The sequence below is a fragment of the Perna viridis genome, chromosome 13 (genome assembly GCF_037379345.1).
Source record: "Perna viridis isolate PV_CMFRI_1.1 ecotype Kerala chromosome 13, ASM3737934v1, whole genome shotgun sequence".
Taxonomy (NCBI): domain Eukaryota; kingdom Metazoa; phylum Mollusca; class Bivalvia; order Mytilida; family Mytilidae; genus Perna; species Perna viridis.
This window is the reverse complement of record NC_142457.1, coordinates 9,105,193-9,249,371: the sequence shown is the minus strand read 5'-3', so window position 1 is coordinate 9,249,371 and position 144,179 is coordinate 9,105,193. Positions and strand designations below refer to the sequence as shown.

Below are 144,179 nucleotides of genomic sequence, written 5' to 3'. Positions count from 1 at the left end.
AACACGCACTCTCCATGTAAAAATAAATTAATATACTCTCTCCAGCATACACATGTATACACAATTGTGGGTAGAGTTTGCAAAAAAAAAACTTTTCTGCTTTGCCCATGCTTTTATGCTTGAAGGTCTTCTGAATTCTCACTGACAAAACATTTTTGTTCGATTGTTTAGGTGACGGTAGAGTAGTTCCTGACGAGTTTGTGGACTACTGGACAAAGGTGCGTACATTAACAATCCCGGGTCCCCAAAAGTTTCTCCTGGAAATCTCTTTAAAAATTTACCCTCATATTCCCGTGCGTTAAATAATAATTCTGATGGATTACTAATAGCCTTTTGGGTATTTTACAATGTATTAACGTATTAATTTAAAAAAAAGTATAGTATTGTAATAAATTTTCAATTCACTTTCTGCATCCGCCTATAATAATATTTATGATTGGGTTAAAGCCGTTGATGGGGCTAAGATAAATGTAATAGGGTATCATTAAAAAAAAAAACCTGCAGTGAGTGGCACATGTCATTTTCTCCCAGTTTTTACCCTTTTCATATCACAAATGCATCCTTTCTCAATTTTGATTTACTGCAACGGTTAAAGAAAAATAAATTAAATACAAATTCATTGAAATTCATTGAAAAAGGGAGGTAAGCCTTAATTTTGTGCAAAATATTTGGTTGTTTTGTTAATAAAATTATTTTATGAGCCATCCATAGTTGATTTTAGATTTTTTTTTAAAAATCATTAGACATACGTATGGTATAAATATGGTATGGTTTAGTATGTTTTTTATGCTAATATTCTCGTTTTCTTGTTTTTTCAGATGTTTGTCGCCAACGAACATCTTCATGGACACGGACACGGAAAATAAACAAATAATTATTACATAATTTTTGATATGCTATATTTATACTTCTTCGTATCTCTATAACTTGTATCTGGAAATGTGCCTCGGTACCTTATAGGACTATCTTCAGCTTTGCATTTTATATTTCTTGAAATGACACTCAGATCTATCTCTCACTTTCTGACTTTAAATCATGAATCGATTCATTTTAGTTCAGAAATGTGGCTGTATATCATAGCCTCTTTCCAAAAATTGAGACAGTATATCACCCGAGAATTTGAACTTTTTAAAAATGTCCTTGCTTTGACAATTGAAGAAAAATTATTTTACAGTTATATGTTTTCCAAATAGAAAGCAAGTGATAGTGTGCGTGCAACATATTTTTTTATAGCACGGCTTGTATTGTAGCTTAAAAGAGTAACCAAGGAAACCAAGATTCTAGCAGAAATCAAAAGAATATATTCCAGGGACAAAACCAAATATGGAAAACGGACACACACAACACAGAATATAAAATAACCAAAATAATACATACAAAGTAATTCGGACTCCATTAAAGAGCGGGAGCATGAATCAGGTGCACCGGTAGGGTAAGCGTCCTCTGCTTTTCTAAGGGATGTAAATCATCTGGAAACACCCGCCGAGTTGCTCATAAAAAGTCAAGTCCAGGGGAGACGAAAGGAGAACGGAAAACTATGACACATTGAAGAAATCAGTTTTCATGGTGCAGATGGATACATCGTAACGATCCACGAGTTATGATGATGACCATAAAACTTGTGTAGTGATGCCGTCAATTTGTAGCTACATAACCGTTTCAGGGACATAATTGTAAGAAATCTAGCGCGATACGATTTAAAAGTTTGCGTAGTTACAAGCTCTGGCAAAACGTAAGTTGTGATATGAAAACTACATACACAGGTGCTAAAAGGATGTTGCCACACATGAAAGGAAAGTTGACAATACGGAATGTAAAGTCATCACGTTTGTCGTATATAGTTTGGCCAATAGTTTTCCTTTACCCTCGATCTCTAAGTGTAGGTCAAGATTTGAGGCTGATTTCATTGTGTCTATAGTATCCTTTATTTCATGTTTTTTTGGGATAGACGCGATCAAATCCCCGAAACTAGTATTGTTTAACTATAAAGCGTCATCTATATAGCGGGAACTGAGATTAACATTACGAAATAATCAATAAGTAATACACATTCTAAATAAGTTAATAGTATCCGCTATACAATAACATGGTTATAACATGAATATTGGGAAAATTATTCCTTACAGAATATACATTGCACTTGTAATCTCCTGCAATATAGAACTCAACTCCACATATACGTGCAATAAAAGAAAATTGACGTTTTTATCAATTAAGATCGATAATTACATGTACGCCTATCTCTTACACAGCCGCAGGAAAATAGTTCCATTTAAACAACCGTTTAAGTTCAAATGCACACACTTACAGTTATTTTGAAAACATCAAGTTTAATTCCATTTTTTTACGCCACTAAGTAGCTTTTTACACCGAACTGAATATGCTGATTAATTAATAAGAATCCAATTAAAATCAGTTGACCTCTAGCCTTTTATCATTTCTGTCTATTTACATGACTAAAGCAGTCGTTTACTTACGAAATTCAAGTAGTCTACAGATGTTAGACGAATAATAAGCCATTTGATGTTTAACTACAGTGTACGAAGGAAAACATGAGATTATACAATTTCAACAGTCCTTCAGAGGAAAGCCATGATTTTAAAAGAGGGATGCTGAGTACCAATCGAAAGAGCAGTCTTTATATATCATGCAGGGGTTGGCCCAAATATTTACATCAAGGAAGTGGCGATTCCGATGAAGAAAGGGGTCCAGGCTATTATTTGCTCATTTTGGACAAAATTCTACACAAACTTATGAATACAAGGTGAACAAACGCACGAAACCATCCTAATGTATCTGTCGTAGTTTTGTGCATTTCAGAACAGCATTTAAATAATGAAAATATCATTTATAAAAATTTGAAGACTTTATTTGCATATAACCGTTATGCCGATAAGGTTCATTCATTCCCATTTAGCTACAGAAATCATTCTTATCCATCTGAAAAAAAAAAACCAACAGAACTTCGCTTAGGCGTTGTCATATTAATTTGTTGTACATGTAATCTTTCAAATTTTATGGTGTGCTTATTTGTTGTTACAGTTTATTTTTGACCGTACATTAAAGGCGGTTGTGAAGGCCTAGTAAAACTCTCATATCTGTTCACCATATCTGTTCCTTTTCTATCTGGCTAATTTGTCATATGTTTTGGGAAACTTCTTGTCATTTTAAAACAAGATGTATCTTGGATTATATGTGATAACAGAGCTGTAGGTGTTTAAGGGATTTAAAATGCAAGGCTAGTGTTTCCTTTTTGAAATTCGGCGTTTATGTGACAATTAGTAGCAATTGAGCTATAGCTTATAAGCTGAGAAATAGTTGTAACTAAATGAGAGGTTAATGTATCTTAGAATAGGATTTATTTCAATAATTGCTGCTCAAGTTTAAACAATATGACAGTCAGTTTCGACCTGCTGTTCGCTAAATTGAATCTCTACTTGAAAAAAACAGTCGGAGAGTCTTGTGTTCATTCATCAAGATGTTCAAAATAAACCGACAATGTAGCTGAATACGCATGACGCATACTTGCGCACTGCTGCAGTTCCATAATATCAGTTATTTGGCATAACCTGATCAAGAATTAAAACTCAATCCTTAAATGTATAAAATACAATGTAACACACTGTCACGCGAGTAAAATGGTTTTGCACCAGTTGGTACGTCCATATATATTTGATACAGGGAAGATAATGTAAGTATGGAAGGGCCTGAATACTTCCCAACGATGTTAGGACAGTTAAATTTGCAAAGCAAATCTTTGGTCTTTCCCTCCGCGGGACACGACCTCGTACCGCTGTGACATCTATGGCAACACCGCCTGAACTAAGGCCAGCGCCACTCGGCCAGCTAGGCTATATAAAAATATAGCTTTCGCTGTCCGGGTCATTCCTCCTTGTAGGATTAATGTAGGGCTGTAACTTAGTATACGATGTATGGTGGAATGTCTAGTAAATTTCAATTTTGTTCAAATCAAATGTAGAATTCACAATGATGGTAGTAAATTAAGATCGAATAACATTTATAAGCAATAATTTTGCATAGAGACATATCAAAATAACACAGAAGTGCTTTTGTTCGTTTTAGATATGGAGTTGTCTCCCTTCTAATGCAAAACTGGTAGATATGAAAGATTAGAAATTTTTGAAAGAACTTGTTTCAATAGCAGTACTAATATTGAAGATGAATTACATGTTGTTATACAATGCCCTGTATATGCAGATCTTATGCAAACTATGCCAAATGATGCAACTGATTGACTAACATTTTAATCAGTAAATGTCAGTAAATAAAAATTTTATAGTTTTATTTAATAATGAATAAGTGAGTAATATAGCTGCCAAAACCTGCAGTAATGTCTGATCAAGAAGAAATAAACTTTCACTAATTTCAAAAACATGTTTATAGTTTTACATGTTAATTTCTAAGAAATAAATTCTATTTTTTTAATTGTATTGTATATAATTTGTATATAGAATATACTTATGTCTTTCAAAAGTATCTCATTTGAGATTTATGCATGCAATGCTAAAGTTTAATTTGTTCTATGAAAATTTTAATAAGTATGTTTATATGTGATGAGACTATAATAAAATACTGAATCCGAATCTGAATCTCATAATGTATTTTTTTCTGAAAAAAGATAGCGAAGGAACATTAAACATGTATATTTTCAGCCGAAACTTCAGTTGACCGAAATGTTCTAGACCGAAACTTCCGCTTATCATTTTCACAATATTCATTAAAACATCTACAGTACATACTTTGCTTGTGTCAATGGAAATGTGTAATATTGATTCTTTGAAAGTTTCATTAAATTCCATTCAGCGGTGTAGGAGAAATGAAATAAAGATGGGTACCTCGTGTCCCCACATTCTTAAAAAAAAACAAGGTCCATATCCTGCTATGTGAAACCCTTACATTGATTCAATTTGGGTAAAAGTCAAAAAGAGATGTACAATACCCGCGACAATTGTGTGCTGCCTGCTTGTGTCGCAATGTAGAGAGAACAATTAACCATATTGGAAGTGGGAAGCTGAGTGTGCTATAAAACTTCAATTTAACCCACATGAGTTAATCACTTCGGTTATTTTGTTATAACCTTTTTTCTATGAAAAAAGTTTTTATTTTTAACATTAAAGCAGTTTAAATTGATCTTTACAAAGAGAATTTGTCTTTAAACACGAAAATGCTGCTAGGCGCGATTATTTATCTCCCTTTACTAAGTCCTTTTGTGTATTATCACCGGTTCCAGCCTTGATCTAATGACATACATGTATACCAATGACGTATGAACAGAATACATGTATAGCTCCGGCTGATAAGTACTTTAAGTGAACAAAGTGTGTAATATTTTGCATACAATGAGACCAGTCCGGAAATTTTCGTTATTGGTATGTAACACAAAGTAGCAATAACTTTTATGTTCACTTGTTTCAGTGCAGCTTTTGTCACTGAAGATTTCTAACACCATAATGTATAAAACAACAGAAATTGTTACATGGATATTAAGTTGTATATAAAACAAGAACATTAAATATACCTAGATGCCATATTATCTTTTAAGTAGCACTCCATTTAAGAATCATGCAAAATGTGATTCATGGGTGAAAAGTCTATGTATTTTTATCTTGTATATTTTGATTAAATTGCCATAGTAAACAGAAATTAACATTCAGTTTTTCGTATAACCCGTGTTCTTAGGAGATAAAAAGTATATAGAATGCACTGTAGATTTCAAAATTAAGGAAGATAACTCTCTAAATGACACTAAAAAATGGAATCTATTGGATTTTCAATGATAAAATTATCTCTTAAGAGCAGACAGATTGGAACGAACAATTACACATTTCATAATACAGACCCATAAGACAATTTAATTACCAAAATGAAAATATGTAACTATTTTGGGTGTATCACATTTTTCAGATTTTGCATGATTCTTACAAAAGACAGCTACTTAAAACATCGATTGTTTGGGTAGACCATATTCCAACTTCGTTATTGCAAATGAAATTTGTACATGCACGTGCTTATTGATACTGTATAAATTTCACAGAGGTCTAATGTTAGTTCACTTGTGTTCTGATGAAAATAACAAAGAAAAACGTCATTCAGATCGATGAATTTCATCGTATCATACATGTACATGACTTATAATTATTACAAATTTGTAGGTTTACTGTATATGTCTGGAATTGATTACCAGCAGCGCTATTCCGTCCAAACGGCTTTTGATTGGTCAAGACGTCGGTAAGTTGTAATATACATATGAAACCCCCCCCCCCCCCCCCAAAAAAAAAAAAAAAAAAAAAAAAAAAAAAAAAAAAAAAAAAAAAACAGATCAATACCCAAGAATAACATTAAAATGAATTTACATGCACGAAGCAGAAATGCTACTTAATAAACGGCTGCTTTTGAAAAAAACTCAACAAAGACATACAAAAGAATGAATAAAAATGAAAAGAGAAAGTTAAGAAATGCAGGTAAACGATGGACTTAATGAACACAACCGGCAAACCAGCGGCCACACAAAGAACATTTTACAATAAACAACCATCACCCATTGTTCTAGAAGAAACCGAGCATCCCTCAACCAAGGAACAATATCTAAAAAAGAATTTGGCAAGAGACCTTTCAAGACGCATTTCCTGACTTGAAATCAAGCATATCGCAAATTGGCTTTTCTGTGTAGTATATTTTGCCCCTCTGCGATGTTTTAGAAAAATATGTGGATTTGTAACCGTGAACAACATAATTTTTAAAACAGCAAACTATTTACGAATCAGTCCTTTCAAACGACATTTCAATTTATCATATGATAACGTAATGTAAAGAGTTGAGAAGTCAAAAGTTTGAAGAGAACTAATTTTGGAAAAAAACTGCGGAATTTTAGGTTTTGAAGTAAATCTTTAAAAGTTTTTAGTATCTACGTGTGATTAATGCCTCCACGAGAGTAGGTGGTATTGCAACTAGCTTGCTGTCCATCCTTCACTGCGGACAATATCTTCGTAAGTTGAATTGACATCTCCTTCATGGAACAAGGTGAAGATACTGCAATATACCTTTCTTTGTATGGATTCTTATGATGTTTGGAAATCCTATACAAGTAATGTAAGTCCTCACATTTTGTTTCGATGTTGAGAGAAGACATGAAGAACTTGTAGTTGTTAGGATTTCATCTTTATCAAAAGTACTACATTTGTATGAGGCATTACCTGGGATGTTACTATCAATGCCCAATTCCTTAATTAGGCAACTGACGTAATGCGCTTTACAAACAAATACAATATTGATTGAAGCTTTGTCCGCAGGGATGATAACTTATTTCTCATGTAGTGAGGAAAGGCATTCAAGTGCCTCACGATCGTTGAATACGGGCTTGGGTCTTTTATTGACACATTTCTGGAGATTGTCAATACGATCACGTACCAACGATCGGATGGCACGTATCCAGTCTGACAAGGACTCAATTTCTGCTTCTTGATCCTTTTCTCTCTTTATCCATGATCTGGCATAATCTTCAACAGCATCCTTATGGTTTTGAAGTTAAGTTTCCAATTGAAGCGCTGTGGTTCTCTGAATTTTGGACAATGAGAAACTACCTTATATAGGAGTTCATTCTCAATGATATTCAAATCTCCAGTGATGACACGACCAGAAGGACAGTAATTAGAGAATGAAGAAGCACACTCACATGTCAGAGGTGATTTTAAGTATTCTCCAATGTTCAGATTCTGTAATGTCTTTTTATGGTTGAAAATTTTACTACTTATTGTCTTAGTGTAACTCTATTCCCTTGTTGGGAAATGGAATATGTATGAATTTCTGATTCTCATCGTGAAGAGGTTCAGATTTAACAGGTTTAAAAAGACGGAATTTGGTCACACCAGATATAATTCTGGACAATATGTATTTTTCCGAAAGGGGTTGACACCTTCTTTCTCGAGTCCGAAGCCTCTAAGATCTTTTCGAAGGGTGACTGGCAGTGAAAAAAGATTCGTTCTAATGTAATGAACACCTCAGGGTTGTTGTAAACTAGACAAAAGATTATTATATCTGTCTGAAAGTGAATAAGATGTATGAACATTGTAGGAAACTCTTTAATCTAAAACAACTCCCTATCGGTGCGGTACGGTCTACTGTGTTTAGGGCTGTTAGTGTGATGGTAGATTTTCTCGATGAAACAAACCTTCATGTTCAAACACTGGTCATGACTTGGCAGATTGAAATGATTGTGAAGAGAGAATTGACAATCGCATAACTCTAAAAGGTTTTTCGTTCTCTAAAATCGCTCTTTGCAATTCAATTCATTTCAAGGCATCCTTTAGGTTGTGAAACAGACATACTCAAAACATACAAAGATGACGTCACTATTAGATCATCGAGTGAACTCTTTCATGATGACAACACACACGACTACAGCGCCTCTCGCGGTAGACTCGATTTGACACAAACCACATCATCAGATGGAGTTACACGTATGGGAGGATGGTCGTCCAATTTTAACGATGTTAGACAGTTTATAGAGGTCAGTATACCATTTCATTCTAAAATCAGTTTCGTGGGATGATAGGGAAAACTCGTTTTGAGGAAACATCACTATTTCACATTTTGCAAATAGTTATTTCTTTAGCCTAGGATTTTAATAAGGTATGCTACCTGGCATCCTTCTCTTTTATGATGGCAGTACTTTTCCTTCCATATTCATTCATCAAAATTATCGTTATTTTTAAGTAGGGCTGTTGAAAATACGTAATAAACTAAAATGGGTTTCTTAATTCCTACATAAAATATCAACATGATTATGAATTGCAGATAGAAACGAAGACGGATTTTAACTTCACTGGCGTTATAACCCAGGGCAAAAACGGATGCTGTCAAGAATGGGTGACGTCATACCGGATACTGTTTAGTCATGATTGTACCTCATGGCACGTATTAGACGGCCCTAATGGTGCTGTAGGTAACATCATTTTTTTCGCTCGAAAATTATTGATTCATTTAGCTGACACACGGAGGCATGGAATGGCGAGAACTGGAATCTCTTGTTCGTCAGTCGGATTCGAATGTATTTATGATAAATTTAGATCAACTTGTCCTTATAAAGGTCCAATGATTACAACCATGGAATGTCAATCCGCCTTCAACAAAATTTAAATTTTAAGTTGAAAATAGCAACTAATAATGGAGGAAATCTATATAATGGTAATCGTGAATGACAAAAAAAAAAAAAAAAAAAAAATGATCACTCGTGCCAAGAACCCATTAAGATGTAACTCCACTCTTCTTCGACATGTACATTCGTGATCATATTTTGATTATTCACTTTTGTAATAAATTATCGTACTAATTTTACCGCGTCTATCAAAGTAACTTATAAACAATTACATGTTGCGATAAACAATTAAACGACCAATCTATCGGTTGTGATTTGTTCGATGACACTACAAAAAAGTCACAAATATGGTATGCATTAGAATTTGAATTTAGTGTACATATTTGTACGAATCAGGTGAACTGGGAAAAATCAGAAACATGCATGTCAAAATCCCACCAATCCGACCAAAAAAAAAAAAAATCGCTCAAGAATGCTTTCTATATTTGAAAAGACCATTAATTGATCTCTGCATAATTGGCTTTGTCAGAAAATTTTCATGAGAATCTTAAGAAAATGAGGTTTTTGACATAGCTATCTGCCTTTAAATGTTAATTACAGTGCATTTCTATGAAAGTATATCTCAATGCACCAACATGATATGAAAAGTCTTGTTTTCCCCTTGATTCTGATCGTGAAAATAGTCAAATTACACTATCTAAATGATGTTTTTTTTTCATACCATGTTTCATCCACTGCCTGATTCTTACAGGGACTGACACTTAAGCATTTGCTAAGATGTGCATTGCGTAATGTCCCAATTGTTTTGTCCACTGATTTTATTTTCTTACATGATCATTTACTTATAAGTGACAGTGTCCACATTTTATTTACATTCGTCCCCGGTCTTAAGAATGCTATCAATGTTCAACAGATCAATTCGATATAATCACGTATACAAATGCTTTATACTAGTTTGTTTCACAGATATTTCAAGGAAATTCTGACGAAGATACAAAAGTACAACACAAATTTCCTAAACCGGTAGTTGCTAGATGCATTAGAGTCAATCCAATCCGTTTTAACAACCATATATCTATGAGAATCGGTTTGATTGGTCAACCTCTAATTCAAGGAAGCATCACATGTTCTAATCCACAGACACAACATAGTACACAAGCTAGCACGTCTACGTCAGGTATGACTTAATCCTGCTCATTTCTTTATTTTGCCCCGTGCAGGTCCAGGTGTCAAAAGAATAGGCCTGCAGCAGCGCTAGGTCTGTCGTAAAAGGTGACTAAATAGTGCTCAGAACCCTAGCCTGGGGCTATGGCGCTCTGCCCACAGAGCAACTGGGTTGTGTGCCCCGGGTGGTGGAATGGTGTATCCCTGGCGTGTTGCATGCTGGGGTTGTCAGGCTATAATACCGAAAACCTGACCGCAAGCCATAGTGGTGCACCGTGTTAGGAAAGATGCCACGTTCCTCGCACGTTACAGAACCCTACTGTGGTATTCTCCCGGAGTAGGAACCATAGGGCTCCGCCACAGGAGGCTAAATTGCCCGACCCTACCCACCTCTCCCTATTTCCAGTGGCAATCAAAATTTGTCGACTCCATTATCCTTATGTCCTATCCTATTTTTCATTTCATTATCATTTCATGTTCATTTTATCATCCACTTCATGTTCATCGCCGTAATATAGCTGAAATGTTGCTGCTCGGGCGTTAAACCCCAACAATCAATCAGTCAATCTCATTTCTATTTTCTGTAGAAGGAAATTATGTACTGTCTGTTTCTATTACTGTATTTATCAATAGTTGTAAAACATTTTTTCATACGAGTTAAAAACACACGGAAGCATGTGCTATTGGGCCGATATGGAAGTAATATCATGTATGTGTTTCTACATATGAAAGGACATGAAAATATGTTTTTCTTTAAAACTATTTAAACACTGTACTTTTTATCGTCGTATCAAAAATTATATCATTACCATAAAATCGTTATTTAATTTTTATGAATTAACTTAATTCGATATTCCAAACCATGTTTTAATATGTTTTTCATAGTGGTCCTAAATACATTTGGTTTTAGATGTTTTCCAAAGCAAATTAAAACATGTATTTTTCTATTACCGGTTTGTATGCTTTCAGTAAGCAGCCATTGTCAAAGCTCACCGTGCCAAAACAACGGAAAATGCCATGACGTCGCCGACACGTTTATCTGTGCGTGTGGCATGTCAGCTGATGGTCGCTTTGTCTACACGGGGAAACTTTGCGAACTGTCTCTACAAGTGGCAAGAACTTGTATGTAAACAGAAGTACAACGTACATATTACAGTAATCTGATCGTATGTGCTACAAATGCGCCTCTGTCATGTTGTTAATGGTAGATTTTATTAAATGTTCAAATCAATCCATCAAAAGATCCACCACCCCCTAAATTGTTTCGATTCCACCTTTGTTTTGCCGAGGAAGCAAAGGTGGATCCAAATACCTCCCAAGTTTGAAGGGGGGGTCTTTCACACATCAACATAGAATTGAATTTAACAATGTAATGTATTTATCTGTACTCTTAATCATTTATTTGTATATCCCTTTTAACTACATTTTTTTTTGTTTCAGTACAGAGTACAGTTCCATCAACAACATGGCTACACATACCCGGATGATCGAAACAACTTATCGATATTCAAACCTTCACGTTCCCATAACGAAGTTATTTTTTTATGCGTTTTGTTTTTATTTGTAACCGATTTTAAAGAGGGCCATTAAATGTTGTTACATAAAATTGTTTTCTTTGATTTGACAAAAGTTTTCATATTCCGCAAATCTACGGTAGACCTTGGGTAAGGGACATAACTCATGAAGTCAGTGATATGTTTGTATCATATTCAATTTCACCAAAGGCTATCAAGCTTTCATTTGACACAGAATGAAATTAATCCAAGTTACTTTCATGATTACATGACATTGACGTAAAATGCTGAATACAAACGTTCCGATGATTTGCATGGGTTGTGTCCCTTATCCTAGGTCTACCTCCTTATAGGTGTGTTTACACTTATTGAAGACCTACTGATGATCTCGCAAAGTATACATTATTTTGTATTTAGGTTATACGCCAATGTATTTGTAATGTTTCATCCTATCCGTTCTTTTTTTAAATAATAATATGAAAAGAAGATACTCTACAATGTTTGCACTAAAATACGATCTCATATACCAATCATAACTCATTTAGTACAGTGGAATTTTGTCAAATACTGCACAGATCAACCAAAATATTAAATGAACTGAATAACCAATTGCAAAATGCATTAATATTTGATGGATAGCAGACATGCGGACATTTATTGAATTTATTTATAACATTGATATTGATTTTTTTCTCAAAATTAAATGTACATATACTACGCATTAAATGCATAACAATCAAACAAAGGAATTGAAAGAGGTATACCAAGGGTAAGGGACATAAGTCTTAAAGAAAATAATATCTATTTATCAATTCAATTTCATCAAAGCCTGTCTAGCATTCATTTGGAAAGTAATGCAATCAATCTAAATATGCATAGATGCTTACATGAGATTTATGTAAAACGATCCAATAATGTATTAGAAGTACGTCCCTTTATAGATGGGATCAGTTCTTACCTTTTACAAAACTCATAGAAATGTCAGAAGAACAGTTCTATGACAGATTTAGAACAGTTATAGAGCCAGTTCTTATGACAGTTTTAGTAGGGCCGGATCTACTAGAAGAACTGTTCTCGTGGAGCCGGTTCTGCTAGAAGTGTCAGAAGAGCGGGCTCTAGTAGCAGAACTGATCTAGTAGAGCCGGTTCTGTTAGAACTGTCAGAAGAGTGGGCTCTAGTAGCAGAACTGATCTAGTAGAGCCGGTTCTGTTAGAACTGTCAGAAGAGTGGGCTCTAGTAGCAGACCTGTACTTATAGAGCCGGTTCTGCTAGCAGAACTTTCGGAAGAGCTGGCTCTTGAACTGTTTTATGACACTTTAAGAACTAACCCAGAGCCGGCTCTTCTGACTATTCCCCTGAGAGGTTAGAACTGATCTCATCTGTACATAGTTCTACATCCATACGTAAACACATCATTACATGGAGACGTAGAGGCAGATACGACGAAAAGCTTTTCATTGTCAAAATATAAAACAAAATAAAAAAAGTGTTCTTAAGTATAAAAAACACTTTCGCTAAGGGAGTTATTTGATTGACAATGAATTATATATCGCCGTATGAAAAAAAAAAGATCTTTAAAAAAAACCATGTATATGTACATATTTCAGCTACACGACCTATGTAGAAACTAGTATCGTCGCCAATCACACATGACAATGTAAAATATATGAGACATATATACTTACGTTACAATCGATGCAGTAAAAAGTCCATTTCAGTGATACTTAATAATAGTTAGATTTCGCCATAAATGATAACATACAATCATTGACCTTTTTTGAATTCACTCTTATGAAATGTACACAGAAACATACATGACTTTTTATTACTTGTATCTAACTTTTGGTCATTATCTCCTATACAGAGATTAGTACATTCACTACGCCAAGGCAATAAATCCACAAGTTAGCGGAGGAATACTGTACTTAGTAAAAAGCGGTTACAGGTCTCAAGAGGGGATTCGCTACTTGATTTTCTACTAGACTTACATTCAAGAATACTCGTCAATAAATTATTTCGTGAATTTTCATAATGTCCGAACAATCTTGCTTCTAAAGTCTCTTAAAAAGCAAGAACCGATTCTGCCCGAGAGTATTCCGTCATGTGAGACATGATTCACTCTAGAGAGATCTACACAGTTCCTGCCAAAAATTGTCAGAGTATTGAAGTATTCTTTCTTCATAATTCCATGCTCTCTTGAACCACTTAGAAAAAAATAAAACTCTGGAATGAAATCAAAGTATCCAATATACTGACAAAAATAAAAATTACAGTTGTTATGTATATATATGTACAAACTAGCATACATGTAACACAATAAGTTTCAGGTAAGCAGGAGGTACATATATTTTTGTATATCCCTCATGATACAAACATTTTTTACCAATATTCGTAGATTGAATTTGACATTTATGAAAGTCAATGGTAGTTCACTACATTTATGAAAGTCTAAGGTAATTCACTGCAGACCTATATGTATACGGTTTATTGTAGATAAGCATGCATGTCTTTACTTAATTTGGGTTATCTTTTTAATTTCTTCTTTCCGCACTTGAAATAGAAAGTAAACGACAGCAAAATAGGATCATCCCTGAATACTGAGATTAAAGAAGTACATGTAAATTTTGCATCTTTCTTAGGTATAATAAGTGCAAAATGGGCACAAAGTACATGTATGCAGGAGCCCAATGAATTTTATTTCTGTGCGTACATTAAAGTGCATACATGAGTGCGATCGTTTTGTATAGCAAACATAGTTTACCTCAACTTTCTTCAGGTTTCAATCGTAAGCTTCGTGGCTTCCACATATCTCCCTTAAATAAAAACAAAATGAATAACATTGAATTAATTTACACGAATACTTTTGGGACTATTCTGAGATAAGAATGCACAAATGTAAGTATAAAGGCAAGTTTTTGTGGTACATCGTAAATTAAAAATCATAAAATTTGTTTGTTTGTTTGTTGGGGTTTAACGAACAAACAAATAAACAAACAAACTTTATGAATTTTAATTTACAAAGACACTTCCGCAATTCAGTCAAACCGGTCTTCAGTGACCTTCAAAGGGAGAGAAATGTGTTTCACAATAGACATGTGGCATTTATATATAGGTCAGTGTTATACACAATGCATTTCATAGTCGTAACTAAATAGTAGTCTTTAAGGACAGCAAGTTTTTTTGCTCATTACAGGTGACCGCTCAGTTGGTATTACATAGTCATGAATAGAGGACAAATTTAAGTCCTCCTAATAATAATCAAATGAATACGAATTTAATCTTAAGCCTTATACTGTAGGTAGAACGGTACTATTGCTCATTATTTTAGGTTAGCCTTTTGTATACTCTACTTATTATAACAAGTAAATACTTCCGGACACTGTGATTGGACAAATTGTGCTGATGCACAAAATGTTTAACAGTTTTATTAATTTCAGACTCTTACATGATTATACTTTAAAAACAAATTGCATTATATTTTTTGCAATCCATTTATTAACAATATAAATATTATGATTTTTAAAAATTTATGTCTCTTTCGCAGAAAAGGGGGAAACTCTGATCCCATATATCATCTGCTTAAAACACCAAAGAAACGAGAAGGTTACGCTATGACTTTGCTCACATTTTTAGCTAGGGAAATGAAGAAATGATTGCATGGAAAAGTCAATTTATATTTAAAGGGGGACTTTTTTTTCACAAGTTTTACTATTGTCGCGTATGGGAAATAACTAACATCGTTCTACAAATAAGCACTGAGAGACAGGATTCAGTCAGTATGACAGGAAGTTTACCTGTTAATGAAAGGTAATAATTAAATTACCGAACTAAAAAATCTAGGCAGTAGTCAAAAGGAATGATCAAAACGAAAATTTGTATAACAAATGGCAATATCAGGACAAAAACTGGGAAGTGGAAACCACCGCAATGATCCTAACTTGGTACAGCCATTTCAAAAATGAAAGGTGGGTTAAACCAGGGTTTATAGCGCGGTAAATCTCTCGCTTCGTTTCAGGTATATTTCAACACAAATGGGAGGCACACAATACTAGTCAAACTTGTTAAAATCTGTAGTCAAAACAATACAGAAGATACGAACAATAAATGATTTCCACTAGAAAACTTCGTCCTCAGAACTGGCCCCTTTCCTCTTTTGTCAATCCCAGACTTGACATTGTATGAGCTACTCAACGGGTGTTTTCTAGGAAGGTAACGGACACTTACCCTGCCGATGCACCTGGTCCATGCACCCAGTTTTTAGTGGAGTTCGAGTTGTTTATTTACTTTTGTTTCTTTGTACGTGTTATTTTGGTTATTTCATGTTCTTCATTGTTTGTGTCTTTTTGCCCAGTCTGATCTTTGTCCTTGGTATAAATTCTTTTGATATCCGCTCGAAACTTGGATCCCCTGATTATTCTTACACCTGTCCATGTAAGGACGAAAACACATCTATTTGTAATGCTAAGTATGTATCATGGTATACGAGTTATTTGTGCAAGTCAGATAATACATACGTATAAGAAGCTATTGTTTTCATACACATATGGATCTTTCAGTGACTGTTTTTCCGAAGTAACGACATTCTCAACGGGAATTACTATATCCTAAAAAAATCAAATATCAATATAGATTTTGACTAGTCATTTTACTGTCATAAAATACACACACACCTGTTTAAACACAATGTATTATGCAAGGTATACCGTACGATTAAGGAGCTGGCGTCGGTTTCACAAAAAGTCGTATGTGTGAAATTGATCGTAAATCATGACGTCACAATGCTATTTTAGTTAATGAAGTCATTACTTACGATCAACTTTACACTTGCGACTTTTTGTGAAAACGAGACCAGGTTTTTGTGTATTATCACATACATGTATTGTGAAACTTGTCTAATCCGAACCCCTTCAGACTGACAATTTTGTTCAGTTTAGATAGGTCATTAAAATCTCATTAAAATGGGTAAAGAAAGATTCACGGTATGTCAGGTTAACACTATAACGAAAATGGATATGGTAAATATGTCAAAGAGACAACAACCACACTGGCATAAAAATATCAGCTCAAAGCCATCCATGGGTCATCAACGAACGAGGAGGAAACCCTCACACCATAGGGCAGGCTACAACAGGCGACAAAACAACAGGATTTGAGTTTGGGGGGCGGGGGCGTTAATTGAATTAAATGCCATTCAAAGCAAGGCAAATAATATTATGGAGTGAAACTTGTGGTGAAAACTTTTTTTCTTACCGATTAAGGGGGGGGGGCGTACGCCCGGCACGCCTGTCCTTGGATCCACGCTTGTATACACAGGTAAAGCGAACTGGTTGCCCATATAGTTTCCAGCAACATATAAAATAACACTGGAAGTATTTCAGTATATAAAGCGTTCGGTTTAGACAGGATTCAAGCTTATTAACTGTTTGGTTTACAAAGGTTTCACTTTCTTACTTGTTTATTCTCATCATCGTCTCTGTAATATTTATCGTAGGCCGGGTTGTCTTTGCCTTTTCCAAACGTTCCGTCTGTTTTGAACCCATCTATGTATTTGACATTTCTAGGAGTGACTCTATAGTCATGAAGGGAATCCCATTCACTTATGAAAATGAAAAGATAAGAGAAAGTATGGTTAATAGATGTTATATTCGTGTCTTTTCAAGGGAAGTACAAGTTCAGATTATATGATTAAGTGTCAGTCTTTGTAAGAATCAGGCAGTGGGTGTAACACGGTATGAAAAATAAACCTTCATTTACATTTAGATAGTGTAATGTGACTATTTTCACGATCAGAATGAAGGGAAAAACAAGATTTTCCATATCATCTTAGAGACAATGAGATCTAATTTCATTAATATACACTGTAAATGAACATTTAAAAGGCAGTTAACTCTGTCAAAAACCTAATTTATCTAACATAATATTGAAAAATTTACGTGCAAATCCAAAGATGCAGAGATAAAATAATGGTCTTTTCAAATAGAGAAAGCATCCTTGAGTTAAGTTATATTGTCAGAACAGTGGGTTTTTGACACGCATGTTTCTGATTTTTTCCATTTTGCCTGAATCCTACAAATACATACACTTAAAAAATGTATATAAAGGTACATAGTTACGTTTTTCAACAGTCCCTCATAAATCTTTTTAGATTGGTGCATACAATGCTAATGTTTTATGTGTTCTATGTATATATTAAATATGTGTGTTTGCATGCAGCGAGACTACGTGTATAATAAAATATTGAATCTTGAATCTTAAATTGCATAAGTCATCATGAATGCATCATGCATGTACATGTATGTAAATTAAAAACAGTGACATTGTTTGCCTTTTTCAAAACAACCACAGATTTTTTTATTTGGAAAATATCATTTTTTTTTCCAAATTGGGAAACTTGGAATAACCGTCCAAAACTTCAGATTTGAACGTAATTAAAATGAGTAATTTTATAGAATATTAAAAAAAAAAAAAGGTCATAAACACTTCATCAGTGTAATTTTGAACAGAATACACATATCATACCCTTCAACTACCCATTGGGAAATATCTTATTTGAGAATCTTTTATCAAACTTTGTTTTGACAAATTGTGAAACATATAGGCTTATTTCGAAGGTAACTTAAAGCAAACAATATCATTGAAAACCAAGGATTAAAACAAACAAGCCCCAAATGTACATGTACATCTTATAATAATCAATTATTGTATCAAAATACAGGGAACGGACACAAAACATTGCAACACCGTTAGGAATTGATACTAATATCGCGGAAACACATCGTCACAGAATTCAGAATTGTGTGACTAAAATTGTATATAATGAATGAAATAATGCACTATGATTACATGTACGTCTACAAAACATGATATTTGTTCAGTATTACTTTAACGGAACCATACATTCGTATTAACAATTGAACGAATGTAGAGAAAGACATTAAATGAATAATAGTGTGTGTATATATAGAAAATATTCGAATTTTTCGTTCAATTCTCTTCAATAAATTAAATGTTCAAGGGATTAAACAAAGCCTTTTGAAATAATACACACCCGTATCCCCTATCATGTGACCTCCTCCAGCACCAACATCCACACACAATGAACAAAATAATGAGTATGATCCCGCCACAACTTCCGGCAGCGACTGTTATGACGTATCGGGATTTCATCTCTTTGACCTCACATTTCTTTCCAGAATATTGGAACAGACTGTCATCATCTTTGCATCTGTCAAAAGAAAAAAAAATCATGACATCACTTTATCTTTATGATTTAATCGAAGTTGACAATAAAATGAAGTAATTCACACATGTAATTGACACAGTATAAAACTTCGTGATTTCATAAGAAATCGTGATTAAGTTTTTTATAGTAAGCATGCTTACATAAGAGAAAACGTAAAACGAACAATTTCGCTAAACCTATCGGCGCATTAATTCACTGTTCCTGTTGCCTTTTACGAAATTTAAATATAGTTTTGTTTCTAACATTACCTTAATTTTTTTTTACTTTTTTCATTACTTAATATACTTAATATAAAGGGCTTATTCTATCATGACAAAAACTGTGACTTTAACAGTTGTTTGAATTATATCCAACAAAACAATTGTCTTTTTTCTTTGATTACGTGTACATTCAGAATATCTCGCTCAAACATCACGTGCAATGGGACCAAATTTGATTTGTCTGTGTCGGGCAACACAGAAATTAACATCACTTGCAACGGGACCAAATTTGATTTGTCCGTGTCGGGCAACACAGAAAGGATTATTATTTCAACATGAAATGATTGATTGATTGACTACGACATAGTGCACCTGAATGAAGAAGACTTACATACAACTGGTTATATTTTTATGTTCAGTAATATAGCATCTGCCGTGGACACCACATTGAATGGAATCGTCAACACAGGGTTTACGACAGCTCCCCAAAACCTTTTTATACGATTTATCACATGGACCTAGATTTTAAAAGACAATTAGAGGTTGAAAATCATTTGAAATCTATTAGGCTGCCTGGTTTGCCTATTGTGTACACAATCGACACATTTGTATTATGATTATGTGTCGGTAATACACCAGAATTATCCATCAACAAAAGCATTTTGATAACAGCGAAGGAATCTTCATCGGAGTGTAAGACCACTAAAAGTGCAAATGTACCGATGGGTTTTTTCCTCCACTTAAATGTTTCTAATTTTACGAAATTTGCAAGATAACTAGTTAATCTGCTTCTTTTTGATGAAGTGGTTCAGGAACATGGTTTAGATTTAATTCTAATCAAAGATTTCAATGATGATTATCACTTAACATTTACCTTAGCACATAGTTTAAAAATAGATTGTACTCACTCGATGTCGTTGTTTTGGGATGCGTTGTCGTACTTTGAATTGTTGACATCAAGGAAGATGATGTCGACCCTTTTACTGAAATATTTGTTGTCGGTGTTGTTTTGGTCGCCGATGTCACTTCAATTTGAGTTACAAAAGCTGTACTCGCAATATTCGACATACCTGCCTGTTGACTGATACCTGTTGTAGTTTTGCTAGCAATATCAGACGTAAATGAATTAGGAAACATACTGTTATTGACTGTAGTTGTTGAACTCAGTGATGTAGTTTCATATGTTTCAGGAGGTTGCCCTGTGGTAGCTTCATTTGATCTTGCCGGTATTAATTGCTTTGTGCTAGTTATATTGCTTAATGTACTAGTTGCAGATAATGTATCTGATGAAATGGAGCTTGAGTCAGTTGTTTCATCCGTTGAGATGGTGCTGCTTGAAATGGTGGTTGTTACTGACATATTGCTGCCTGAACTTGTCACACCATTAAATGGATTTTTGGCAGAGGTAGTTCTATTCGAAGTGGTTAAGCTCGTTGATGTTTCTTTGTCATTAGTTGTTGCAGTTGGTAAGTTTGAAACGGTTGAACTTGTTGACAAAGTATCGATAGTAGTGGTTGTATTTGCTAATAGAGTATTATCTACAGTGGTTGTTGTGGAAATAACATTACTATCAGTAACCAAATTGTCAATTTTGTTAATTTTAGATGTTGATGTGGCTACTTCAGTTCCATCTCCAGTGGTCTGAGGACTTGGCTGTGTTGTGCTGTTTTTGCTGGAGACTTGTTTACGAGTTGTTGGCGAGTAAGTTTGCGATTTACGACTGGAAACGACCTCAGCTGTACGTGTACGTAAATTATCAGTTGTTTTCATTTCATTGGTTTCGGTTGTAACTTCAGAAATTATTTCCTCCGTGCTTCTTATATTTTCAGCAGAATTATTCACGTTGTCAATGTTGGTTGTATTTGCTAATAGAGTATTATCTACAGTGTATGTTTTTGTTGAAATAGTGCTACTTGATACAGCGATTTTGCCTGCTGCTTCAGTGTTGTCAGGATTTGTTGTATTTGAAGATTCACCTGTACCGGAAGTAGTAAGTTTGATTGATTGAGAATCTGTATCAGTATTTGTATTTATTGATATGTTTTCGGTTGAGACTATTGTGTTCGTTGATGAGGTGCCTCTTGCAGGCGTAAGTCCTGCTTCTGTATTACTGTATACCATGGTGGTGTTAGCTGATGTTGTGCTTCCTGCATCTGCTGTTTTATTTGTTGTCTCTGCAATGACCGTGTTGGATACTAAAGGGCTACCAGAAGTAGTTGTGTCAATTAAATAAGTTTTTGTTTCAGATGTATTTGCTGGTACGTTGTTGTTTGTAGAAGATGATTTTGGTGGTGGTAAACTTTTAGTAGTGGAAATCATTAAAGTAGGGCTGTCGGTCATACTTGATTCGGTAATGCTGTTTTCGGACATAGTTGATGGTGTCGCTCTAGAGCTTCGTTGAATTGTAGCAGGGATGTTACTTTCAGTGACTTTGGTTGTTGTAGAAATAACATGACTATCAGTAACCAAATTGTCAATTTTGTTAATTTTAGATGTTGATGTGGCTACTTCAGTTCCATCTCCAGTGGTCTGAGGACTTGGCTGTGTCGAGCTGTTTTTGCTGGAGACTTGTTTACGAGTTGTTGGCGAGTAAGTTTGCGATTTACGACTGGAAACGACCTCAGCTGTACGTGTACGTAAATTATCAGTTGTTTTCATTTCATTGGTTTCGGTTGTTACTTCAGAAATTATTTCCTCCGTGCTTCTTATATTTTCAGCAGAATTATTCACGTTGTCAATGTTGGTTGGAGTTACGTTCGGACTTTCCGAAGTCGGGTTGGTCGAACTTTCGACATTTAGCGTAGTATCTACAGACTTGTTTGTCGCGTTGAGAGTCCCTTTGTGTGTACTAGCAGTCGTATTTGATACACTTCTACTCACAGAAGTAGCAGTAATAGGTTTGCTTTGCGGAAAATCGACTTTTCTAGACGCAGATTCTAAAGTGGTTGTGATGTTATGTGTAGTGTCTCCGTGTGTCTTAGATGTTATTGGTGTCAAGTTTCCGATAATATTTACTGATTCCGTTTTTGTTTCTGAAATCATTTTTGATGTTGACATAAAACCTACAGTGTCAACTTTTAACGAAGTTGTGATACTTTCTGAATTTTTAATCTCTCCCTTGTTTCCAAGCGAACTGATAGTAGTTTGTTCCTCAGTTCCGAGATTAGAGGAACCAGTTAGAACTGAATTTCCAGAATTATCTCCGTTTCTTGTTGGAGAATCTGATACTTGATTTGTATATTCAAAGTATCCAGTGGTGGTTGGCGGTGATGTGTCTAGATATGGAAGTGTGTTATGAGACAAATCTTTGGTAACTGTTCCTGTTAGTTCTTCTGTCGTCTTCAAGGATCGAACTGTTATTGGTGGTGTTGATGTGGCCGTCGACGCGGTTTTGACTTTGTCATTTTCGGTCGCAGGTTCTTGATCTGCTGTTCGTTCGACAATCTCTGTAGTTGTCGACTTAGTGACACTAAATGCCGTTAGATCAATCGACACATTTGTATTATGATTATGTGTCGGTAATACAGTAGGTGTCGTAGCTGTTAGAATCCCGGTTGTCGGGGACTTGTTGTGTCGTAATGGTGTGTTCGCTGTTGAGTGTCGGGGTAATGTATTATCAGATATTATTGTGTGATTCATGATTACAGATGATTCAGTCTGTGAACTGTTTTCTTTTGTATCATTGCCATTAATCGTAGAGACATCTAAATTGAAGAGAAAATATATAAAAAAATGTACATCAGTCCTATATATTAAGGAAACCAGACAAATCCTAAGATATTGCAGCCTATAGAAAAACCAACCCACTAATCGCTGTGTTCCAAGGTTAAGTTTACCTCATTAACATGGCTATTTCTGTATCTAAGTGGAGGTTTACATAGCTCCGTGACATATCAAATAAATTATGAAAAGATCAAAGGCTAATGTAACTTTATTTTAAATATTTTTTAATTGCTCTCTTTGTAATTTGTTTCATTCATACCTTTTCAGTAAATTGCGAACCAACATTCATAATTAAGAAAACATGAATTTATAATCTCAAATGGAAGATTTTTTTGAACAAAATTTAGAATGAACCGATGTCATTAACAAAGTGTTTTCTATAGGCATTGGCTTTTGGAATGAACAGAACAAGAATAAAGTTTCTTGTTATCTACTTGAGAATTAGAGGTGTTGCATTTTACAGAAGAATTATTTTCTTCGTTTTGTTCTTTAAATTTTATTGACATTATAAGAAGAAATGTTTTTCATCATCGCTTACGTTACAGGTATTACATAATCTTTATCTCTCTTGTTTTATTTTATAAAAATGTAATTTTATTGTAAATGTCTTTTTCTATCATTGATTTATGGTCACTTATTTTCATCTTTGTGACAAAATTTAGTTTCTAGAATGTAATGTAAATTATTTTACATAAAAATGATGAACTTGATTATCAGTAGAGTCAACTTTCTCAGTTATCAAATTTCCATAATACTCTTTCATTATCTTTTTGGGCCTGTTTCTATTTATATATACTTTATTGTTACTATTGGCATGTATTTTCTTTTATTTAAGTTATCTTATAAACATAAATGTACAAAGCATAAATACATGCAGAATTTAAATTTCTCAGATTCATTTAGGAGAGGAGTTATATAACCTTTTAAAACACTTTGTAATTTGATAAATTAAAGCTTCCATTTTTTTATTTCTTGTTTATGGAATATTCGATGCACATTTATTGACAACTTAAGGAGGTAGATCTAAGGTAAGGGACATAACTCTTGAAATCAGTGGTATGTTTGTATCACATTCAATTTCATCAATGCCATTCAAGTTTTCTTTTGAAACAAAATCATTTATGAATCAGTCCTAGTTACTTTGATGCTTTCATGTTTTTGATGAAATTGGTGAATACAAACGTTCCAGTGATTTGTAAGAGCTGTGTTCCTTACCCTAGGTCTACCCCCTTAAATAGTTTTGCAAAAAAGGATAAATAAATCCCTTCAGCTATACTTTTGTTTGCAAAGTCCTACTGGCTAACGACAATAACGACTCAAAGCCAGGTTTATGACCAACATCTTTTGACTGTTGACCTTCGGTGGGATTTAATTAGTTTTTAAGGCCAAAAGCACCCTTTAAAGTACATGTAAGGTAAAATATAAACTAAAACAACACAATAAAATTTAGTCAGTACATACAATTCCCAGTGTACTTACATGTAAAATGCGCCACTGCAACAAAAACTACCACAACATAGCTCAGATCTTGTCCTGTGAATTAGAAATGATATATAATAAATTGAAAGCGCACACAAGCATGAAGTTAAGCATGATCATACGATTGTACGTACATGTATAGTACACACATACATTTTAACCTAGGAGCGTTCCAGAAATTATCAGGAGGATATTGGAAGGGGTCTAAGCTCATATTTGCCAAATTTGTACACAGAATTAACAGAATGTTTTAATAAACATGTGAAAATTGCATGCGTAGATCACTTTAACACTCGAATCATATGAATTTCCCATGAACTGTCAGAAATTTCATTTACTCCATTTATATAAAAGTTATGTGAAATGATTTTGCATGAAAATGTCTTTACACCTACAGGCTTCCGTAGGTTTCTGTAGTTTTCTTTAAAGAGAACACTGAGATGTTTTACTTCTATAAACAGACAATTAAGTACGTTTTTTTTTTCATTTTATGTCAACAAACACATTTTTTTTACTTAAAATTAAAACAGATCCATGTAATTATGCAATGCAAGTTTTCGTTGTTGCTGAAGACTATTTCATCAAAAACAATCCCCATTAACATTCACAAAGTACAACAGGTACATTTATGCTATTGTGAGTAGATTGACTTAAAACTATTTCTAAACGCGTATTTAAACAGCAGGAAAATTGTGAGTCCTGAGTGAAGAACGCCTACGAATAACACGTATATGGTTTGTAGCTAGTAAGCATTATATGCTAGAATGAATAATATACATGTACTTGCTGACACGTACATGTATGTACTGTAACATGTAAGTACATTATTTTAAATGTATGTGTCAACGAGCTACTTACAAAATGTTTGTGCATATCAGATATCCATAAAATCCTAGTAAAACGTAAAATCGAGTAGCTAGGACTGTAAAATTATCAAAATTTGATAGGGATTCAATTAAGCAATACCTCGTGTCTATATAAAAGGGGACGACAATTAAATTTTAGTTGGGGAAGTGGGGGGGGGGGGGTTGGGTGGGTGGGTGGCAATTTGTTTTTTTTTTTCAGGTCAGAAATTTTATTTCCAGGCTGGTGAATATTTATTTTTATCATAACCTTGGCTAGATTCTTTTTTTTTATAACAATTTAAATGTGCATATCCGGGTTACCAAAATATATGTGGTTTGGGTATTATATACAACAGGATATTCCTTGACCTGAAATATGCCCCAAATTTAACAGGACATGTTGCGAGGGACTTTTCAGGGGATAGATTTGCATATTTATGTAAATGAATGAAATCTACAATTGCAATATTTAACTATAGTACGTGGGCTGAGATAAACTCCAATGTACCCCACTCATCAACCAAAATATGATTTTCAGGTACCATTACACCTCTCATTAATGAATCTTTTTGTCGGCAAAAAATAAACTGAAGCATTTTTGTCTTTTTTTTCTCGTTGAGGGAAAAATCCAATTTTAATGGTTTTTTGTTTCTTCTCTTCGTTCAACAAAATAAAATAAACTGACATATATACACGTATAAGAATCATCATGTCACCCAATGTCTCAGCTTTACAATGGTATCAAGAAATTTGTGGTAACATTTACGGTTTTGGGGTAAAATGAACCCCTATCACACCGAAAAATCGCTTAAATTGACATATTTTTTCATGTCAAAACCTCTAGAGTATTTATGCTTCAGTAGAGTATGGCTTATTTGGTATTTTCTGTTTAGTATTATCACAATTCATACTTCTGGTATTCTTTTGGTGAATTTTTGAGATTTTTGTAGGCAGAATTTATCAAAAAATGAAAAAAATGGATTTTCGATTTTTCCGTAAAAAGTCACTTAAGTTCGACTCTCCATGTTATTGCTCAACTTAATTTAAACGTCTCAAATTTGGTGTCATTCGATAGATAATTTAATCTTCTACAAAAAAGACTACGCAAAACTAATTTTCTAGAATGAATTTTCAAAAAAGTGTTAAAAACTGGTCTCGGTATTAAACAGAGCCAGTATAAAGTAATAAAGGCTTTAAATCACTGCACGAAATGTAAATAAACTTTACTAATCAAAGGGGAGACATAGAACAGGGGGAAGAAACGAGCAGAAATATTGTTATAGTCAATGTTGCAATCGTCCCTAAATTAAATCGTTCCAAGACAAACTTGCCACAAATGACTATTGTATGGCGGAGAATTCTCATTCAAATCATACCGACACAACATCAAACTCACATTTTCGGCATTCATAATTAAGATAATGATAAACCCAACATATCTGATCAATTCAGGAACTTAGATTTTCTTTTTTGGGGTTACAATTACTATAAAATTGTAAAAATGAGAATTTTCAGAATTTCAGAATTTCTTCTATATCACCCGTTATTCTCATTTTTTAAGAATACTGTAGTTTAAACAAGCTTTTGTGTGATATGGTACATTAATATAGTGTCTTAACGTCCAAATGAGCCCAAGTAATAAATATTTGAACATTTCCAAGTCAAGTTAGCTGAAATATTGCCACCCCTACCCATGAAAAAAAAACCTCAACATGAACTAAAATGTTAATTTTTGGCATATACACCGTGTACAATTATGAAATTCCGAAATACACCTTTTTATGAAAAACTCATTATTGTCATATCGAATGTAAAAAAATACGCGCCTGAAATGAGCAGGTATGTTGAATACATCGTAAATTAAAACACTAGTACACAACTTGTTTTAGCATCGATAATATACTAAAAATTATATTGGACTTGGAATAGTTCAAACATTTATTACATAGACTCATTAGGAAGATAAGACACTATATTAATGTATCGTATCACAGAAAAGCTTGTTTTAACAATAGAGTTATGAAGAAAATGACAATAACGGGTGATATAATGATTGAAGAAATTATGAAATTCTAAAAATTTCCATATTTTCGATTTTATAGTAACCCTAAAAAGATCTAAAAGCCTGAATTAATCAGATATGTTGGGTACCATGTCAGTATGCTGTGAATGAGAACTCTGTTTGATACTAAGACCAGTTTTCTAGGGGTAAGGGTAATATTTTTGGCATTTTTTGAAAATTCATTCTTGAAAATTAGTTTTCTAATTTATGAAACGATGGCGAGCCAATTTATTAAAGGTTTTGTGGAGTTCAGGTATTTATTTATCAATTTACAAGCCAAGATCAAAATATTTATTTTCTAGCAATTTGCAAAGTCAGACTATTTATTTTCTGGTATGATGAGGCAAGATTATTTATTTCCTAAATAATCGAAGACAGATTATTTATCTTCAAAATTTGCCAGCCCCACCCCCTCTTAAGAATCTAATGGTCGTCCCCTAACGAGAATAGCTATGGTGAATATATCAAAGAGACAACAACCCCATCCGGATGAAAACGTCAGCTCCACACCACAGGGCAAGCTGCAGCTGTTCCCGAAAATCATTATACACAGGAACATCGAGAGAGTTGCCCCTGTATATACTCAAGTAACACAATCCATCCCCTTTAAAATCTGACCACTGTGGATAACATATTTCACAATTAAACACAAATATGTTAATGTCCTAGATTTTACAAGCGATTTACCTCAAACATTCATTCGTGTTTATGACATGTCTCACGTTTTGTTTCATGTAGAATTTCATCAAAAATACAGAGAAAAAAAAAAAAAAACCACAAATACAAAAAATAAAAAAAAAATTAAACAAACAAAAACAAAAACAAAAAAAAAAAAACAAAAGACAAACAAAAAACGCAAAAAAACACTAAATACCGCATGATTTTGTAAGGTTAAAACAGACGTTGCAGTAACACTTTACCTCTCATTCCGTTATTTCTCTGAATTCAGGTGTAAAAATGTATGTCTTGATTAGAATGAAAATTCTCCGAACACGAAAAAGTCCAATTTCCAAATAAGAAATAATCCAAATTATGACTTTTTCCTCTTTTTAAGCACTTAAATGCAACGCACTACTGATAATTTTAGTCATTTCTAGGTGTGCCCATTTCCAATCTATAACAGGGGGACATTCTATAGAATTTAAAATTTAATTAATGATCGAGGGCCATTTCGTTATCAAATCTATTTACGCAATTTATAGAGGACCGGGAGTGGGGAAATCTACCCACATTTCTTAATTTAAATATAACCGAACATATTCGTATTTTCTTATTATCTTTTTGACAAAGCGTAGTCCTTCCCATAAGATATGTTTATTTAACCTAAAAACAAAAAGTGGGTTTATAAAGATACGACTGCCTGGCCTTATAACACAGTTATTTCAAACAATCCCAGCCCCTGTATGTGGACGAACGATAAACATTTGAGTTAAAGTTTGTGAATGAAAAGAAAATCAGAGATAACGAATTGAATGGAGGTTTATATACTTGTTTAAGATAGAATTAATATATCAAACAAATGAAAAGACTCAATCAAAGATACCACTATATATCACTCTGATAAAGCTTAAAAGGGACATTTATTTTTTAGAATGTACCTTTTTCACATAGCGTTTGCGTGACATTTCCGGGTGAATTTTAAATTATTTACATTTTTGTAATATTTTACATGGGTTGTATATGGAATACACCTGCAAGACTTGTTGACATGTAAACATTAGACATCAGCAAAGCTAATTGAAATTAAAGTACCATTCTGTGTAAGAATGAGGCAATGAGAGACACATCATTTTTCTCAAATTATTATTTTTTTTACTCAAATGTGTTCATTATATCTGGGAAACAGCCGAAAAAGTATTCTAATTCATTATGAAGCATCTATACCTTTTCAAGGATTTATTTATAATCTAAATTTAACTCCTTGACCTTTTGTACTATGTCTTTTTAAAGTACATTTGTACCCATTTCGATCACGTAATTAACTGGTAAACCGTGTTTGATATTGCATGAATTGTAAAAATAAATTCATTTTGTGTAGTGTTTAATTTGAAATACCGTATTTAAAGTTGTTGAGTTGCATGTCAGCAAGCAATTTCAACTCTAGAAAAAAAAACCTCACATTTTACATGTATATGAAATAATTTACATGTACGAAGTGGTAAAGAGTTCTAAAAAAGAAAGTAAAATTATCCTTATTCATATTACTTTCAAACTAAGAAACTGTATGCTAGTTAAACAGAGGGTTAAACGTTATTCAAAGTAAATAGTAGCATTGATGAGCCCACTGGCACGTGCCATTGACTCTTTGACATTTCAAGATATTTTAATTGTTAATTATTACCTCCCTTTTGCACTTATATAATGTGTTATTACTTTAACCCATCCCTGTATAAAGTTGCATTAAATATTGATTTATTGGTTGTATATTAGTTAAAGAGGTATACCTAGGGTAAGGGACATAACTCTTAAAAATCATTGGAATGTTTGATTTCAGCGTTTTACATCAGCCTTATGTAAGCATCTAATTAACTTGGATTCATTTTATTCTGCTTCAAACGAAAGCTTGAGAGGCTTTGTTAAAATTGAATATAATAAAAACATATCACTGATTTCAAGAGTTATGTCCCTTACCCTAGGTCTACCTCCTTAAACAGCGGTATGGTCGGTTTAAACTGAAAACCGACAAACTTGAAAAAATAGTACACGTAGTTGTAAATATGGTCGTAACTACAACTAAATTTACCGGACTGAAGTTGGAGTATAGTTAACTCTTCATTATTCACTATTGAAAAGTGAATAGCAAACTAGTTTACTATTCATTTTTCATAACTTTTAAGTTTGATTAAATTTTTTATGATGGTCACGATGGTACCGACGATGGTAAGAAAATTTTATGATGGATGGATGTGGAAATCAAATCAACTTTAAACCGTAACTTTTTTTCACTTAAGACGTGTGTTCGGTTTATACGGGAGATAAATGATTCCAGAAGAAGGTTGTCTTTTTTTCTGTATTCGCTGTCGGCAGATTACGTATTTATCCATGTTTTTTTTTACGTATTTTTAATGAATATTAAATGACAACTGAATTTAATCATTTAATTTTATTACTACATAGACAATGACACATTTACATTTGACAAATAAATTTACGATAGAAAACGATTGTGCTGACCGTTATTATTGTAGCCATGTGAACGTTATCAATCCACATGGCACATGTCTGTATAATATAACTTTTGATGTTTAAAGTAGCGTTTGATATATAATATACAATACATATTCAGTGTCCTAGCATATCGGAAATATGGGTATGAGGCTAAGAAACGGGGGTTTTGTGAGGCTTTGCCAGGGTTACCCGTTACGCGCCGAGTAACCCATATTTCCGATATACTAGGAAACTGGTTTTGTATTGTGTTTATCCTGCAAATATAAAAAAAATATTAGTTGAAGTCAATTCTATGTAAAATCGCTTTTTTACGTGGTTTACAACAAGTACCTCTATTGCGCCTCTCACGACACAGCGCGAAGTAATATCCTAGCGGCAGTATGGGTATGCAAATCCGTACAAGTCTGCTAATTCATTTTAATATAATACATTCGGGAGAAAATGCTTTCTGTTTTTGTAACCTAAATATTTTTATAATGTGAATGACTTTAAAAGTATTTTGAAAAATATTTTCTTTGTAATTCAATGCCGAAAAATGATTCTTATACAACACTACGGTTGCAGAGTTATTCCTTTTTTGCGTAACCGGCGACGCACTTTTCTGAAGAACTTGTTGACAATGGGCGCTAAAATGAGTTCATAAATTTAAATTTATGATTGATTTTGAACTTTATATCGTGAAAACCACACATCACAATAATATAAATGAAAAAGGTAACTGTTTTACAACTGGATAAAAATGTCGACAAGTCTTGTCAAACGCTTTTACTGTATCATGACGTCACGAAACGAGTCACATTCATGCATGGAATTCGGTGGTGGATGCATGTAAACATTAAGATTATGGAAATTCAATGTCGGCGACCAGTCCATGTTAAATTGCGATGCAGGTTCGGTTTCACCTGCAAATAGTCGGTATCAACCAAACTATGAAGCCAACATTGAATTAGAAGGCCGTGTTTACGTTAACCCTAGAAAAATCAAATAATGTTGAAAGTTTGCCGATTTGATGTCCATTTTGAATAAAATGCGGCTTTATTAAAGATAGTGTTGATGCCTGTGATGGCAGCAAGTCAATAGTTGCTATTTATATTTACATTCACACTTGTAACTAAATAGTTCCAGTAATTTTATGGATTGTGTTCTCATTTTTCGAGTTTTGTTTTGGTGGGTATCTTAAAATTCATAAATTGCATGCACAACCCCTAAGTATGCTTGAGTTTTGAGTTTGGTATGAATCAAATAAACGGGCGCCGAGTCATCGCTCGGACATCTTTACGTTCACAAGAAGAAAAATCAAAAACACACAAGTCGCAAAACTTCGTTGGCGACTTAACTATAATAATATTAATGTGGGTTACAAATTATTGAAAGTACGTTCTTGTGCTTATATATACTGCTGCTGAATAATTGACTATGCTCAACATGCGTGTCCATATTGGATATGTGTCAACTTTGTTCATTAAAAGAATATGAAGTAGCCTAGGGTGCTAGAGTGCAGGTGGTATCTTCATACATGTCGAATCCTGACAGATAACAGCAAAAAAATTGCTTTGCGTTTTTCACAGTTCTTACATCGTTGTGAAGTTTTAACACTATATTTACTATTCATCAATAAAAAAAATAAAAAAAAACAAAAAACAAAAACAAAAACAAAAAACAAAAAACAAAAAACAAAAAAACAAAAAAAAAACAAAACAAAACAAAAAAAATAAAAAAAATAAAATCGTCACTTAGAAAATAAATCACTTTTTTTTCTTTATGGATTATATATTTTGTACCAAGAATATACTGTGCATAGGTCGAAAAATATATTTCACAGAGTAATTACCCCTAAACGTGATGGGCGGCGTTTTGGAGTTGTGAATATTAGGCTGGAGGTAGATCTACAGTCACCGTCGGTATCCCAGGTAATATGAATATTGATATTTTTTTATCCCCGATTGCACTTTATCTGGTCAGATTAATTCAACGATTTGCCCTGACCAAGGCTAACCTATGATACCAAGCCGTGATTGCACGGTGTCATCTTGAATAAAAATGTCTTCCTTTTATATTTTGTAGTTGTTCACATGTATACTACATTAGGTTGAGATTCAGACCGGGTACACATACAGTTTACGAACTTTTACGTAATTATCACCCACCAATTGCAAGGATTATGAACATCACAAGAAGTTCTTTCCATACTAAGAGATGAGTTTAAAGGTGATGGCAGTAATCTGTCATGATAACAAAATAAAGAGTTTGCTTAAATACTGAAGTGTGAAATTTATGTGCCCATTCTTGTCTCTTTATCATGTCCGATAAAATTAGAGAAATAAAAATGTGAAAGCCCACCTCGACGGAGTATCGCAGTACTAGAACCTTTATAAAGCTACAGACAATCCTTGGTGCCGATGCATGTTTTGTGGACGGTGTCATCACATGCCAATTAGTTCCAAGGTAAGTTATCATTTCATCATAATATTTAATACATGTACTATATAGTATATTATGTCGAGTCGATGATTTAAAAATATGAATTAATAACTAGCCATTTCTTTTAAATTGTTAGAAAACACGATTCAACTCCGATTTCGGGATTTTTCTTTGTAATTTTTTGTATTTTTGTCTTGGTTATATGATTGTTTTTGACAGTTATGAGTTTTGATAAAAAATATATCTAATTCGAAAGATGTAGATATATATTTTTATATACTACACTTTCTCCATTTAAATGATCAAGTTTCTTTTAAGGTTTCAATCAATATTATTGATACGAGTTCGAGTCCCGCGGAGGGAACGACCAAAAATTTGCATCGCAAATTTGACAGTTCTAACATCGTTGGGAATTTTTCAGACCTTTCTATACGTTTACATATCTTCCCTGTATCAATTTGATCCGATGGAGCAGTGTGGCGAATAGAGTCGTCACATTCTGAGACGTTTGTATAATATTGATTTGTTGTGACATGCATCATTAATTTGATCCTATATCCTACATAATAACACCTAGATGAACTGTCCCGTTCTACCATACATCGTGTACCAAGTTAGAGCCCTAAATTAATCCTACGAGGAGGAATGACCCGGTCAGCGAAAGCTGTATTTTTATAGCCTAGCTGGCCGAGTGGTCTATAGCACTGGACTTTGTGCAGGCGGTGTTGCCATAGATGTCACAGCGGTACGCGTTCGAGTCCAGCGGAGGAAACGACCAAAATTTGCATCGCAAGTTTGACAATTCTAACATCGTTGGGAATTTTTCAGACCTTTCTATACGTTTACATATCTTCCCTGTATCAATTTGATCCGATGGAGCAGTGTAGCGAATAGAGTCGTCACATTCTGAGACGTTTGTATATATATATATATATATAATTTATTTAATTTGTCCTTTTTTAATAATTTTACGATTTCAGTAGTAGTGATTGTAGCCTGCCCATTCGTGTAGCTCGAATGTAATGCACAATAAAATCTACTTTACATCTTGTTAAATAGTTCTTAAAGCTACTAAACGCATCAATTACCCACAGAAATAATATTATGTCAATTATACAGAAATCCATAACCATTTTTGTTTCATTTTTGGAGTTTTATCGTCAAACAAGTATTTCTACGCATTTTCCAAGTAGGATGAAAGGAATACCTACTGTGTAATCCTAAGATAGGACTAATTCGGGGATAACACTATGCGCAAAATGTTCAAAGTTACAATGGTTTACGTCCATAGATACCATAATTGACACTTTGGGTCCCCCGTATATGCTATAAAATGAAGTGATCATAAAACAAGTCTGTGTAAAATAGTTTTGTACGAAAAAAATGATTTTGTTATGAAGGAATTCAATTTTGTGTACACAAAATCTATTTTGATTACAAAAAAATCAACTCCCATTCGGTACCCCGTAGTCCTTTCTTCCGTCCGTACTTTATATTTCTTTCATTATGTTGCGCAGAAGAATAACACCTCTAATCCGTTACTCTTCCTACACCACCGAATGTAATTGGACGACATTTCTCATATTCACAATGCCCCGTGCAAGTGTTACATGCTGGGGTTGTCAGGCTATAATACGGAAAACCTGACCGCAAACTATAGTGGTGCACCGTGTTGGGAAAGATGCCACGTTCCTCGCATGTTAAAGAACCCTACTGTGGTATTCTCCCGGAGTAGGAACCATAGGGCTCCGCCACAGGAGGCTAAATTGCCCGACCCTACCCACCTCTCCCTATTTCCAGTGGCAATCAAAATTTGTCGACCCCATTGTCCTTGTGTCCCATCCCTTTTTCATTTCATCATCATTTCATGTTCATTTTATCATCAATTTCATGTCCAACGTCTGATTATAGCTGAAATATTGCTTCTCGGACGTTAACCTTTAGAATTACAATTATGGCGCCTATTACATATCTCTGAAGTTGTTTCCTAGCAGTAATATCATTTGATACAGTGTTATTATAGTTTGTCTTTTTCCTTGCGTTAGAAATTTCAGGAAACATTTGGGCTTTTTTGTCTGAATAATAGTAACCTTTGTTTTCTTTTACAGAAATCAGGACCGGATCTGCGAGAAGAACTTGTAGAATTTTTATTTAGCTAATAAATACTCTATATTTACAATTTATTTGTTGTTCGATTCCTGACATGTATTGTTTTTAAATCTCAAGTATTTTTACAAAAAAATAGTACATTGTGTATTTTTGCTTCTTTTGGAGTATTTCTTCATTGATGATTGTTATAGTAACATAAATGCTGCCTATTATCATAGAGGATCAAGAATTGGACAGATTTTACTTGGTAGACTTCGAATGAATTGCAGTTCTTTAAATGAACATCTTTTTTCCCGCAACCTAGTGGATTCACTGAATTGCGTTTGTGGTAGAAGGGAATCAATTTTTCATTTCTTATTACATTGTGATAGATATCGAGAACTTCGTAATGAGACTCTATTTTCCCTAAATTTACCAGTTATGTTAAGTACCGACATTTTACTATTTGGTTCTGATCAGATGACCGATGATCAAAATAAGGAAGTTTTTATCAAGGTGCAGAAATTATTCTAAAGAGAAAGAAAATTGAACTCTTCACCATTTCCTTTTTCACACTTTGTTAACAGTTTAAATTATGTTAAATGTATTAAGAGCAGGCAATCTTTGTACTGTTGTCAATTTCGCATGAGATGGACTTGTAAAAGCCTTGAGGCTTGTTTCCAGATCCTGTCAGATATAAAATTGTTTTGTATTAAATGACATGTGTATTTTTGCTGAATAAATATGTTTAAACTAAATGCTGTCATATTTTTGACGGGAACGGAATGTTAAGAAATGTAAAGACATGCTGCGTACGGCAACAGCGTAAATATCGCGTCTTGGTGTTCACCACGCAGCTAAACTGACGATCGTTTGTGCTTAATGTATATGTACTGCTTGCCAGACTTCGTCTATTCATTCTTTTATATGTAGGTTCATACTTCATTGAACGTGGTTGCAGATGCAGATGCAAAATCATTAATTAAACCTCTCTCTTTTTTTCATTTTTCATCGTGATAATTTTTACTTTCAAGTCTAATAAATATTGATTTGCTATATCTTAGTCGTAAGTATTGTAACATTAATATATTACTATGAATGTTTATAATTTTATCTTGTATTTTCTCGGTGTGGGAGTTGGGGGCACTTCCTTAATATTCCATTTTCCAGCTTGCAAATATGCGAATAGGTGGGGAAAACAAAATATGATACATGTATGTCAATAAAGTTTACATGTGTCTTAGTAGTGTATCATAATCAAGGGAACACTCCTTATATAAGAGGTCAAAGAAATATTGGAGTTCCCCTGAGCCCCCGAGTGTATTTTATCTGTAGCATGTGTGCCTAGTATCATAAATGATACCGTTGAGATATTAACGACTTATTCATTTCAAAATCTTGAAAAGTAAGATATTCATCTCGCTAGTCGTGAAGTAGATATCTACATGTACTTAACGACCTGTCTGATGTTTCATGTAGGTTCAAATAATGAATAGTAAACTAGCTTACTATTCATTTTTCAATAGTGAATAGTGAATAGTGAACTGTACTCCAACTTCAGTCCACGAACTAAATTATAAATCCAATTTAAACCACACATTACTCTTTCTTCCTAGCTTTGTACAACGTTCTGTGTATACGGGATCATACGTGCATGTCAAAAATAGTTTAAAATAGCCCATTAATTGTGTGTCTAAGGCGTATTCAGTTAGTTCGACAAAATGACATTTACTAGATTAGTATATTTTAATGGATTTTTAATGTACAAAATTCTTAAAAAAACATTTTCTAGTTCTAAAAATGATATAACATCCGGGGTAGCTGAGGGAAACATGTAAATTAAGTATCGCATCGTTTCTTGTTTGCAAAATCTATGTACATCAAATTTGCATGGTACTATATTTTTAGAAGACGTGTCACGACCAGTGAATTAATTAACTGAATATTTCGTCTGTTCCTTTAAAAATCATTGACTGCATGTTAAACAACTTTAAAGTACGTATGCTTTTCCAATGCAAAACAAAACACTCCAGAACGTCTCAATATTTTCAAATGTGGGAACTCCGAATTTGCAAAGTTAGTTTTTGATCTATCTAACCGAATGGTATATTTGACTTTTCTCTATAAGTTCAAAAGAAAACTATGAAAATGTCTTCTGGAACAAATGCAATTTTGCCTGACAAAGCCTTCGGTCAGATACTTTTGATAAATGCAAAGGACTATGTTAATTTGGTTTATATCAAAGTCGACCTTGACATTAAACTTGGTTAAATCAACATGGATGTTGCATAATAATCATAGATCATTTGTAAATGTTTGCATACCTCGCCAACAAGAACATTTTTGTTACTCACCTATTCACTACATAGAAATATTCTAGCAAAATGGCGCCAAAGTATTAATCCTGAAAAATCCGGTTAAAACACTTGATTTATAGCATTTTTCTTTGCAGGACAAAGACACGACAAGGCAAATACTTTTTTCAACCTCAGACATTCATTGCAAGAGACATTTGATACCTGTGTCGACAACTTAAATATGTCGTTTTATTAGTATAGATAGCAGTGATTTACCGAATGTTCCCTGTGTAAAAATTTTTGATTATAAATTCGGTAATTTCACGTCCAGACTTTCTACCGCCAAAACGTCACAACATGCATATCAATCCGCTGTTCACGTGTAACACATTAAGATTTAGCTCGTGCACGAAATAAGCTCTGCACAAATGTAGGTGTTCCGCGGCGCTCGTGATAATATTTAGGCACGTAAATGCTGTGACAGCTCCTTAATAATCATTTTAGTATTGGTAAAATCATGATATTTTTAACACAAAACATGAGAATAAGTCTTTAAATGTACGACCGCAAACTGGAATAAATAAACATGATAGCGAGCACAGTGAGCTAAATAACAACGTGTGTACACGTGAAAATAGCATTCTTGAGATGGTTCAGGAATACGTCCGCTAATTAGCAGAAACCGTCTTGAAATGGAAATTTCGCAGCAAGAAAGTCAGAAATTTACACCCATCGGGATCAATAATCATTGAAAATATCCGGTCGTTTTCAATGCATTCCCTTTTTTCCTTCTTCATCAAATATTCGTGAAAAAGTTCGGGAAAGTGCACCGACAAGTGTTCTTACGCGTCTCTCTTCGCTGTTCTGTGAAGCTGGCGGTTGCGTTTTACACGTCACAGGTTACGTGTAATATTTCTGGACCATATACATATTATGTGAATCAGCCGGAGCTGCTCGCTAAGTTTAAAGTGAAGATAAAAAAATGTTGAATCTCTCGGTGCTTGCTTCTATAGGCAACATGCATGACTACACCATATCATACCCATTTATTATACTTTTGGTTGTTTTTAGATACTTTAACCAGGATATTGTGCGAAATAACACAGTGGTAATTATAGTGTTGAATTTAAATGTCAGGCCGAGGAAAAAAATGAATTACCCTATTGACTTTGTTAAGGTGAACGGTTGCATGTAAGAGTACATTCCGAAGTTAACCACAATTTCGGAGAAATGCAGATTAAAGGATGATATCAGAGTGCAAGGTTTACGTGTACTTAACAAATAAAGAAAGGAGCGATGTGGAGTTTAAGTACTACTCTGTATAAGAATCAGGCAAAATTTGTTTATTTCATTATCCAAGTATTTATACCGCATATTCTCATGAAATTACTATCAAAGTGTTTGTAAAGATATTGTGAGATCAAACATAGCTTAGGTATACTAAACTGGGTGGAAATATAACGAGAAATTTTCCCGCACACTTTTCTTGTGTAATCAGTAAAAAAAATAACTTAGATAGATGCTTTAGAATAAATTTGAAAATAACTTTTCAGTTGTTTTCTAGATGTATTGAATATGTTTGAAACAAAAAAAGACACAATTAAGAGAGAAAAAAAACAGAATGTGCCACTCATTGCCTAATTCTCTTACAAAGAATGGCACTTCATAATTTTTATCATTTATTAAATATTTACATGCCAGACAGCGCGCAAGGTTTTATATGGAAATATTAACTGTTAAATGAGGTGCATGTAAATCAAAGAAGGATAGCCTCGTGCAGGTCCGGGTGTTAAAAGAATAGGCCTGCAGCAGCGCTAATTAGCTTGTCGTAAAAGGCGACTAAATAGTGCTCAGAACCTTAGCCGGGAGCTAGGGCGTTCTGCCCACAGAGCAACAGGGATGTGTGCCCCAGGTGGTGGAATGGGGTACCCCTGGTGTGTTACATGCTGGGGTTGTCAGACTATAATACGGAAAACCTGACCGCAAACCATAGTGGTGCACCGTGTTGCGAAAGATGCCACGTTCCTCGCACGTTAAAGAACCGTAGTGTGGTATTCTCCCGGAGTAGGAACCATAGGGCTCCGCCACAGTAGGCTAAATTGCCCGACCCTAACCATCTCTCCCAATTTCCAGTGGCAATCAAAATTTGTCGACCTCATTGTCCTTGTGTCCCATCCCTTTTTCAACTCATCATCATTTCATGTTCATTTTATCATCAATTTCATGTTCATCGTCTGAATATAGCTGAAATATTGCTACTCGGACGTTAAACCCCAACAAACAAACAAACAAACAAACCTATATTTTTAATGGAGCTTCTGAAGGAAGCTTCTGCTAGGACCTTCTGAATGGAGCTTCTGCTAGAAGCTTCTGAATGGAGCTTCTTAAGGTAGCTTCTGCTAGGAGCTTCTGAATGGAGCTTCTGTAGGGAGCTTCTAAAGGGAGCTAAATGGTAGAAAAGTCGAAGCCTAAAAATGGTAAAGTAAAAATTAAAAATCTGTTATACTATAGGTCCGACGTACAATGTAAAAGAACTTCTGTAAGGACGCGGAAATAGATTTTCGGAAGGATCACATCCTGGCAAAGCAAACTGGTGGACCAATCCAATGTTATGTATATATCACGTGTATGTCAAAAGTATAAATTTCGATGTGAATTGACGATGGATGGATCAGAAAAAGATTTTAAAGTTCCCAAACAAGTTTTGAGAGTTGTCTCATTTTTTCAATGAATTTCAATGCTTTCTATTCAATTTTTTTCTCTTTAATCGATGAAGTTAATTAAAAACCAACTAATAACTTCGAGAAAGGACGAATTTGTGAAATAAAATCTGTGATTTTTTTAAATGTGCCACCCACTGCCTGGTTTTTGAATGGACTCCCTCTTTAGACCTGTTTTTGCTTATCTAGTAATGTGACATGGCCTATTTTTAGAAAGTTATAATGGACTAGTCCAAAATAAGTCATAATGCCTGGTCAGTGAAACCATAATAACTCGTAATATCAACAGTATTGTGTTATAATAACAAGCAATTGTATACAAAATGTAATCAGCTGGCTAATAATGCGAAATAAAGCCAAAGTTTGGAAGCACTAAGAGCCTGTAGTCAGTCTGACCGGAAGTCACGTCTTTCGGAACTTCCTATACAAGATTTGTACATGAATATCATTTTCACCTTAAAGTGTTTATGATATGGTTTTCAATATTTCAATTCAGATACCTTTCCTTCCCGACATGCCATGAAAGTAGACTTTTTCGGCTTCAGCCTAAAAGTCCGAATTACTAACACCAAGTAATCCCGTTCTCACTAATTAACGACAAGAAGTGTAAAGAGGACTCATAAAGTGACAATAACCATCAATATGTCTAGAAAAAAGGCGACAATAGGGAAAATATAGTGACAAGAAAATTTCAAAATGTATCTATAACCTGCCTCATACACTTAGGAATATATTCATGCTCTTCACAGCTTTGCATTAATTAGGATTTATTTTTCTTAATGATTTAACAAAACTTAAAAACGTGGGCCATGAACGAGTAAACAGGTTATATATGCCTCATACTGAGATTGAAAAACACACATTGACACATGATTGATAAGCTGAATGTTAAAATAATTGATAGCACGTCCGGTAATAAGCAGACCATCAACATTCATCCCAAAAGAAATAATTTATTTGTATAACAGTACTATAAATATTAATATGCCGGATTTCGAGCTAACATGGTCGGTAAAATACATAATGGGCACTTATATGAGTACAATGAACCTCAAAAAAAGAGAAAAAGCGAACAGTTTTAACAAGGGTAGTTTTAACGATATGAGTAGGTGGCAGAAAATCGTTATAAAACGGATTCGTTTTTAGTTCTTGCGATTCGTGGACAGTACCTTCTACAAAGAATATCCCGCGCGAAATGGAATTCGTATTGGTAAGTACATAAACATATATAGCAATTAATTTCTTTGTATAATCACTTGAAATTCATCATTTATTAAATGATGTCATTGTAATTTGCTATCAATTGTTCATCTGAAGAACTTTTGGGGTTTCCAATTCCCGACTTGCGGACCAACATTTTGTCAACATTTATCTCCCTTTGTAGCATATATCTATTGGGAACACGTAAGGTTTTCCATCCGATATCGACGATACTTTAGAAAATCTCGAAAGTCAAAAGGGAATTTCTCGTTGTACTGACCCTGCCATTAATTTTCTTTACCCGGGAAAACACCGTTGTGTTTGTCTGCTGGGGATTCCGTTTTCATTCGAGTTACCTCTTTTTTCTGCACCCGAATCCGTACATCGATTAGAGAGACTTCGAAATTATACCTGCTCTTACGGGAGATAACTCTGCAAAAACAGGATAAAATATGGCTGTATCCCGAGCTCCTCAAGTAGGGAATAAGGTCCTAGGGAGGAAGGAGGTATTACAAAGTAAGCTTGCTTACAGTTTTCCTAGTTTTATTGTTTTGTTAAACAGTTTCCCTTGTTCAATCCATCGTTCTTTTTTATCATACATATGGATAATGGATATGGTGAATTTGTCAAAGAGACAACAACCATGTCAGCTCAAGCCACCCACGGGTCTCTAATGAACGACAAAGAAACCCTCATACCATTGGGCAGGCTTCAGTTGGCCCCCAAACAGTATTATACACAGTTACAGCGAAATAGCTGCCCCAATATTCTCTAGTAACATAAAGCGAACTGAAAGTAAAAGCGAAACTAGAGATATATTTATATAAACACGTATTGTTTTCCTTATGCAGTTAAGACAAACGAATCTGTTGACGCGCGTACATGTACTTCGCATAACTACTAAATGGATAGACAAATCAATTGATATTATTGTTTGTAAACTATTTAAAAGGATATACCTGAACAGTCAGATGCACCTGGATTTCAGTTTATACTTTTTTACAGAAAACAAAATTGCGTTAAAAGGAAAAATAGGTAAATAATAATAATAATTAAAAAAAAAAAACAAAACAAAGCAAAACAAAAAAAAAAAAAACATAATAATAAAAAAAAAACAACAATAAAGCAAGAAAAAAACAAGATCCTGTGCAATCTAAAATGGTGAATAAAGAAATGAATGTTGAAAAAGGAAATGAATGTTGAAATGAAATCTCTTACCTCTCCCGAGTCGATTGTGACCATTCGCAACTCTGTGCGACCTAAAATGGCGAAAAAGGAAATGAATATTGAAATGAGCCCCTGGTCCCTCCCGAACCCCCTCTCACAATCTCTCCTCAAAAGATTCTTAATGATTTATGTGAACTTAAAATATTTCATTTGTAAAAGACACCTTTGAGATGTTCCCTATGATAATTTCCAATTTTGCATTCGAATGTTGGAAAAGGAAAAAAGGGAAAGGAAAAATGAAAAATGAAAAAGGAACGACTTGAGCAACGTTATTTTAATTTGTAATCGAAGTATCGAGAAGCGCAAAAAGATACTCGTTCTTATCCATATAGTAACATATGGTATAAAAAGAATGAGCCGCTTTGTTATTTCATTAAAACCAATCCTTAAATACATGTAGTTTAATAGGTCATACTTACCCACTATGTTATATAACTTCTCACGATAAGCAATTTGGTGTATCCTTAACCTAAGCACTTGACACTGTTTAAAAACTACACCCTCATGGTACAATTTCCTGAAGTAAATTAAGACAATGTAATATTTCCACATTCCTGAATTGAATGATTATTGTAATTTGATAATACACTGAAATCTAACTAAACCAAACCACGTTCGGACTGAACCTTTTGTTCGGTTATGATTATGAAGATTCTAAATGCATTAGAACTGACAACATAACTAGTTTAAAGACGGTTCGGTTTTAAAATGTACCATTTTTCCATATAAGCATTAGTGACAACTTCAATACCGTCCGATTATTCATTCGATAATCTTATGATATGTTGAACCGTTAATTCGCCTGTTCGTAAGACATTTCATCTGTTAGTCCATTCACATGTTATAGAATATCCCACAGACCTCATGGAAGGGTTCAAGGGCTCTGAGGTTTTGAAATCAAAATAATATATTCCAAGGATAAATAAGAGACAGGGAAAACAGACACACACAACAAAGAACATGAAATGAAAAAAAAAAAAGTGAACAAATCGGTTCTCATTTTGCACATGGATACACCATAAAGATCAGGGAGTTCATGACAACGACCATAAAAACTCTGTAGTAATGACTTCAATCTTGTAGCAACAGAAGACTGTTGCAAAAGCCTAATTGTAAGAAGTCTAGCGCGATACAAAAAGTTCGTGTATATGACAGTGACTAATACAGGAAAAGAATAACATCGAAACATGTCCTTATTTTAGCCAGGTCTTACTGTACTTGTTCTAAATTACTTAAAATTGAATTGTTGTTTCCAATGAACATAAATGTACATGTAATACTATATGAAGCGGAAAGACATACTTTTTTTTTTTTAGAAAATTTGTACCAGTCCTATCGGTTCTACATAATATTTTCAAAAAGGATTGGAATAGCTATTTTATCATCAACAAAATTCACACATTTACAAATTCTGGCAATAAGTAACGAAGATGTCGAACTGTACGTTAGTAAGTATTTTTGTATGTTCGTGCATTCATATAACATTTGTTATCGGTCTTGTCTCACAATAGCCACTTGATTCATGGCGTGGTGTAGGGGAAGGATGTATGAGTAAGATCAGTTCGTTTATGCATTTTTGGCTCAAATTCCTCAGTTAACAGAAGATGACCTATTATTTGTATACTTATCTCTACTTTAAGAATTACACTTGACTTTTTCATTTCTTTCTGCTATTTTCTATCGAAGTCTATTTTTGTCATCGAGATCAATAATAGACCATAATATATTCATAATGTCTCAGACAATTGTAACGCATGGTATCATTTATAAATTATGTTTTGTGAGTTCAACACTCATTTATTTATAAAGCAGCGCTGAAAGTCAAACTTTTAAATGTAAAAAGGAGAAAAGTTGTCATCCTCCTCTTTATTCAACTGATTCGAAGACTTTTTTAACACTGAAATCTAGTATTTGAAAGGACTTAAATTAGGCACCGACCATTTTATCCCGAGGAGGATGGACTGGGATTTGAACGCTAATTTTTTATCAATACTTCAGCAGCTACCGAACCAATATCTTAATTTGAAAATCTGCCTTGTTAAGTAGAGGAGGAAAATATAGAACAAAAGTTGTTGTTTTCAATGGATGAGATATATTTTCCGTCCCAAAAAATGTGAACATTTATTTAAAAAAAAAATTAAGAAAACACCCCATCCCCCCTCGATAATCAATCAATCAATCAATCAATCAATCAATCAATCAATCAATCAATCAATCAATAAATAAATCAATCAATCAATCAATTATTACTTGCTAATTTTCTGTCCCTAAAATTAACACTTTATATGGAAATCATCGAAATTGAATTCTTTTGATTTGTTCCTGACTTCCCTTCTATTTTAGGAGTTCTTGTGCGTTAAAACAGAAAGTTCTGCAGAAGGGAGAACGATTCCTGAAATATTGAAGGACCTAAAGACAAAATTTCTTGAGGCGTTTGATTACTTGGACTGTATACAAGTTAGATTTGTAAGTTTTTTTTATGGTTATGCCTCAATGCTTATACATGGAATGGAAAAAAAAATCTCTTTTTGTTGGCTTTTCAGTGAATAGTGTATTTGGAATGGGGAAGGGATGTGTTTTTTTTAGAGAACTTGAAGAAGTATAACGGAGTTTACGGGTTAAATACATGCTGATATCCCGAGTTAAAACAATTCTAGACGTTTAAGTTTTGGTAAGTTTTTCATATGCAAACGATGTATAGAAAAAAGTCACTAAAATGTGTGGACAACTTGAAAACACAGGTTAGTCAGTCAGTCAGGTTACTTCAACAATTCGACATCACTGCGACCCACTGAAATATGAAAATATTCAATAACGTTTTCTACGAATCGTCATTTTGTGTATATTGTGTTGCAAATGGTATTATCATTGAAGAAAAATAAACAAGTATTCGGTTATATTCATTGAAGTTTTCATAATTGTTTAACTTATAGGCAGTAGACAAGGTACAAAGCCAAAAGAGGATAAATTACATTAAGAAGCATGTAGAAGCAGACTTTATATTGAAGAGCTTGACACCATCAGAGGCAGAGAAAGCACTTACCGATGTAGGTACAGGATAACCTGAATAATCACGGTGAAATCTGTCTAAATTGAATCCATTTTAAACTGTAATTTATTCGGTACAAATACGTGTTCGGTTTATAGGCTTCGGATGAATATAAGTCTGCAAAAAGTATTTGAATGGACTTAAAAAAGAGTTAAAGAACTCGTCGTTTTTGTACTGTTCGGTTTAAACTGATTGGAAGCAAAACTATACTATGTTACTATCTTCGGCTTCATCGAAACCGAAAACAAAACAACCCAAACAAACAAACAAACAAACAAACAAACATAAAAAAAAAAAAAAAAAAAAAAAAAAAAAAAAAAAAAAAAAAAAAAAAAAACAACATCAACTCAACAAAACAAAGCAAGACAACCCAAATCGTATCACGATTATACTTGACCTTTTTATCATCTATAGCAAATTGTACACAGTTACATAGTATTTTTGTTTATCTAGAACCTCGTCATGCGTACTTCTGACATTTTGTGTTTTGTCAAAATCACCTTAGACATTTCACGCTACTTTGATTGTTGATATATGTAATCAACAAATAAAATTTAGTTAAAAAAATCAATTAAATTAAAAAAAGTTTCAACTGACTTTGATTGACAAAGAAATTAGATCCATGCTGAAAACGTTAACATATTCTGTCTAAAAAGTGCCAATCAACCTCTGAATCCATCTATTACTTTGTTTGTATGATTTTAGTTACTTTATGTCCTTTGTTGTGTATGTCTGGTCTTTGTCCCTGGAATACATTCTTTTGATTATCGCTATAACCTTGGTTCCCTTGATAACTCTTTCTAACTATTATTTAAATTCAAATGAAGTATTGGGATTTTATATTGAATACTCTATAGATAGCATATTTGGTGTCAAATGATCCATAGCTTAAATATGACTGCGATGTATATAACCATTCCATTACTTCGTGGTAATCTCGGTGTATCATGCACCATTATTGCGGGAGTTAGGGATTTCGAACACCAGGATACTAATTGGTATTCACAGCCCCGCAAATCACGTGGATTAAAACAAATAATCAATGACTTGTTAACTCAGAGTGAGTACATATGTATATGTGTTTTGAGTGTAGACACTCAGACAATTTTTTCTAGCACTTAAAAAATCCGGATCAGTGTTACGGCTTTGTTTAGTGTTTGTTTGGCTAGATGTTTTCGTCTTGCATTACCAATCAATCTATAAATAAATAAATAAATAAATAAATCAATAAATTAATTAATCAATCAACAAGTCAATCAATCGTTCAGAATAGTTTTGTAGTAATTTAGTTTATCATTCACAGATTAAGCCTACATTTGAAGACTCTCACAGTCGTGTAGGAGATATATTATCATGCCTCAATAAAATTTACGAATCAATGGTTGAATATTTCGACAAGGAACCATCAATGAAAGACTTACTGTATAAATTGAAATCTATCATCGACGATTTAAATATTGCTATCAATATTCTTGCAACATATAAAGTTTGTGTACCAGGAAACGCATTTGAATTACCTGTTTCCTGTGACGACAGTTCAAGGTACTCTGAGAGCGATTCAGATACAGATAATTCTGCTGATAGATATAGAGAAATTCTTGAAGACTATAAAAAGATGTACAAATCATTCCTTACATTGAAACTAGAAAAAGAAAATTATACTTTACTCAGTAAACTTGATCCAATGTAGCTACATGTAAATAGTTGCAACACATAGAACAATAAAGATTTTGTGTTACCATAGTAACTATTATTTTCTATAGGATGCCTTTTTGATAAGGGTTTACATGTTTTACTCATATTAAGAAATACCCATTATCAACGTCTTACACCACAGACTGCAAGAGTGGCATCTATGTTTGAAGTTACAAGTCTCCAAGATATAGATTTTTGTTTAAAGCTGATATGTCGGACAATGTATAGACTATAAAAATAATCAGTTTGATCGAAGGAAAATGACTATTGCATGGTATTTTATACAAGAATGTAAGATTTTATTCTATTCAAAACGAATAGTTTACGTCAGGAAATTGTAAATATAATAGGCGACAGTCTTTTGTATAGCCACGTTACAATAATAAAAAATTCACTGAAAGACAATTATTCCATACCCTATACAGAGGTTTGGAATGAACTAACTATAAGCAAAATATTTGGTCATAAATAGAACAACAAAACACTCTGCAGAGAGATGATGTTGACGATACGCTATTGGTGGAAAATCTCACAGTTTGCTGTTAGAAACAGAAACTATAAATGGGAATTCAAGCAAACAAAAGGACAATTATTGCTACTTATAGGAATTTCTATGGTGAAACCCGCTTACCCTACCGGTGCACGTGGTCCATGCTCCCAGTTTTTAGTGGGGTCAGAGCTGCACATTAACGTTTGTTACTTTGTATGTATGATTTTAGTTACGTTATATTCTTTGTTGTGTATGTCAGTTTTTCATGTCTGATCTTTGTCCCTGGATTACATTCTTTTGACTACCGCTATAACCTTGGTTCCCTTGATTAGTCTTTAGAAGACATGGAAATATGTTATCCGCAGTATTCAAAATTCAATTTAGGTGGAGGCGTTCACCTCGAAGTGGACGGTGGAATCGTTAATCTAATCCAAGATCCGGTGACAATGAACTTTCCCCTCGGTCGGTGGAAGGTGTTGGAAAATAACGTGGATGAAATTTCCAGTGTAGTGGAATGTATAAAGAACAATCGATTTGGTTACGTGACCAAACATTTACGGGCAAACGTCTACGTCACGACCGGAAACGATAGTTGGTATGTGGATATCAGACGTCACTGGATATCACCCAACGACAACCTGAGACACCCCAGTGAGCATGGAATCAGTTTGACATTCGAATGTATGATACATTATGATACATTGTTGGACGTGATGAAAGTCATTCCGGACCTAGTTCTGGGTTTAAAGTAAACACGTCCGTGTTATAAGACGCATCAAAACGTAGAAGATGCCGTGTGTTGTTTTGAATGTAATCCGGATGGATTGTTGTAATGTTATGAATAAATATTATTTTCGTCTCGGGCTTTATGAATAAGAACGCCATGATACATTTTCGATACTTTATTGACAAAATCGACACCTATACCTGTAGCTTCTTCCGGGTCGTCCAGGGTCCTGGTCACGTGTGTCATTGGTCGTCCTGCACATCTGTGTATGAGGTAAAATATACTATGTTTTCCACACACGATGGAATCTTCTTCTTGTACTCGTACTGCGTTGTACGTCCAACTACTGCAATGTTTGTCCATAAAATTCAGGTAAGGGCGTTGAAAGGGTGGCCTTCCCTTCTAATCAAGAGTTCAGCACTGTTTTTCATCGTTTTGGATACGCTTCGTAAAATTTCTTCTACGATGAAATCTGTTCGCTCGGTCGTCACGGGCGTAGGGACTTCCATTTTGACGGTCCGTGGTATAAAGTCGCCGTAAACGTTCATGTATCTGGCGAGAGACTGGGGTCGGATATAGGGGTTGGTCAATACGATTCATTTCATTGCATGAACTTTGACAGGATGGGAACCACCACCGAGGCCAAAGGTGCTAGTAGAATTTCGCAAAAAAAAATACTCTACCAAACCCCTGTCCGCTTTCTGTATCAATGCCTTTCTGATGCAGGGTTTTGCTCTCTGTAAATAAGCGATATCTGTCGCGTGTTTTCGCAGGCGGGGTGAAACCATATTACTCCTTCCGTATCTGGTCGGAGAATGAAGTCCGGTCGCGGTAAAGTCGCCTTGTATAATAGTAAATACATCCTGATTCACAACCGGGAAAATGTTTCTTCTGGGATTTTAAACAGAACCAAGTAATGGGCATTCAAACTGATGGTTTTGTGATACTTGTTTTTGTTGAACAGATTCTGGACCAACAACATGACACTTATATATTTATGGTGAGAATATTTCGTGAAGAGATGCGAGATAGATTCAGCGACCGAATTCATCATATCGTCTAGAACAAGCCAGTGTCTCTCTCTGGGATCCAAGGTGTCAAGGTCGGGGAGTCCTTGTACAAAGTCGACATCCTCCATGGTTCTATAAATTGTCTGGTACACGTCGTAGTACAACGTTATTCGATAGGAACTAGGCATCAATATGTGTTCCACGTTTTGACAAACATCGCTTCCACTTCCAATGGGTCCTGCTATGACGCTGGTAAAGGGATGGGCCCACGGCATGAAATGGTCGTCCAAGTATCCTTTGGGTACGTCGAAAGCAAGGGGATTGTCTGTCGGATGTATGAAATGTGTTTCTATCTGCTGCACGCGTGTTGGAGTATTCCAGCTGCTGGCCGCATTCGGGGCCGTTTTTCCTGCTGCTTCTATCTGATACTGCTCGCGTATTGGGGTATTCCAGCTGCTGGTCGCCTTCGGGGTCATTTTTCCTGCTGCTTCTATCCGTTGATGCTCGTGTAAAGGGGTATTGCAGCTGCTGCTTGACTTATTCGGGGTCATTTGTCTTGCTGCCTTCATCTGTTGCTGCTCGAACATTGATTGTTGATCGCTGGGTTCGTTTTTGTCGTGTTTAGTTTTCACGTATCTTTTTAAATCGGAAGGACAAACGTAAGTTTTTTTACATACGGTACAAGTATGTTTCATGTTGTCTCGTCGGCGATCGCTTTAAGACTGGTGATGTATGGAGTAATGAAGGCGTATTTATACTCAATACGAGGTCGGTTCTACATTTTATTTATAAATCCGTTCTATACAGAGGAACTAATTGTCTGATTTCTGGTATTTTCTGTTCTATGACGGGCATTGCCTTCTTCAGCTCTTTCCATTTGTCACGGTCTCGTTCCGAAGACCAAAACTTGCACAATCAAACAATGTAATGTAGCGCCTTGATTCTGACAAAAATATTTTTTCCAAGGTGGTAACTAAAGTCTACAAATTCGTTGCTCACGGCTTTAATCAGCACGCCGTCTAATTTCTCAGTCAGGTTACAATGGGCTTTCCATTTGTCTAACGGTAAACTGACACCTTCTTTTGTTGGTTTGGTGTTTTCTATCCCATGTCTAGTATCTATTCTTTTGGCTGGCTCCTTTCCATTCTTTCAATTCCATGTATCGACATCGTCCAAGATGTATCGAAAATCCCAGTTTTTCTTCCACCGTCTAACTGGATGCCTCCACTTCCTTCTTTGTACGCTGAGAGTCTTTTTTTGAAGTGGACGGTTTGACATGTTGCATTCGTCTATGGTATTGAAGCGTAATTTATATAGTAATGCTCTCTGTCATCCGATTGGTCAAGTTTTTCCTGGTTTCTGATTGGTGTATTCTTCATGAGACGTCGCATCTGATTGGTCGATCATTCTGTCTCCCGATTGGTACATGTCGAGGCTTCGGCGATGGCAACGTCAATGCGAGGAACGAGTCTCTTCAAGTGATTCCACTGTGCCAAAAGTGTCCCTGGAACGTAGGTCGAGCTCGTATGAACCTTCTCACGCCGATTTTTACTTTGCCTAGATAGGTGCATACCACAACAAAGTAGTCTTTCGACAAAGGAAACTGCTTAGCATAAGAACACAAACTGTCATTCAGTGCAGGTATTGACGTTTCAAGTTCCATACAGTCCATGGTAGACTCACCAGCGGGGATATGACTCACGATGGCTAATGTTGCGATCACGAGTGACAGCAAAACGACGACTCCATTCTTTTCCACGAAATCCAAATGAAAATCAGTTTCTGTATATCGAGCTTACACCCGATCTTAGACTGCGGTTCATTTGGCTTGTAGTATAAAGATGCACCACGACTTCAATGGTCTTTCTTTTTATAGTCCCTTTCTGGTGTTTTGATTGGCTAGTTTTTGGAGGCGATTCGACGAGTCCTCTATGTGAATCGAATCCCTTATCTTGGTTTGGTACAAGTTGAATACTCTATCCGCGGGTTCGGGGTAATGTTCACTGGCAAAAAGTGTGGCTCTAAAAAGACTTTGTGGTAGACCAGCTGGAGGAAAGAACGAAGCCAACCAGAAAACAGATGTGACACCTGTAAAAGGAACTGTATAGATTTCGGAACAAAGATCGTGTAGCTGTACTAAGATCGTAAAACGTACAACGTCAGAATATCAAATACAAGTGGAAACCAGAGCGGAATATCGTGCATCCTTGTATAAGAATTGATGACCGTAATAAATCAAGAAAGTTACAAAAGTTCAACTAGATGAACCATATTGATCTACGATACCCGGACCTTAGAGGATAAGAGGTTGTTTCATCAAAAATAGCAGGAGCTATATGGGATGTACAATGAAAACCTAGTTCAAAGACCAGAAGTCATGTAAATCGAGGAACAAAAGGAAGTAAAGATTAAATAGAGTGAAAAAAAACCAGCCTTGACGCCACTGATACTCGGACGGCAAGACTACTTACAGTAAAGCAGAATCATAAGAAGATCGGATCGAAAGTGTTATTTAAAGGGGAAGAAGAACACTTTATGGAACAGACAATTGATCTGGACCCGGTTTCGAAACACGGACGACACTCCGACAAATGGAACAATGAATATGAAAAAATAAAAGAAAAAAAATCTTAAAACTATAATTAATCTATACTAAAGAAAGACCTCCTTACAAAACAGGGTAGCTCAAAACAGATAACACCTATTAAAACCGTTAGCGACAGCATAACAAACATATTTACTATCAGAGCATCATAACAAGGGTCAAAGTTTGAGTGTAAGTAACTTGAAAACATACTATAGCAGTAAAAAGTTCAATCTCCTTATAAAAAACCCATCATACAATACTTAAACAAAAAAGGGTCGTAGGAAATAAACCATGAATGAAAATATGGAGAGAAAAATAACACTCCGTAAGTAAATGGTTTACCCCCATAACGGGTTAAAATCTAGTAAACGCGACATGTAAACATTGAAAGTATATATTGAAAAAAAAATGATTTACCAGATAGAGCCTCATAACGCGGATCGAAGTTTGAGTGCAAGTAACTTGAAAACATATTGTAGCAGTAAAAAGTTCAAAATCCTTATAAAAGATAAACATTAAACGGTCATACAATACTTAAACCAAAAAAGGTCGGAGGAACCACACTACGTATGAAAATATGGAGAGAAAATTAAAATTCGTCAATGGTTTACCCAATAGAACCCTATAACGGCTCAAAGCAAGTACACGCTACATGTAAACATTAAAAATATAAAAAAGGAGTTTATCCACTAAAGCCCCATAACACGGATAAAATAGATGAAAAGTTTGAGTGTGTCTGTAATAAGTGATGAAATGGTCGACTATAAAAATCTATTTATAATAAAAATGAAAGGCAATACCCCATTCAAAAGGTATTAACTTTCCAATTGCACAACGTGTAAAGGTTACAATTGTCAGGATAATCTTGAGTGGTTAATCAGAATAGTAACATTAATTATTCAAACTGAAAACAAAAATATTAAACATAATTAAACAAAAATAATTAAAACAACGATACAAATTAAAGTCCGAGAGTTCGAGAGGTAAACATTGCACTACACGTCCTTGCACCTGTAATGTAGACATAAAGCACAATAAAAACCGTTAAAAATCAATACATGGGCTATTGAAATCACCAGTAAAATGGGAAGTTTCAAACATCTGTCTAAAACGTTAATGAAAATGTAGAATTAAAAAGGCAATATAAACAATGAAAGATAACACTTATCAAAATATACCCCCCTTTTTTAAATACTGATCTGCTTACACCATACAATATAATGATCCTAATTAGGACCCCTAATGAAGATACCTATGGATGTAATTTCCTCCCTGTCAACCTTTAAGACCCGCCCTTCCGAGATCAAAGGGTCCCCATGTTTGCTTTATTGGTCATGGGTCCCCCACCTAAGTCAACTTCCGGTCACCCAAGGTCCACTTCCGGTCATACCTAACGTCCACTGCCGGCCCCCTCCCCTACTGGTCACTTTCGGTCCACGGCATGCGCATGCTTATTGGGGGTGTACCACCCTGCACCAACCGAAAAATACTAACTCAAACGTGCATCTATACTGCTGACTTGACTTGATTATGATTTTGTTGTAACCCCTATTTACTATTATGGTACTCATATCTAGACCGTAAACATTTCTCACTGTCTTGAAGTTGACGCTTGAGTCTGAATTCAATGATGCGTCACAAACCGTAAACCAAACGCAAAGATAAATCGAAAAAAAGTCAACCACAAGTACACTTGTCATATTCTTCGTAATGTTGATGGTTAGTTATTAATAACGTCATATTATTAAAGTACTCATGAACTGAATTAATTTACATCGATCTTTTGAATTTTTACCCCTCATATAATCGTCAAATTGCAAAACTATTGGATAAAAGCAGGGATAAAAGGACAGTACAGGGATCGAATGCAAAGGTATCTTTACGCAAGCTTATTCTTGTAAAATGGTAACATTGACCTCTTTGATTTGTTTTTAAATTCACCATTCTGATTACGAATGACATTTAATAAACACACTACAATATTCGCGATGCATCGCAGCATACAGTGCATCAGCTTGCGAAATATTCACGTTCGATGATGGTTTACATGGAACACCAAATGAATAAACACAAAACATCCAATATACTGCATAATTGAACTTTAAACTACCAGTTGGCCTTTCCCAGTTTCTACATTTTCAATTCGAAATTCAATTTAAAGATCTCTAGGTAGCAACTGTCTGTAAAATCATTCAAACCTAAGCCACAATCATTGAAATAAAGCATACCCTTAGATACGTATCCCTCTCAATTAACTACATTTCTCCGTTGATAGGCTATACAGCTAAAGTGCTACAAGTGGTCGCATAGTCACCTATATGTCAAGTAAAAGCGCGTAGTTTATGAGCACCTAGTTCCAGAGACATGTACATAAACGCCAAAAAAATAAAATAAAATTTCAACTATGTATGGTGCAGGAAACACTCGCTATGCACCTTTAAGGCCATGAAACACCTACAGCTCTATCATAATAACACATAGCCAAATAGCTAAATAGAATTATCATTAAAAAAGCAATGTCACCAGACCACAGGCTGACACCATTCCTGAGAAATCCATTATCGAAATTTCTATGCCATCGTCTATAAGCAAAGTTTCATTTTAATTTGTCATCTCCGGGCTTCCGATGTCACTAGGCAGTAACTGTAATAAAATACGCGATACAGTAGATGATAGATCAGGATGGTTTCGGGTGTAATGCTACCCTTTTGTTAAAAGTTTAGCAAAATATGAGCGGCAAATATTAGCCTGGAACTGGGAGTGTAGTCCCTGCCTGTCACCTGGAACCTCTTTCTTGATTGGAACCACTGCCCCCTTTTTGTTAATATATTGATCCGCCAGCATGAACTTTCTGAAGACAGTTCTTCCAATTGGCACTCAGCATTGCTATGAGTAATGTCTATTTATAATCTCGCAGGGATTTGTATTTCTAGCTAAACATCAAATGGTTTATTATGCGTCTAAAAATATTGTATTTGTTGGCAACTTAAATATATTGATATGTTGAATATACTATAATGAATGATTGGTTTATTTGGGTAAATGCATAGAAATAAACAGGTGCTGGTGAGGTTAGAGGTCAACTATTTTTAATTAGATCGTTTTAATACAAACCAAAGTAATCATCATATTAAGTTCGCAGTAAAAGTTGTTCATTAGGTATATTTATTGGTGTGAATAAAATAGAATTAAAATTGATATATTAGAAATATCTATAAAGTTGATTGGACCTAACTATTTGCATTTGAATCTTAATGGGGTATGCCAGTGGGAATTTTTCCCCGCGGTAGTGTAAGATAATTTCTGATGCTAACAGGCTTTACAAATCTAAAGGCTCTGGCGACTGCTTTATCAATTCTGATCTTCGATCTAAATTGATAAAATTCTAACAAAATTATAAAACATAAGGCAGGAACAGAGAACACGACGTTCATTTATTTGCATCTTTCGTACACACAGGACCTGGCATTTTATGAGCAACTATGCGTTTCTAGAAAAGCAGAGAACGCTTACCCTACGGGTGTACCTGGTCAATGCTCCCAGGTTTTAGTTGAGTCCAGTTTGCTCATTTCCTTTTGTTTCTTCGTATGTGTTATCTAGGTTATTTCCGCTCTTTGTCAACATTGTATGCGTCTTTTTGTTTCTGTCTAGTCTTTATCCCTGGAATATATCCCTTCGACTTTCTCTCGAATTTTGGTTCTCTTGATTACATCTCCTACCAATTCCTTAAAAAATGAAAGGCCGTTTGATTCAGGTCAGCATCATGCCGAATAGTCAGAACATTAATTTGCATACGTCAAATACAAAGTATTTTGATTATTCTGTTCAGTTTTTCTCTTGTAAAATGTTTTCAATCACGGTCACCAAGACAACAGACGACAACAAATTGTAATCCTCTAAATAAACATTAATTTATTTACTTGTATGTTTCATTTGAGAAACGATCTCCGATGAACCGTTTTTCATATATTAATTTTGTCTCTACATTCAATCATTTGTTTGGCCAATTCCGTCTCAGAATAAATATAACCATAATATATGCATAACTGGCGTATTAGTTACGACATACACGATTTACCTCTGACATAGCGTTCACTAAATGACACTGGAAAAACAATAGAAAGTATTATTTCCTAGCTAAGAACAGACAGATTGGAATGAATTATACATTCCATAATATAATAATTCCATAATATATATAAAAAAAAAATGAAATGTGTATCCATTATTGGGGGTGCATAACATATCACGGAATTTCTACAAACACGTCTGTCTTCCTTGTAAATTACGTATGACAGACATTCCGTCACTACATTAAAGAATCAGTTTAAATTTAGTGTCTCTCGAGCTAAGGGTTTTTTTGTATTGCATCATTTGAACCATATAGCTACAAATCAAGAAAAGAAATGTTGTGGATGCTGCGTCATCAGGAAACACCAGCAACTTGCTTCGCGATTTATCAATGTAAACGGTCGCAAACCAAGTTATTTCGTAAGACTTATTACAAAAATAGATTTTTTAATTAGGCGGTTATGTTAAAGGATAAACACGTACAGTTGAAAAACAACGCAGCTGCAAAAAATATTACTGATACATAGTTATAAGAAGGTAAAAATAGTTTTTGTCATAACCTGTTTACCTAACATAAGAAATGCTACATTCTTCCATACTTTTTATTTCTGTACAAACAACAAAAATCTGTTTTTCTTTACCATGTTACTTCATTAATACTGTATGAGGAGAGCTTTCTAGGTACATGTCAATAATACAATAATAAAATAATAAGGTTGTTTTGTTTTCTCATAAAGTCATTTCAAACACCATTATATATGACAAATTCAGTATGTTCCATTATGTGCGACCTTTCAAAATTCCTAAATACAGTACTTTCCAGTGTCTTTAGGGTATTTTAAATGTCGTTAATATTGGTGGTCACTTTTTGGATCTGTAAAAATTATGTAGTCGTAAGTGTAACAAGAAATAATGTGAACAAATTCAGACAGAGAATACCCACCAATTTAAGATTGTAAATATTAGTTTCATATGATTGACTATAGTACCTGTGTTTCGGTCAAAATTCTAAAAATTGACATATTACTGCAAAATGTATAAGTGCGAGAACTTTTAATTTCCATAAGGGTATAAAATTAATGACTAAAATATTGCTTTTTCCATACAACTATAATGTGGTTGACTACAACACAAAAAATTGAGTCAAAATTCTTTAAAAATGTATTATTCTTGCAAAATGTATTAGTGTGAGCACTTTCAATTTTTATAATAGTCTAAAATTATTGTATAAAATGTAAAAAGTGTCAATTTAAGTATCATACTGGTAACTGTTACATATTTACCTCAATCAAAATTCTTAAAATTTACATGTGTTTGCAAAATGTATGATAGCGAGCGCATTTAATTTCCATAAGAGTCTAACTTTATTGATTAAAATGATTTTTTTTCATTTTCAAAATAAATATCATGTAGATGGCTGTGATACATATATTTCAGTTAAAATTCTTTAAAAAAATGTCATATTATTGCAAAATGTATTAGTGTGAGCACTTTAAAATTCCAAAAGGGTTAAAATTAATAACTAAAATGGTAAATTTGTCCATTTAACTATCATGTTGGTGCGTGCGGCACATAAATTTGAGTCAAAATTCTTTAAAAATATCATACTCTTGCAATATATACGAGTGCGAACACTTTTAATTTCCATAAGGGTATAAAATTAGTGACTAAAATGCTTAATATTTTCATATAATTATCACGACAGTTCCTGCGACACATAAATTTCAGTTAAAACATATTCATGCAAAATGTATGAGTTTTTTAATTTTTAATTTCTAAGAGTCTAAGTTAATTGCACAAAATGTAAAAATTGTATATATAAGTATCAAACTGGTTACTGCTAAACATATCTTTTAATCAAAATTCTGAAAATTGACATATTTTTATATCTATATTGACACATTTCTATCGCTCTTCCCTTGATTACTCTTTGCAAAATGTAGGACAGCCAGCGCATTTAATTTCCGTAAGGAACTAAAATTATTGACTAAAATGTTGAATTTTGCCATATAACCATCATGTGGGTGACTGCAACGCATATATTTCAGTCAAAATTCATATTCTTTAAAAATGTATGAGTGTGAACACTTTTAAGTTTCATTAAGGTCTATAATTTTTGTATAAAAAGTTTAAAATTGCCAATATAAGTATTCAGTAACTGCGACACATATATGTCCGTCAAAATTCTTTAAAGTTAGATGATTAGCACTTGGTACAGAATTTTAAGCTACCTAGGGCTGTAAAATAATGTTTTGTTGGTATTGCATGCCGTACTTAGAAGTTTTGGTCACAAATTGAAATAAAAAACAAGTTCAAACATGGCACGGCTTCCTTCCCGTCCTTCAAATTGGGATTCGGGTGCTACGCATTTTTTTCGGACTCGCGTACATGTACTGTATGTAATTCAGTCAGGGAAGAGTTTTCTAGCTAGCTAGCTAGTTTTGTTTTGAATGGACAGTGCACCTCAAGTTAGTATACATTTGTGTGCATTTCAGTTTATAATGCAAGTCTGCACTGAAGTACCAACTGAAAGAAATACTTCAGAAATCTGTATCAACTCTATCGATCTTACACGATATTTGTTAGAAGCATTGGAAGTTCTAATTTCACATCATAAAAAAACCCACACATTTACAAATTATCACATTTAGTAACGTAATTCGTTATCGTCCAATTCTCCTAACAGCACCTTTTTTTATTTCGAGTGCGAATTGGTGGTTTGAGAAATATGAGAGTATGAATACCATACAAATTTCCTTGTTTTTATTTCTTTCTTTCGTTTATACGTTTGTCTTGACAACAATCTGTGTAAGTTTATCTTCATCAAAATTCGTCAGTGTCCTATTTTGCACAGTTATCTTTCGTACGAAGAAATACAAATGTATGAACGCAACTTTTTTTCAAGCATCGCAATGTACCTTTCTGAAAGTATAAATTATTCTAGTTTGCAAGTCACTAAACTTTTAATATATAAAAACTGCACTAAAGTGGCCAAACTGCCTTTTTGAAAAAGACAAAAAAATAAAAGAAAGAAAGAAAGAAAGAAAAAAATGCGTTTGCATTTTTTACATGAGGATCCAGACAATGTGTAGTAAAATTTCACAAATCATGAATTAGTTATCAATCCATACAGGGTGGTACATCAATGCCATTTAATTCAGGGTTATGTTGCTACAAGATTGAAGTCATCACTACAGAAGTTTTTATGGTCGTCATCATGAACTCGTGGATCGTAATGGTGTATCCATCTGCATCATGAAAACTGATTTATTCAACGGGTCATGGTTTTCCTTTCCTCGTTTGTCTACCCTGGACTTGACTTTTTATGAGCAACTCGGCGGGTGTTTGTAGAAAAGCAGAGGACGCTTACCCTTCCGTTGCACCTGGTCCATGCTCCCAGTTTGTAGTGGAGTCCGAGTTGCTCATTTGCTTTTGTTACTTTGTATGTATGATTTTAGTTACTTTATGTTCTTTGTTGTGTATGTCTGTTTTCCATGTCTGGTCTTTGTCCCTGGATTGCATTCTTTTGATTACCCTATTACCTTGGTTCCATTGATTACTATTTTAGATTATTTTTGATTTATGTTGTCTTTAAGGAATGAGTCAGCGCTGACATAGATAGTATTCTTGGTAGAAGAATGATCGCTGAAATTTGTTTGACCTATCGATCAAATTTCTTGAGTCGTTTGATTACTTCGAACATGTCCAATTCAGATATGTAAGGTATTTTTTTTTTTACCTAAACGACCATGTGTATATATTAGGTCAAATAAATCGTCCATGATTTATTCGCCAAAGAATAATGTATTAACAATAGAAGAAAGTGGTTGTGTGTTGGGGAAAAATATAGTTGAAGGTTTATATACAGGTACCCTGTATTGGAAATACATGTACTCGATTATTAGACTGAGAACTGTATGGGATAATATACTTCTCAGTTTTGCTGGACTGAGAACTGTATGGGATACTAGACTTCATTTTTGTTGAACTGAGAAATGTATGGGATATTAAACTTGCGTGTCGTTTTTAGGCCGAGAACTGTTTGGGATAGAACCTTATTAGAACCTTATTATGTCACCAATTGATGGTTAATTGATGAACATAGTAAGAGTATTTAACTTTAACTACACTTCATCTGACTGAATTCACTAGTCTAAATTTAAGGCGGTAGACCAAGGGTAAGGGACATAACTCTTGAAATCAGTGATATAATTTGTAAGAGTTGTGTCCCTTACCATAGGTGTACCCCCTTAGGGCCAACTATGTTGTACATTGTAAAATGAAACATATCGGATCCGAACCCCTTTTGGACTTTGGCTTTGGTTTGGTTTAGGCAGGAGTCTGGTTTACGGAGATTCAAAGTCCATTTAAATGATATAAAGGGACATAAGTGTCAGGTTTGACATGTTTTCGGATTAATCAGGGCTCGGTTTTGACAGGTTTTACTGTGTATCCTTTCTGTTTATTTTGTTCAGTTCTATAATGGTTCTACATATATATCTTAGATCAACAATGTCAATTACAAGGTAAGTCCGTTACATGAATATACAAAAAAGCTCTTACATTCATAAAATTGGTAACTAGAATGTGTAAGTTGAAATACTTTTTGTCAGGCAGCTTCACACATGAAGTCGACATCGTAACGACGCTCTTTAAATGGTCTAAAAAGAGTATTCAAGTAATTATTAATTGTTAAAAATATTCAATATTTTCTAAGCATGTTATGTCTACTTTTGCATCCTGATTTTAAGTGAAGCAAATTTTCACTATTATTACATAAGAATGAATTAACATGTGGTAATTCGCATTGAAATGTTCATGTTTTTTCTCAGGCAACAGGCAAGGTACAAAGCATATACTTGATAAATTGTATAAAGAAAAATGTTTAAGCACACTTAACAATGACAAACATGACTCCCATTATAGACAGAGAATGCACCGACCAAAGTACGTGCAATAATTAGTACAAACCGCCAATTTCTTGTGAAATAGGACAAAATCATAAATTTCGAAAACTCTCCTTTCGAAGATCACCCCAAAACGTAGAATGAAGCGCCTGAGATGAACCGATGTACACAGGGAAATATTTTGCACGTGAAATGCATGTTAATCGAGCTTCACATGAAATTCATGTGAAATTCACACGAAATTAACATGATTTTTATGTGAAATTAACTAAACACAAATTTTATGTGAACATTTCGTGTGAATTTCACGTGAAGGCTCCATTCCTCCAAATTTCACTCTGTCACTTAGTTTATTTGCTCATTTCAAATGAAAATCATGTGAAATTCGTGTGAAAATAATGTGAAATAATTTTGCCTGTGTATTGGATACGTCGTTATCTAAATCAAGTAATATAAGAAATTTGTATTCCATTTTTCTGAAGATGAAATGGGCTAACCGACTTTGACTGTACATTAAATATAACAAAGTAGAATCTATCAGTTGGAATAACGAATTTATCATTTTGGTACGTAGTACTAATATCCATACAATAAACAGATTTCACTGCCCTGAAGATGATATTCGAATCGGAATTCAAAATTGCGTAACATGCTGTGAAGTCAACTGTAAAAGAAAAAGCCAGAGAACGTTTGTGAGAACTGCCACAAATTCACTCTTTTCCTATCTTTCTGTTGTAAATGTGGATAAAAAACACAAAAAAGATATTAAACACGTTAAAGAAAACACAAAACAAAAACAAAAAACAAACAAACAAACAAACACAACTTTTAGGATATTTGATCGCCTTATTCACTTCTTTGTATTTGCTATGTCTGTTTGATTCAGATCATAGTCAAATATAAATAAATGTTCGAAAAGTTTATAATTTAGAAAATATTTTCTTTTTGTAAAATTGATGCCCAAGACCGTTCACAAAGTTTAAAGAATCATTCTATCGTACTCTTTTGAAATCACACCTAATTAATCACTTGTATTGCTTATTCTTATTCGAGAAATTATCACTGATGAGTTGTTTTCAAAGATACCAATTCTGTTTTCAAGTTTAACGATCTTATTCTCTAACTTTCTATCTGAAAAGACATTAAAGCATAACTAAGATAAGTGACATTATGTAGATCTTCAACCATTTTTATGATTTATCACCGGAGAGATTTTATTAATAACTGGATGTAAAAAGTCAACAGTAAATGGCTTCATATAGGGTATCGCAATACAGTTCACTATATTCTACTTTTAGCATCGGCATTCATCCACTTCATCTAAAAAACACTAAAAATTAGGTATCTTTCTAGTTTTGCAGGTTTTTACTAAGTTCCAAATCATTTATAACAGTTGGCAAAGCTACTGGGCAAAATTTGTTTAGGTTGCTGTTTTATCATCGAAAACAGTCGCAGGCTAATTCCAATAATAAAATTAACCATGTTTTTTATATAAAATGCGAAATGCGCCGTTACCATCACTTGGCGTCCGTCATTGTTGTCCGCCGTCGTCATGGTTAACAATTTTTCAAAGCACTATTCCTCTGACACCACTGAAGAAAAAAGAATCGTATTCTGCCTGCAAGTGAAGATTGGGATTTTTGATCCGTCGAAAAACATGGCAACGGTTACTTAAAATAGAACATAGGGGGTCAGACAGTAGTTTTTTCGCATATATTTCCCAAACCGTGCAATGAGCGTCAGGAACTTTTATCTAAGACAAAAAGTGACAGCTTTCACAAAAAGATTGAACGTGGTTAGTTAAGCCTGGTTAAAGATTCAGGTTCAAGCTATTTAGAGCCTCTAGTTTCATATTGCCTCATTCTCAATTCCTAATTTACATTCACCATGCATCGCCCCAATTCTTAGTAGTTTTTATTTTCTTAATAATAGTTATTATATTTTATTTCGGCTTTCGAATAAATCGACGTAAGTATAGTAAGATTTTCTTCTCAATTCATATCATATTGGCGTTTAATGCACAATTTTTTGATACCTTCAATTTTACAATATTAGCCTAAATATGTCGTACCCTGTAGAAATGGGACAAATATTGACACAATAATCAAGCTGGATACGGCTCTGAATATCGATTAAAAGTATGAAACAGAATAATTACTTCCCAGAATGGAGGCAATCAAATAACTGACATATTTGCAATAAAACTTTAAAAAAGATAACATGAAAAGACAAACAGACAGCCAGACAAAATGCTTTCTTAAGATCCTAGAACTTTGCGCAAGATCTGTAAGGTATGAGAGAACAAATTAAAAGCCATGATGAGCAATAAACAATTCAGAATTTCATAGCATTAACTGTGGTGGAAGCGTTTCAAGACCAAAAACAGGAATTGCAATATAACGTTTTTGCATCCGGGGCATAGATTGCCGTCAGGACAGAAGAACGTGAGGAATATCATTGTGCGGTTCAGTGCGCTATGGGCAGAGATGATATTCCATTCCTTTAAGACCGGGAAGTTGATACATTGTTGTGCCGGATTTGCCTCGAGAGATCGCCACCCGTAAGAACGACTCTCTGAAGGTACGCAGCGATGTATCACTAGCTCAGAAAAGGAAGATCCATCTCATCTACAACAAGAAATACACGTTTGTGGAACCGAAAACTTCACTAAACTGCCCAGGGATGACCATGTGCCGGATACAGAGAAACTTTCATAATACCTTTTTTATACATTTATCCTAAACGTGATCATTATTTTATTAATATACAGGTAATTTTATTATTAGGTTAGTCCATGGCATAAAATATGACTTTTAACATAGGTTCAACCCTGATAGTAATTCGATTATTAATATTGTTAAAGTATACATATGTTTCTTTTGTGGAGAAAAAACTCATTATCATCCTTATTTCTGGGAGTCAACCATTCGGTATCTGTGCAAGTATTTTTTTATTATGGCTTGTATACTTGTTGTCATAGTGGGAAAGAGAAATATTTTTCAATTTATTTTGGGGGAGTTCATATGTATGTTTGTTTGTGAAATATTGTTCACATGTATCTTTAATCATTTTCCTCCGACTGTAAATTCCACTACATTTTTACTTTTAAAGTAAAACTTTTTGTAAGGTACATGTCTGAGTTAAAAATATGTTCACTCAACTGCAGGGGATTAGCCTCTGATAAGATTAGGAGAAGGGATATATTTTATCGCTGTATGAAGGATTTTTGATAGTTTCTAGAAAAGTAGAGGACGCTTACCATACCGGAGCACCGGGTCCATGCTCCCAGTTTTTAGTGGAGTCCGAGTTGCTCATTTGCTTTTGTTACTTTGCATTTATGATTTTGTTACTTTATGTTTTTTTGCTGTGTATGTCTGTTTCCAAGTCTAGTCTTTGTCCCTGTATTACATTCTTTTGATTACCGCTATAACCTTTGTTCCCTTGATTACTCTTTGATATTACTTGAAATTACTATTATTGCAGACACTCACTTTACGCCTGAAAATAAGAAAATATAGTAAACTGGATGGTGCTATGAGGGTTTTTCAGCTCTTTGACTAACAAGAAGGGGAGTATTTAGTAACTCTTTTCAATACAATGTGTACAAGCAGATAATCGACATATGAGGTAATTCTCTGATCCTTGACATTTCAAACAGTGAGCGACCAAAGTTTTATTTTGGTTGGGATGATTGGCCAATTGAAGACAATGCAACTGTTTTTGAAAAATAAGATCTAGAGACAAAAATTCAATTATAATATCATTCATCTGTGATCGAAGCCTGTTATTGAAATGCGTTATTGACTTCAACAAAGACAAAAATAATTATCAAGGAAGTAACAACCCTATATTATGAATAACGTAGATATTTATTTTATATGGCGGGAACGTAACCCTGACGCACATAGATTTACATGGAAAGGGAATAATAAAAAAAACTTAGCAGGTTAGATTTCTTTTAAGTATCATCCGATTTTGAGTCTTTTTTGACCGAAACTGACAAACATGTAGAATACCACTCTGATCATTCACCAGTTCTATTAAAATTACAATTCTATGATTAGGAGAGAAATAAAGGTACATGGAAATTTAATAATGGTCTTCACAATGACTAAAGGTGTCAGATAGAAATGTTTTTCAAGCGTATGCCATTACCCAAAACTCATCTTCAATTGATGACCATATCATACTCTATTTATTTGAAGAAGAATAGAAATCAGGAAGCACAACTTATACAAAATCTCTATTTACAATTTGAAAATGATAACAATGATTATATTAAGAAATAGAGCGAATTGAACAAAATTTGTAATTCCTAAGAAACGAAAACACGAAAGGGTTCACAGCAAGAGTTAAAGCAAAACTGGGAGCTGATGGTAAGAAAAGTGGAAAATTTTTTTGTAATTGATACAAGCGAAATAATACAGAAAAAACTAATTCAAAAATTAATACTGAATGATCAGACTGAAGTATGCGATATGAAAGTGATTCTAGATGAACAGAATATTTATTACGCAAATATCTATTCCACATCTAACCCAATCTTTGGTTGTAACCATCGGAGACTTTTTATTTGATAACTAAAACCCTTTAATTATGAAGGAATTTCAAAAAATATCATATGAAGGGGAATTGACTGGCCAAGAATGTCTTGCATTACTTAAGAATATAAAACATTGTCGCTCGACTGATGCTGAAAAAATCTTGACTTCCCAAGTGAGGGAAGAGAGATAATTCTAGGTTGTGATGCAAAAAGTATTGTTCAGCAATTAATAGTATATCAATGTTTACTGAATATTTAATTGTAAAAGTCAAAACACTATCACTATCAAAGCAAGAAATAAACACATCAATCCACATTTTTTAGCATATTAAGATACTTCTGTAATATTTGAAAGAACTTTATGAATGAATTATAATATCTCTTATTTTTTATTTAACTCCATATTTTGCTTCTCCGTCATAAAAATGAACCAGGACAAGTTTTGATGTCGTAAGTGGTTCCCCGGTAACTACACAATGTATCAGCTGACGAGCCATATTGCTTACTGTCTTCTAACTCATTTGACCCTGACCCATAACATTCATAACCAGAAAATCGTTACCTCTTGATGTGTCAAAAGTCCACAAAACTTCCAAATACACTTAAGCTGAAACTGGAAGAGAAAGACAATTTAGTCAATGGTCTTGGATCTATAAATACGAGCACATGAGGGATATTGGAACTTATTTACAAAAAAAATAAAAAATAAAAAAAAATAGCAATAGTTTTTTTGTTTAAAGATAATTGATTGATTGATTGAAATTGAATATTGTTTTACACCCTTTTCTAGACACTTTATGAATTTCAGGACATGAACAGTTATCCAATCGAACAGACCAAGCATTGTACTAAGCCAGAGTTTTATTGAGATAGCTCACAGAAGCAATAGATAGCATGCATATAGGCATTATTCTGACTACGAGCCAACTCATTTTCACTCTATCCCTTTAACTCGGCGGGTGTTCCTAGAAAAGCAGAAGACGCTTACCCTACCGTTGCACCTGGTCCATGCTCCCAGTTTTTAGTGGAGTCCGAGTTGCTCATTTACTTTTGTTACTTTGTATGTATGATTTTAGTTAATTTATGTTGTTTTTTGTGTATGTATGTTTTTCATGTCTGGTCTTTGTCCCTGGATTACATTCTTTTGATTACCGCTATAACCTTGGTTTCCTTGATTACTCTTTTAAATACTGTGTGTTTTGTGGAGAATCTGTGACTAACAAATCTAAAGTCATTGGCGTGACTCAGACAGCCATCGAACCAACGACCGTTCGATCCACTCGAGGTGAGCACACTGCCCTGACAAAAGGTGGCAAAATTATAGAAAAAGGGAGTTATGCTCTATGTCAAATTTATTATAATGATTTATTCAACGGGTCATACTTAGAAATCAATGGCAAAGGAAAACTACTGACCAAACTTTACGACAAACATGATGACTTTTCTGTCATCTGTGGCAACATCCCTTCAGCACCTGCGTATGAAGTGTTCATATCACAACTCATACGTTATGCCAGAGTTGCCGAAACTACGCAGACTTTTTGTTTCGCGCTAGAACTCTAACAAATTGGCTTCTGGAAGAGGGTTTTGTTGTTACAAGATTGCAGTCATCACTACAGAAGTTTTGTGGTCGTCATGAATTCGTGGATCGTGATGGTGTATCCATCTACACCATGAAAACTGATTTATTCAACGGGTCATAGTTTTTCTTTCTTCGTTTGTCTACCCCGGACTTGACTTTTTATGAGCAAATCCGCGGTTGTTTCTAGAAAAGCAGAGGACGTTTACCCTACCGGTGCACCAGGTCCATGCTCCCAATTTTAAGGGGAGTCCGAGTTGCTCATTTGCTTTTGTTACATTGTATGTATGATTTCAGTTACTTTGTATTCTTTTTTGTGTATGTCTGTTTTCCAAGTCTAGTCTTTGTCCCTGGATTACATTCTTTTGATTACCGCTATTACCTTGGTTCCCTTGATTAGTCTTCGTCATTTGATGAAAAAATATATATCAACATTATGCCGGCGCTACTGTATTGAGTGTGCTTATCTGTTTAAACATAACAGTAGTGTCTTACCTGTACCTATTCACGACTTTAAGTTAACCGAGGCCCAAGGAAATGATAACGATTAAGAATTGATATTGTATTGGCAAAGCAAATACACATTTCGAAAAATTTGTTTATTTAAGTGGAACAGAACCCCCTCCTTTCGATTTAGGCAGATTTTTGATTTACACATGCTTAAAATGACTTGAAGAATTGAATGAACTTGAAGATATGTCCATGTTTTGTTAAACAGTGTAAGGTTTCCGTAGAAGGTCGCTGTATATCCGAGTTAATAGCTAGAGTTAAGCTATCACATAATGTCAGTAATGCCTATCTTTCAGGGGCGTAGCTGCCTATACGCAAATACGCAGTTGCGTATTTTCGGAAAAAAAGTAACAAAAATAAAAAAAACATTTTAAAGATGATATAAATGTTTTATGCAATGACTCACTGGGGGCCTTGAGCGACCCCCCCCCCCCAAGACCCCTCGCCGTAATTTTGCGTACAAATAAAACAGGCCTAGCTACGCTCCTATCTTTACGGATGGTTAGATTGTTTTGCGGTTTACTTGGTTACGTCCCTTGATGTCTTGTTCAAATGGATTTAAGGTAAAAAGCCGTCGTTTTGTTGTCACTTTTGATATCAATAATTTTTGATTGATGAAAATTTTCCTAAATGAACTAGAGCTATGAACTAGAGCTGCAGATTAAAATGATAATAAATTCATCAACTTCAATTTAATTTAACGAATTATTGGTTTCATCGGTAAAATTTAAAAGCATAACAGAGTGCTGGAATCTGTACGAATCAGGCAATATTGAAAAAAGAAATGCACGAGCTTGACAATTTGGGCACAAAGTTTTTGGTCTACTGAAACCGAATTGACAAGTCGTTCATCACTGAAAAGCAAGTTCAAACATACATAAGAATGATAGTAAAAAGTGAGTTATCTCCCTTTCGTGTAATTGAATTTCATATAATATATACCTCGAGTAAGTTTCTGACACCTGAAACGAAATGAAAACCATTTTTGCATTTCAGATAAAATTTTGAATGTGATCTCATAGAAAGACTTGTGTGTTTTTCCCCATGATTTACACACTGCGTTCTTCTTAAGCAAAGTCCCTTAACTGGAGTTTAATATACCTATAACTGTCGGTATTTATCAGGGCTAAAATAAAAACAACACTGATCAGCATGGTAAAAAGCGGTAATATTTGACTGTTTTCTTGGAAAATAAAAATCGCGGAATAAAATACCTGTATATCAACTTTTAATTGAATAATTGAAACCTGTTTTCCTCTTCTGCACTCTGTAAGTGCATATCGATTAAGTTTAGTGTATACTGAATGCATTTCCGAAATTTTAAAGTGTGATTCGTTAACTACGCTCACCTTCCTAAAATGTTTATGGTAGAAAAGTCAGTTCTGGATTTCAACATTACGAAAGCTCATCACAATCCGGAAAAAAAAACAATGGTACCCCCTTATCAAGATTTAAAATATAATTAAGATGACAATATAACAATATTTGAGTACCTTTTCTTCTTCCCAAAAACTAGGATTTACAATTTCATCGACAATTTTAGTTTTGAAAAAAAAAAGAATGTAATCCAGGGACAAAGACCAGACATGGAAAATAGACATACTTTGAGTTTATGATAAGTTGGTTCAAGAATGTCTGATTTTACCAGAACCTGGCATTATTCCTGGGTAATGAATTATAAAATAAATTATTTCTTTCTGCCGTTCGAGTCGCAATAGTACTTTTCTCATATTGCTTGATCTGTCTAATTCTTACATTTATCTGTACTTACTAGTGCATGCTCTAAAGGAATACCGACAAGAAAATGTCTGCTGGCGAAAGATTAAAGACAAAGTCGCTTTGAAGTATGGCGTAATTTTGTCCATTCCTCTATTCATATTTGTTACCGGAATTAGATTGGGATTATATAATTGTAGATGAAATTAATGTATTATTTTAAGCAAGTGTTTGCAAATTCAGGAAAACTGCGTCAACTTCGCTGCTGTTCCTACTTCATATTATGAAGTCAAATAAAATCATATGCATTTCATATCACGCAAGGAAATGTAACTGCTTTGCGTAATACATTGTACATAGTAACTATCGGTTATATGTTTGTAGACAGTGAAACAGAAAAAAAATAATAAGAAAAGAAACACTGCCCACCTAGCAATTTGAGCATTTTGGTTTCATTTCAATTTGGACTTGTTAAAAACGATAATTTGCTTGTATTGACTACCACTAATCATTAGTCCAAAAATAATTCGGTTAAGAAATGGTACTATGCAGTAACAATTAAAAACACTACCTTTCTGTACTCGTTATGTACTTTTAGACTTATTATTTTATCAAAGAGGAGACCTTATCTTGATATTGTCACTTCTGTATAATATTTATCTAGTGTTCTTTCAATAACAACACTGAGAATATAAAATTTGTAACAGCACATAACTGACACAAGGTCATGTAGCATAAGTGTTGTAAGTATTCTCCATATTAATTAATTCAGTGTCAAAGGTCAATTGTAGTCTAACGTCATTTGAGAAGTGTAGAATGTGTAATATACTTTCTAAGTAATGATGTGATGAAGTGTTAGTCTCTGAAAAAAGCAGGCAGTAGGTGAAACATGGTATGAAAATCCCATCATTTTGGAAGTTTAAAACCACAATTTGCATCATCAGGATCAAGGAAAAAGACAAGGTTTTTCATATAATTTTGGTAAACTGAGTTATACTTCAATCGAAATGCATTGAAAATGATCTTTTCAAACATACTATTGAAACATTTCTGAGCAAATAAAGAGACGTAGAGATCAAATGATGGTCTTCTCACGTACAGAAAGCACCCTTGAGTGATATTATATTGTCAGATATGTGGGGTTTTACATGCAAGGTTTTGATTTTTTCCATTTGCCTGATTCTTACAAAAAACGTACTCTTAAATACATAGAAACGAAAACTCAAATGTAGATTTCTATTAGTATAGTTTTAGCTTTGATGCTGCACTATTTCTCGAGTAGACCATTTTTTATATCCATATAAGGGCAAGAAGCACGTCTAAAATATCAAATCAAAACCCGTCAATATTTTGTATGTTTTGCATAAAAGCCATTTGGAAAGTCAATGCAATGAATGAAGGTGCATATACAAATAAAGCTACATTCTTTTTTAAACTAATTCGGACATTCTAAAGATGTCATCTTTAATAAATTAGGTTGCCGTAAGTACGCAGACTATTTTGTATCCCGCTAGACTTCTTACAATTAGGCGTCGTCTGGAACAGGGTCATGTTGAAATCATCACTACAGACGTTTTATGGTCGTCACCATGAAATCGTGGATCATTACGGTGTATCCAACTGCAATATAAGAACTGATTTGTTCAACGTGTCGTAGTGTTCCTTTCTTTTTTCGTCTATCATGGACTTGACTTTTGATGAGCTAATCGCTGGGTTTTTCTAGAAAAGCAGAAGACGCTTACCCTACTAGTGCACTTGGTCCATGCTCCCAGTTTTTAGTGTAGTCCGAGTGGCTCATTTACTTTTGTTTCTCTGTATGTATGATTTTAGTTACTTTTTGTTCTTTGTCATGTTCGTCTGGTCTTTGCCCCATTTTTTGAATTCCGCTAGAATCTTGAATCCCTTGATTACCCTTTCATTAGGTGTCAAAAACTGTATTGTATGTTAGCCTTATGCAATTAATTAATTTAACGGAAGAAAGCTTCTAGAAAAGGATATTTAAGATAAAAATCATAATAGAATATGCTGTCCAAGACTAGTGTATTTTTTATCTGCCAATAGAAGAAAGGTAATTTCCAGGGAATTTCGTTTATCTGAAGCACTTCATTTTAGTGAATATTAAATTATACACAGATACCTTTAAATGGGACAGATTGTACTAAATTGGGGTTGTTCCTGTATGAAATTGGAATTTATTCTGGTCCGTACACCTATAAGTTGAAACATCTATATTTATCTGATGTTTAAACAAAGACAATACACAAGTGATTATGTGTTAGTCACGAAGAAGCGTTACATTATTAATGAAGGTACCTTGAGTAAAGACGCGAAAATAAAATCAGTTGCTACCATATTGTGCATACCATATACAACTGAAAATTGATCATGCAATGACGAAAGTGCTAATTGTAAATTTAGAGATTTTAAATCCATTAAATTTGAGAATAAATGAAAATTGAAAACAACTGCACAAAAAGGAGGAAAAAAAATTATTGCTTGAAATTTACGCAAAAAATAAATTACAGTTTGTTCAGATTGTTCTTTTTTTGGGGTTCACATCTTGATCAAAGTTCTAGCAAAAATGATATCCTCATCCTAGAAACAATTTTATATATATAGTGAAAATATTCTTCATTAAATAGTTCGTCATCAGTGAGAGTATAAAGTTGGTATGGATATATTTTTCAGGATGTAAACGAGAAACAAAATGAAAATAAAAACATAAGAAAAAAAAATTACCATTCGCAGCAAATTTTATTACCTGGCTTGCACTTGTGGCGCTATTGCAACGAAATAAAGACGCAAAAAAATTCAAATTCCCTGTATCCACATATACATTGTATATATTTTACAGTGCCTTCTTACAGTTTTAAGTTTTTACAACATAGTTGAAATCATGTCTTAAAGTGTTTAAATGAAACAATATCTCACGTGAAAAATGCCAATAAGATCTAGATCAAGTCAATGAAGAGCTGTAATATTTTTGCATTTCAAAAGCGTCAAAATATGTATTTCGATCTCTCCTAATTAAGTGTCGGTCTTTCAAAGCAATTACTTAATTGGGACGCTTAAATATCAATAATCTTAACCAAATTTAAGAGCAAGTGTGGTACAATAGTTGCATGAACTCTTCTTAACCCAAGTAAGTATCGGTTTAATTCAATGCTGTTTTCGTCAATTTGTCCCTAAAAAGACCATGTATTTACATCACAGGGGTATGTCATTGATAGGGTTCCCATCTTATCTTGCTTTAACTATATGGTCGACATTTGAATGTATTAGGATAAAAAATTGTGTTCCGTTATTAATATCATTATATTCATTATTCATTTTCTAGACCTTTGCTCTTAAATAGTATATTGACATGATTTACGAAGTGATTATTGCTGTTCATTGATGTTAATACTTTTTGTAGTCTTTTTCAATGCATGAGACTGTTACGTAATATACCGTTTAATGTTAATCCATAACATTTTTAGAGAGGAAATGTCTGAAAAGTTTAAACCTACATATACTCCAGGGAATGCAAAGATGCAAAATCTGCCTACAAGTCAGGACTATTTATTAGTTTTCCCAAGACAGCTGTAAAAACATTTGCTAATGTACAGTGAAACTTGTCTGAACTGAATCCTCAAAATCCTGAAAGAAAATACTATGCCCAGACAATATCTTGTCTCGAATTCGAAAATCTATGATTTATTTTCATAGTAGAGTATTGTTCCATATCAAAATTGAACAAATAAGAAGAAGCAATCAGCGAGAAGGCAACGTTGACTCATTACATTGAAATAAGAAATATTCCTATTATAAGAGAAGTACCGAGATAAGACAGGTATTGGCTTCTAATGTATTCAAGTATATGTAAAATCTGGTTAAATTGGTAAAATATAAAACTCGTAAACAATTTGGGAAAACGCAGCCTTTGTATGAAATACGCTGAATTGTTAAATTGAAGTAAACATCAATCAAGCAGTATAAAAGATGTTATTTTTTTCTCTTTTGTGCTGACTTTGTTTCTTCTCTAGTCGTTTATACTGGTTTCTTGTCTTGTTATAAAGTGAAAATGTCACCTTACCGTCTTTTATCTTATTAAGAGATATTGTTTCTTCAACAATAGCACAGACTCCTATCGAGAAATTTGAATGACGTTTTTTTTTTAAGCAATAGCTTAAGCAATGCATAAATTACCATCATTTTATGATCGACATGTAGTAAATCGGATAAAATTCGTGTTGCTTTGTTCACACTGATGTTTATGACAAAGAAATTTACAGTTGTAGTTTTAATTGAATAGTTAAATTTTCGGTAGTTAAATTTTATATTTTAACCATCTCGAGTGGAGAAATCCTGAAATCCCCTGGAGACTGAAGGAGAATCCATATATCATACCGTCACAAACTTGTCATCCATGGTTGGGATAAGGAAATTTATGGGGCTTAAATATCAATTGGCTCAACATTGCGAACATTACTATTTATTTAAATAAGATTGTTTCTTTCGCTAAGAAAAAAGATGAAACTACACTTTAACATTGTAGACTATCATATTGATGATATCTGTATATGTATTCTAAATTGTGATTTGTGTTGAATTTATCAGTTATCACTTTTTTGTGGTATACCATTTCAATTATAGTGATGTCTCTTGTGGAAATTTTCCAGAAACAGTCTTACCATTATTGAAATACAATAATTTTATCTTATAAAATATCATTCCCTCATCTCTACGCACTCTATAAATGAATAAATGTTTTATTTGATCATAGTTCTATTATTTATGATATAGCACATCCAAAAAGACAATTGCTTTGTTTTATCAACTTAAGATGTAGATGTGTGGTTATTAGAACCGATTTAAAAAAAAAAGATATATCTTGTTTGTTTATTTTTAATATTTATATTTACGGATCTGTACCCTTATTTTTTTCTACACATAAAAATCTCAATATCACGTTGTAAGCGCTGTAGCAGGCTATTGAATAGATCCCAGGCCGGGACTTAAAAACTTTAGGATTGATAGACATTGCCACCGCCAAGCACTCATCAAACAGACAAAAATGACAACAGGTCGGCTTGGAGTCGGGATATAGAGTCTGAAAGAAGTGACATGCAGAACTGCGGGCTTTTGCTTCTGATTGCGAACATACTAAAAATTAGGCTTGTCTTATAATGCATGAATCATCTGTCTTTGGACGTTTATACTTTAAAGAATCCAGCAGTCTTGTGTATGCCCGTTGGTTACATTTTAATACATATCATTAAAAGAATCAGAAGCCTTAAATTGTAGAGGAGGTAATATAAGGTGTAGAAATAGCTCCAGAACAAACGATGCTACTCTTGATTTAAATACGCCATATTTTACGTAAGTATATCCTATTCTACACACAGATCTGCTTGTTGGAAAAAAAACATACCTTCATCTCCTACTTAAATCGTTTTCATGTATGAAAATCAATCGATATATCTTCTATGTCAACAATGCAACTACCGACAAATTCAAAGTCTTATGTAAATTTAAAGGTTCTAGAACACCTAGCCCTTGACAGGCCATATTTACACAATGAAGTTAGCGATTGAATACAAATTGAAGTATATGTTGTGATAAAGTATTCTATTTTGATTATGAAAAACTTTTGGTGCATCTAATTAAATAAATTAATTTAAGATAAATACTGTAATATGATTGGTTAAAATAATTTTGTTATATTGACACGTCCCTATTCAGTTAAATTCAGAGCTACTTTTCTCATGTTTAAAAATAAAAATATGTTTTAAAATCAATTTATCAGAATTGGCAATAATAAAAATGTTGTCTATTAAAAAACAACATAAATATTGCACATGGAAAATTTATGTTATTTTTCAATAGACAATTTTTTTTATTATTGCCAATTCTTAAATGCAATAGATATAGCTATAAAAATATATTTTCATTAAAAAAAAAAGAAGTGATTAAGATACACCTCTAAAGACCATCACCAAGTACTATGTTTATTGGTTGATTTGCAGTTATCTTAAGAACCCGTATGACATAACCAACAATGTGATCACAATCAATGAATGATGGGTTGTTTTCAGTAAATTCATATAAAAGATTTTCCTGTCAGATCCAAAGCATGCGTTATGGTAAAAACAAAATGAACAATAAACAGACAGAGGACAATACGCGTAAATGATAAGTCATGATGGTTAGGATGAGCGCTTTCTTTCCTAACAGAACAAACAATTTCAACATTTTTACCCAGTAGGAGGATATAATTTGATCATATTAATGTCTATTCCAATGATTATTTTTCTAATGGAATACACGTGAAATGAAGAGAATTTGTGCTTTTTTTATTACGGAAACAAACAAATTGATAAACAGAAAAAAAATGGAAACACATACACAAGATGGATATATAATCCATCATTTAAAGATAGTGTAAAATGTTGTTAAACGTAATAATTTATTAATATTCCGTAATATGACACCTGGTATCTGTTTTACAAAAAGTCGTAAGTGTGAAATCGATTGTAAATCTTGACGTCTCAATGCTATTTTAGTTTATGACGTCATTACTTACGTTCATCTTTACACTTACGACTTTTTGTGAAATCTAGACCTGCACAATTGCAGTCAACATACATGTATAGATATATCATATGTTTTTGGGACACTGGAAATTGCTTTCAGGATGTATTTTGTTGACAACCTTTGACATATTTTTGGTTGGTACTTAGACTGTCAACAAGCAAGTGTTCGTGCTATGTGTAATTATTGATGTCTATCTTGCTTCGATATAATGTGTAAAAGGAATCATTGCTCATTTATAATGTTTACCGTGTACCTTTTTCTTTTATTGTTGGCATCTAGTTTTCACAGTAACAAAACAAAATATGTCCCATGAGATGAAAGAGGATTATTGTATTTTATATCCTATCAGAAAGCTGTTTCGTAAAAGTATTGATGGAATAACTTTGATTTGAATACAAGGACAAGTCATCGTGCTTCTGAATTGTCCTAAGATTTGTCCTACAGTACATCTTTCATTTGTAATTTTCATTACAGGTTCTACTTAATAATTAGTAAAATATCTTCATTATAAGAAATAAAGAGGTATGACATCTCATGAGAATCTTTTTACAAGGTATTATGTTTTTCCATTAGTTATATTTGCAATGGGTTTTAATATAAATATACAGAGTAATTTCCTTACTGTATACAAATTTTAGAAGGGAAAACCGTAAAAATGACTGATAATTATCATGTCAAAAAGTGAAAATTTGACAGTAAAAAAATAATAATACATCCCGCAATAACAAAACCTGTGTCATTTGTCACCCACCTTAACAACGCATTTGTCATGCGTGTTTCCTCTGTCTGGATACAACACCTTCATCTTACTAATGTTGATGTATTATATTGTTCAATTTAGAATAATCTACTTTGATTTGTAACCAGCTTTCTGATTGGTTTGTTCTCTTTGAACTAACGAGGTTATAACCTGTTCAAAACTAACAAACATTTCTTAATAAACCTTACATAATTCTTCAAAAAGAAATTGTATATGTTTTAGAAATTAAGTTACCAAATAAGTGTTTTCTTTATGCGGTGATTAACCTTTTATTCATAAGAGATCTCGAGACCCGAAAATACAAAGGAATTTCTACTCATAAAATTAATTGTTTTATATTCCTCAGGCGTTTATATAGGGTATGCAAAGGTTAAAAAATATATTAAGCAAATTAAAATCAACCATTTTACAACAAAAATGTGAAATTTTCAATCCCATAAAAAACGGTATTATTTTGAAAAGAAATTATAATACAACAGAAATGTAATGTCTAGTTCAAAACGTAACAGCCGGATAACGTAGTATGAGTTATATAGATCCGGTAGGGATTGTATTATTCAACAAAAGCATCATCAATAATTTTGAGCAATGTATAATATGCATGCGATCTGCCCTAACGGAATCCGAACCGGGCGTTTTCAAATAGCAGTGGAGTATCCGATGTCCCAAAGCAACTCACAAGTTATTTTTTCCTTGTTTCGATGTTCAGATGCTTTCTATTATGTGTTTCGTTCAAGTCCTTTCTCACTCTTCAGGTCGTACAAATGACTTAAAAGGTTAATGAAAAAAAGTACTGAACTGGATTACTGAAATATAAATTTCATTATCAAACGAAAAGTTTAGTAGTCTTTTCAGTAAATCATTGTTTTCATTACTTTTCAACTTCGTGAGATGGTTCGAATACTTGTTTGAACCTAAAATGCAAGTCATTGAAGCAACCTTTTGTATTCACGACCATAAAATCGTTAAGTGCCAGTCTCTGTAAGAATCAGGCAGTGAATGGAAACAAGGTATGGTTTGAAGGTTTAATTTTACTATTTTCACAATCAGAAAGTTGTTCATATAACTTAGGTAAATCGTATTAAAGTTAATTGAAATGCACTAAACATTTCAAGAGCAGATAACTGTTCAAAACCTTTAACATTCTTTAAAGGTTCTTTTAAAGATTCTTTAACATTCTACTAAAAATTATCCGAGCAAATCGCGTATTGCAAAGGTTTGATGAAGGTCTTTTCGAGGAGAGAAAGCATCCTTGAGTGAAATTATATTGCCAGATCCGTTGGATTTTTACATGATTTTTTTCCAGAATTTTTCCATATTGCCCGATTCTTACTAAAACTAACACTTAATACGCGTTAAGACAATAATCTTTTATGTTTAAAAATACATTGTTGTATTTATCATCAAATATTTATCTCAAATACACAGTTAATACATTTTTTCGCTTGAAAAAGTATACCCATTAACCATTCATCCAGTACACTTTTGTAAACATTGTAAGTATAAGTTGTTTACGGTTTTATGTTGAACTATGCCAAAATCATTACATCTCCTATATTAAATAACATATTTGTAAACAATGCTCCACCTTCGTTATATTTTAACTCTATAAACATCGTAGATTCAAAACAAGAAATATGATATTAAACGAAATAAACTACTTGAATATCTCCTATTATTAACAACGTGAGAAAACTATTGGTGACAAGCAGACAGTTGCTCTATATAACATCATGTTATTATAGTTTCATCATAGGTTTATGTGAAGACAGTGTACAGTCGTGAGGATAATTGCAGTGAAAATCGTTTTAATACCCTACTTGGATTTGGATGTGAAGTTTATAGTTTTGTCACGTAAAAGTGTTTAAGTTGTTGAAATTTAATTCAAAAAAATAAGGTATGTAATTATTGGGTCTCTGAAAATGGAAACATATAGATGGCTTGCATGTATATGTGGGCTTTTTAGCTCATTATGGGGTGCACTGAAGAACCATTTTGCATGTGATTGTTGACATTGAATAACTCATCATGAAGCAGATTTACTGGTTTGGTTACTGTGTTTCGAATTCCATCTTCTCTGTGTCTTATTGTCTAAAATATTACTTCCTGTTGATTGTTAGTGACTCTAGTTTTCTGGTCAATATGTATCAGTAACTAATAATAATAAATAATCTGAACACTTTGACAGTTTCTACAGAATCATAACATAATTTTAAACAGGTTCGTTTGATTTCGTTTATTTTCTCATTTTTTTATAACTATACTTCGCTGTTTACATACACGTGATGTTTTAGATTAAACGAATTCTCAGTAAGTTCGCCGTTTTGAATATTGTTAAGTTTACCATATAACCATAATGCTAAAAATCAGTTTCGTTGATGCTCTTTTTTTGTGTTTTCTTCAAAAGGCGCAAATATCAAAAGAAGCACACCGCAAGAATAAAAGCGCCCCTGGTAGTGCGATCAAACAGCATTGTTTTGTAGTTAATTTCTTGATTTATTTGTTTTTGTTCCTTACAAGTGGATATCTATGTGAAACCTGTCCAAATTCGAACCCGATTTTTAATGCATATAAATCGATATGAATATATTTTCCACCCGTTCGATGAAACAATGCCTCAGATGTAATTGATAGTATTATGTGTTGTAGTTTTCCTAGTTCTTAAAACGAATTATCACTAAACCATTTTCCAAAGGTGAACTGTCTACAACATTGCTTAAGTCTAGTAGAAATGTTTCAATTTTTCTTCTAAGTTATAGAAAACTAACGCTTTTCGCTACTGTGTGAGTAAAATAAACAAGTTTAAATCGTTTGTTTTCTCTCCACAAGAAATATATTATCTTTTGAAATATTTCAATCAGGATTTTTTCCCTTGTCACGGAAGCGCTGAGCTAAATGTCAATACAGCGACGGTAATTTTGTGCGTGGGTTACGTACCTATATAGTATAAAGGCTAACACTATTGAATGTATATGTGAATGAAACAGTTATTTATACAATATCCTATTTGGTAAGATTTATAATTTTTATTTTATCAAAGCAGTAACAAATTATATTTGCATATCCATATATTGGCATCAATGACTTCTTGTTAATTATTTGCACACGAAGCCTTTGACACGACAAACCCGTCTGAAAACAAATCTTCAAAGCCATATTTGAGATTAAATATCCATTCACCGTTTTGTGATTTTATAATATCTTTCGGCAAATGCTTGAACATGACCAACGTAATAAACGATTAGCCGAAAAATCAACAACGTCACATATCTTTGTTTTACGCCATTGCAAGTTTGTCCCGTTTTGACTGATTTATCATTGGCTGCACATTTTAAACGATTTTATTTATTCTTGTTGTGTTAGTATTATTGAAATGTCTTCATGTTATATCCTTATGCATTATGAATGCTATGATTCAAAATCTTACTATTTTGCATACGAACGAACAAATAAGTATTTTAATACGAGCACATTGTCAACCATACTTAGCAAGATATCTGTTCTTACAAAGTTTATCTAATCAATTAATAATTGTCTTGATCTATTTTCTGTTAGCTCTAAATTAGAAAATTTCTTTTTCTACATTGATCTTCTAAAACGGGTGTTTCTAGAAAAGCAGAGGACGCTTAACCTACCGGTGCACCTGGTCCATGCTCCGAGTTTTTAGTGGAGTCCGAGTTGCTCATTTACTTTTGTTACTTTGCACGTATGATTTTAGTTACTTTATGTTCTTTGTTGTGTATGTCTGTTTTCCATGTCTGGTCTTTTTCCTTTTGACTTTTCGTTTGACTACCGCTATAACCTTGGTTCCCCTGAGTACTCTCTCTGATAAAAAACGCTTTACTGTACATTTGTAAAACTTCGCTTGGAGTAATTTTCACTATATTTGTGGACACGCAATTCTCGGAAAAATCAAAACGAACATTTCTTAGTTTTATTTATTTATAATGTTATGATGTATGACTACAAAATTACAACTAATCAACGGATTTGATTTACCAAACATCCTGGGGAGTTACCAGTTAACAGTATAATTGTGCAAATTGTCTATTTTAAATATCTTTACAATGTTTACCTGCATTTTAGCATATGATATTAGCTGTGTGCTTTACATTGGTTTTAAAAGAGCAATCAAGGGAACCAAGGTTATAGCGGTAATCAAAAGAATGTAATCCAGGGACAAAGACCAGACATGGAAAACAGACATACACAACAAAGAACATAAAATAACTGTTTGTTTGTTTGTTGGGGTTTAACGTCCGAGCAGCAATATTTCAGCTATATTCAGACGATGAACATGAAATTGATGATAGAATGAACATGAAATGATGATGAAATGAAAAAGGGATGGGACACAAGGACAATGGGGTCGACAAATTTTGATTGCCATTAGAAATAGGGAGAGGTGGGTAGGCTCCTGTAGCGGAGCCCTATGGTTCCTACGGGAGAATACCACAGTAGAGTTCTTTAACGTGCGAGGAACGTGGCATCTTTCCCAACACGGTGCACCACTATGGTTTGTGGTCAGGTTTTCCGTATTATAGCCTGACAACCCCAGCATGTAACACGCCAGGGGTACCCCATTCCACCACCTGGGGCACACATCCTAGTTGCTCTGTGGGCAGAGCGCCCTAGCCCCCGGCTAGGGTTCTGAGCACTATTTAGTCGCCTTCTATGACAAGCTTAGCGCTGCTGCAGGCCTGTTCTTTTAACACCCGAAACTGCACGGGGCCATAAAGTAACTAAAATCATACATGCAAAGCAACAAAAGTAAATGAGCAACTCGGACCCCACTAAAAACTTGGAGCATGGACCAGGTGCACCGGTAGGGTAAGCGTCCTCTGCTTTTCTAGAAACACCCGCCGAGTTGCTCATAAAAAGTCAAGCCCGGGGTAGACAAACGAGGAAAGGAAAACTATGACCCGTTGAATACATCAGTTTTCATTGTGCTGATGGATACACCATAACGATCAAATAGTTCATGATGACGACCATAAAACTTCTATAGTGATGACTTCAATCTTGTAGCAACATAACCCTGTTCCAGAAGCCTGTTTGTTAGAGTTCTAGCGCGATACAAAAGTCTGCGTAGTTTCGGCAAGCTCTGGCATAACGTATGAGTTGTGATATGAACACTCCATACGCTTATGACCAGCATATCTGCAGTTCATGTCAATGAAATGTAACTTGTTTTACTGAATGGATTGAGGAAATCCGTTTTCATAAACCACATCAAATGTATTATTTTTTTTCAAATTGGCTTGACGTTTTATAAAAATGTCATAATTATCTTGCTTGTTAATGTCAGATGCAGTCAACATACTGTATATGTTAATGCTTCAAGACAAAAAATATTTTTCATGTCACCGTTAAGTCAAAATACATCTTTAAAGTCGTCAATAAAAAGGGACCTTTGAATCGGAGTCAACACGTACTTTGCAAGAACATGGATATTAAGGCAAAAAACCTGTTGTTATAGCTGGGAACGTAGAAAACGTATCAAACTCCATAACATTCATAAAGATAAAACCACAACATACATAATAGTTGATATGTAGATTAGTAGCAAACAGGAAAATAAATAAATGTATAAGCTTTGTGGTATAAATCACACTCTAAATACCTCGATTAATATATTGCTATACGTTGTTTGTAAACTTTACATTTCAAAGCTTAAAGGTGATTGTGTGTATGTGTATTGCTCCCATTTACATAAAACCAGGAGAATATCGTATGTTCCAGTTTTCGTGATTTATGGAAAAAGATCAGCTCGCAATTTACTAAAATGCTCTTTTGGTTAGGTTTGGTTTCTGAATTCGTGATGTGTCAAACGACGCATGATGATACCATGCAAATAAAATACTTCACTGTATGGTATTAGTATCTTTCCTGAGATACGTGTAAGCTCTGACCACAAGTGTTAAATTGATGATGTCTTCGTATGATTGTATGTGTCATGTTGCATGATTGATTACTGGGAACGGGAACAAATAGCCGGAACTAGAAATATTGTGAGGCAACTGACAAAAAGAAAGCCCCATGTTACAAATGTACATTAAATGTATACCCGTAAGTTTAAATATCTCATCTTTAAGTCTAGATCTCCCGCGGTAATAAGTGTATTTTTACATGCCCATTTACATACAATGTCCAAATGTCTTAGGAATATTCTACTTCTTCAGAATTCTTTGAGCTATTTAAGAGTTGCACCTACGATATTTTGCGGTAAAGGACAAAATACAGAGAGAAGTATTAAGTTTAACAAATCATCGAACGTTTAAGTGAAATGAATTTCCATCTGTCTCCATGAGGATTTTCTTGAGGAAAATACATTATCTTCCTGTAAATGTAAGATTTATTTTTAATCCTATAAGTCGATTAAGTAAGAAGAAAATCTTCAAATATAAACAAGGCTTAGTTTCATCTATTTCACTTTGTGAAAGACAAACCAAACAGTTCACCTTCACTTTCTTGTAATTCAAAACAGTTATAGACCACAAAACTAAATGTACTTTGTCATTATTTGTTGAACTTGTGTACAAAATATATGAATTGTATAATTATGCAATAAGCACTATACAATAGTTATCGTTCTTGTTTTGGTCGATTTAAGTTAGACGTGAATGTGTGGTTTTCTAAAAAATACAGATATGATCTGTATTCAGAAAATCCTATATTTATGTTTATATATATGGGGTATGTAGACAATTAAGTATTTGTTCGGTACATATAAAGATTCATGCAAACCCTTTTGATTAAATTGCTGGAAAATTCCCAATGAATACTTCATGTATACAGAATTAAAATTATCATTTAAGGATTAATTCATTAGAAAGTAAGAGCTTATTTCAATTTTGTAGTAACATGAAAACCAAGAAACTCTGCTCCCAAAACTTGAAAAATCTGTTTACACAATAAAACCCGTCAATTTTATCTTATATTATTAAAGAGTAATCAAGGGAACCAAGGTTATAGCGGTAATCAAAAGAATGTAATCCAGGGACAAAGACCAGACATGGAAAACAGACATTCACAACAAAGAACATAAAGTAACTAAAATCATACATACAAAGTAACAAAAGTAAATGAGCAACTCGGACTCCACTAAAAACTGGGAGCATGGACCAAGTGTCCTCTGTTTTTCTAGAAACTCCCGCCGAGTTGCTTATAAAAAGTCAAGTCCGGAGTAGACAAACGAGGAAAGAAAACTATGACCCGTTGAATACATCAGTTTTCATGGTGCTGATGGATACACCATAACGATCCACGAGTTCATTAAACAACTTACTACAGTATGCATAGAAATGCCTATCCTTTATGAACCGAAAACTTCGACAACTTGTTATTACGAAGCGGTAATGAATCACAACCGATCATTATGAATCACAGCCGGTCATTATGAATCACAGCCGTGCATAACGAATTTGAAAAGGGGGCATCAATACGGGACCATGAAGGACTAAATCGAAATGACGTACATTTCTTACAATAACTGACAAATTTTAATGTTTTCGAGTGATGACAACTTATATGCACATTGTTGGTTTGAATGTGTTAGTAAAAGTTAATGCACACTTCAATTTATAAAAATTGTCATCAAATGTATCAATGTACATGTATGCCTTTTTCCATATCGTCCATATTGGCTATGTTACATGTCCTTGGTACATGTATTAATAATGGATTATGACTATGGTCTCACTAACCACTTCCGGGTGAAATGGCCACCTCCTATGTAGTACCAAAAACACACAGAACCTAAATATATGCATTGTAAGTGCATTATTTGTGTGTATTCTGATCAAAAGTAGTCAAAATAAAGCTGAGAATATGTACTTTGAAATCATATTTGTAATGTACTTCAAAAGTGTATGAATATTGATTACATGTGTGAGTAATTAGCCTCCATGCTGTCAGCAGAAAAAGTAAAAATGTTGATTTTCAGAATTTTTTATTCTTGTAAATTTTGTGAAGAATTTGTGCAGTCATCGTACCATTAGAATAATTCTTTTGAAAGCCATATTTTCCAAACTCTGCAAAGGTATGCAACTTTAAGGAGTTAATTTTACTGGGAATTCACAGTTAAACATTGAAAATTATTTGTTTAACATGTAAAGTAATGGACACGATAAAAAGGTTAGTGAGACCTATGTCATGAAGTGAATCAACGTATGTCCTTTTCCATGTTGGTACTGTAACATGCCCGAGTAATTAAAAATGGACAAGGATGACTGTAAGACCAGAGGCAACGCTAATATGGAAAAGGCTATACATGAGTGACATGTCCGGGTCAATTTCCTGCGCAGAGGGCTTATTATCTTTTCTTTCTCTTCCACACACATAGTTTAATCCCGCCCGTTTGTGCAAATTAGTATACTACAACAGAAATAGCTTCGTGAATTTATAATGACTAGAGCTCATGCTTTATAATATATTTCCCACAATCTGTCTAGCATAGCATATAACCTAACGGAGGGACACACAGTAAACTAGGAAGCGACTATAGATTTGCATCTTTTTTCACTGCATATATGTTACACATAACTATGTGAAGACACGACATCGGTTTTTAAAATAATGATTTGTGTATAGACAATGCGTGATGATAAAAAAAGGAAAAATAACTGAGATATTTGTTGTTGAATAATTGTTACAAACATGTTAAATGTTTAAACAGTTTGGTTTTGTTTTCCTTTTATCTCTAATATTCGATTTATGATTGATATTTAATACAGTGATCTTTTTTGCACTAAAATTCATCCCTGTAACGGTGCTTTAACGCGAAATTCTTCTCTTCTGACAGATATGTTTTATATATATATATATAAAGATAACAAATAAAACGCTAATACATTAAAAGATGAGTATAAGACATGCAAATTTTTTTTTTTTAAAGAAATGAGTATCGAACGTAAGGTTTGTATCTCAAAAACAGAGGATCTTGTCTCAAACTAACCCTGAATAATCTCAATACTCAATGTCCTATCCAAACATGAATGAATTTCCTTTATAGATATCAAAAATGTATTTTGAATCTTGATAAATTGAACACAGGTCTAAACGAATCATTTTTAAATTCTAAAATTTGTTTGTTTTTAATGATTTTTTCATTGTATTGATAGTGTGATATTTAGCAAGTTAAAGAGTAACTGATATTGATAAACGTTTATGTTAGTTTGACAGTAAAAGTAATTGCATCATCTTCACTTCCATATTGTTATATCTTTTTTCAGGAATCTGAGACCCAGTTTCCTCTAATCAATAATGGATTGTAAAAATTCGTCGTTGACATATCCGTTAAATACCAGCTGCTCAATTGATGGCGTTATGAACCAATATCCGGTAAGTGGACAATAATTTGAGTTGTATTATTGTTTTTGAGTGATTGATCAAATGTCTTGTTATAAATGTTTCGTCGATAAATGTATTTTGGTCATAATTTTTATTGCCTATACTACGCCTTTCGTGAAAAACCTAAAGCACTTCTTGACATCATCTCATCAAAACCTGTTTTGTTTTATTTTGTTCAATGTGCTTTTCCCCTTAGAAAATCTAACGTTATTTTCTATGGTTAATGTTCAGCTATTAAGTCAAGCTCATTTCAAATCAAAACAGTAAATCATAAAACAAACTATGTGTATAATGTTGTTTGGGGCCCGCTGCAGCCAACCTTGTGATGTAAGGGTTTCTTCGTCGTTCTTAAAAGACCGATTTGTTGCCTTAAGCTGATTTGTTCATCCCGCTGGGATTTTATCCCTTTGACATGTTCACCATATCGATTTTAGTTATATCTTTTTGGTCTTTTTGGTAAAATGAATCAAAACACAAGCAACAAAGGCAAAAATTGCTGACATAAAATCAAAATCGAAACAGTTTTAGATATCTCACCATATCATACTGAATTTTTGTATGATTTCTCGCTTCATTGACATACACAACAATTATTGTGTGTGTGTGTGTGTGTGTGCATACTTATTTTTTTTGCATATAAGTAAATAACACTAATGAGCTTTTGTGGATACTGACGATTAAAAAAATCGATCAATGTTTTGCTATTGACATTTACCATAATTACCGTTTATTTACATAATGAAAAAAAACCAAATACTATAAATGTTTAGTCTCATAAAGCAAGTAGACCAGGATTAAGGAGCATAACACTCATAAGTCTTTGGTACGCTTTTGTAAGCTATTTTAAATAAATCAACAAAATTAACCAGAATCAAAGTAAGTTGATTGATTTCATTCGGTTTCAGATGAATGCTTGATAAGCTCTACCACATGCATCACATTTAGAAACCCCATGGAATTCTTATACCGACGTTCGAATAGCAGAAAGTTTCTATTTTGTTAACTACAAATATTATCATCTATGTTATTTACAAATTGATTTCAACAAAATTTCAACATATTTTCAACAGATAAAAATATATATATATGTATGTACATGCCTAACAAATTCAAAACTTTCCATTGATTTTGACTCGTATGTAAACCATTACAAAGTGTAGAGCGCATCATATAATGGGATATTTCAAATATCATATGGGACATTTAGATAGCAATAATGATGAATCATTGTAAAATCCTCGTCCGCCAAAGTAAAAGAAAGAAGATAAAAAGTAGATTTTCAATCTTTTGTATGATATATTCCTAGCAAAATGTTTTCTGCGTTCTTAATATTGGTGTTCCTAATAGATATACAGAGATATAGTCAACCTCTTGTATTGTTGTTCCAACGAACGTACTTCGTATAGCTAAAGTAGTTTAACGCTGACAAAATATTTGTCTTTCAGACGGAATGGGAAATTGCAAAATGGATTCGCTGTATGGTACTTTTCGTAACAGTGTTCCTGAATGTCCTTTTGTTAGTGCTGCTGCAAGGAAAAGGACGTAAATCTAATTTACTTTTGTTTGTCTTCCATCTAGTCATAATCGGTATGTATTCACAGTACAGAACGTTCTAGTTATGATGTTATTTGCATAGTTTTCGTTACAACAATGACAAGTAAAAAAATAAATTCGGACCGTTTTTATCAACTAATTTAGCTTTGCATTGGAGCTGGGATCAGAGTTCAAATGCGGGCACTCATGGAAAATCCTTACACTTGAAAATACTTGTTTACGGATTTCTAGTTTAAATTCACCACATCTTATTCAACTGTTTGTTTTAGCCTGGACTTCAGAAGATTGTAATTACATGGGAAAAGTACCTTTGTTTGCAATAGCTACAACTTGTTTTGTGTCTAAATCAAACGTTTGATGAAATCTAATCCACCCAGTTACACAGATGAAATATTTTGTTTCTGTAATATCCTGTTGTTGTTTTGTGTATTATGTTCTCTAGTTCTGTTTCTTATTTTATTGCTTCTTCTTTGTCAAATGACTGTCATTTTTTTTTTATTTTCCTTATTCGTTGTTCATAAAATTGTTTCGTTTTAGACATAGCGGTTGCAGTTTTCCACATTTTACCACATATTGTTGATCACTTTACGAAGGTTTGGTTGCTGGGGGAATCCGTCTGTAAACTAAAGTTTTACCTTAGCAACGTTGCTTTGTTTGCCTCTACCTATATGATCGTCATCATAGCAATAGACAGATTACTAGGTGTGATTTTGAAATTTGGTGTGACGAGACAGAGAAGACGTTATAGATTAATGATGGTGATAATACCTTGGATGTTTGCCTTTCTTGTGACCATACCTACAATTAAATGGACACGTGTTATTGCCATTTGCGGATTACCTATATGTACTCCTGATCTACGTGGAGTTAGAGAGGTACGTCTTGTTAAGCATACATTTGTGGATTACCTATATGTACTCCTAATCAACGTGGAGTCAGAGAGGTACGTTTTGTTAAGCATACATTTGCAGGATTCGACAACAGTTATACACGTACAATCAATCATTCGTGTGAAAAAGCATACAGAAACTTGTTAATTGTTTCAATATCAATATAAAAATATATGATAAAATTATAAATTATCATGTTAAATGTAAAATGTACGTTCATGAAGTTACGTTCTAAGATTTCTTTAGAAAAGTTGTCCTTTAAGTGCTAAAACTTTTGTAGATTGCAATCCTTTCACATGCGATGTTACAACTATTTTTCCCGCTGGCTCTGCTTGTTATAAGCTACAGTACCATTGTTTTCATAGTTTGCAGAGGGTTTCGATTCAAGCAGTACCCAACACCTAGCAATGAAGGTATAAGGAATGTTAATTCAACATTAATTGCCATGATTGATTAGGCATATAAGCAGATATTGATTAAAAGAAAATTATCAGTATTTATCAGAAAGATGGAAGTATACTTTTATACCTTAATTTTCTAAGCATCGAATATGTATTTATTAAAGGACAAACACGCTTTTTACTCACTAGAATTATAAAAAAACTGACATACAATGGATACTTTGTGTTTCATTTTTCGGAGTATATATTAGCTAAATACTGGGAGCCGGATAAAAAATTTAAATGTTATGTGACAAAAATATCGATAAACATAGCCAGAAAATTCTCTCAATTCAGAAAGTATTGCGATGCCCTGATTATTGCCTATAAGACTGGCTTAAAATCGTCATTTATAAATCTTTCTTTATGATACCTAAATAAAGAAATTATTCCCCCTTGAGTAACAACGACATAAATGAGAAGACCACAATGCATAAAAAATTTCAATTTTAGAGTACTTTTCTCAACTTAAGTTTATTTTTGTCTCAAAGACTGATGTAATTTGTATTGTCAAACAAACTTCCAATGGCGGATTCGAAGAAGATTTGAGAAGGTGTCTTCTGTTTATATCCTGGAAAGCCGTATTATTTTCCCCAATGTAATTTTCTTCATATTGTTGACCTATTTATTTAACTTTTTATTATAAGGTTTAGTAACACAGACGACGGACAGCCAAAGGTGTCGAGTATATTCTAGAGCCCATAGAAAAAGCATTATTATGACTTTCGTCGTTAGCCTAAGTAAGTATACAAAGCTATTAAAATAAAATCAAACCGAGTATGAACCATCAATACAGATCAAAAATGCAATTTTACTTTTTAAAATTGAAAAACGGAAAAAAAAATGCATTTGTAGTGATTAAAATATGATGTCAAGTCAATTAAGTTCGAACTGAAAATTATTTGCAAAATCTGATATTATATACTTATATGAAACAACCTACGATACCTTAGTTATTTGATAGTTGCTTCTTCTTCTAATATTTAAATTTGTTATTGATTATTTTTAGGTTAGTGCATGGTAATTACATGTATATTGAAACTTTATTTTCAGTGCGACATACTAAAATCAATCATATAGCATAACCCCCTTTAATACCATAGTTATCAGTCTCTCGTTGGTTGGTACTAAACCAAATTCTCTATAAAGTTGGTTTACCTACTTCTTGAATGGCTTGATATAAGCAATATAAAAAAAAAACAAATGTGATACAAACAAGTGATGAAAAAACGCCGTCGTAAATGGTTGCTTTGTGATTGTGTCGCATTTTCTGTATTATCTGATTGGTCAAAAGCGCCGTTGTGACGTGTTCAGAGTTAATATAAAAGAAAAGACTTTGGATGAGGTTAATATCATATTTTTTTAATCGTAAACTCGTTGATCATTACGGTATATCCATTTGCACCATAAAAACTTATTTGTTCAACGTGTCATAGTTTTCCTTTACTCTTTCGTCTAACCCGGATTTGATTACACCAGGTCCATGCTCAAAGTTTTATTGGAGTACATACTTTTGTAACTTTGTATGTATTATTTTGCTTATGTTATGTTCTTGTTTGTTTATGTCTGTTTTCCATGTCTGGTCTTTTGTCCCTGGATAACGTTCTTTTGATTTCCTCTAGAATCTTGGTTCCCTTGATTATCTTTCTTTTGGCAGACAAAAAATATCCACTAGTTATTTATGATTTTACCTTCAATATGCTTTTCTATAAGCATTGTTTCAAATGTATTGTCCATTAATGCATCAGATTGCATTGCATAAAGCCAACATACAAAACAGTTATATGACACCCAATGACTGAATGAACCACTGCATTCATTTTTCATGTTTAAATTAACATGCTTCGAACGAAGACGGCTATTTATACAACATTAGAGAATGATAATTGATTTTCACCATCAAGTATATTCAACTTACGACTACCTTGTAAGAATGTCAAAATTATTTTAAAAAAGACTAGCTTTATTTGTATATATACCTTCATCATCAGCTTTCCAAGTGGCTTTTATACCAAAATACAATATCCAGTCGGGTTTTGATTTGATGTTTTGGACGAGCTTCTTGTCTTTAAAAGGATTTAAAAATCATTTGCTCGAGTAAGAGTTCAGCATCAAAGCTAATGCTATATTAATAGAAATCTACATTTTAGTTTTCGTTTCTGTGTATTACATAATTAAGTGTACGTTATTGTTAGAATCAGGCAAAATGGGAAAAATAAAACTATGCTTGTAAAAAACTCACCGATCTGACCATGTAATTTTACTCAAGGGTGCTTTCTGTACTTGGAAAGACCATCATTTGATCTATGTGTCTCTTGACTTGTTCAAAACATTTTTAGAATGCTTGAAAATTGAGGTTTTTGACAGAATTAAGTGCCTTTGAAATCTTTATTTTCAGTGCATTTCAATGGAATAATAATTCAATTTACTAAAATGATTTACAAAACATTGTCTTTTTTTGCTTGATACTGATGGTGCAAATATTATTATTAAACTTTCAAAATGATTATTTTTTTTCGTTCCATGTTTCACCTATTGCCTGATTCTTACAAATACTGTACTGACACTTAACCACTATATTACTAAGAAAGTGTTATAAACATTCTACACTTCTCAAATAACATTAGACTACAATTGACCTCTGAACCTGAATTTATTAATATGAAGAATACTTACGACCGTAATGCTCAATGACCTTGTGTTTGTCACGTACTGTTACAAATCTTATTTTTGCAGTGTTTGTCTTGATAAACTACTAGATAAATAGAAATACTTAGAAGCCAGACTGGGAATATCCTTATAAGATCCCCTGTCAAACAAATAAGTCTAAAAATACATGACGAGTACAGAAAGGTATTTAGTGTCTAATGTTTTAAAAGGTAGTACAGAGAACCATGTTTTAAAAGAACCATCTCTGGACTGATGATAAGCCGTAAAGTTGACGCAATTTTCCTGATTCTGCAAACACCTGATTAAAACAGTACATTAATTTCACCCTTTATTATCTTCCGTTAGGAAATATAAATAGAGACTATGGACAAAACTATTCCATATTTCAAATAATATTTGTCTAAAGTTTTTGGCCATCAGACATTTTTGTCGGTTCCCATTAGTTCATGTACTAGTTAGTACAGATAAATGTAAGAATTAGACAGATTAAGCAATATGAGACAAGCACTAGTGCTAGTGTACCTGAAAAGTCTTACTTTATAAATGGCTGGGTAGTCTTGATACACTCGAACCTTTCTGATCCAACTTTTTACAAACTCCAGATTCCATTCATAATACACATACAGATTTAAGAAGATAAAAAACACAAGTCAATTAATAAAAAAAACTAGTTGATAAACTAGCATTTGTCCGCGGTTATATTTTACATGAATATAGTAAAATATCATTACTCTTAACCATGCTGATTAGTATTAACGTTTATTTTCCCATTCATAGGCTTCATTCGCACTGCACAAGCGAGTGATTAAAACTTTGTAATTTCCCGCCACGTGTCGGTAATTTAAAATGTCGTGTGAAGACTCCCAAACTTACAATGTTTACCATGTTTAAAATTGTTATTCATATTGTTGATCAATCAAATTCTTGTTGATTTACGAATGTTCATATTTTAAAAGATTAATTGGTGGTATATCAACTAATCATAATGATAGTGATATCGATGACGCAATGACTTGATGACTGGAGGGGAAGGTCCTTGATGACGTAGTTGATGTTGGGAGAATTAAGAGTGTTGTTTAATTTATTTTTTTTTATGGTTTTATTCATGGAGAAACAGATTCTCCCTCATTTCTTTTGCTAAAGCTTGTGGGTTAAAATCTAAAGGTTAGCTATTTCGAGTGGATAACTTCTGTAATCCCCTCGGAACTGAAGGAGAATCTATATTTATCGAAATATGTCGATAATTTCGCATATCCTATCCTGTCCGATATTTAGACCGACATATACGATGATATTGTCAAACGCAACAAATGCCTTATTTAAATGCAAAATACTTTCATAGATCACTAAAATGTCATTAACAAGAGTAAAAGAGTAATCAAGGGAACGATGGTACTAGCGGTAATCAAATGAATGTAATATTCTAGGCACAAAGATCAGACATGGAATACAGACATACACAACAAAGAACATAAAGTAACTAAAATCATACATACAAAGTAACAAAAGCAAATGAGCAACTCTTTCATACTCACTTTCAATAATATATTTTGGTTGTGATTTACAGTCTATGTACTGGATTTTTAGACTCCATAAGAATCCATACAAACAACGGTTCATAGCTAGAACTGCAAAGTGTTCCAGCAAACCTCGTTTAAAACTTTTAACTTTTATACTCACAGCTGTCAAAGTGAGTCTCTATTCCTACCATGACACTTGTTTCTCATATAGTGGTATTGCATTTATTATTTTGATTATTTTATGTTTTTTGTTATATGTGTCCATTGTCCATGGCTGGTCTTTGTCCCTGGATTACATTCTTTTATTTTCGCTAGATTCGTGGTTCCCTTGATTACTCTTACCAAGTTAAGTGGCGTTTAATTCTTACAAAATCAGATAGCATAAGTTTTGAAATCAGAGACTCTATAAATATGCTTTATTAAAATTATTCCCTACAATGTGACCAGATTCAAGGATTACAATATCTTATAGCTCTATCTCTATCCAGGGAAATACTTTGTAAAGGATGAAATATTTGACTTTTATATTTGAATTTTTTATAAGATTATTTAGAAGATAGCTGTTTGCACTGACAACCATTTTTTAAGATGTCACACAAAAAAAAAACCAAAAAACAAAAAACAAAAAAAACAAAAACAAAAAAAAACAAAAACACAAAATTATATTATTCCATTTGTTTAAGCGTACTTAAAATTCATACATTTGTCTCATACCAAGCATGAATAGTTTTAAATCGCTGTAAATATGATAAACTACCGAGTAAACCTATGGTAGAAACCTTACAAATGAACTTATTTTTCCAGACACTTTTGTGATGTTTTTATTACATCAATTTCAGTCAGTGATAACATCGAACTTATTCTTCTTTTAACTTCTACAGACATGACATCTTTGACGAGATTCTCTGATTGAGGTTGACTTATACACACGCACTGCACTGTTGCTAGGATTCGATGAATATTCTTTTCCAAATTGTTTCAATCAATTAATTTAACTTACTGATGAATGCAGAATTTTCGTTCATAAACCTTGGTTCCCTTGGTTACTCTCTCTGGTATCTAATTTCAATTGAACATCCATTAAATCAGATTTAAATGTTATCTAATGTGCTGAAATGGCGTTCAATGCTTTTCTTTAGTGTATGAAATTCGAAATATAAAGTCAATGAAATGCAATGCAATTTCATCATCGATGGGAACTCAATAACATTACTCTATCATACTATTGTAACTTTGAATTCACTTTTCTGCATTTTCTGACATTTCTAAGACAAACGAACTACCAATGTATATTCTACAGACTATAAACTATGTGTCTACATTGTAAAATTTGTGTTTCTTTTCGGAGCATGATGACTTATACTTGACTTTTTATGAGCGACTCGGCGGGTGTTTCTAGAAACACCCGCCGAGTCGCTCATAAAAAGTCAAGTCCGGGGTAGACAAACGAGGAAAGGAAAACTATGACCCGTTGAATAAATCAGTTTTCATGGTGCTGATGGATACACCATAACGATCCACGAGTTCATGATGACGACCATAAGACTTCTGTAGTGATGACTTCAATCTTGTAGCAATATAACCCTGTTCCAGAAGCCTATTTGTTATAGTTCTGGCGCGATACAAAAAGTCTGCGTAGTTTCGGCAAGCTCCGGCATAACGTATGAGTTGTGATATGAACACTCCATACGCAGGAGCCGAAGGGATGTTGCCACAGTTGAAAGGAAAGTTGACAATCCTGAATGAAAAGTCATCATGTTTGTCGTAAAGTTTGGTAAATGGTTTTCCTTTACCATCGATTTCTAAGTGTAGGTCAAGATATGAGGCTGACTTTACAGTGTCTGTAGTATCCTTTATCTCAAGTTCTTGGGTAGATGCGATGTATCATATCCCCGAAATTAGGATTGTTTAAAGATAATACGTCATTTATATAACGGAAACTGAGATTGAAGGATCTAGCCAAACGATATTCTTTCTTTCTGATCAGATCAGCTATAAAGTCAGCCTCATAAGAGTGAAGGAATAGGTCAGCAAGTAAAGGAACACAATATGTTCCCATTGGAATGCCGACCGTTTGTTGAAAAACACGTCCACCACACTGGACAAATATGTTGTCGATTCAAAATTCCAGCATTTTGTAAACATCTTCCTCTGTATATTTGGAAGATGATTTGGAATTATTTCTTACAAAGTTTTAGGAATCTCTATTGAAAAACTGTCAAAAACCTTATTGTTTTACATTATATTTAAAAATTTATTACAAATTCACTTACGCAGCGATCAAATAATGGTATTTTTGTTAAAGAGAAAGAATCCTTGAACAAAATTATTTTGTTAGACGGTGGGTTTTTGACATCCATAATTTAGATTTTTCCCAATTTGCCTGATTCTTACAGCCGTAAAAAAACCCATCCCATTAGTTATGCCTATTGTAAGGATTGAATGCTTGATTATTGGGGTTTACTGCTCGAGGAGCAATATTTCAGCTATATTCAGGTGATGAACATGAAAGGGATGATAAAATGAACATGAAATGATGATGATGAAAAGAAAAACAATGGATGGGTCACAAGGATAATAGTCGACAAATTTTGACTGCTACAAAACAAAAAGGAGGGATGGGCAGGGTCGGGCAATTTAGCCTCCTGTGGCGGAGCGCCAAGGTTCTTACTCCTATCTAATACCACAGCAGGGTTCTTTAACGTGCGAGGAACGTGGTATATTGTAAGGAAGGCTAGATAGGAAATATGTCACATGCTATTAATTACGAAGAAAAAGCGTTATGATGTTTTTTTTCACTTTATGTAATACTCCGAAACAAATTATATGGGTTCATATGTCCCCGAAGGTACTTAATAGTGAAGAAATCCTAATTTATGGCAAAATGTAAAATTAAGGATCTCATATACTTTACGTTCACATGAAAAAGGGTTTCCACCATGTTGATTTAATCCAAACTCCAAGATGTCATATCGTTACAACGAAGCAAGTGCCATGACAGGCTAAGATTTGACCGAACTAATTAAGGGCATAACCTTCGTTTCTTTGGGAGGGTCTCTTGATTGCATACTTACATTACTATAACTGAATCAATTTATGAATTATGCATACCGAACTTGTTAGCACAGCCTGGCGATGAAAGGAAATATTTGTTAACATTTGATTTAAATGACATATATTCATTTAGAGGAAATGAAGTACTCCTAGTTTTAATCTACTCCAAGGCTCTGTTCTGTCAGGTAGAAATTTTAATTGTGTTCCCCAAAACCCCAAAACGAAGTTGGGGAACATATTAATTTTGTTGGTATTTATTATATCAACATCTGGCTGACAAAAAAGTAAACCAATACATCTAGGGTTGTTCTTGTAAAAAAAACGAACCAGTTAGCAAGATTCAGATTCAAGTCACAATCGAACTGAGTTTTGAAATGTAAATGTAAATGTATCTAATATATACTCCACTCATTTTTAAATACCCCCAGATTTTTTTATTAAGAACAGTCAAAATAAAAGTCGAAATAAATTAGTGTTCATCAACTTCAATGTAGAGCTATCATGTTTACTGATGAGATATGTTTATCGACATTGGGTTATAAGACAGTGGAAAAAAACATTCAGCAATTTTCATTTGTAATATCAGATCTTTAAAATCTGGTCGATATTTTGAGCTTTTTATGAATACAATACAAATTAACTCAAGTACAAAAATATTTTTAATGCAAATTGTTTTTCTTTTCATCTTTTAAAGCATTTATAGGATGTTGGATGCCATCTATTATGGCGGGAATTTTAAATCTGTACGGCGATCTTGGATATGGAGGATGGTTTGACATTTTGATAGCATTGGCTCCTTTGAATAGTATGGTCAACCCAATAATATTCCTTACATTTAACAAGCGGACATTAATGAAAAGAAAACTAGATAAACGCCGTGTTAAGCAACTGGATGTAAAGTTAATATATAGAAACTTCAAACCAAGGAAGGAATCGAGATAGGAATGGATACATAATGACAATGAGTTGTTATCAACCATATACTTAAAAAAAAAACTAAAAATATAAAGAGTGAAGCAATTCTAAATACTTACAATATTTGTGCATATTAGTTATAAAAGTAAGTTTACATGAAGGGTAACAGCAACATTACCGAACTGATAACATCTAATCAGTGGTCAAAGGGAACAGTCAAATGGAATGGAGTGCACTATTTTGTAAGGGCACGCCATGTTGCATTTTAATGTAATAAGTATATAGGCCTAAAATGATTGCTGTGTCGTTTTGTGTAGAATTTAAACTCCTAGGTCGACCACCAAAACTGGTCCGTTTCTTCCTTAAGAGTTTGGTTTTCAATTCCATCTCGCTAATATAATTGGATATAACTCAATGCTCCTTGCAAACCACCGAGTCTGTTCAAGCAAAGGACGTTCAAAAATGCACTGCATTTGTTCACAAAAGAGTTATTGATTTCTTTCGATTTGAGTCCAAACTACTTGTTCATTAGGCTTGAGGTATTATTTTAGTACTATTGTTATTATTATTGAGTCGTCGTGGTTGTTTCTGATAATGTTCCATTTAGATTTTTTGTCCTCTTGTAAACATTTTCATAGACTCATATAGCACTTCTGGATGGCAAGTCATGTAATTAAATTAATTGTGCATTTTTTGTTAGTTTATTGGTAACATTATCTTAATTGTACTATTTCATATTTTCTGAACAGGACTTTTATCATATAATTTATGACATGATATAGGTGAAATAGACACAGGAAGAGAAATTTGTTCAGACAATTCGACGTGCTTACAAATAATCTTGCCATAATGGAACATCATTCTTTGATTAATAGAATACAAAAATGTGTATATTCGTTCCATTTGCGGGTTAATTATAACAACAAAGAAAACAAACAAACAAAAACAAAAGCAAAATCAAAACAAAACATAACATAAACCAAACAAAAGAAGACAAAACAAAAGCAAACAAAACCAAAAACAAAACTTTTTCACTAAATATGTTTTATGGTTATTCTAATTTTGTCTTCTATTACATGGTAGTGGTACAAGGATGAGTTGTCCCTAGATCGATGCTTCAAAGTTCTATGGCCCTATGACATGATTCCCGTATAGAAGTTCATTAGAAATAATTCATAAAAACTCTAGGTCACCTGAAATCATTGTAATACCATCTCGGTGGTCTAGGATAGTATATTCGGGTGCGAGAGGTCGTGAAATTGAACCCTGGTCGAGTCAGACCGATGACCTAAAATTAAAAGTCACTGCTTCTCCACCAAGCACAAGGTATTTATGGAATAGAGTGACAACTGGTTTGCTTGAAGTCAGAATACATTGTCCAAATGGGTTTGTATGTTTATCTGCGTACTGTTGCTTCATTGAATTAGCAGTGATCCGGCCTTGTCTGTCAAAAAAAACCAAAGCAAGGTCTTTCCGATTTTTCAATCGCTCTCGTCCTCAAACGCATGGAATTTTAAACCATATTCAACCAATCAAAGAATATACTAATCAAGCAGTTTGTTCTCTTACGGTAGAAATGTCCATTCATTGGATAAGCATTATTTTGTTACCTCTTTTGAATAATGTTCCAGGTGGTAATAAAAAAAGAATTATATACTAGTGCTAATAACTGATTCTCAAACATTAGAACTGTAATGGCAACTACGCAAAGAAATCAAAATTTAATATGTTGGGTGAAAAAAAACACGCGACTAAAGGTTGGTTTGATGACAACAAAGTTTTACAATGACATCGACTCAAAATTAACAATGTACCATTGATTGTTTGATTTGATGTTACAACTTATAAACAGGGTAATCACATGTTATTAATACTAAGGATTATTTTTAAACACGTAATATATTCTTTAGACTTTTACCGTTACTACGGTCACAGTAAAAAACAACATTAAGAATGTGTGAGAGTATTAAAATCCAAGGGTCTTCCTTATTATAACGTATTTCACGCATTTCACTTCGGCAACGACAACGTACGCATGTTTACAAACATGTATTATGTCAGCTAGAAAGCAGCGAGTCTGGCGTCGATTTCACAAAAAGTCGTAAGTGTGAAATTGATCGTAAATCATGACGTCACAGTGCTATTTACGTTTATGACGTCATTACTTACGATCAAATTTTCACTTACGACTTTTTGTGAAATCGAGACCTGCATACAAAATCGACTTCACTTTAAACACTAAGTTGATTACCTTTCATAGGCAGAACCTTTCTGATTTCCCTCTTTTGCTTTCATCGTCATTGCCAGTGACGGAATTGTAAGACTAAAGAACAGAAAATCACCCTAACGTTATACGTAATAAGATACATGTGACCGATTATCCGCCACATCGAGATATATGCAATTATGCAGGTCAATGTCAGTATTTCCAAACGTTGGACAAGAAATGGTTTAGATGTGTACAAGGGAGACCACACACATATGCATAAAAAGGGCACGATCTCTGGTCGACCACTTCCACGACAGACAAAATATACAAGAGAAATAGAAAGTATTTATCATAAATCTTGGAAAACAATTTCATCCACGAGTGATTCCACGGAATTTAATATGTTTTATCTCCAGTTGCTTTCAAGGCTATAAAAATGACCATATATAAAATGCATTATGCAATATAACTCCGTAGTAAGGTTGTACATGTTAATAAATTTCATCAGAATTCCTTTAATAAAATATGTACAATAAATATATTCTATATATGAAACACTAACCTCAGAATATATAACGTATATAAACATTAGTTGAGATTCTAGATATTTTTGTTAGCATCATTTCCAACTCGCATAGTACTTCGGAGTTAATTATAAATTAAGAATAGTTAAAAATATCGTTCAGATGTTATTGTATACTGAACGAGGATATTGTTGCTATATCTATACAATATTTATCACATAAATAGCGGAAACTACTACATTGCCACGACTCATTACAGAACGCTTATAAAACAATAACATGTAAGTATCTTAAGCATTTCAATAGAAATGAAAAATGTTGTAAACATACACATTAATAATTAGAAAAGCTATGAGCAATCTGAAAATAGTAGTTAGATGACCTAGAAAGCGGGAAAGGAAAGACTTTGTACAAAGCATCAACATTAAGCCAATATGTCAAAATCTTATCATTTCTTACAGAGCATGCTGAAAAAATTGCGACGAACAAAGTAAAAACTTTAAGTCTCTTGGACATCAGGAAGTAGATGATCTAGAAAGCTGAAAAGGAGTGACACTGTTCAAATCATCAGGCATAAGCCATATACCAAATATCCCATATAAGCCAAGAAATCTGTGACGGCAATATTTGTAACGGACGAAATGACTGGCGGTCGGAAGGTCTGATGGACAGAATGACTGAAAGACGAAATGACAGACGGACAACCATCACTACATACCAATAAACCAATAATGTAAAGGTTTTGATTTATGCGGTGTATTATCTTCGCTATTTCGCGGTCGACAAAACCCCGTGTAAAAAAGTACATGCTTAATTGATTATCAACGCTGTATTACGCTTGTCGTTGAAACCGAGAAAATAGATACCAGACAGACAGAAAGTTGCGTCTGATGAAGAATGAAAAAAAAAATAAATTTAAGAATATAATTATCCGTTTAACTTTCAAACTACTCAACGTCTTGTAGCTTATACAAATTAATAATAACTCGTACCAATTTATGTCAATTATCGATCTCTAAATAGGGATACTCTCATTAAAGACGCAGCAGATTCATATAAAACGGTTAATACCAATCTTGAATTAATTTGTAATTTTCAGTATGTTGTATACGTGTTTCCGACCTTTATGGACTGACCTTTAATCAACGGTATTATAAAAAAAACATATATATATACAAGAAGTAATCATAACGAAAAGTTATCAGAATAGGAAGCCATGCCCAGCAAAGAACAGTTTTACTGTTTAAAATACAAGGACTGAAGCCGTAGAGTTTTATGGGTTTTAAATCTTGCGCTATTTCAAATGTCAGTCAAAAGTCTGAGATATACTGGGTTATTTATACCGTCAAGGACTTATAACTGTTTTGTGAAAGATAAATATAAGAATTATGGATACTATCTACGCTAAACACATTTTAGGTTTTTCTTTTGTTGATCATCTGTTGTATCTGTTAAAACAGTATAATTGACGCCTAACATTTCAAGATACTATACGTTTCGAAACTGTGATTTGGTAAACAATAACAACCATGAACCAGTAACTGTGTTTGGTAAAAGGAAATACAAATAAAAATATCAAATCAACCATTTATATAATTGATCTTCTTTCCACCACGCGAAGATTGTATACATTACGTAATTTTTTTTTACAGTTATAGAAATAGGCTTATATGATATTTCGTCAAAGATATATTTGCCCTAACCACGTTTGACGAAACTTTGATTCTTTGTTAGTGTCTTCAATTTTAGATTGCAATTATCACGGCGACCCTATATCGTTCTTGAAAAACAGAAATAAGAATGGTCAAAAGTACCATTTATAAGAAGATTAAATATAAATCATTCTAAATTTTAGATGAACTTTCTTGCAAATATTTTGGGGGAGGCCGTTTTCGGTTACGTTTTGCTCGAAGATATTACATACGCATCATCTGTTCTGCAATGAACTCACAGTACCCTGTCTTAAAAGAAATCTAACTTTGAACTTAAATCAAAATATCTATATTTTTTATGAACAACGCTTATACTGTCACAATCTTCAGAACTATCATAACCACTCCTTGTCAGTGTTTCGGAATTTGTTTGATTGGCACAAATTAAAATGAAATTAATCATCTATGAAAATTCATTTTTCATGTTCTGTTCATATGTTCAATTTGACCATTCGGTTTGTCCTCATTATTCATGCCAATGTAGTTTATCAAATCCTTATCTCCGTTCTTTTCGTGTTTAAACGAGTCCTACATTTTGGCTGGAATCATTCTACAAGTTTGTCTGTCGCCAAACTCAGCCATGTCCAGGGTACTCTGCTTATTAGCCGTTCTTTGTGTGGCAAACGCCAAATACACCAGTTTAAAGTATTCACAATGTGGTAAGAATGGTTACTTATTATTGCTTCATGAATTATGTGAATTAAAATATGATTACGAGAAAAGGATTTTGCAAAATTGACCAATAATTTAAATACAATAATATGAACCCTTTATAACGAATGATTAAGACAAATTCTGATAAAGCTCTTTAAAACCAATCAGTCATACAAAATCTGATGAACTCTTATACGATTGAAAGAAAGTAAGGTTATATGCCCGAAAAATTACTAGAGTTAACAATAGAAGCAAGTCTTTGTTGTCTAACATATACCGCTTTGTCTTTAATTTAGAAATGTGTAGTCATAATTAATGTATAGCTCAACTAGATTAAAAGGTTAACGCCTTTTAACTTCAACATTTCTCTGTAAAACTAATACAAACCACAATAATGGCGGAAGGTTGAATGGATATAAATGCTCTTTTTTGCTTAAAGTACAACTTAAAATTAACAATCAAGTGTTAAAATGTTAATTGTGAATTTTGAGACGTTAAATCAAAAACAAATGGACTTTATATATATTTATGATCAGTTATAACTAGAATTCGTTCAGTTAAAAGAAGTTAATCAAGGAACAATAAACTAAAAGTGTATTCATACAGGTTCATACAGGTGCGTAAATACAATGTGTAAATCTTATATTATTATTTTGTCAGTATGTGATGAGGGTTTGTTTTTAGCTGAACAGAAAGATAAGCTGTGTTCACTATTAATTTTACACAACCCTATATTTTGTTAAGCTCAGGTACCTGTTGTACCTTTGGACTGATTAAAATTGTTCGAGTATTTCCGACCAAGCAAAGTCAAGATAAGGCATAATTTCAATCTTACTCAGTTTTAGAGAATTTACACAATGAACATATGTCAAATACTAACAATTGTAGCCAAACGAATGTTTAATAAGAGTAATCAAGGGAACAAAAGAATGTACAAAGCCCAGACATAGAAAACATACATACACAACAAAGAACATAAAGTAACTAAAATCATACATACAAAGTAACAAAAGCAAATGAGCAACTCGGACTCCACTAAAAATGGGAGCATGGACCAGGTGCACCGGTAGGGTAAGCGTCCTCTGCTTTTCTAGAAACACCCGCCGAGTTGCTCACAAAAAGTCAATTCCGGGGTAGACAAAGGGAAAATTATGAAACGTTGAATAAATCAGTTTTCGTGGTGCAGATGGATACACCATAACGATCCATGAGTTCATAAAACTTCTGTAGTGATGAATTCAACATAACCCTGTTCCATATTAACCTGGGAGCAAGAAATATATTCATATTCAAAACATTATGTCATATCTCGTGTTATAAGGTAAATAATCATATTCTTAACATTAATGAATGTATGTTTGTGCAACTTAAATCTTCAAACATATCTTCTTGCGTATAGTATTTTATTTCTGTATGGAGTTCATATTACAAATAAAAATGTTTTGAAATATTTACATTTTTCCGATTGATATAGGCTAAAAACCACTAATTCCACTTCCCATAGGCTTCTATGCTAATTTCACAATATTCAATGGCTTCTCTGGACTTTACCTTAACTTTAACCTGCAGATGACTATATATCAGCATGATTCTACATATGTCAGCTCACAATCCTCAGAATGGCATGTGGGGTTAGCAGACTTGCAGTGCAGTACTGGTCACCGGAAGTGAAGTGTCTATAAATAGCATGGGAAATCCCAGTGTTTTCACAAGATAAGGGAATATTTAGAAATCATTATGGAGATTAGGCTTCACATCACAAGAAGCAAATTGCACCTATAAAATGTACAGAAATGTTTTTCCTTTCAGAAACTGTTTAAATTTTTTAAATGAGATGAGAACTTTTTTCACAGCACTATGAGGAACAGGGGTAATTTCTGCGTAGGACTATTTTTGCGTACGTTCCGAATGCTCATTGGTTGAATTGGTGGTCTGTAACCTAAAGGGTCACTTTCTGTCTTAGAAAAAATAAATAACTACACAAGTATCTTCCTATACACATACTGAATGCATTTGCAAAGTTTCAGTGAAATGTGACAAGCACTTTTTTAAATATTTGATTTTTAAATATAGGGTAACCAAGTTGTGCGAGCAAAAAAGTGACAATATTCTACCATACTTAAATGCATTTAATATTTGCAAAGAACTTTTTCTGACTTTTCAAATAAAAAAAATCAATCACAACTTGTTTTCTTACAATATTAATAAAGAGATAGCCTTTAAAAGTAGTCATTTTCTGAAAAATTAGTCTATTTTTAAAAATTTATGTCTGACATGCCTCCCCCTTTTTCTTGATCACATGTCAAAAACCCTAATTCTTTAAATTTTCGCAAAAGGTGATATCTTTGGCTTTAAATTTGTAAATACAGTGTTTTCACAATAAAACATGACAAGTAAAGGGCACCTAAAGCAAAAAAAGTACTCAAAAATGCATTTTCCATGTTGCCATAGGGAAATGCTTATATGTCCTTAACCGCAGTAATGAAAGTGAGTTTTTCCTCATTTCTAATCAAATTTTTGCTCAAATTTACACAAAACTTGATTTCAAGTGCTGATTACCACCATATTTAAGTAAATATAGCCCTCAAAGTTAAATATTTGATATTTTCATTAAATTTTCTACACTTTTCACAAGATAGGACATAAAATTCAGCCAAAAAGACCAATTTTCCATAATTTGGACCTATAACTTAAAAAAATGCATATTTTGAAGGATTTTTGTAGTGTATTCCTCTCATAGCAAAGTTTACAAGATCTCCAAGTAGTTTAAAGCTATTCCAAGAAACTTATCATTTTGCCATGTCCTCTGCTTAAGGCTAAAAACCACTAATTCCACTTCCCATAGGCTTTTATGCTAATTTCACAATATTCAATGGCTTCTCTGGACTTTACCTTAACTTTAACCTGCAGATGACTATATATCAGCATGATTCTACATATGTCAGCTCACAATCCTCAGAATGGCATGTGGGGTTAGCAGACTTGCAGTGCAGTACTGGTCACCGGAAGTGAAGTGTCTATAAATAGCATGGGAAATCCCAGTGTTTTCACAAGATAAGGGAATATTTAGAAATCATTATGGAGATTAGGCTTCACATCACAAGAAGCAAATTGCACCTATAAAATGTACAGAAATGTTTTTCCTTTCAGAAACTGTTTAAATTTTTTAAATGAGATGAGAACTTTTTTCACAGCACTATGAGGAACAGGGGTAATTTCTGCGTAGGACTATTTTTGCGTACGTTCCGAATGCTCATTGGTTGAATTGGTGGTCTGTAACCTATAGTCGATTCTTCTTTTTAATGTTAACAAAATCGGAAATAACTTTCAACAATGAGAATTTAAATTCATTTCGTTTACGGATACAATTCTACTTGCAAATTGTTACAGCAGCAATGGTTGCGTGTTATATTTGCAGGGAGTACAGCAGGAAAACCGGCTATCAGTATCGGCAGCATTAATGTGACCCCAATGCCAGTATTGCTTCCAGGTGACATGCAAATGTCTATTCTTGGAAACCTGACTAGACAGGTATCCAGTTCATCCCTGACTTTAACAATGTCACGACACACTTTCTTAGGAAATATTCGTATACCCTGCATCGCTCATGTTGGCTCTTGGTAGGTCATAAGTATGTTTGATTTGAAAATCGTTAGTTTTGTTTTATTAAATAGTTTAAAAAAATACCAACATGCTTTTTTGACACTTTCGTCAAATGCACACTGAAAAACCCTTTTGTCAGAACTAGAACTTCACATAATATTCAACTATTCAAAATTGTTTTGAGGTATAGAAGGCTATCGTTAGGTTGAAAATATATTTGTGAGAATGTCCCCTGATCTCAAAATGGTAAAAAAAACACTGTTGCAATTTGCAATAGTGTTTTGTTGAAATTATGATTTAAATAAAATACTTTACAACTCCCTTGTATAATCTACAAATTGTTATAAACAATGTAAAATTTTAGCTCTAAAATTAGATATTTCATTGCAAAATCTCGTTTAGCATGTTCAACTCTACGACTAAACCGAATAACGGACTTCTTGCCATCTTGGTTTTCGATATATAACAGTGTCTTACATTTGGACCTTTTTCCCTTTTTTGGCGATATTTCAAACTGGCCGCCTTTTAGAAAATTTTCAAAGGATTAGACACTACTTCAGATAAACGAAGCATTACACATGTGTTTTGAGATCTCATTCGGACAAAGTTTAGGCCGGCAGGTGGACGAATAATAATAATCAGAATTAAGGTTTCCACAAAAAAAAAATGATGGTGTCCTCTACCCTTTCCCAATCTAACTTAGAAATATATATTGTCATTTTAACTGAATATTATTAGTTGTAATGGCTGTAAGAACCTAGACATCAAATTTTATCGGAATAGGACAACTTTGAATTTTCGACCGTGGTGGCGGCCAGTATGAAAATAAAGGCCGACAAATAAATTCAAATCATTGATTCGATCGGAGACTTTAAAACGTCTAGATATAAATTTTCATCAAAATCAGACAACTTTGAATTTTCGACCATAATGGCAGCCATTTTGAAAATGGCGGCCGATGCGTAGTTCAAATCACCGATTGAGTGACATATTCTTCATTGGGACAACTTAAGGCAACTATATGTTTATTCTCATAAAAACTGAACAATTTTGAATTTTGACAGCGTTGTAGCCATTTAGAAAAGAAAAATTGTGATCATTGTTCCAGTCATCAATTAAGCTGCATATGATTAATCGGAACAGTCTTAATATCCTAGATATCAATTTTCACTGAGATCCGATAACTTTAAATTTTTTTATCACTTTGGCGATAATTTTGAAAATGGCGACCAAGATGCAAGCGACTTATTTGCGATTTTGTTCAGATTTGTTTAGCTGAATATGCATACAAGTTTTGTCAAATTCCTATCATCAGTTTCAGGAATAGAAGGTAGTGTTCAAAAAATTTGTACGTAACAATTTTGGTAGTTCTAACTTCTTGTAAAGTTTGAACTTCTTTTGAGAAAAAAGGCAGACACTTTCAAGAAATTTATAACGACAAGAGAATTAAAAAATGAAAATTAAAGTTTACGTTTCGCGAAATGTGGAGCAAGTCACCTCCTCTACAAATTATTGCCTCGAAAACTAATTTTTAAGATGCGTCACATTATACTCACCCTTTTAACTAAAGTATAACAAAATCGATGCTTTTTAAGTTATGGTGGGAAAACCAATTACCATAGCAACAACGACTTTCCTGTTGTCTTGAAATCCCAAAATTATGATTCAGCATGTAATTTTCACCCATGTAACCAAATGTCATCCAAAACGGACCATTTAAAACAAATGGCGGAAATATTGGTTGCCTTGATAAACGCAAGTTTTGAATCTTCTTGAAATGTCAAAATTTCAACTCAGCATGTCATTTTCAGAATGACATAGCGAATTTCATCTAATCGGAGCATTTTATTTTTTTTGTGGGAAAAACGGTTTCCATGATAATGGGCAACATGTAGTTTCTGTTTTTACATAACCTTGTTTGCGGCAATAGCTATACCAATATACTAAATTTCAAGTTCTTAAGTACCTAGGTTTCTGATATATGGAAATGTCCTATATTTTGACCTTATTAATACAACTGCATGTTATTAATCGGCACGGCCTTAAAAACGTAAATATTAAACTTCATGACAACCTTTAATCGTTAACTGCAATGGCGGCTTTTTTTTTAAATGGGGACCAATGAGTAAATCAAATTGTTAATTTAGCCGCATATTACAAATCAGGATGACCCAAAGAACCTATTAATCAATTTTCATCTTTGAATTTTCTACTGCGTTGGCAGCCATTTAGAAAAAAAGGAGATCACGTAAAAATGGTTGCCAGAACAATGTTCAAATCGTCAATTAAGCTGCAAAGTATTAATCGGAACATCCTAAGTATTCTAAATATTATCTTTTTTCGCGATTTGATTTGGATCTTAAAGATGAATACACATACCAATTTTTGAGAGAATCCATAAAACATCAAGTCTGCGATCAATTTGTGGTCGGCGACTCGATCAAAATGTACGTTTCCACGAATCGTGTAGAAGTCGTCTCCAGTTTACGGATCTATTTTTGATATACAAATCGCCAATTATATGTTTCAAATCATTGATCGTGATGGCCTTATAAATTTTAATGATATCTTTTATCGAAATCGAACATTTTTTTTTATCACGGTTGCGGCCATTTTTTTCGGCCGACACTTTTTTGAAATCTTTAATTAAGCTGCATTTTATCATTAAGGGCATCTGAATATCCTTTATATTAATTTCCATTGAAATCCGACAATTTAAAAATTTTTACTACATCGGGGGCCAATAAAAATTGAATGTAGAGACGCATGTGGCAAAAATTCAGTTTCCGTCAAATTGTGAGGCTGCCATTGAATTAGGTATGAAATGTTTTTCTAAGATATATGTTTTATCAAAGTCAAACAATGTTGACATTTTGCCGATTTTGACGGCCATTTTGAAAAAAAATAAGGCTTTATCTAAAAAAGAAAATTGTTTAGTCCTATCATATCAGCAAGTTAACAATAGCTATATGTAGTTGAGTATTTTTTATGCAATTAAATAGTTTCACAAATATTACAGATTTTTTTTTATTGTCTGTTTTTTTTTCTTTTTTTTTGACAGCCATTTTGAAATTCCGAAAGATATTTTCACAGCCTAAGAGCAAACTTTATTTTTTAGCCAAGTCAGGGATGAATCAAATAAACAGTCGGAGAGTAATCACCAGTACATCTTTACGTTCAGAAGAAAAAGTATAGTGATACTATGAATTGCCATTGCGATCAATAGCGAATGTCGCCACCCCCTTCCGACAACAGTTTGAGTTCTCAATTTATTTGTTTATTATGCCTTTTCAACTCTGTCGACATACCAATTTTCAAATTTGTAGCCACTCCTGTTGCTTGAAGATACAATTTCCAAGATTGTGACCCAAGGCAACCATTTTGAAAATGGCGTCATTTTGGCAGAAATTTTTCTTAAATTCCGATATCTGAATTAGACACATTATATTACTAAGTGTCATTAAAATTAATAAATGAATAATTTTAATCCGTGAGAAAAAAGAGGGTTTTTGGTATCTCTGAGATTTTCATTTTTTTTCGTAGCCATGGCAATTTACTTTATTACTTTATCTCATTGAGTTTTACCTCACTACCAAATTTAAAGTTTCTTGCTACATATGTGTCTTAGATAATGCAATGTCCTAGATTATGACCTTTGACGGCCACTTTAAAAATGAAGGCAAATTAATCCAGTGAAATTATGTTTTTTTTTTATAATTGCTTTTTTTTATAGCTTGTATTGATTTAAAGATCTGATATAAATGATTATATGAATTTTCTACAAATTGTCAATCAGATTTTAATTTTTTTCCGACAATTTATCCACAATCGATTTGAAAAAATTTAAAGCAAGCGCAAAAAGATAATTTGTGTCTTTCCTGGAGTTTAAATTTCAATGAAAAATGCATATGATGAATTGCTTAATATTAGATATGTACATTGTTTTGTCAGAAAAATACAGAATAGCTCCAAGAACGCAAACGAAGTCATGCAAACAATTGAGTCACATGGTTGAGGCACCATAACTAACTATCATGAATTTATACTAAAAATATGCACTTAAGTTGCCATCACATTGTAACTAATTATTATTATGATGATAAATGTAATCATGCACATAAGTTACAAATCTGTCCATGATATCATTAATTACACTAATGGCACAATAATTCGCGCAATGATCTATTAATATTTTCCACGTTATTCAATTCGTATTTGTTGATTGTAAAATTAAAAAAAATAATCATAATGTAAAAAGCAAGTCCTTCGTATGACGGCCTATTTCGTCAGAGGAATACATCTCGGCAGTAAAATATTCACACGTGGACTAACATTTGCTGCTTAAGCTTTTTGGCAGATGTCGCCTTTTTGATAATCTTGTGGTTTCTCTTCAGATATGGTACAGTTCGGTTTAAAAGAAGGGGATTGGGATTTTTATCTTAAGTTAAATTTATGGTTTGAGATCTTCTTTGCTCTCCGCATTGATAACAACAAATCAGAACAAGAGATCGAAGCCATAATTTAAACAACATTTATAGGGAACAGAGTCATATCAAAAAGTGTAAAGTACTTGTCAACCATCAAAATCGTGACTTGCTACAGACATCTTGCTGTTGAAAATGGTGGGTTAAACATGTTTTGATAAATTACTGGCTTCAAGACTCTCCCTTGTATGAAGCTTCCAACACTTAACCTTCTTTTTGTGTTGCCTGGATATAGAGATCTCATTGGCATCATCCTGCATTGTCACACTTTTTCGTCGCTGTTTTCTTAACAACAAGCAAAAGCATTTTTCCATGATGACGTTACAATATTGAGATCGGAAAATTTCATGGTATAGTATGGTATTGTGTTATCAGATATCATCAGATCCATTGAAATATGTGGGATCACTGGACTTATCCGGTTAAAAATTCATTACGTCCGGTCGAAAAATTTTCCGGTAGATTTCTTTAGCCACCTTTATAGAAGAAAAGAGGACAAAATTGCAAAATTAAGAATTAATAAATATATATGAATATAAATATATGAATTATTATTATTGTTTAAAGATGTTAAAATGATGTAATCGGTGTAAAATTACCTTTAACTCTGAGATCATATTATGTGTGACTGTTGGTATTGCCGACCGTACGCATACTGTTATTAAATGGTGTTGGCACAGCAGACAGACAGATCGAGATATAATGTATGTTACCAACGTCATATCGTACTTACTTAAATGCCCATATTACTATTAAATATTGACTAATTTAGAAAAAAAATCCCCTTGTTGAAGCTTGTTTGCCTTTTACCATAAAGGATAAGGGAACATGGCCAACGATGCATAATCATTGTTTTGGTCAGTTAATCTACTATTTGATTAATCCCTTCCCGATTTATGCTTTTCAATCACGAGTTCAGTAATTATGTTATAATATATATTTTGGACAATTTTAGTATATTATCGAAGCTCCTGGATTATAACTTATACAATCATCTTATCTGATCAAAATACATTCATTCACATAACACAATTAGCAAGGATTCAACACTTTTCTGGCTTTATAATGAAAAGTGATGACACTTTTATCAAAAATCTTGGAAATAAAAGTTTCACGTTGACTAGATTGTTTATAAGATAAAACAAAGTTGCAGTAGACTTGAGTCTTGGATACGGAATCGAGCACTGTAGAGATATGACATTTAGGGAATATTTGATCAAAATTCGAGTTGCATGGATGGGTGTTGCCACTTTAATGATTAAAGTATATTAGCGGAGCTCTCTGATTATAATATAAATAATCATCAGAAAACTTTTATTTTAGTCGTCGCAAGTTATCATTTACACAAAATAATGTACTTGATCAATACTAGGAAAATTTTCTGCTGTTTTTTATATTCATATAACAAACAAACACCAGAAAAAACCTCAAAACATCGTAATGTCGGAGTTCAATTTATTTTTATAAACAACGAATCATTAGACTCTCTTTTTCTTACTTTATTTCAACGAAAAGATTTCAGATCCACTAACCTCGTTGATAGCAATAGTAAATGATGTTTCGCCTAACCTTATGTACTGGGAGGTATAATGTTTTTTCCTCGCTGTCTGACCGTCACAGTTTTGCAAAAAACAACTACACTGAATGTCAAGGAATTTTGTATGTAATAAGAACATGACATTGTATTATGCATAGTACCATAAATTATGACCCATTGATTTTGTAGGAGTATTAGAACATTGGAAAATGGGAGAACTTTGGAATAAAAAAAAACATATTTTAATCTTAACTTGCTGAAATGCAAAGATATTTAAATACATCAAATAAGATAATTTAGAACATAGAATTGTAGTTACAGATCCTTATTACATAATTTAATTATTCACCGGTTTACCAATAATTGATGGTTTGTTAACGAATTCATGATGATTTATTGTTTTTGTGAAAAATTATTGCTTATTTTTTTCAGCACATATCCTGATATTTGTACAATGGTTGACCAAATGATCAACGAAAACTGGGCTGGTATTATGGGTGGAATTGGAACCCAGATTGGCGCCATGTTGAAATCATCTGGTATAACGTACAACGCATGTCCACAGCCCGCTGCGCAACTTAATGTTAACAGCTACACTATCAAATTGCCAAAAGTTCCGGCAATTTTGTCCTGGTTTGCTTCTGTAAGTCACAACCGTTTATGAGTATTTTATTCAAACATTTGTATAATATAAATTAAAAGCAGGCAAATAATCACTGGCACAGAAGATTATGAGAAAGAAGTTATTTATTAATTCAGCGATTTGATGCATTAAATTAAAAACTGTTCTTGTTGTTGTCCGCACATTATAATGTGAGAGTTTTTCTTACTTACATATATTTAGATCAGTTTTTTAGCATAATGACATGTAGAGCTTTAATAAAGAAACTATTCAAGTTATCTTCAGGTAAGTTGCCTACAAACAAATGTAATCCACTATCACAAGAAATGTTCATAATCAGTGCCAAATTTGAGCTTTTTCGACGTATGTCAATATTTGTTTCAAAAAGCACATATCTATATCAAGGACGATGATTGTGATTTACCGTCTACATACTGGATTTCTAATCTCCACAAGAATCCACACGTTACATAGCTGGATCTGCAAAATGTACCACGAAATCTATTTCAAAACTTTCAACTTCTAAACTCACAGCCGTCAAAGAGGGTCTCCAATCCTACCACAACACTTGTTACTCTAGTAGTGTATTAATTCAATGAGGATCCTCAAAAATTCGAAAGATTCGCTGGAGACCATCAATTCAAGATTATCATCAGAATATTACAGCATTAAAACTTAAATTTCTCATATGTTCAGAAGATGTTTTAAAAATGCTGGTTTTTTTATTGACAACACATTTGTCCAGTGTGGTGGACGCATTTTTGCAACAAACTGTTGGCATTCCAATGGGAACAAATTGTGCTCCTCGTCTTGCTGACCGAATCCGTCAATCATTTGAGGCTCACCTTATAGTTGATCTGATCCGAAAGAAAGGATATTGATCTCAATTTCCGCTATATAGATGACGTATTATCTTTAAACAATCCTAGTTTCGGGACTTTCATACATCAATTCTACCCCAAAGATTTTCAGATAAAGGATACTACAAACACTGTAAAGTTAGCCTCATATCTTAACCTTTACTTAGAAATCGATGGTAAAGAAAAACTATTGACCAAACTTTACAACAAACGTGATGAATTTTCATTCAGAATTGTCAACTTTTCTTTTATCTCAGGCAACATCCCTTTAGCACCTGCGTATGGAGTTTTCATATCAAAACTCGTATGTTATACCAGAGCCTACTGTAACTACGCAGACTTTGTTACGCGCTAGAATTCTTATAAGTAGGCTCTTGAAAAAAGGTTATGTTTCTACAAGATTGATGCCATCACTACAGAAGTTGTATGGTCATCATCATGAACTCGTGGATCGTTACGGTGTATCTATATCCATAAGCAGATGACGCATTCCCTACTGGTGCACCTGGTCAATGCTCCCGGTTTTGAAGGGAGTCTGAGTTGCTCATATACTTTTGTTACTTTGTATGTATTATTTTGTTTGCTTTATGTTCTTCGTTGTGTTTGTCTGTTTCCATGGATTATATTCCTTTGATTTCCGCTAGAACCTTGGTTCCCTTGATTATCCTTTCATATTCTGTGCCTTATTTGAGCATGTTCGATCTAAGTCAATATTTGTTTCAAAAAGCATATACCTATTACAAAATTCATGGAACTACTTCCACACTAAAACGGAAAAACATGTAATACTCGACTTGCATACAGATCCCATGCCAAGGAACATCTAATGTAGGCTGTATATTTTTGTTGGAATTTCTCTATAATTCATTTCTTTAAATTACTTATTTGTTTCAGGGAGATTACCACATTCATGCTACCGCAACAGAAACTGCTACCGGGGAAGAGGTCTTGTGTTTAGATCTGGATTTATCAGTTGATGAGCCGTGTTCAGGACTTGGATGCATTTTCGGATGAATAAGTCAAAACCATTGAATTAAACAGAATATATTATTTCATTTTATCTTTCATTTTAATGTCTTTTACTAATATGCTTAACTAATGTATAGGAAATGTAAAAATTTTTAATGAATTAGAATGACTGAAATGAACCAACAAAAATAGCAATCATGAAAATATTTAATTTTCAGTATGTTTTGCACGTGTTTAAAGGAGTAACCATAGCATTAGAACAGACATATAAGGAGTTCAACAAAGACTAAAGATCGTTGTTCTCTGTAGATAATTCGAAATGCAACGTCATCGAGACTATTTATGATCACCTGAGGTTTAATCGTCGGCTATCACTTATTGACAGTTTAGCATGCTACTAGACTAGACATTTACCGGATTTTACTCCTTACAATATCACTTATGAAAAAGGGCATGCTTACACTCATAAAGTTCTGATATCACCGAATGCAGTGTCATACTCAGTATAATAAAGTAGAATCAAATGCTCTAATTAATCTAGAATGTAGCTGCCAATAAGTCATCGTTTATTGAAAGTGTCGAATTTTTAATTTGGAGACTTCAATCCATTACTACGGAGAAAACACAATAGGGAAAAGAATGTATATGGTGACATTCAACAAAAAATGCGAATGCGTATTACCTCAATACAAAACAGTTAATACTTTCAGAGATCACATACATGATTTCAACATGTGTAAACACAAATTTAGTTAAGATCTAGAAGGCCCCGACAACAAAGGTAAGAAAACAAATGATAACACAACGAAAACACTTTCTTAAAAAAAACACAACAAAAAAGTAATAAAATGAGACAGAACGATGACCAACTTCTCCTGACTAAGAACTAACGCATATAATCTGAAGGGGGGTTAAACTATTTTAATTACGTCTTAAGCGTCCCTTCAATGAAAGGTCAAACATGGACTGACACAACAACCACACACCATTCAAATCATTCAATGGTACATCCGATGCTTTAATTTACATGTAATACTAAAACATACACCATATTGACAAAATGAAATAGCCACATGCATTCACCACATTCTAGCTCATAACATGTTTAAAAGTGTAATCAAGGCTACCAATATTCTAGTGGAATCAAAAGAATGTAATTCATGTAATCCAGGGATAAGACATGGAAAACAGACAAACAGACAATCATATCAAAGACCTATTCAAGAAGCATAATTGTAAGAAATCTAGCGCGAAATAAAAACTCCGCGTACTACGGCAAGGTCTGGTATAACGTAGAGTTATGATATGAACACTCCATACGCAATTGCTGAAGGGATATTGCCACAGAAAGGAAAGTTGACAATTCTGAATGAAAAGTCATCACGTTTGTCATAAAGTTTGGTCAACAGGGAGGCTACTGCAGGGATTATATTAATCTTGGAATGGAAAATCAACAATGGAACATCCAAATTATCACATTTGTGTACTGCGTAACAAAATTTGCAAGATATTTTATGAGAATTTTGTATTGTCATAATTTATTTTAGAAAGACTGTAATGGCGTAATAGCTTGATCACAAAGATCACAAAATAAGTTAATTGGTACTAATGTTGATAGACTTAAGTACTATTAGGGAGATATCTTGAATATAGTCTTCTCGAAGTTAGGATAAAATACGACCAAAGTATCATCTTTATATCTAAGGTTTCTATTATATTTACCACACAAATGATTTTAGTAGGATCTTCAAAGAGTTTAGAAGAAATGCTAAAAAAAATAGCACTACAATGATAAAGATTGCGTGATCTTTATCAAAATTATGATGTTCGGCTCATTTGGTTTTTACTGTATTTTAAACAATTTTTCCTTTATTCAATAAAAATTTCGTCGCCTTTCCATTGAACGATTAAACAAAATAAAGGGGTTGCATATATTTCTGCGAATGAACTACTAAATACTTTTAGTTCATTGTAAGTTTTACGTTTTTTTTTCATATGTTGTCGTTTTATCTCTCAAAATATGCAATGTTTTTTTCTTTATTAATTGTTTGTTTTAACATCTGAATGATATAAGAAATATCTCACCAACTTGTATAACCACATATAAACTTTAAAGTATAGTGTACACTTGCGAATACCTTACCTATTATACACTGTTTTTGATTTGTTTTGTGTTTGATTACAATTTGTTATGAAAATATGTTTTAGGCTAAAAACCACTAATTCCACTTCCAATAGGCTTCTATGCTAATTTCACAATATTCAATGGCTTCTCTGGACTTTACCTTAACTTTAACCTGCAAAGGACTATATATCAGCATGATTCTACATATGTCAGCTCACAATCCTCAGAATGGCATGTGGGGTTAGCAGACTTGCAGTGCAGTACTGGTCACCGGAAGTGAAGGGTCTATAAATAGCATGGGAAATCCCAGTGTTTTCACAAAATAGGGGTATATTTAAAAATCATTATGGAGATTAGGCTTCACATCACAAGAAGCAAAATGCACCTATAAAATGTACAGAAATGTTTTTCCTTTCAGAAACTGTTTAAATTTTTTAAATAAGATGAGAACTTTTTTCACAGCACTACGAGGAACAGGGGTAATTTCTGCGTAGTACTATTTTTGCGTACGTTCCAAATGCTCATTGGTTGAATTGGTGGTTTGTAACCTTTAGCAAGAATTCATAAAAACAGGACGGTATTTTGCAGTCGAAATACTAAAAACAGTTAACAAGACAATGAAAATTTCAATTGTGTTTGTCATTGGATGATATCAGAAGCATGAATCGTTTACTCATTTTAATATGCAAATAAACTTTTGAATGAATAAATATCATAGGGAAAAATCAATTTGAACAATTATTATATATTACACGCACACGAGACCTCATATTATGGCATTAATCTATGTATGCGAACTGTATGTAGCACTAAATCCGGAAAATGTACCTGAAACATCAGAGGTAAATCGAACGAACATGTAGTTACTTGTCGATGTGTATGAAAGATTTGTATGGTTTCCGTTTAGAAAAGCAAGAAGGCTAGTTGAGTTGGTCGATCCATCATAAATCTGGAAAAGAAAATAAATAAAAACAAATCAATAGTAATACATTGCATTTTATCAAATGAATAATTACTAAACATCCTACATTCTTTAAATATCCCTTCTAAAATCAAATGTGAATTCACCATACTACATAACGTCTACTTCATAGTTAAATAATGAAGTACGCAAACATTTGACATTCTTTCTTTCTTATTCTGTTTGTTTTAAATGCAAGTTTGATTGTTGAAAATTAATTAGAAACCCTCGAAAATTTTAATGTGATGTTTCATTAAGTTTGAAACAATTTAAAAATCAATATTACGATCAAGACGTAAGGTTTACGGAAAAGTCTAGGCTAAGGTTGTGATTTCCAAAATTATGAATGCAATTTATCCGACTACTATATCAATTTAGTTTTTGGTGATCGTTGTTGTTTGTCAATTTAGTTGTAATGCGCATGCTTGTTTTGTATGTTGTAATTGTCATTGTTATTTCTAGACACTTTTACAATCAAATATGTATAAATAATTGAAAAGTAATGTTGTAGCATGAAGTTCGTTACCCGAACGAAGTCATAATTCACTTAAGGGATATTCAATGTAACTCTTCTTCCTGACTGTACATGGATAAGAAATTTGCAGTCAGCAAAATTTTCGTAGTTGTTTGGGTAGTGCGGCGAACTAAGCGAACCAGATCCGCTTGTGAAATTCCCTCCACAACCTGTATACGAATATATAGTATCAGTTAATAGATATCAAAATATGAATTATTTACATGTAAATGAAAGAGTGATCAAGGGAACTATGATTTTAGTGGATATCAACAGAATGTAATTAAGGGACAAAACCAAATATGCAAAACAGACAAGCAAAACAAATAATATAAAGCTAAAATAATACATACAAAATAACAAAAGTAAATAAGCAACTCGGACTCCACAAAACATTTGGAGCATGGGCCAGGTGCACCGTTAGGTAAAGCGACCTCTTCTTTTCTAGACACACCCGCCGTTTTGCTCATAAAAAGTCAAGTCCGGGGTAGACGAAAGAGGAAATGTTATTAACTAGCTATTTTATTCTTAACCTATAACTTTAGATAACTATAGATATGCACAAATAGTTTCGATAAAATGAATGAGTAAAAGGTAGGTCTGAATTTATATCAACTTGTTTGCATAATACACAAATCTATTGTCATTACTAACTTATTTGTTTTGCTATTTTGTAAGAAATTTTAGACAATAAATAATAACAATAAATTAATTAATTTGAGATAAATACTGTAATCTGATTGGTTAAAATAATTTTATTATATCTCAATGAATAATAAAAGATATTGACACGCCCCTATTCAGTTAAATTCAGAGCTACTTTTCTCTTGTTTAAAGATAAAAATATGTTTTAAAATTAATTTAAAGTTTAAATGACAGACGGACGAAACAGAAAATCCCGCACCAGACACTAAAGACGTTGTTAATTCAAGTTACTATTTTCTGATTATCATCATGAAGTTGAGGCATGGACAAATATGCTAAATAGGTGTAAAATGATATATGAATATATATATATAAATATATATATATATATATATATATATATATATATATATATATATATATATATATATATAAATAATACAAATACATACCTGTATAAATAGCTCTATATTTGGCAATAAATCCCGGACGAGTTATACTGCCATCAGTTTTAAAAGTTATAAGGACATTGTTACTATGCGATATTATAGTAATTGTTTCATTGTGTTTTCCACTTAATGACTTCATTAAGTAGTTAGATGCAGTACTTCCATCATAAACCTGCATAAAAGTTGAGTAACATGAATTACCAGATGGGTGTGTCATACCTTTTTATCATATACATGATAAAAATAAGTCTATCGTTTAATCAAAATCGCTCAGGTGCAAAAAGTCTCACGGGCTAGTACTATTATATCCGGATTTATTTGGCAACATGTCAGACACAACAAAACTAATACTTTTCAATAGAACACACACATACACATAGAACGTTAATATAGTGAGAAAAAACTTTCCTTTTCCTTTGCCAATGTGATTTTGATCTATGATGCATACATACAGGACAGAATGGAAGACTTATATCATAATGAAGTTCTTCAACCGTCATGTGCATCAGAATGATTATTTAAGTTCTAATCGAATTTTGAGGAAAAAGAAGGTATACTGAAAAACTTTTTCGCACTACATTGAAAGAAAAATATTGACATGCATGAAATAAGATATATCATAGCATTTTTAATATACATGTCGTTTGTTTTTAGCTCTCGGTATATTTTATCCTGGTGACATAAATGCAGTGTGGCTTATAATGATTGATGGTGATACATATTTTCTTATGATTTACTTGCAATTGCAAAAAACAAGAAGTCAGTACGAATAACTCATTCATAATGAACATTCTTCCGTGTCAATTTTTAATTTTGATTTTAATCATTCTCTTGTGTTCAAACAAATTTGCATGATTTTAAATTTTTTAATCATGATAAGTTTTTACCCGGATTTGGTCAGTGGTTTCTGTGTCGATATGAGTAAAGTTCAGTTCAACCACGCGATTGGAATTTACAATAATTCTATATGAACACTCGATGTCATTTTGGTAATGAGATGGGTAGTCCGGGGATTTCACTGTTCCATCCGAGGAAGTGAACACGTGTCTTCCACAATTATCTCAAAAAATTTATATAATATCTACAGCTGTTATGAATTATCAAACTAAGACTCAAAAAGATATTAGAAACTGGCGAATAATTCTTGTCTTAATCTTTATTTGTCACTAGCAAAAAAGACAATAAAGAAAAAGAGAGATAAACAAACTTTAGTCGAAATCGGAACTAAAAAGTTACAGTAAATGAAATGACGTGACATCAAAGAGAACTTTATTTTTATAGTATATTTTAAAGCAATACATACATCTAACTGACAGATTAGAAATTCAATGTCAGGAAATAAATAATAACTTAGTTTTTAAAAGTTGTATGATATTGTTTCATTAGAACGTACATTTGTGACTTTTTAGTCAGGAAGTATATGAATTACAAACGTTTTGCACAACACAAACACGTTGATCTTTACTAATGTTTGAATATGTAAAAGGTCTATTTAACTCTCAAATTACAAAATAAAAGGTATTATAAAGATGTAATATATGAGACTTCAATTTACTATACTCGACGTCAGTTCAAAATCATTTTGATCATTTTCCATTTAATTATAATCTCTTCAGCCTTTCTTTAATCGAGGTCGAGTTGTCTTTCTTTTTTATGCGTTTCTCAGTTTAAGTTTATAAAACTTAACATCAGTAGTTACGATTGATATGAACAATCAAAAATAATTTTATAATTCCTCCATTTTTGTTGCTATGTACGGATTGTTGACAAAATAACTGATAATCGTATTTTTGAATTTCTATGTTTACAAAAATGTAATTTCTCGCGAATTTGAAAATAAACAATCATTTAGTAAGAACCTTAGAAGTATTTTTAGACAAACTAAGGTGGTAAATCTTTTTATTCGTCAAACTACCAACAACCGATATTGTCGTGGTAACAGAATCACGGCCGATTTGAAAATGTAATCATTGTGATCTGAACTTAAAATGTCATCGGATTTTTATCGATTTACATTTTACTGGGAAGCCGTTTTGTGATAGTAATGAGCAAATTATTTAACACATTTTTAATAATCCGTAGGTGTCAATAAAACTGCAAACCAATTTTTCTTTCAAATTTGAACAATATATTATGTATGTGACGCCGAGTATAATGAATGTGACTCCAAACATTAACAAAAGCATTTTAATTTGTAATCCGCTTGGCTCATTGAGGAAAATATTTCGGAAAGTTTGTGTTCTGACAATTATTGTTGTATATAGCACCTACCATTTATTTTATACTCAACCATAAATCCCTTTTGAGCATGACTTCCATCAGTATTGAATAACAGTAACATGGTATGTCCTGTTGAGTTGTATGTAAGATTACGGTGGGTCCCAGAGAGTGATGCTAACTCTGTCTCATTAGTAGTTGGGCCATCGTATATCTAGAATATTTTTTATCATTTTTTTTGCCATTATGTCATAAAATAGATGAATGTACGTTGCGGTCTGAAGTATTACATTTGCTTTAAAATATCATTTGATTTACGGCCACTAAAGATTCTTCTATAACTTCTCGTTACTCCTGTTTTTGTATGCATTAATTAAATAGTTACTACGATTTTGATAGTGTGAAATATCTACACTAAGTGAACGATTAAAACTTGGAATTTGAACACATCGATAAATATCATAAGACCATGATACCAGCGACTGCCGATAGACTTAGCAAAAATGACTACTCGGTAGAAAACGGTATCATTGGAATTAGGATTAAAAGGGAAAAAAACCGCTTTCTTTGCAAAAATTTTCAGCTTTCAGTTTTTGAACATACGATCATGCATGGCATTGTCAATATTAATTGGGAAAGTTTAATGTGAGGGCTGTCTATCCACTTAAATATGTAACTGATTGTTATAAAAGCACCAAGAAGTCACAAATAAACTTACCATTAAATGGTCACAGCATGAGTCAGTAATAATTTATTTTACTGAGAGTGTAATTGTGTATTTTTTTGGAACGTCAATAAGATAACCACAATGTATATTATTTTCGTAGTTGGATGGATATTGTGGTGATGTAAACACTCCAGATAGTGCATGTGAAATCCCACAATTAACTACAAAAGAATTAAACACATAAAATCCATCAATTTTTATAGATGATGGTGTTGTATCACCAAAAAAAGATATTGTATACGTAGTTGTTATAATACAATATTAATAAAAGTTTAAATAAAACATTTTTACTCGAACAGCATTTGGGTTTTCTGAGTTTTTGCTTCAACACCATGATGATTTCAGTTTCAATAGGTTTGATAGCTCAAAGAGTAATCAAGGGAACCAAGGATATAGCGGTAAACAAAAGAATGTTATCCAAGGACAAAGATCAGACATGGAAAACTGACATACACAACAAAGAACATAAAGTAACTAAAATCATACATACAAAGTAACAAAAGTAAATGAGCAACTCGGACTCAACTTAAAACTGGGAGCATGGAGGAATGTTTTCTATATATAGATACTTGTTAGCCTTTGGCTAAATTTCAAATAGAGATCTGTCGTCTGTTTTAAATAAATACAGTGAAGTTTAAATTCTGAAATTCGTAAGAATGGTCTTTTTGTCTCTTCTACCGAAAGTCTGTGCAACGCGAATTCATTTGTGGTTGTCAGAACGTTTTACCTCACGTTATAAATGACACTTATTTTTTTTCTCTCAAATGACTGTAGCTATAAAATACAATACCATACATTAGCAAGAAGTCACAAACACCGCTAGCCCCCTGTAGGAAAAACTATTATTCATGAGATAATGAAGCGTTTTCATGGGGTGGAATAATAGTTTTCTTATTGAAGTTATCAAATAATCAAAGAACATTTTTTTCTAAATTCACAAACATCAAATTACAATTATTTATGAGAGGTGGGTTCAAGGGCTATCGCAAATTATTGGGCATTGAAATGGTACAAAATCGCCAAAATACATTCAAACAAACAAACAAAACATAAAACATGGATAAAGAACTTGTTGTCTGTGATATATAAAAAGTTTTGTTTCTTTAAACACACTTTATTTGTAAGAGTTAAGAATGTTTTCTCGTAAACTATTTAAATGACATACATATGGTTGTCTACATCAGTATTGTAATTTAAACATTTATTAATACCTCTAGTGTTTGAAGTATAAGAAGCCTGAAACCCTGTTGACAAAACACTCCCGTCTGTCGTAAAGTACAAAAACATAGTATTTCCAGTAGACAAAATGTATTTGCTGCCTACTGGCCCATCTAGTACTGCTAACTGTCTTGCCGATGTAGATGAACCATCATAAACCTAAGTGAGTACAAGATATTGTAATAAGATTTTCGAGTTATACTATTATGAAGAGTCATGCATAAACTCTAATGATTTTGAATCGGATGGTGATAATCAAATTTTACGCAATATTGTTTTTCTTCATTTTAGTTGATTTCAACTATTTCAATATCATGATTATATAGTTAAGTAGTTTCTTAAAAGTATAGAAACACTTACCCTTAAATGATCACAACATTTCTCGGTACTAAAGTTTGATATGATCAAATTGATGGTATGGTTCCTGCTCACGTGAATTAGATATGTACATCTAGCGTTGTTTGGATAAACATGTGGATACCCCGGTGAATGGAAGCTCCCTGAGGATGAGTGGAATATATGGTCGCAACTCGCTATAATATGAAATAATTGTAATAATTGAAATAACAAACATTCTGAGATATATTTATATGATAGAATAAATAACAGCGGAATAACACATAAAATCACATTGTTCACTGTGGGCGCCTTTAGCGTTTCGGCACTTCAGACAGTAAATGAACGACCTTAATGGCAACGTAGCGACCCTTGTAAATTGTGACGCAACGGCATAAAAATAAGGTAGCAGTGTAATTTAAATATCGATTGAAAGATTTAATGACAGCTTGAACTTTTGATAAAGTACCCGCCTTTGGCTAGACGCAGTTGCTTGCTCTCAAATAATATTTGAAAAACTTTTCCACTTGTGTCGAAATGTGTATAATTGTCTAAATACGTCACAGTGACCGTTGGATTTGAAAAAAAATGGGCGTTCATTTCATTCATAGATAATCTTTTATGATAAATTTAAAGAAGAGGACGCATGTTTAAAGTACTAACCTATCTAAGAATCGGGCAAAAAGTGTATAAATTGTGGCATATGAAGGACAAACGCAGATATATAATTGCAGTATCTAAGTATTTGTGCCTCATAACCTCCAGAAATAACCAATAAAGTGTTTGAAAAGTTTACCTTTATACATATATTATTCGTCTTAATAGAAGTCAAAAAACAATTAGTAATACCTCTAGTGTTAAAAGTGCAAAAAACCTGAAACCCTGTTAATAAAACACTGCCGTCCGACGGAAAGAACAAAAACATGGTATTTCCAGTAGACGAAATATATTTGCTGCCTACTGATCTTACTGATGGATCGTTAAAAACGATGCGGAACATACAGAACAAAAATAAATAAACGTATAAAAATGTTTAACGTCACCAATTGATTGTAAAATACACATTCGGATAACCGATATCGTTCTTAAGCAATCCAAAATGTTCAAGATCAAGAAATAGATTCTGAAGCTGAATGACACAAAAATTTTTTTTTTTTTTTTTTTTTTTAATCAAAAACTGGAATTGAATGTGGAAAACAATTAAGAAAATGTATAGAATAATTGCAGTTTTAAACTAACATAGAAGTGTTAACAAGGAATTAATTCACGAAAAATCCCAATTAAGTGTCAAACTAGTGCTTGGTAAATATATAGCTTTCAATTAGTAGTTTTTCTAGATACATCCGCAGACATGAAATGTAAAATGCAGAAATATGCTTTGGTTCTAGTTACTATTTATATGAAATTTAAAAATGCTACCTTCTTATATCTTTAGTATGGTTCTTTCTAAAAAAACAAGCAGGGATGATTCATCATATCTCAATATAATCCATGAAACTGTTCAAAAATATATGTTACGTCCTAAAAACAATTATTTATATGTTCATTTCCTCCGATCTGATTGTGAAATATTTTTGAACTGGTTACATGTATAGTGTAAACATTTTGGCGGGAAGTGTCCCTACACTTTTCTGTGGTAGTATGTAACCAAAATTTAATTGTTAATATCTCCAAAGGGCAACTTTCATTTGCACATTCTATGAGGCTTACTGAAGTATTCCCAATCAAAAATATTTGATTAAAAAGATGCATAAATCGCTAATCATAAGCTTCTGCCTAGATCTGAGGCAGAGCTGTAATAAATTACCTATAGTAGTGGTAGTTGTGGTGGTAGTCGTCGTCGGAAAGTCACAAAAACCGTTACAAAGATCATTGAAACAACATCTCGAACATAAAACCGACCTTTTTGAAAGGTTAAATGATCTTTTTTTTCTGCCAACAAATGGGGCGCTTCCTGACATTGCTTGACATACCTACAAAGGTAAAGGCTGCATAAGTCGACAACTGTTGTCCAGAAATATCTATTTGTTTTTGTATTTTGTAATAACATAAAAAATATTTCATACCATAGTAAAATACATAAGTATTAGAAGAAACAATGTTTTGTAGCATTAGTTCATTGTAATTACGTTATAATGGTGCTCCATTTACATAAATAAAACATTTAACAAAAAAATTAACAATGTTATGTCGGACATATCAATACCCAAAGAACAACACTTTTTTTCACTTATGATAAATTATATTATAAAAAATGTATTCAGTAAATATGAAGTTGTTTACTGGATGTGGACATCAATTTCTTGCCAAAAATATGACCGGAAAGTGACAAAAAAGTACATAATTGACAGAACATCAGAACTATGGTAAACGCATTTGTTTTAGATAAAAGTCTGCAGTTTCACAATTGAATCTTTTAAAACTTGATAATTAACTTTCAGTTGTATTTTGAGCCATTGAGAGCCTTTATCATGAAAATGTATAAAGCAGTACACCCTTTAAGTTTAACGGTATTTCATTGATCTTATCGGCATGAAATGAAATATTTATGAGGGTTCGTTTTTCTTTCTTCCGTAATACGCTCCCGAAGGTAGCGTAAATGGCTGTATTATCAACTGGGACATGTATACTTATAGGCAGAAAAGGCATCAATATCCGGTTTGTGCATGTAAATCCAGGAACTAAAAAACAGTACAATGGCAGGTTCAGTTTCGTACAAAAATGTGATTGAGAACAGAACCAGTCTCAGTAGCGTTTTTGGTTAAGTTCTAAACATATCATTTTTTTTCCAAGATGTGGATTGCCAAAATAGTCAACAGAAGGGGCTCCAATGTTTTCGAATATACCATTACCCATAATTATTTACGATTGCCAAAACGACCCAAAGACATTTGGGACCACGACAATCGAACCAATAACCGTGACTAGCGCAATAACGTATATCTGTTATAGTTTTATTATCAACTTGCTTCTGTATACTTATGGCAAGAAAAAACATCAATATCCGGTTTGTGCCTGCATTTGAAGTAGCTAAAAAGCAGCATAATGGCAGCTTTATTTGCGTATACTTGTATGTGTGCGATTGAGAACCAAACCAGTCTCGGAAAATATTGCTAGTTTCGATAATTAAATACAAATCGATTCATAGCTTTTTCAAGATAGGGTTGGCCTTATATTCAGCAGTATGGCGCCTGGATATGAACAAACATAACGTAATCAATATTACCCATAATTATCGGTTGATAAAAATTGCGAAACGAAAATAATCGATATAAGAAAATATCGAAAAGAATCAATTAAATAAAATGAATTAATTCGTTATAAAAACATAATTTAACTGTACAAAAAGAAACAGATTGAAGGGAAACTAAATGCAATAAAAGAAATCTTTTAAGAGGTTTCGCAAACTTAAGAACCATAATTTTAACCAGTGCCGGACGATTCGACCAAAAGACATTTCGGACCACGACAACCAATAATTCCTTATGAACACCAGACAATTCGGCCAATAGACATATCAGACTATGACAATTAGCATAATTGGACAAATATATATCATTACAAAATTTACCATACTTGAAGGTTAATATGGTGTAGGCATTGTCTAAATCAGCGAGCACCGTGAGCTTTACCATACAGGGAGGATATAAGTATAATATATCAAATCAGAGCTTGGAGAATAAATCAAGCAATCGTAATCAACATTTGTTTCTACATTACTTGACTGATAACCAAAACTGTCCACACTGTAGGGAACACATTGAAGATAATTATCATTTCTTGTTATTTTGCAATTATTATGCTCACCACAGGAGGTCACTGTAGTCTGTCTGCTTAGACCTTAACATTATATTGCAGAGAGACATTTAATTTTTCATAAAATATTGATTTTATAAAAAAATAATACTTTATTGATCTATTCATCATGCAATTTAATTATTGCTAGCTAGATATTACAAAAACATTTCAAATCAATTCCATCTTCCTTAATGAATGGATCGATGCATGATGTTTAGTAAACATGAAGTATGCAGAAAATACCTCTTTTGTCAAGATTGAGTTAATAATTTTCAATCTTTGAACTTTATCCATTAATGTTTACAAAAAATGTATATTGATAATATTCTAAAATAAAAAAAAGGGTTTAATTTGAAGATAATGGAAAAGTTATGCATTATAATTTAAATTGCACAGAGCATTTAAAGATATTCACATGATTTGACAACACACACACACACACACACACACACACACACACACACACACACACACACACACACATATATATATATATTGTATCTGCATGTTGTACATGTTGCCTTGTATCAGGGGCGGATCCAGGATTTTAGATAAGGGGGGCGCACAGTAAAATTTTTTTTCAGATTAAATTTTGAAATATTCTTCTACAGTGGGTGAAATGTGGATATCTTTTGTGGTAAAATTAGGGACAAATAAAAGTTTCAACCTAAAAGCGCCAAAATCTATCCCTGACAACCCATGTTTTGCAAATTTTAAGGGGGCGCACGCCCGCCACGTCCCCGCCTGAATCCACCCCTGTGTATGAAGAGGATATATATATGCCTTGCCTGCTATCCAATTCTATTCAATTTATTTATTGAACAAAATATGTTTAAATCATCAATTCCGAGCTGACAAAAATTATCAAATTGTTTTTTATTAATGTTTCTTCAGGAGCGTATTCATCATATTAACATTAAATCTATTCATCCCACTTACTCACATGCATACTTTCACAAGACGTCTTATAAAATCGTTGACCAAATCGTATCATTTCTTGAATGAAGCATCTCTGAAAGAAACATAATTGTCTTTTAACATAATCAAGATATAATACAAACTTATTCTATATTTATTCCCTACCCCCCTCCAAATATATATATATAATTCGCATTGTTTTTCATAATAGTAAGGAACTCAACACTACATTTCCACAATGATAATTAAAGAACGACATTCCACAAGTTTTTACGTACTATCTTGGTTACGTATACTGTTATACATGTATCAAATATATATACTATCGTTACTTTTTCAATACATAATTGATCAAGTAACTGTCTAAAAAAGCTATGATAAAGGACGAATGCCTAATAACATTAATTTTATCTATGATGAACATAATTTTGGAATTACTGACTAATTCCTATATAAGGTGTACTCATTTTCACGCAAAGGATTTTTTGTTTGTTAGGCTAAAAAATCACAAGTGGACATAGTTACATCTGCTATGTACGATATCATATCAATAGAAAGGAAAGGTTAATCTATCTGTTGAATGTTTAAATGACTTTTTCGATAAAGTAGTGATGTTGTGAGTTAAAGGGACGTTATGTTTTTATCATTTTGAGGCGACTTGTTCATAGTTTGTATACTTTTGAATTCGTTTCATTCCCAAGTATTCAGAACTACCCCCAAAATTAGAGCATGTTTTGGTCAAGACAACTATTATCAGACGAATACACATATAGTACGCGGGTAAAGAGTCAACCAATACGGTGATTGTCACTGCTACACTGTGGAATAATCCCCATTTACATAAATTTGGTATTTTATGTTTGTTTATTTGGATTATATGCGAACGAGACACCCGATATCAGAATAAGTTTTGTTACCTCGAATTAACCCTATTATGTGGAATAATTTGTATCCTTGAGAACAATATTTTTTATATTAACGGTTGACCTATAAATACATATAACAATGCACATTTTAGGGTGCAAAAAAATTGTATAACCTATAATAATGATTGAGATGAATTAACCTTTGACTGTATGAACCCTATATCCATTACAAGTGAAACCAATTCTTTTGTACGAGTGTGAAATTTGGGGGTACGGTTACAGTCGTGATATTGAATGTCTCCATTTAAAATTTTGTAAACTTATACTAAAAAAGTCGATTCCAGAATGTATGGCACACGGAGAACTTGGACGGTGACCTCTTGGGGTAGCAATAAAATATTGGGCTAAATCTGAAAGATCCCCGTTTTACTCTACAACCTTGTGTTTTTGAGACATAACTTTCCTTTTATATGGAATAACCAGACTTTTGATAGCAACGAATGACTTGAATAACACTGTAAAACAATCTCCTATAGATTAATTCACACGAACTTGGTATAGCTTGGTACAAACCTCGCCGAAAGCATTAAACTACAGGTTATAAGATAATATAAGATATTTTGAGGACCCTTATTATGGGATTGCCTATTGAAACAAGTATATGGACCAATATAAGTAGAGAAAATTGTATATATAATGTATATGCCTCTCTATACCATGTAATTTTGGGGATTCTGATTATTATATATTATAATGCAATTTGTTTCTCTCTTATTAATTAAATACTTCAATTACCTCGTCTGTTTCACATGTCCGTACTTGTTTACATTGGTGGGGGTCTGTAATTCCATCACAGTTGTAGCAAACTGGACCACTACTCAAATGGAGGTCTGTTGATATTAAAAGTAAAAAAAAGCTTAACATTTCCTCAATAGGTCTACTAAACATTTCAAACAAAAATGCAATATCCGGGATTAGGTATGTTTTTCTGTTTTATTTGTTACCGTTTCCTCTCACATCCATAACGTATTTATAACGTATTTTGATGGCAGTCTCGGTATGGTTGGTGTTTCTTTTCAATATGGAGAGACATATTAGTTAAAAATGGTATGGTTACAAGAGAAATTGGAATCAATGATGGTCCGGAAACGTCCTTGGGCAATTTTTCCTAGTAGAAAATGGAATTCTGATTTGCACTGGTTTAATCCAGTATAAATCAGAATTCGATTTTCAACTAAGACAAATTGAGATATCTGCATTTGCCCGAGGAGAATTCCGGATCGTCCTGACACAAATGAGTGTACATTCATTGAAAAGTTATACTACTAGTAAATAAAGAAAACAAAACTGGAAGTGTGTTGATGTTATATATTAATAAAATAATTATCTAATCATCTTTTATTAAAAAGGTAGTGGTAACATTCTTGATATCAAACTGGTCAGCGATTCTAATTCTGTTGATAAAAAAATTTTAAAAGATGATATTTTGAAAAACAAACTACTACTCTGAAGATGATCTTGTGGATTTAAGGACAGTATGTTTTCCCTGATTAAATCCGACCGAATTTGCCGAAATATCTCACATTCAAGCATGTCAAAGAAATCGCTCAGTTAACAATGACTGTAAACTATCACCCACATTCAATTGTAACGGCAAATGTAACACTATAAGATATCAGAAAGCAATTTGAAAGCTATTATGTTCAACTAAATTCCACAAACAGAATATTACTAAGTGTTGCAATAAGTAAGGTGTTCCTAAAGAAAAATTGATAATTGTTCAAAATAAAAAAATTTATAGGATCCGAAATCCCCCCAAATACAAATAGAGATATCGCAATAATTCATTTTAGTAATTGGAATTCTAATTTGTGCTGGATTTAAACCAGTACAAATCGAAATTCTAATTTCTTCTAGAACAAATTGGAATTCCGATTTGCCCTAGGAGGATTCCGGATTCATACTGGAGTCCAATTTTCCCGGTAACAGTATTAAACACATTTCTTTTACAAACTGAAACATTTTCGTCACTATTTTCGTTACATTGTCCATTACGTTCTATAGCTTAATCAAATATATTGTCAGGATTTATTCCATCGACACATGTGTTTGGATTTTTAAAAAGCTAATAAGAAATTATTTCAAGTATCATTAAATGCAGGCCAAATCAGATTAGAGACGAAAAAGTAACAAAAGTAGCTCTGAAACATTTATTCCACATCTATTATTAAAAACCCAGATGGAGTTGAAAAATGGTAATAATAAACACATTGATTTAAATGAAATCCATTCCTGCACTTTTGGATTAACATGGGTAACTAAAACAAGAGTTTTGGGATATGCAATGTTCCGCTCGTATTGAAAATAGCAGACAGGGATTTTCAAAAGGAATTCAATTATAAAAATTTCGAAATCAGGCCAATTGTTTTTTTTTTTTTTTTATTATTAATTATCATGATTTTTTAGGGTTTGACCTCTTATTATTAAAAAAAAACCGAAAGAAATATCAGAAATCTGATCTTTAAATGCAGGCTAATAACGAATCCAATTTTTTAAAAAATCGAAAAAAATGTTGCCTATATGACCCCTTAGAACTAGAAAACCGTAAAAGTTATCGGAAATGAGACTGTCAAATGCAGAGAGTGATTTTCATAAGGAATCCATTTACAACCAATTTTAAAAATCAGCGTAAAAATGTTAAAAATCGAGTTTTAGGTTGTGGCCCTGTGACCTTTTATATCTCGAAAACCGTAACAGGTGTCTGAAATCAGACTGGAAAATGCAGGCAGGGATTTTTATAAAAAATCTAATGAAAAAATTCGAAATCGGACCCAATATTTCAAAAACTTGATTTTTTAGTGCGTTTCGGAATTTGTACGAAAATAGGTCTACATTGTAAAGAACAGAATTTTACAAAAAGAACAACAAACAAACAAAACAAAAAACAAAAAAAAACAAAAAAAACAAAATACAAAAAACAAAGAAAAAGGAAACAAACAAACAAAACAAAACAAAAAACAAACAAATCAGAGTAATTAGAGTCGGATCAAAAATAATCTCTTATTAATTCTGATGAAAATTCTTTTGATACCATTGGAAGGCCTAAACATTTCTTCTGCAGTCGTGTAAAATTAATTGCTTTACATATACTTAGATAATGTACCTGCAGTACCACAACCCTGTTTGTTACATCCATCGTATGTACAACATTCCCGGCATTTTTCTATATCCGTCAAGTGCGATGAACGTCGTGAACAACATCTCTGTCCAAATAAAGGTAAAAATAGTAATGAATTGGGAATGGTAATGTTTTGTACTGACCGAAAAACGTCAAATAAGACAGTCAAGCATATGATTTGCACCTGACTGTTCTTGCAAAAACTCTCCATTCAAATATGGTCCTTCTAATCACGTCGTTACGGGAGATTTAATCATCATCGAAAACGAATCTCTGCGTAATATCCTTTCTAGAGGTCCCAAGTACCGTGAACCACGCTTCATAAATTGGAATTATAACTTTAAAGTTCTTATGGATGCCGTCGAGGACTATGCAAGAAAATGGATAAAACGATAACAAGAAGACATTGATTCTCTGTCAGAGTGGTTAAAGGCCGTGAGGTCTTTAAATTTGAAACGAATGAAAGTTTTAAGTAGGTCAATGAGTGCCAAGGCTACATCAGTTTTCAAAGACCCCGATGTAGCAAAGACATTGTCTACTATATATGACAAATATGTTGTCGCACCAGCAGACAAAGCCCAAAACAACATTGTTTTTGTCTGCAAAACGTTTTACATCCAATGTTTATTATCAGAGGTAGACCTAGAAAATAATAGCAGTGATAAGACGTATACTGCTACCACACTCTCCAAAGAAGAGATTGTGGAAAACCATCAGACAAATTGTGCTCCTTTACTTGCTGACCTATTCCTTCACTCTTATGAGGCTGACTTTATAGCTGATCTGAACCAAAAGAAACAATATCGTTTGGCTAGATCCTTTAATCTCAGTTTACGCTATATAGATGACGTATTATCTTTAAACAATCCTAATTTCGGGGATTTGATACATTACATCTACCCCAAAGAACTTGAGATAAAGGATACTACAAACACTGTGAAGTCAGCCTCATATCTTGACCTACATTTAGAAATCAATGGTGAAGGAAAACTATTGACCAAATTGTACGATAAACGTGATGACTTTTCATTAAAAATTGTCAACTTTCCTTTCATCTGTGGCAACATCCCTTCAGCATCTGCGTATGGAGTGTTCATATCACAACTCATACGTTATGCCAGAGTTTGCCGAAACTACGCAAACTTTTCGTACCGCGCTAGATCTCTAACATATAGGCTTCTGGAACAGGGTTATGTTGGTACAAGATTGAAGTCATCACGACAGAAGTTTATGGTTGTCATCATGTTCTCGTGGATCGTTATTGTGTAACCATCAGCACCATGAAAACTGATTTATTCAACGGATCATAGTTTTCATTTCCTCGTTTGTCTACCCCGGACTTGACTTTTTATGAGCAACTCGGCGGGTGTTTCTAGAAAAGCAGAGGACGCTTAACCTACCGGTGCACCTGGTACATGCTCCCAGTTTTTAGTGGAGTCCGAGTTGCTCATTTGCATGTGTTACTTTGTATGTATGATTTTAGTTACTTTATGTGTTTTCCATGTCTGGTCTTTGTTCCTGAACTGCATTCTTTTGATTACCGCTATAACCCTGGTTCCCTTGATTACTCTTGCATTCAGAAATTACAATTAAGATTTTCCTGTTCCTCCCTGCCATAACTGGAAGAATACGTTTATATTGCTTTTCCGTTTATATTGGTCTCACCTTCACAATACCCAAAAGTCAGTTTCTGCAAAAACAAAAATTTGGAATGCTGTTCATCAACCAATTTATTTATATAAATTTGACAACAATGCAATATTTTCGGAAGACATTTAGAGAATGCTTCAAGTTCCTTAAAATCAAAATATAGATTAATTTTCTTATCTCGGTCAAACAAATTGTGTTGCAGAGAAATAGTTTATATATAATAACAACAAAGGTTATATACAGTACTCTGGAAAAACGAATTTTCATAGAAATGTATAACCCGATTGATGAAGGGAAGTGGTCACTTCGATCTCATAGGCATTCCAAATGTATTTTGAAAAAATATGCCCTTCTAATATCGACCGATATTTCCAACATTTTAGCATCATCAACTTAAATCCCTAATATATTGAGGAAATTGGCATACGTGTGAAAAATCAAATTTGCTAAGCGTTGTTTTTTTTTCCAGATCTATGCATCAATTAATGTAATCTTAGTAGTACATGGCATGAGATAACTCTCTACGCACACACTCATCAACCAAAGTATGGTTTTTCTATTAGACCTCCCATTTATGAATCTTTTTTTCATAAACGTTCTTCCTTTTTTCCTAAAAACCTGTAGCATTTTGTTGTTTTTTTGTCACTTTGTGTACATCGTTGAGGCAAAAAAAAAATCCATTTTTTTACTCTTCGTATTTTTAATGTATATAAAGCGAAGTAAATTGATGTATTTTTGGTAGCATTAGGCAACCAAATATCACAGCCTTCCAATCATACCAAAATAATTGCGGTAGCATTTGCGATTTGGAGTAAAAGTAAACAAATGTACCCATACTCATCCGAAAAATCACTTAAATTGACATTTTTTAATGTCAAAATACATTTGTATTTTGACTACTTATGCTTCAGTAAAATTGTTTTTTTTTGTATTTTCTATTTAGTACTATCACAGTTGATACACCTGGGTGCTTTTGATTACTTTTGGCGATTTTTGTAGTCTTCACATAAAACAGGGCAAAATGGGATTTTCGATTTTCTCATAAAACGACTACACTTATTACTCAGCCAAAACGTCTAAAATTTGGTACCATTCGATAGATAATTCAATATTTCAACACAATAAAACTACGAAAACCAAATTTTCATGACATAATTTAAAAAAAATTAAAAATAAATAAAAATAATGTATTATATCAGGGCTAACAAAAATTATGAAAGGTGTTTTAGAATTACGTTTTAGGTTTCACCTTTCTCATATTGATTAATACGAGCATGCATAATTGCATTAAATTGAAGTGGTGAAGGTGTTGTAAATATCAGCACACATTTCTGCACTGTTCTGTAAGTTGTATGTGCATAATATAAATCGGTAGTTGGAGACATGTTTCTTAATGAATGTGTACTTACCGTTCGTGCCATACATCCAAGTTTATATACAGTGTTACCAGAACTATCAAACTTTTCTATACTACAAATCTGAATATGAAATATTGTTCATAATTTATTTTTGATATAATTTCTAACATCGATAAATGAACTAAGAAAAAAACGATTGATTGATTTAAACAATTTTATTTAAAAGCATGGTATCTAAAAGTGCAGTCTCCCGTTGTGTATGCATTCATTCTACCATTATTTCCCAGACTCTACCAAGATTTGTGAAGAGTAATTTTAAGACCATATTTAGGAATATTATATTATACAATTGTTCGTCATTTTAAAGAAATTACATGTCATTGCGCACACTAATAAACGTCATTTTTTACTTTTCTCAATATTGTGATGTCGCATAATATAATAAAGAAACAAAGAAACAAGTTTATGCAGATGAACTTACCGAACCTGACGCACATTCAACTACATGCTCACAAAGCAGCGGATTCATTACTGAGTCGCAGCTCAAGCATTGTAGACCTGGAAATATATTGATTTTACAATTACTCGTACCTTGTTGGTCACCTTCTCTTCCAATCTCCCTTTCTAAGTATATTAGGATATAAAGATTTTTTTTTTATTTTAGTGATACAACACTGTAAATGTTTTAACATTTGAAAATCTATACAAGCTTAACGTTTTGTTTTTATATCTTTTGGTTTTGAATGCTGCTGTGTTTGTTATCGTGTGGTCATTTTTCACATCTCAGGTGCACTGGTCTTGCATACTTAGTGCATTGATGGTTTGTAATATTTTATTATTATTATTTTTGTAGGTGTTTTTCAAACAAATGTTTCATATTTTGTTAGCCTGCTTTTTATATGGTCCCCCGCCTTGTGGTGAAAATATTGCTTTTATTTACCACAAAACTTGTATTATGGAAATCAAAAGGATCGGTTAAAAACCTTACTAATATGTACATAAATGTACAAAGAAATAAAAGTAAATGAACAACTCGGACTCCACCAAAAACAGGGTGCACGGGCGTGGTACACTGATAGAGTAAGGTTTGTCTGTTTTTAATAAACACTCACCGAATTAAAATGTCACATCCGGGGTAGACGAATAGCCAAAAAAAAAAAAAATCATGGTGTTATGTAAATTAAGGTATGCCGTAAATCTTTTTGTTGCTAGTGAATGAAAACCAATAACAAGTTGAACAGATGGATAAAGTAAACATCCTACATGTATGGCATGTATTATGCATTTCAGGGCGATACACTGAGTGGGTTTTAATGTACAGGCACACAGGGTCACCAGCCCACTGGAATTATTACATTACTGTTACCCTAAGCAGTCGTCACTCTAGCCCTATATGATGCATGTTTAGTGAGGACGTATTGACGTCTTTTTTATTCGAATTGGCCAGAGTTTCAATCTGCGGCCTTCACTCAAGTGGCAAGTGTGCTATCACGTGAACACCCCACAAGCGGTTGCTAATACATGGATATAAAATAAAATAATTGTTTTACCTTCCGCAGCTCTTAAACAAATCACTGCCACCACTGCTGAAATGTAAAACGTAATTTGAGTTATACAAAGCTAGTTTGGACATGATATGCGCTAGTCAAGGAGTTTTACAAAATTGTTTTGATTTGTTCAAAATATAAAGATAGCTTACTTTTTTGAAATTTATTTATCAGAAAGTTTAATACCTTTTATGCCAATGATAGCTGAAAGTATTCCATGGATGTTGTCTGCTTACTGTTAACTTATAACTTCAATTTAAGACGTTGTTTTATCCACAAATTTCTTTTTTTTTTAAATTTTATCATTCAACTTTCCTGTTTTAGTATGAACACAATATAGTGTTATTTTGTTTTTTTAAGTCATTTGAACTTTCTGACTTTTTTTCAAAAAACCTCACCAAATAAATACTTTGCCTTGCGGGTACGTGAAATAAAATGATTTATTAATTTCCAACTAAGGTAAAATATACGTAGTATAAAAATCCAAATCAAAACGTGCAAAGATGGACAAATTACAGTCCAGAACTTAACGTTTTGTCAAATAAATTGAAACTTAAACTGAATTGGAGCTTGGTATTCTCCCGGCCAATATTCGACGCACAAACCTAACTGAATGTCCCGTTTACTTTATTGGAACTATCTACAATTACATTTTTATGGTCAGAGTTCAATGTGTTGAAAGTTATCTTGGTTATTTTACACGTTGAATATACGTTAAATGACGCGATAACCAAAAGATCTTCTTTCACGAGAAATAAACGACAGAGATATATTTGAAGATAAATAAATTATACATCAGATTGAAGAAATGATTACAACATGCACAGTTTTCCTTACCTACAACCAGAATCATGTTGTACCAAATATAATATCTTTGTTTGAGCCGGCAAATGCAGAACATGCTATTTTTATATTAACGAATCAGGAGGCTCATATTTCCTTTGATAGGGTAATCTGTCCGCAAAGGATTGTCAAGTACTTTTTTTTTTGATAAAATGCAAATAAAAGTTGATAACATATTTAAGAATGTTTGTTTTAAGTCAAGATTGGGTCGACAAAATAATTTTGATTGTGAATACAACTAATTCAAGGTTATATAGAAGATTAGCAATATTAGTGCACGTATATTTTTGACGTATTTATACAACATTTAAATTCCGAATAACAGAGCGGGGTTCGATCATCAATGCCTAATAAAGTCTACTTAACTACTGAACAATTATAACAAACAAAGAGAATGTAAACTTTGCACGATTCAACAATTATTTTTATCCTTACATCTATACCTTATTGACCCAATTCAACTGAAGTGATACTAATACTGCATATAGTGTAGGTCACTGACTGCATAAAATACATAGACTCTGCTTTGTTTGATGATTCCACATCAGATTAAAATGTCGCTAAACTATTCTCAGTACCTATCACCAACAAATGTGTATTCTGCATTCTTTCTCGTGACAAGGAATAATTTAATCTGAGGCATAAAAAAACAAACAAACAAATAAAACAAAAATATGGTTGCTGTATAAACAAATGTATTTACAAATGGTGGTCGATACGTAGTTCAAATCATCGACTAAGCCGCAGATTCTTAATCGTGGCGTCTTAAAGAACCTCGATATCAATTGTCATCAAAATCGGACAACTTTGAATTTTCGAAATTGGTGGCGGCCGTTTTGAAAATGGCGGCCAATACGTAGCTCCGATTGCAAATTGAGTCGCAGATTATTAATCGAGGCGGATCAGAGATCCTAGATATTAATTTTCATCAAAATCGGACTAATTTGATTTTTCGTATGCATTTGCGGCCGTTTTGAAAATTGCGGCCGATGCGTAGCTCAAATTACCAAATGAGTCATCGATTCTCAATCCAGATGGATCAAAGAACCTAGATATCAAATTTCATCAAGATCGGACAAATTTGAATTTTAGATGAGTTTGCGGCCATTTTGAAAATGTACACACTCATTTTTTTCGTGATTTTGTTTGGACTATTATGCTTAATATTTATACCAAGTTTAGTGAAATTCTGATCAGTAGTTTTTGAGATATTTGATGTTCAAATATCTGGTGTAAAAAATGGGTACATTAGTCCGGCGGCCATGTTGAAAAAATGGCGGCAGCTGGAAATTTTTGTTGAGATTCTGCATCTTTCGAAGAGTACTTCTAACTAAGTTTCATCTGAATCGGCCCAGTCACTTTTGAGAAAAAGGGCGGACACTTTCAACAATTTTTATGACAGGAGAATTAAAATAATAATAATAATTAAAATTTACGTTTCCACGAAACGTGTAGAAGTCGCCTTCCGTTTCCTGATCTGTCTTTTGAGAAACATATTGTCAATGGAACTGTTTATTATTATTCGATGCAGCGTAAAGAACGTGGATATCAAATTTCAACGAAACCAGGGGCATGGGAGGAGCTCATGTTTTACGACGACGATGACGACACAAACAAACGCAAAGAGAAGACTTTAAAAGTGATATGACCCGTTGAGCAAAACAATCTCCATTAAAATACACTTGCAATAAAAATGTGACTGCTCCAGACAAGCGTTGCGTCAATGGCGTATTTTTTCAGCGATCGATTAATTCAAAATTAGCAGTATCTAACTTTAACCCCGGTGCTATTAGCTGCTTATCGTGAGGCCTTGCCCAAATTTTCACCCCATAGACAGTGGGCAGCAAAATAGTAGCCCTTTTTTATCAAGAATTCTGCTTTTGTGCATGTTATAGGTCTGGTTTGGGTGTATTAATGTTTTTTTCATTGTTGAAGACCCTCTTACAACGTCAAGACGCAGAAAAGGCATTAAAGTTCTGTTCCTTGATATCGTTTGATTTTCAATGTATCGTGTGAGTTATATCAGACAAACATTCACTTCGCAACCACCCTTTTATATATATATATATGTATATGGGATCAACCCCCAAACTGGGACTTGTTCGCTTGTAATTTTTTAATGGTTGAATTAGGGAGAAAAGTCGATAGGGGACTTTCTAGCATTTTGCTCTATTATTCTGCGTAATTTCTTGTAAGTTATCAAAGAATTACGCCCCATAATGCTTTCAAGTAGGTTATCAAAGTGGTCTCTTGACAAATATTTCGTTTATCTAGCTCAAAATATAACTTGATGTATTTTTGCTCTTAACAACTGTATAAAGTTTTATTTATCAAATGGAAAACGCCGGGGACGAACGGACTGATAGACATACACTCCACTGATTTTTTATGCATAATAAAAAGTTTAGGCTTCATTCACACTTTATCCGAATTTTGCATTTTGCTCTAACAGAACCCTTTTTTACACTATGTAAAAAATAAACTACGTGTGTACTATAACTTTTCAGATTTTGTACTACATTTTGTTAAGTCAATATAAATGAGTGAAAAATGTCATTTCCTGTGTGAATGATGATCCACAGGAAGATGAAGGTGACTGAACTTGAAGTTGATTTAGGTTAATTTCCACTGGTTACTGGTTGGATAGTCTTCTCCGGGATAGTAAAGTACAATTAGTGATATTGAATAGTCTTACGTTAATAATTCCGTTTTTTTTTCATAGTTTTACGGTTAACACATTCCGCTTCAATATACCTGGATGTAGGTGACAGTTGACAACATGCACCATCAATTTCATTTTTGGACAGGGTCAGACAATGATGAGCTATCGTAGTTTCACTATAGTTTCTGTACCTAGCAAAATATGCCAAATTATCGTTTGAATGCGTGCAGCTGGTAAGAAGAAAACAACGGTCGGTGCGACGAACAAAACGGTTTTAGAGCGAGGAGAAGTTGCAAAAAATATATACATACGCTGCATACTGTCATCAAGGAAATAACAAATATTAAAACTTTCTACATGCGAAAGGTATTTGAAAACCAGGAATCCTACTTCGGTATAAACTTCTCAATGCTTAAATATATCAAGTTCTTGAAAGCAATGCAATCCCCGTATAATAGCGTGCAATGTTTCGTCAAAAGTTATGACCAATTAACGCCTTGGTTCAGCATAGAATCAGTTGTAAAACAAGGTTGTCTTATGACGTCAATTCTTCTTGCCATCGATACATTAATGACCTAGCCAAATAAATCAACCGCTTGGACTGTGGTGTCAAGATTGCCAATTTTGTGTTAAGCATACTCTCTCAAGGTTGAAGACATTAAGTTTTTCAATAGCCTCGGCAGTGTGTGATCTCTCGTTTGATCAGTTATTTTACCGTCAATAATTTAAATGAAATTCAAGATGGACAATAACAAATTGACAAGTCCACATAGTTTCCTCTGGTCATTTTAATCTTACTGTGTATTTTTATTTAAAACTAAAAAGAACCCACTTAATTGCCCAAGTCGTAGCTAATTGTTGGGATTAACTTTTGACACTTCAATTGCATGTTTACCGATTAACTTTTACCTGACATTTATCAGCGTGTGTAAAAAGGTAATCTTTTATCGGTGATTACATGTAGTGTGGGTTTAACACTTACATTTTTTTCTTTTTGTGAATAAAACGTTTGCACAGCATTGATTTCTATTCTTTGATGTAACAGATACTCTATGGCCATTGATACAAATATGTAAACGAGATCATGAACTTAGAAATTATAACCAACGTGCTTTTACCATATACGTTTTTGTAATAGACTGAGTATAAAAGAGTAATCAAGGGAACCAAGGTTATAGCGGTAATCAAAAGAATGTAATCTAGGGACAAAGACCAGACATGGAAAACAGACATACACAACAAATAACATAAAGTAACTAAAATCATACATACAAAGTAACAAAAGTAAATGAGCAACTCGAACTCCACTAAAAACTGGGAGCATGGACCAGGTGCACCGGTAGGGTAAGCGTTCTCTGCTTTTCTAGAAACACCCGCCGAGTTGCTCATAGAAAGTCAAGTCTGGGGTAGACAAACGAGGAAAGGAAAACTATGACCCGTTGAATAAATCAGTTTTTATGGTGCTGATGGATACACCATAACGATCCACGAGTTCATGATGACTACCATACAATTTCTGTAGTGATGACCCTGTTCCAGAAGCCTATTTGTTAGAGTTCTAGCGCGATACAAAAAGTCTGCGTAGTTTCGACAAGCTATGTCATAACGTATGAGTTGTGATATGAACACTTCATACGCTGGAGCCGAAGGGATGTTGCCACAGATGAAAGGAAAGTTGACAACTCTGAATGAAAAGTCATCACGTTTGTCGTAAAGTTTGGTCCATAGTTTTCATACTTGGTTGCATTGAATGATATGACCCTTATATTACACATAACGACGTTTCTATTCAAAATTGTGGAACCAAAGACTTGGTAATATGAATACATTTAGCAGGTACTAATTTTTTAGGCAACCGCAAAATAGGGAAAATTAGTGCATCACGAAAATTAATACGTTTACAGTATACGGACTGGTATTTTACAACTAGTTATGACTTTGTTTTGACGAGTTTTTAAACCTAGAATGGGCTATTAAAGAACTTTTTGTTTGTCATTTATCGGAATACATTGTTCGTTTATTAACTATTGGTAATTCGGCTTAAAACTTCTTCTGCAGAAACACATAATAATAAATTCAGATGCCTCTTACCCTTCAGTTTAAAATATATATATACATAAGGACTTTGCGCCGGATGGTATCAATGCGTTCCGACTATCTAAGAATGCAAAATTAACATTACTTTGTGATTCAATATGATGAAATATGGTTTCATACAGTACAAGGGAGGCTGTCAGGCACCCGAAACCGCTCTGAAATCCCTGCTGAAGAGGATTAGGAAAAATAACGGGTGTAAGAACATGGGATTGCAGTAGAGACAAAAAAGTCTCTATCGAAGACATTCAATAAGCACATAGTAGACAAATTCGTCTGTAGCTAAATGTATCAGGAGACGATTAAACTTTGTTTCAGCCTTTCTAGAGGGGAACTATTAAGCCTTTCTTCCATTGTTTGGGGACGTGAAATTTGTTCACTATGTAATAAAACAGAAATGTCAATGTTTTAACAACAATTTTGCCTCCATGAATTAAACGTTCATTGCATATCTTGTCAGGACCACAGGCTTTTTTTTTTCATTTTGAGCTCCTTGATAATATTTTTAATTTCTTACTTATTTATGAAGCCACCAGGTAGAGCTTTTTGATCATCGTCGGAATACTGAGCTTGTATCTAACAGTATTTATTTAGAGTAATCAAGGAAACCAAGGTTTAGCGGAAATCAAAAGAATGTAATCCAGGACAAAGACAAGACATGGAAAACAGACATACACAACAAAAAACATAAAGTAACTAAAATAATACATACAAAGTAACAAAAGCAAATGAGCAACTTGGACTCATCTAAAAACTGGGAGCATGGATCTGGTACATTGGTAAAGTGTCCGCTGCTTTTTCTTGAAACACCAGCCGAGTTGATCATAAAAAGTCAAATCTGGGGCAGACGAAATAGGAAAGGAAAACTATGACAAGTTGAACAAATAAGCATTTATGGCACAAATAGATACACCGTAACGATCCACGAGTTCATGATGATGACCATAAAACTTCTTTAGTGATGACTTCAATCTTGTAGGAACATCACCCTGTTCCAGAAGCCTATTTGTTAGAATTTTAGCGCAATACAAAAGTCTGTGTAGTTTCGGCAAGCTCTGGCATAACGTATGAGTTGTGATATGAACACTCCATACGTAGGTGCTGACGGAAAGTTGACAATTCTGAATGAATAGTCATCATGTTGGTCGTGACGTTTGGTCAATAGTTTTCCTTTACCGTCGAATTCTAAGTGTAGGTCAAGATATGAGGCCGACTTCAAAGTGTCTGTAGTATCCTTTATCTCAAGTTCTTTTGGGTAGATGCGATGTATCAAATCCCCAAAATTAGGATTGTTTCAAGATAATACGTCATCGACATAGCGGAAACTGAGATTAAAGGATCTAGCCAAACGATATTCTTTCTTTCTGATTAGATCAGCTATAAAGTCAGCCTCATAAGAATGAAGGAATAGGTCAACAAGTAGAGAAGCACAATTTGTTCCCATTGGAATTCTGACCGTTTGTTGAAAAACACGTCCACCACACTGGACAAATATGTTGTCGATTAAAAATTCCAGCATTTTGTAAACATCTTCCTCTGCATATTTGCGAGATGATTTGGTTGGAAGAATTTCATACAAAGTATGAGGAATCTCTACCAAGAACAATATATTTGTATCATCGTCGGAAAAGTCCTCCTATACCACTGGGGTTAAATGAAACTACCGAATTAAACGATTCTATTTAATGACATGCATGAATAAATATGATTCTAACACAAATATATAATAAGAATTTAACTGTTTTGTTCCACATTTATCGTAGGCGTGTCTCGTTAACTTCATGGTTTTGAATGAAACTTTACACAAAGTAAAAACAAA

The 144,179-nt window shown here is 33.3% G+C and overlaps 7 protein-coding genes and 1 long non-coding RNA gene across 15 annotated transcripts in view; 5 read left to right on the top strand and 3 right to left on the bottom strand.

The window, feature by feature from the left end:
• LOC148599481 (uncharacterized) overlaps positions 1-885 on the top strand; it is a 7,122-nt gene extending 6,237 nt beyond the window's left edge. For both annotated transcript variants that reach the window (XM_088557628.1, XM_088557627.1), the window contains exons 4-5: positions 172-218; positions 819-885. In XM_088557628.1, the coding sequence (XP_088413754.1) occupies positions 172-218; positions 819-866 (95 nt within the window). In that variant the 3' untranslated portion in view covers positions 867-885. The remainder of the gene's footprint in view (positions 1-171; positions 219-818) is intronic.
• A 4,372-nt stretch (positions 886-5,257) lies between these two features.
• LOC148599480 (adipocyte enhancer-binding protein 1-like) lies at positions 5,258-11,885 on the top strand. 3 transcript variants are annotated; one of them, XM_088557619.1, is made up of 7 exons: positions 5,258-5,390; positions 6,174-6,249; positions 8,328-8,527; positions 8,815-8,958; positions 10,082-10,292; positions 11,249-11,401; positions 11,725-11,885. In XM_088557619.1, coding segments are annotated over exons 1-7 (816 nt in total). In that variant the 5' UTR covers positions 5,258-5,360; the 3' UTR covers positions 11,727-11,885. The 3 variants fall into 3 exon arrangements, with proteins under 3 accessions (XP_088413745.1, XP_088413744.1, XP_088413743.1); XM_088557618.1 differs by having other exon boundaries at positions 11,249-11,422; positions 11,720-11,885; XM_088557617.1 differs by having other exon boundaries at positions 5,259-5,390; positions 11,720-11,885.
• A 733-nt stretch (positions 11,886-12,618) lies between these two features.
• Positions 12,619-37,588, bottom strand: LOC148599479 (uncharacterized). 3 transcript variants are annotated; one of them, XM_088557610.1, is made up of 9 exons: positions 37,377-37,588; positions 24,439-24,492; positions 20,145-22,940; positions 19,628-19,754; positions 18,842-19,018; positions 17,245-17,389; positions 16,308-16,397; positions 14,555-14,606; positions 12,619-14,016 (listed from the first exon to the last, which is right to left on the bottom strand). In XM_088557610.1, the coding sequence occupies exons 3-8, from the start codon at positions 22,873-22,875 to the stop codon at positions 14,556-14,558; spliced, it is 3,321 nt and encodes a 1,106-aa protein (XP_088413736.1). In that variant the 5' UTR covers positions 22,876-22,940; positions 24,439-24,492; positions 37,377-37,588; the 3' UTR covers positions 12,619-14,016; position 14,555. The 3 variants fall into 3 exon arrangements, with proteins under 3 accessions (XP_088413736.1, XP_088413734.1, XP_088413735.1); XM_088557608.1 differs by lacking the exon at positions 37,377-37,588 and adding an exon at positions 28,266-28,556; XM_088557609.1 differs by lacking the exon at positions 37,377-37,588 and adding an exon at positions 28,266-28,556 and having other exon boundaries at positions 12,619-13,997.
• A 2,008-nt stretch (positions 37,589-39,596) lies between these two features.
• On the bottom strand, positions 39,597-43,198 carry LOC148599478 (uncharacterized). Its single transcript, XR_015917781.1, has 3 exons — positions 42,886-43,198; positions 42,458-42,498; positions 39,597-39,787 (listed from the first exon to the last, which is right to left on the bottom strand). It is a non-coding gene; the product is annotated as an uncharacterized LOC148599478 (long non-coding RNA).
• On the top strand, positions 41,059-47,258 carry LOC148599477 (uncharacterized). 2 transcript variants are annotated; one of them, XM_088557625.1, is made up of 4 exons: positions 41,059-41,249; positions 44,810-44,932; positions 45,400-45,513; positions 46,819-47,258. In XM_088557625.1, exons 1-4 carry the CDS (start codon positions 41,235-41,237, stop codon positions 47,203-47,205), a joined length of 639 nt encoding a protein of 212 aa, XP_088413751.1. In that variant the 5' UTR covers positions 41,059-41,234; the 3' UTR covers positions 47,206-47,258. The 2 variants fall into 2 exon arrangements, with proteins under 2 accessions (XP_088413751.1, XP_088413749.1); XM_088557623.1 differs by lacking the exon at positions 41,059-41,249 and adding an exon at positions 43,238-43,914.
• Positions 47,259-78,346: 31,088 nt separating this feature from the next.
• LOC148599476 (vasopressin V1b receptor-like) lies at positions 78,347-101,400 on the top strand. Of its 2 annotated transcripts, none has more exons than XM_088557616.1 (7): positions 78,347-78,583; positions 85,920-86,028; positions 87,483-87,624; positions 88,129-88,466; positions 88,762-88,894; positions 89,569-89,661; positions 100,275-101,400. In XM_088557616.1, exons 2-7 carry the CDS (start codon positions 85,951-85,953, stop codon positions 100,337-100,339), a joined length of 849 nt encoding a protein of 282 aa, XP_088413742.1. In that variant the 5' UTR covers positions 78,347-78,583; positions 85,920-85,950; the 3' UTR covers positions 100,340-101,400. The 2 variants fall into 2 exon arrangements, with proteins under 2 accessions (XP_088413742.1, XP_088413741.1); XM_088557615.1 differs by lacking the exon at positions 100,275-101,400 and adding an exon at positions 96,860-97,772 and having other exon boundaries at positions 78,352-78,583.
• A 625-nt stretch (positions 101,401-102,025) lies between these two features.
• LOC148599475 (ganglioside GM2 activator-like) lies at positions 102,026-114,340 on the top strand. Its single transcript, XM_088557626.1, has 4 exons — positions 102,026-102,184; positions 105,598-105,799; positions 112,236-112,446; positions 114,180-114,340. Exons 1-4 carry the CDS (start codon positions 102,106-102,108, stop codon positions 114,297-114,299), a joined length of 612 nt encoding a protein of 203 aa, XP_088413752.1. The 5' UTR covers positions 102,026-102,105; the 3' UTR covers positions 114,300-114,340.
• Positions 114,341-117,187: 2,847 nt separating this feature from the next.
• On the bottom strand, positions 117,188-137,709 carry LOC148599474 (scavenger receptor cysteine-rich domain-containing protein DMBT1-like). The gene is made up of 16 exons (XM_088557315.1): positions 137,599-137,709; positions 136,765-136,800; positions 135,696-135,772; positions 135,266-135,334; positions 132,192-132,291; positions 129,824-129,918; positions 128,188-128,256; positions 125,254-125,419; positions 123,471-123,643; positions 123,104-123,269; positions 121,920-122,053; positions 121,220-121,379; positions 119,836-120,008; positions 118,952-119,120; positions 117,867-118,024; positions 117,188-117,328 (listed from the first exon to the last, which is right to left on the bottom strand). Exons 1-15 carry the CDS (start codon positions 137,660-137,662, stop codon positions 117,888-117,890), a joined length of 1,788 nt encoding a protein of 595 aa, XP_088413441.1. The 5' UTR covers positions 137,663-137,709; the 3' UTR covers positions 117,188-117,328; positions 117,867-117,887.
• Between the last annotated feature and the right edge of the window lie 6,470 nt (positions 137,710-144,179).

Bases quoted from the DNA above. Each gene is read 5' to 3' on its own strand.
- LOC148599480 (XM_088557617.1), top strand. From the start codon at position 5,361: ATGAGACCAGTCCGGAAATTTTCGTTATTG. The intron at 8,528-8,814 runs GTCAGTATACCA...TATGAATTGCAG, and splicing joins ATGTTAGACAGTTTATAGAG to ATAGAAACGAAGACGGATTT. The intron at 8,959-10,081 runs GTAGGTAACATC...TTTGTTTCACAG, and splicing joins TAGACGGCCCTAATGGTGCT to ATATTTCAAGGAAATTCTGA.
- LOC148599479 (XM_088557608.1), bottom strand. The intron at 19,019-19,627 runs GTAAGTCTTCTT...TTCTTTTGACAG, and splicing joins AAAAATATAACCAGTTGTAT to ATGCAAAGATGATGACAGTC. The intron at 14,607-16,307 runs GTATGTATTATC...TTTTTATTTAAG, and splicing joins AAAACAATAGCTTCTTATAC to GGAGATATGTGGAAGCCACG.
- LOC148599477 (XM_088557623.1), top strand. The intron at 44,933-45,399 runs GTAAGTTTTTTT...TTTAACTTATAG, and splicing joins ACTGTATACAAGTTAGATTT to GCAGTAGACAAGGTACAAAG. The intron at 45,514-46,818 runs GTAGGTACAGGA...TATCATTCACAG, and splicing joins CAGAGAAAGCACTTACCGAT to ATTAAGCCTACATTTGAAGA.
- LOC148599476 (XM_088557615.1), top strand. From the start codon at position 85,951: ATGGATTGTAAAAATTCGTCGTTGACATATCCGTTAAATACCAGCTGC. The intron at 86,029-87,482 runs GTAAGTGGACAA...TTTGTCTTTCAG, and splicing joins GCGTTATGAACCAATATCCG to ACGGAATGGGAAATTGCAAA. The intron at 88,467-88,761 runs GTACGTCTTGTT...AAACTTTTGTAG, and splicing joins ATCTACGTGGAGTTAGAGAG to ATTGCAATCCTTTCACATGC.
- LOC148599475 (XM_088557626.1), top strand. From the start codon at position 102,106: ATGTCCAGGGTACTCTGCTTATTAGCCGTTCTTTGTGTGGCAAACGCC. The intron at 102,185-105,597 runs GTAAGAATGGTT...TTATATTTGCAG, and splicing joins TTTAAAGTATTCACAATGTG to GGAGTACAGCAGGAAAACCG. The intron at 105,800-112,235 runs GTAGGTCATAAG...TATTTTTTTCAG, and splicing joins ATCGCTCATGTTGGCTCTTG to CACATATCCTGATATTTGTA.
- LOC148599474 (XM_088557315.1), bottom strand. From the start codon at position 137,662: ATGTTCTGCATTTGCCGGCTCAAACAAAGATATTATATTTGGTACAAC. The intron at 123,644-125,253 runs GTAATTTATTAC...TTCATATTATAG, and splicing joins CACAACTACCACTACTATAG to CGAGTTGCGACCATATATTC. The intron at 121,380-121,919 runs TAAATTATTACT...AAAATATTCTAG, and splicing joins CAATTACACTCTCAGTAAAA to ATATACGATGGCCCAACTAC.